General features: G+C 44.4%; 5 protein-coding genes across 6 annotated transcripts; all 5 read left to right on the top strand.

Moving 5' to 3' along the window:
- Positions 1 to 7644: 7644 nt before the first annotated feature.
- Positions 7645 to 17363, top strand: LOC134397623 (sulfotransferase 6B1-like). Of its 2 annotated transcripts, none has more exons than XM_063124429.1 (7): positions 7645 to 7884; positions 8581 to 8726; positions 11046 to 11135; positions 13296 to 13422; positions 15206 to 15300; positions 15852 to 16008; positions 17056 to 17363. In XM_063124429.1, exons 1-7 carry the CDS (start codon positions 7689 to 7691, stop codon positions 17184 to 17186), a joined length of 942 nt encoding a protein of 313 aa, XP_062980499.1. In that variant the 5' UTR covers positions 7645 to 7688; the 3' UTR covers positions 17187 to 17363. The 2 variants fall into 2 exon arrangements, with proteins under 2 accessions (XP_062980499.1, XP_062980500.1); XM_063124430.1 differs by having other exon boundaries at positions 7645 to 7888; positions 8585 to 8726.
- A 1460-nt stretch (positions 17364 to 18823) lies between these two features.
- Positions 18824 to 28126, top strand: LOC134398372 (sulfotransferase 6B1-like). Its single transcript, XM_063125663.1, has 7 exons — positions 18824 to 19122; positions 20186 to 20331; positions 22233 to 22322; positions 24480 to 24606; positions 25999 to 26093; positions 26645 to 26801; positions 27809 to 28126. The coding sequence occupies exons 1-7, from the start codon at positions 18927 to 18929 to the stop codon at positions 27937 to 27939; spliced, it is 942 nt and encodes a 313-aa protein (XP_062981733.1). The 5' UTR covers positions 18824 to 18926; the 3' UTR covers positions 27940 to 28126.
- A 12575-nt stretch (positions 28127 to 40701) lies between these two features.
- LOC134398371 (sulfotransferase 6B1-like) lies at positions 40702 to 55700 on the top strand. The gene is made up of 7 exons (XM_063125662.1): positions 40702 to 40903; positions 42915 to 43060; positions 44799 to 44888; positions 46623 to 46746; positions 53038 to 53132; positions 53921 to 54077; positions 55283 to 55700. The coding sequence occupies exons 1-7, from the start codon at positions 40702 to 40704 to the stop codon at positions 55411 to 55413; spliced, it is 945 nt and encodes a 314-aa protein (XP_062981732.1). The 3' UTR covers positions 55414 to 55700.
- Positions 55701 to 68618: 12918 nt separating this feature from the next.
- On the top strand, positions 68619 to 83888 carry LOC134398370 (sulfotransferase 6B1-like). Its single transcript, XM_063125660.1, has 7 exons — positions 68619 to 68976; positions 75681 to 75826; positions 77507 to 77596; positions 79429 to 79552; positions 81332 to 81426; positions 82216 to 82372; positions 83471 to 83888. Exons 1-7 carry the CDS (start codon positions 68781 to 68783, stop codon positions 83599 to 83601), a joined length of 939 nt encoding a protein of 312 aa, XP_062981730.1. The 5' UTR covers positions 68619 to 68780; the 3' UTR covers positions 83602 to 83888.
- A 7111-nt stretch (positions 83889 to 90999) lies between these two features.
- On the top strand, positions 91000 to 112592 carry LOC134398172 (sulfotransferase 6B1-like). Its single transcript, XM_063125419.1, has 7 exons — positions 91000 to 91253; positions 104294 to 104439; positions 106067 to 106156; positions 107887 to 108010; positions 110211 to 110305; positions 111095 to 111251; positions 112462 to 112592. The coding sequence occupies exons 1-7, from the start codon at positions 91052 to 91054 to the stop codon at positions 112590 to 112592; spliced, it is 945 nt and encodes a 314-aa protein (XP_062981489.1). The 5' UTR covers positions 91000 to 91051.
- Positions 112593 to 112886: the final 294 nt, after the last annotated feature.

Below are 112886 nucleotides of genomic sequence, written 5' to 3'. Positions count from 1 at the left end.
TTCCGCCAATGATGACTGTTGAGCTATTACTACACAATACTTTTACTCCAGTTAACCCCAATCCAGGGGCACTTCCACACATCGTACTGAGTAGGGGTGTGCACGGACCCCCCGCTCCGCTTCACTTCCAGATCCGCGGTTTGTGGACCAGGCCGTTTCGCTCCGCCCCCGCTCCGCCCATGCCCGCTCTGCTCCGCTGCGGAGCTCCGGATCCGGATCGGAGCTCCGTTTTTCCCCCCCATAGGGTTGCACTGAAAGCTAAAAAAGTAAACAACTTTTTTTTTAGTTCAAGTTAGAAACCTCACGTTTGGCACCATGACACCTCATGGAGGTATACACACGCACGCCAAGACTCAAGGGAATCCCATCATCCCCTGAATTTTGGGGAATTTATGAAAATCGGGCACCCCATTCACACCCCTTTCGATAGCTCCGTCAATTTGCACGTTAAAAACCTCAACCATGCCACCATGATAGCTTATCCAGGGACACACACGCATGCCCAGACTCAAGGCAGTCCCATTATCCCCTGATTTTTGGGGAATTTATGAAAATCCAACACCCCATTCACACCCCTTTCCATAGCTCCGTCAATTTGCACGTTAAAAACCTCAAACTCACCACCATGATAGCTTATCCAGGGACACACATGCACACCCAGACTCAAGGCAGTCCCATCATCCCCTGATTTTTGGGGAATTTATGAAAATCCAACACCCCATTCACACCCCTTTCGATAGCTCCGTCAATTTGCACGTTAAAAACCTCAAACTCGCCACCATGATAGCTTATCCAGGGATACACATGCACGCCCAGACTCAAGGCAGTCCCATCATCCCCTGTTTTTTGGCGGGGCTTAAACCTGCAGACATCTCAATGGGGCCATTTCAAAGGAAATCCCAACATGCCATGAATCTTCTTCCACACTTGAAAAATGGATTTGGAACTTCCAAAACTCCAAGTGAGCACAGGAATAACTTCTCCCCTGAGTTAAAGCCAGACACACACAACATCCCTGCGAGGCAGGCAGGGGAGGAGAGAGAGAAGGCAGGCAGGCAGCAGACATTTTCTGGGGGCATAAGGAAGTGAGCCAAGGATAAGCCAGTAATGCATATAAAATGGAATAAATAAATAAATAAACAAAGGAGGGGTGGAATTAAAAGCAGCAGTGTTGCTGAATAAACAACAAGAAGAACTTTTTAAAAAAGGCTATATCTGTCTTTTACCAGCAATAGGGGGACGTGCCCAGGGGAGGGGGAAGCAGCTGTCAGTTCAACTCATGAAAGCCATTGCTTCACCACGAGAGCTCTGAGGAGTAGAACTCTCACTTCAACTCTTGATAGGCATTGCTCCACCGGGTTACTCTCTTTGGAGGGCTCTGATTGCCCTCCAAGTACAGGAGAGAGTGGGGGCACGTCCACATGGGATGCCCAAGGGGAGCTCATCCCCTTGCACCACATCTTTTCAGTTGTTCCCCAAAGTTAGGGTGGGTAGCAGTACTGTGTTTCTATCTCTTATTATTGGCTTAGTATATGATTTCAGGTTGTGTTTGTGCATTTGGTGGGGCTACTGTTTTAAAAACACTGGGAAAAGTCCATTCAGACTAAGAAAGAGAAGTTCCCAGAATCCCAAGTTACCCGTTTTGCCTATCCCCTCCTCCAACTTTGGGATCATGTGATCATGACCGGGAGTTGACTCTGCCCCTCAGCCCTTCGGAAAAGGTATTTTCCCGCCGGTTTTTTAAAAAATTATAGCACACAAACTGCAGCACGCAGAGAGCTGAGAGTAGTCTCAAAATGACCCCCATCCACGACTCTCCAAGCACAAGAATTTTTAGAAAGATAGCTTCAAAAACAACACAGTTATCCCCCTTTCTTTTCCGCAATGCAATCCTATGGGTGAAATGTTTCAAGATGGCGATCGGATCGGACCGCGGAAACCGGAGCACTCCGAAAATGGGCGCTTCTCTTCACCTTGCTTCTAGGGGTCCACGGTCTGCTTCTACTCCGCCTCTGGGCAAGGCGGAGCAGGCCAATTCGCTCCTGCTTCTGCGCTTCTAATCGGAGCAGAGCACATGCCTAGTACCGAGGCCGCTTCCATGCGGCCCCAGTGCGACCCCAAAGCGATCGTGTAACTTGCCTGTAAAAGAGACGAGGAAGAGGCGTCCTTGCCGGCACTGGCGCCGCTGCCGCCACCCACCTCCTTCCTCGACGGCTGGGACGGAGAGCTCGGCGGAAGAAGGCGGGGTGAAGCTCTCCACCCCGCCTTCTTCTGCCGAGCTCTCCGAGCCGGCCGGCGAGGAGGGAGTTGGGTGGCGGCACCGGCACCAGCAATGACGCTTCTTCCTCGTCTTTTTTACAGGCAAGTTACACGATCGTTTTCGGGGTGCACTGGGGGCGGATGGAAGCGCCCTGAGTACGACGTGTGGAAGTGCCCCAGGTTCAGGGGGTTCTACAGGATTCCAGATCAGCTATTAACTTCCTAACAAAAGTAGCACATTCTCCCATCATCTCCACCTCTTTCATAATACCCATATGCTTCTCTCCATTTTCTAAGTGGAAAATTCCTTTATTTTATAAATTGCTTTGTTAATCCTTTTCAGTGCCAAAGGAAGCATGTGATGCTGATTCACAGATTTGGGCCCACACACATGTACACACATATAGCTGTCTGTGTACACACACCAGCAATGCATGAGGATCTTTTATGGAGGGTGTAGAGAGCCTTCACTCCACCTCACCCCCAGTGATCCCAATACAGATCACTCTATCCTCACTACTAGCAGAGGGCAGTATCCAGCTGGGTCATTCCATTAGCATAAACTAGGTTCTGAACTATGCAAGAGAAGAATCCAAGTATAGTTGCAGTTGCGCCTTACGTTTGTCCAACCTGTTGTGCAACCTGATGTGCAAGCAGTTACTCATTTCGCTTGGGCAACTTGTTGTGCAACTCCTTGCAGAACCAGTTGCACAACTCCTCTGCACAACTGGTTGTGCACAAATCATGGAAGACTCCTTGCACAATAAAGAGATTCAATGGAGCTCAGCTAGCACTATTTGAGTTTGTGGAATGGCACTGTTGGATACTGCCCAGAGGCAGGAAAAGAGTGATCTATATGAGGATCTCCAGATGAGGGAATGGAGAGTACAGGCAATGGGAAATTCAGCAGTCATTTTGTGAGCAAGGTACTCTCAGGGGAGCACATTAAAGGCCTTGGGGAGCCACATGCAGACCTGCACTACAGGTTGTGGACCTCTGTTCAAAAGTACACGGTATTGCAACTTTGCTGAAGCTAAGTTCTTCTGGGTCTGGTCAATGTCTTGATGGGAGGCTGCCTGAGAATGTACATCGCTTTGAGTTCTACAGAAGAAAGGTGAGATATAAATATTACTAATGCCCTAACGGTGGTGTGACCAATACAAAGTCCTCTATTTATGGTGTTGCTGATTTCTGATGGGCTTGAAAAAATGCTTGACTCCAAGCAAATAGTCCCCAATAGATTCACTAATGTAGGTCCATTTCTCATCTTGAATGCACCCCGGTTTTTACCCTTATACACTCCAATACATGTCTAGTGGAAGGACCAGTATTTATACATTATTTTGGATTCTGCTTCCTCTTGGATGGACACTTATGTATTGTCGAAAAGAGGACACAGATTTGCATAAGTTTTGCATATCCTTTTCATGTGTAGATGCACATAAAAATAATTACTTTCAATAAACATACAAGACATCTCACCATAGTGTGCCTGTTCAGTCAGCAGTCTAGGTGCTAAATGATTATAGTAAATTCTGGGTCACTTATTATTGTTCTTTATCTTTCAACTGGACTTGGAAAAGGCAACATTTCAAATAGGGAACATTTTCAAATAGAGGAAGTCCTCTGGCATTCCTTAAAATAGATGGGTGTTCTTTTTAAAAGAGGACACAAGGCCAACCTAGCATCCTCCTCATAATATCTATGCACCATCCATACTAGCCTGTTTTGCAGGGGCCATAACATCATGGTGACATGTCAAGTGGATTTCCTGCATGTTCAGTAAAGCTAATCGCCTTGCAGTTAGCTGAACTTGTAAAATATACTGTGTGGTTATTTCATTAACAGTTAACTAATGGAGCTATTGATTGACTTTTCCCAGTGGTAATAACAGCTCTGGTTAAAGGAGGCTCCCGGTGATTGGAGGACTTCCAGATGAAAGGCCCCTGGTAGTTTTCTGATATAAACTACAATTGGAATTGCAATGGACTTTGGACCTCCCGTGCCTTAGCACTTTCATCCATACCATTCAGAGTGGTTATAGCGGTGTGGCCGGGGAAAGGACAATTCCTCCCCTCCCTTCTCTTTTGTCTCTAATTGCAGGCTTTTCAGAAATAGTTTGCTGTTAGTTTGTTTTTAAAAATAAAATATTGCATATAGAGTGGGGATGGGGGAAGGGGCTCCTACATTTTATGTTGCCCCCTGCCCACTTAAGAACATAAGAAGAGCCCTGCTGGATCAGGCCAATGATCCTTTTAGTCCAGAATTCTGTTCACCAGCTGCCTGTGAGAAGCCCACGGGTAGGACATGAGTGCAACTGCACCCTCCCACCCATGTTCTCCAGCAACTGGTGTCTCTGATACTGGAGGTAGCATATAGCCATCAGGAGTAGTAGCCATTGGCAGCCTTCTCCATGTGTTTGTCCGATCCACTTTTAAAGCCATCCAAATTGGTGACCATCAGTGCATCTTGTGTTAGTGAATTCCATGGTTTAATTATGTGCCATGCGAAGAACTCTGTCCTTTTGCTTGTGCTGTCTCTCTCACCAGTCAGTTTCAAGGGATGACCCTAGGTTTTAGTATTATGAAAGAGTGTGAAAAATATCCCCCTATCCACTTTATTTTTATTTATTTTATTCATTATTGCATTTATATGCTGCCTTTTTCCCTCCAAGGAATCCAAGGTAGCATACACAATCTTCCATTTTATTCTCACAACAACATCCCTGTGAGGTGGGTTGGGCTGAGAGTCTGTGACTGGCCCAAAGTCACCCAGTGGTTTCCATGGCTGAGTGGGGACTAGAATCTGGATCTCCACATGATGCACAGGGGATCCCGGGGGCAGGGCGGGATGATCCCTCCATTTCCCCAGGATAACCAAGATGACTTTTTGCCCGATTTTACCCATGGTCTTGGGATCATCCTGAGACTGTGGGAGGTGTGGGCAGCTGTCTCAGTTTTGTCCTGGCTCCTCATGAGTAAACGCAAAGAGCCGGGAACCGGGAACAGGGCATGGAGCTCTTCAGGTGCTCCATGCCCATCGTGGGTGGGGTGAGCTAGATCTTTCTTTCTTTTTTTTAAACTAACCTTATCATTGGAGCACTCATGCGCTCATCTTCAATAATAATAATTTTAAAAATGGCAGGTGCGACGTCCTCCTTCCTCCCTGGACATCACGTGCTGCGTGTGGACAAAGGGGAGAGGATCTCGCAATCAGCATATCATGAAATCCTCCCCCTTCTTCCCCAGTGTAGACATGCCCGAACACTTTAGCCACTACACCACACTGCACCATGCATGATTGCATAAAACTCTATCACATGTCTCCCATCACTCGCCTTTTCTCTGAGCTAAATAGCCCCTTTCCTCATCAGGCTGCAGCTGCAGCTCCTTCCCCCACCTTCCCTTGCTTTGCTTTGAATTGCAGTTTTCTCCCTACCCAGCTCAATCAACTACCATTTAAAAATTAAAATGATCATATTTTTCTTGTTTCAAACCAAATTACTACAGGGAGACTCTCCTATTCCCCCCCCCCCCCCGTATTTTCCTGCACAAGAAATGGCAAGGTAGCTCCCTGGAGTTTCTCTTCATGCAACACACCCTTTTAAAAAGTTAAATAGTATATTGACTGAGCAAAGTCCCCTCCAGTCAGTAATGCAAACTCTCATTGTTCACTCTGTCTCACACACAGATGTGTGACAGGAGAAGGCTCAGGAGAAGGGAATTCCCAGTAAGGAAATGAACCCAGAAGTTGACCACTAATCTGTCTCACACTATTTTAACTGGTCTTTTACAGTGCTTGTGTAACCCCTATGGAGCAGATGGTTTAGTGCCTTGGGCGGGGCTGTCACCCAGAGGGAGGGCTAGAGAATCATAGAATCATAGAATCATAGAATAGCAGAGTTGGAAGGGGCCTACAAGGCCATCTAGTCCAACCCCCTGCTCAATGCAGGAATCCACCCTAAAGCATCCCTGATAGATGCTTGTCCAGCTGCCTCTTGAAGGCCTCTAGTGTGGGAGAGCCCACAACCTCCCTAGGTAACTGATTCCATTGTCGTACTGCTCTAACAGTCAGGAAGTTTTTCCTGATGTCCAGCTGGAATCTGACTTCCTGTAACTTGAGCCCGTTATTCTGTGTCCTGCACTCTGGGAGGATCGAGAAGAGATCCTGGCCCTCCTCTGTGTGACAACCTTTTAAGTATTTGAAGAGTGCTATCATGTCTCCCCTCAATCTTCTCTTCTCCAGGCTAAACATGCCCAGTTCTTTCAGTCTCTCTTCATAGGGCTTTGTTTCCAGACCCCTGATCATAAGGCTGAAATCCCTTAGCCTTACTGGGGCTTTCTGCTACAAGTTTCTTTATGGAATTATGATGAACTTCTTTACATGGTGGACATGTGATTTGAGTTGAATAGAATTGAAAAAACTTCCTTTTTCTATCTTTTCCATTACACAGCACTTTTCCATTACACGGCACCATCTGAGTTATAGTGCAATGGTGGCATTTCACACAACTGAACAATTGGAATAACACCCCTTATCGTGTTATCTCTGATCTTTTTGCAAGCGGGATAAAGGCAATAAATTGTGGCAGGTGCCCTGGAGGTTGACAATGTCATGTAAAGGACCTGCAAACCTCTGTGAGCAGCCAATCTTGATCGCACGATATAAGCCCCTTGTAAAAGGGCTCCTAAAATCCATAGTCTTTCTCTCAAACTGGTAGAGCTGGCAGTCTTCCAAACATTTGAGATTAGGAACATAGGAAGCTGCCTTAGTTTGGATGAGACCAGTGGTCCGTCTATCTCAGTATTGTGAACAGTGACAGGCAGTGGTTCTCCAGAGTATCAAGGCATGTGTTTTTCTTGCCCTACCTGGAGATGCCAGAGATTCAACCTGGGACCTTCTACATAAAAAGCAAGTGCTTTACCACTAAGCTACAGTCCTTCCCTAAGAGTTTACTGAAAATGATAGTAATCTCAAGTATTGTAAGTGTTTCACTGTGATTTTTCGTTCCAGATGTTAGAAAACAGTTTAGTTGTAACTCCTTACGGGAGGAAATGAGCAAGACTGGCATCTTCTGTTTTTGTGTTTGGTTAATTTAAGAATTCTGACCATATTCCTAAAGAATGTTTTCCTCCCTCTCTTTGCCTCTGGCCAGTTTTCTCCCTGCTGGAGAGTAATTGTGCTGGGGAAAAGAAAATGTTAGATTCGCTTTAGGCTTATCAAACAGTTTTTGTGAACCGCCCAGAGAGCTCCGGCTATTGGGCGGTATAGAAATGTAATAAATAAATAAAAATAAATAAATAAATTGCTCCAAGTTAATTAGTAACAAGTTCTGTTCTTCCAAGTAGGTGCAGCACTGCTGATTAGACCGAACCAGCCTAGATTCAGTCTTTCCATATACTAAATATCATACTTGGAACACTACAACCATGGCTCAGAAAGAAATACATGAAATTTTGGATGACAAACTAGCAGAAGTAAGAAAAAATGCTTCTGCAGACAAGCTTTTTTTGTATAATGGGGGTTTATACCCTACTATGATCTGTTGTCCAGAAACACTGAAAATTCTTGACACCTTTAAAGCTCGGAGCGATGATGTGGTGTTAGTGGCATACCCCAAAACCGGTGAGTGTCTCAGTCTTGCAAGAAATATTTCTCTCTCTCTCTCTCTCTCTCTCTCTCTCTCTCTCTGTGTGTGTGTGTGTATGTGTGTGTGTGTGTATCTTGTTTGCTTCTCATTTAACAATGTTTATAACCAGGTAGCTTTTAAATCAGCAGAAACCGTCTTTGTGAAAATGGCTCAATAGGGTTAAAATAGTCTATTATATATATTTCCAGACATATAGAACCTGTAACATGGGAATTGCTATTTATGATTCAAATCACTTGCTATACATTGAGCATAGGGCTGTTCACACATAAAGGTGGCATTCAGCATAAAATCGTGGGTTCATTTGCAGAGGAGCATGCCGTATATAAACTTGTCCTTTGTACATAGCTTAGACATTTCTTTAACGTAAGGCATTAATTTAAATAAATATACATAATGCCAATGTTCTAATTCTATGCTTATGAGCCTCATTTTTTAGCCTGCCTTGGCAGTGCAACTATGACAAGAGGCCTATGAGTCAGCTGGTACAAGAAGTCCCTTTCTGCGGCAGGATCTACACTACTGCTTTATAATGGTTTATAAGGGTATTGATAACTGTTGGGGCCCAGGATACATTGCATATACCATTTTCAAACTGCTTTCAAAGTGTTATATTCTGCTTGGTGTATATCTGGCCTGAGTTTTCTAACACGGTTTTTGCATTGCTGCAGGTAGTAATTGGGTTGGCCAGATTTTAACTGAGTTGGAAGTTGCGTCTGGAAAGTATGATGAAGAAGAAAGGAAGCGGAGGCAGAAAAATGAAAAAGAATTAGCATTATTTCCATACCTTGAATTTGGAGATCCAGAGAAGTTTGAGGTCAGCAGGTGCAGGAATGCTCAATATTTTCAGTCATCTGAATGGTGGGAGAAGCCACCCAAAACATTTAGATACACAGAGGACCTGTTCAGATATCATACTAAGCCATGGTAGTTAAGTGTTTTGACTTAACTATGGTGGCTTAGTGTATTGTGTGTGTATGTGTATGTGTGTGTGTGAAATGCCACAACGATAGTTACAGAACCACTAGGGTGACCATATGAAAAGGAGGACATGGCTCCTGTATCTTTAACAGTTGCATGGAAAAGGGAATTTCAGCAGGTATCATTTGTGTATATAGAGAACCTGGTGAAATTTCCTCTTCGTCACAACAGTTAAGCTGCAGAAGCAATACTAGAGTGACCAGATTTAAAAGAGGACAGGGCACCTGCAGCTTTAACTGTTGTGATGAAGAGGAAATTTCACCAGGTTCCCCATATATATAAACGACACCTGCTGAAATTTCCTTTTCAATACAACCGTTAAAGATACAGGAGCCCTGTCCTCCTTTTCATATGGTCACCCTAAGAACCACCCTGAATAACCAGCCCGCTGCAGCAGGGTTAAGGGGACCTGGGGTGTCTTAGTGGGACATGTGGCAGGCTCCCTAGTGGTTAAAATGGCCTCTGGGTGGTGTGAAGACCACGACGACAGAGTCTGCTGGCAAGAGTGACTGCCTCCAGTGATGCTCTTGCCACAGTGGAGTTTCTCTGTGCTCGCATGGCCATCTTCTCCCCCACTCCCTGTTACAATGGAGTGGCTGTCTGGAGCCCATTTGCACCATGTAGGAGGCTGGGATGCATGGTTAAATTGTGCAGAGGTATGTGCAGTAAGTACAAAGGGAGGGTGGGTAGCAGAAAGCAGGCAGTATATGAAAGGTGTGGGTGTGTTTGGGTTGACTGTGAAAGAAAATGCATGGACATGTGGGGGGTGCATACCAGCTGTGGCCCCACCCACTTTGGCCGGTAGCCCTGGCCACTGGTGGCATGACACACACACCCATACACAAACACATCCCAGCCTGGGGGCAATTTAGCCCTTAGGTTAGAAAAAAAAAAGATTTCCTGCCCTGGAGCTAAGGCATCTGGAATATTGTGTTGAATATGTGGATCCCAATCCAGGCATTGGATTTGAGCTTGGAACTATTCTTCCATGAATGAATCTCAGTTACTGGAATGAGTAACAAGAGTACCCTCTTTAATATACAGTTGTATAACAAGTTAATACCACCAGGATGTGTGGAGAGAATCTATGCAGGGCACTGGCTTCCCAGGTTGGAATTCTGTTTCTGCAAAACTCTGCCCAAGCCAGAATCTTTGGCTAAACATGTGGTGTTCTGGGACAAGAAAGGATTACTTTGAGGATGATCTCAAAGTCTAACACATTTATTATGGCATAAACTTCCATGGACTAGAGTCCACTTCATTAGATGCCTGAGTTCAAAGTGTATATGTATTTACTTTATTTTATTTAAAACATTTCTTGGCCGCCTTTCAGAGGAGGAGCCCTCACAAGGTGGCTTACAACAATAAAATACCTAAAACAGTTAAAAATATAAAAAAATGATAAAAACCTAAACACAATAAAATAGCAATAAAAACTTAAAACCCAACAATAAAATCAGCAACAACAATGGCAATAGTAGCCACAATAATATCATGAGAAGGCTATGGTAAAATAATGTTTTCAAAGCCTTCTTAAAAGCTACAATGACGGAGCATGGCAGACCTCCAATGGGAGCGTTATTACAGGTGCGGGGGCACTGCAGAGAATTCGTACACATAGTTTGTGAGAGCCAGTGTGGCGTAGGGGCTAAAATGTTGGACTGGGTGTCGGGAGATCTGGGTTCTAGCCCCATTCGGCCATGGAAACCCACTGGGTGACTTTGGGTCAGTCACAGACTCTCAGCCCAGCCCACCTCACAGGGTTGTTCTTGTGAGTATAAAATGGAGAAGAGGAGGATTATGTACGCCACCCTGGGTTCCTTGGAGGGAAATAGGTGGGATATAAATGCAATAAAATAAATAATAATTTGCTGGGGTGGGGATTGTAAACACTAAGGTCAGATGGAACTGAAATGTAGCAAGTACAGACAGTGATAATTACTTTAGCTAAGTGGTTTTATAGTTTTCTTAATATTTTATTTTTTATAAAGTTGTTACTTGTGCTGAACCCCAATGGATTGCTTGTTTTATAAGTCTAAAAGAATAAACATGTGGCTAACTTGCTGGGAATTATAACCATGATGCAATTGCATCAAAGTATCATTTTTTCAAATAAAGGGATGTTCACTTTCCTGTTTTTATTATGTTCTTAAAGAGGTTGGAGAAATTACCTTCCAGAAGAATTATAAAAACGCATCTCAGAATTCAAAATATTCCCAAATCAGTTTTTCAACAAAAGGCGAAGGTAAGTGCTCTGCTGAAGTTTTCCTCAACCAATCAATCATTTTAGAATATTTATATGCCACTTTTCAATAAAATATTTTCAAATTACATAGTAATACAGAGGAACAAACCAACCAGGATGAGACCCTGGTTCAGGACTCTGTTTTGGTAACTTACTACACCTAGCGTAGATCTAAGGGCTGTCTATATGACATAGCTGCAGCTTCACTGCCACCACGGGGCTTTCCTGCGAAGCTGTGGATTGAAAAAGTTGTGGACTTACCCTGACTTTTTCCATCAGAGTGTCATCAGTACAGCCCTTCTGCCATCTTACATTGCTCTAGGGCTAATCTTGGACCAATCCGGTGGTGGTCCCTGGTGGAAGGCAACCAGTGATTGGTCACCTTCCACCAGGAAGAGGGCGGTTGGGTGGCTCTGGTTTCGGATGGCCTCCAGAAACCCCACACTTCCTCCTCGATGTTGGGATAACCTGATGCTACCCCAGGAGAGGGAAACCAAAAGGTTTTGGAGGGAGGCAATGCTAATCTGGTACAGTGAATACACCCCCCTACACTAGTGCTTTTTACCAGTACTGAAGTGCACTGATAACTGTTGGGGCACATTACTGCTTTGGTAGCATTATTTTACCACTTTTCATTCTGCATTATCTAGAGTGATCAACTGTCAGGACTTCTCCGGATTTGTCAGGCTTTTGTTCTGTCCTGAGTGTCCAGGGGGATTTTCTTTAATTTTCTATCATGTCTAGGAATAACATGCCCTCTCCCTTAAGAGCGCCATTAGCGTGGTGGGTGCAATGGCATGCTTTCCAGAAATGTGTCATTTCCCCCCCCCCCCGCTTCAATCAGGGCCTTAAAGAGGAAAGGCCCCTATTGGAGTGGAGTGGGGAGGAATGACACAATTTCCCCTCCTCTGCTCCAATTGGGGCCTTTAAGCCTCAACTGGAGTGGGGGAGTGGAAAGCGCACTTTCCAGGCCTCCAGAAAACTCGTTATTCTCCCAGAAGGGATTACCCTTTCAGCTGGCCCAGAAAGTGCACTTTCCCACTCCCCCACTAGGTGTCCTCTTTTTGGTTTCCCAAATATGGTCACCCTAGTATTATCCAAAATGTCACTGCAGATGTCATTGTGTGTCCTACGAGATATAAATGTGCAGGTGGGATATAACATTATCTTGATGGGATCATATCAGCATGACATGAGGTATAGGTATGGATTTAGAATCAGCTACAGTTTAGATAGAATGGTAAATGCTGGCTTATTCAAAATCCTAAGTGTAAGCTTTCCATACCTTCTCCTTGTGCTCAAAGGCGGAGAGAAGAGGCAGAATACACAAGAGGCTTGCTGCAGTGCATTCTCTTGATGCTAAATCAAAGCACCAAAGCAGTTGCAGTTATGTTCCCTCCCATTGTTATTCCAGTGTAAGTGCAAAGCCCTAGATCTGGATCAGGAGCCTAATCTGGGGGTAGAGGACCATTAACCCATCCCCCTGCTATGGCCAGTCGTGTACCAGTGTGCCCATGACTGCAATTTACATAGGTAAATAATGATCACTTTACTTTAACCAATCACTGTTTTGCAGTATAAGTTGCAGCCATGCCCCACACCCTGATCTGGATCACGCCATAGCAGGAGTGGAAAGGGTTAAATGTCCACATCCCCCATGCTTGGGTCCCAATCTAGCACTTACACTAGAGTAAAAATGGGGGCGTGGGGAACAACATAGAGGCTAGCTGCATCTTTAAGGTAATTTGTGCTATGGCCCATAATTTAGCATGATGTCTGAACCAGACCATTGAGTCAAACCATTGGTCCTTGCACTGACTATTGTGATTTCAACAGTTATTTAAGGTCTAAAGCAAAGGTCTTCACTAGCCTCATTGCTTAAGGTACTTTAATTTAAGATTCTGGGGTATGAACTTGGGAAAGAACAAACTCTAGCACTGAACTATGGGATTACCCTTTTCTTTTCTTTTTAAGGTACTTTTCTCGTCGTTCCATGTCCTTCTGTCTGAGCCCCATCAGTTAATTTATTTAGAAATAAATGAGAACTTTCATGCTGTCGATATAAGACAAAAATGAAATTATTCATGTTTTTCTCTGGGATCTGAACTTGGCCCTCCTAGATTTTCCATACATGTGTTGATATCTGTTTGTGTTTTAAAGATACTGGTTTTGTTGCGGAATCCAAAGGACACCGCTGTATCTTACTTCCATTTTGCCAAAGGAATGAATCTGACTTCCAGCCAGAAAACCTGGGATGAGTTCTTCACAGATTTTATCAATGGAGAAGGTAATTGCCACTTCTTCTGCTGAGTCCAAGGGTGGGAAACATGGCACCCATGGGCAGCAGTGCACCCTTGGGTGCCCACTGAAATGCCCTACCTCTCCCACTTTTTATTTCATGTTTTCAAAATAATAATAATATTAATAACAACAACAACAACATTTCTTATAGTTAGCTGGGATCAGTTCAAAGCAAAGTGACGGCCTTTAGTTGCTCCTATCTTCTTTTCCCATGGATGCCCCTGGGCCACGTATGAAGCTGAGAGACATTCTTAGGAAATTAAGATGCTGGGTGCCTGTGTTTTGTGCTTTCATATGCAGCATACCCATTTTGTGGTGGTGCTGAGGACAGTTTCTCAAATTGCTAATAATAATAATAATAATAATAATAATAATAATAATAATAATAATTTACATTAATTATTAATTATTGAATATGATATGATCATCACCATCATCATTACATTTCTACCCCACTATTTTTCCTCTTGCAAGGACCCCAGAGTGGCTTACATGGTCGTCCTCCTTTTCGTTTTTTTATGCTCACAACAACCATCAGAGATAGGTTGGGCTGAGAGACAGTGACTGGCCCAAAGGTACCCAGTGAACTTCTTGGCTGAGTGGAGACCAGGGTGCCCATATGGAAAGGAGGACAGGGCTCCTGTATCTTTAACAGTTGTATAGAAAAGGGAATTTCTGCAGGTGACATTTGTATGCATGCAGCACCTGGGGAAATTTCCTCTTCATCACAACAGTTAAAGCTGCAGGAGCTGTATTAGAGTGACCAGATACAAAAGAGGGCAGGCTGCTGCCTTGAAAGAAGCTGTAGTGCACCCTCTTCTGAAGAGGACAATCCTGGACCCAGAGGTATGGGAGAACTACTGCCCCATCGCTAATATCCCCATTTTGGTCAAGGGGCTTGAGCGTGTGGTGGCTGGGCAGCTTCAGATGTTCTTGGAGGAATCTGATTATCCGGACCCATTTCAGTCTGGTTTTAGGCCAGGGTACAGCACTGAAACAGCCTTGACTGCTCTGACTGAGGACCTACTCTGGGTGAAAGACCGGGGGAATGCTACCCTGTTGATGTTCCTGGATCTCTCAGCAGGTTTTGATGCCATTGATCATGGATTCTTACTGGATGGGCTCTGCGAGATGGGAATAAGAAGCACTGTGTTACAGTGGTTCTGCTCCTACTTGCAGGGCCGATTCCAGAGAGTGGTATTGGGGGATTCCTGTTCCACCCCATGGCTATTCTGCTGTGGGGTACCACAGAGTTCTATTTTGTCCCCCATGCAGTTCAAAATCTATATGAAGCCACTGGGTGAGGTCATGAGGGTTTTGGGGTTGGGTGTCATCAGTATGCTGATGATACTCAGCTCTACTTCTCCTTGTCATCAGAGTCAGCTGGGGCAGGGAAGGTGCTGGACCTGTGCCTGGTTGTTCTAATGGGCTGGATGAGAGCTAATAAACTGAAGCTGAATCCTGATAAGACAGAAGATCTGTGGATTCTTGGTTCCCTAGTCCAGGAATTGGATAAGCAACCTGTTCTGGATGGGGCTGCACTCCCTCGGAAGGAGCAGGTGCATAGCTTGGGAGTATTCCTAGATCTGTCCTTGTCACTGGAGGCCAGGTGAACTCTGTGGCCCAAAGTACTTGGGGTCTGCTTCAGCTGATCCGCCAGCTATGGCCTTTCCTTGGCAGGGTTAACCTAGCCACAGTAATATATGCACTGGTAACTTAATTGGAGATTCATTACATGATTAAAATGTTCTGCTTTTTTTTGCTGCTAGTGCCGTACGGCTTCTATTTTGACCATATTATTGAATGGAACAAATATCTGGATGACAAAAATGTCATGTTTATTACCTATGAGGAAATAAAAGAGGTGAGCATTAACGAAACTGTACTACAATTATTATTATTATTATTATTATTATTATTATTATTATTATTATTATTATTATAATTAAACTTAACTTCTGACCGAGTGTGTTAAATAATGTTCAGGAAGTAAAAATAGGATTGAAGTCTTTGTTTCTGCTTAGCTGCTTTACTCTCCGCTGGTAAACAGCTCAGAAATGTTTTCTTTGAAAATGCAACTGCAGGATCTGTTGATGCTGTTATTTCAGCAAGATAATCAGAACCTCTTGATCACGAACAATGAACCCACACGCAATTCCACGAGCACCTCTTGTGTGGTTCCTTGTGAGTTACAGTTCAGTTGTATGCAGAGACACATCTGGAAACAATAAGATGAACCCTTTCTTGAATCATCATATTCTTTTGACTAGGGAAAAAAATCCATGATTTTTTAATTAAGCCGCTTAATACTTTTTTGCGCACTAATGCCATAGTCAGATCAAAACTGGCAAGTGGGACTTGTAACGTTTCTCATGAGGGGACTGCATTTCTGAAATATTCGTTTCCTTGATTCAGGATCCAGTGCTGGGACTGAAAAGAATAGCTGAATTCTTTGATTTTTCTGTGACTGACCAAGATATTCAGTCCATTGCGGAGAAAACCAGTTTCAAAGCCATGAAAGATAGAGCCCCAAAAACCCATGGAAAAGTGGGCGAGACTCTTTTCCGTAAAGGTAAACTTATCTTTAATCAATGGTAAATATTTTACTTTCAAGAGACCGTTGTGGGTAGACTTGTTCAGATATGTCTTGCAGCATGAAGCAAATGTTTTAGCACCAATCTATACATGCAGCATAATCGTGTGACCAGTTTTTCCTGGATTGCACAGCTTCAGACTGCAGGAATGCATATTTCAGTGCCGTTTTTGGGAGGTGGGGAAAATCCTCTTTAGTACATCAGGTACATCTAGTAGAAGACTAGCCTATAATCAAACTATCACAGACCTAGGCCATGGCTAGACCTGCCAATATCACAGAGATCATCCCTGTGCATTCACATGATGCACAGGGGATCCCGGGAGCATGGAGGGATGATCCCTCCCTTGGCCTGGGATATCGGCCTACCCTTTTTCGTGTTTTTTCCGCAGTCTTGGGATGATCCTGAGATCGCGGAACGTGTTTGTGGGTGTCATAGTTTGTCCTGGCTCCTCGCAAGTAACTGTGAGGAGCTGGAAGCCGGGCACGGGGCACAGAACTCTTCAGGGGGAATTGGGAATATATATATATATATATATATATATATATATATATATATATATATTTAAAAAAACTTACTGTTTTTAACTTGAGCACTTGTGCACTCCGTCTACTTTTAAAAAAATGGTGGGTGCCATGTCCTCTTCCTCCTAGGATGTTGCGTGGCACGTGTAAACAAAGGGGAGATCTCGTGGCCACCAAAATTGAAAACAACCTAATTTGGACATCCAGCTGCCATATTTCTAATGGTGGGGCTCCCCAAAGCTGGCCATCATGTTTATATTATCAAATCTGCCTATTGATTGATAATATTTCATGCACCTGATGTACCTGATGGGGTCTGTAGTCCACAAGAGCTTAGGCCATGTAAATCTATTAGTATTTAAGGGGACACAATACTCTTTTGTTGTTTTTAGATGGGTGTGAGTGGGAAATGGCTGTTGCCACGGAAACATTCATTACACTTATTTAAGGAAAATAATATTTCCGTCTCTTTATAATTGTTAATGCACTTTATGTTTGCAGGCCTAGTAGGTGACTGGAAAAATGTCTTCTCAGAAGGCCAGAGTGAAGAAATGGATAAAAAATTTGAGGAGCATGCAGCGAGTACTAAGCTTGGGAAGATGTTGAAGTATGAGGTGTACTGCAAGAACTGAGGACAGCAGCAATGTTACAAATCTCACATATTTGGATTTTGTGCATGCGGGAAAACATGTTTGAGTTAGTTTTGTGTGGTTGCAATTCTTCCAGTATGTCATTCCTGCTCTGCACATTGCTGATATAATTTGTATTCCTAGGAGTTAATAAAACTTGCACAGACGTATACCATGAAACTAACGACTAGATCTGTTGTTTTGTAGTTCTTGCAAAAAATTAGACCCATTTTGAAAATTTCCACTTACATTCTGAAATTTGGTCTAAGAGTTTTACGTACCACCTTTAGGATGAAGCTGATGTCCTGATACAGATTTGGAGCTGAAATACACCTAAAAGGTTTTCTCAGAAATCCAAAACCAAGTGACAAATTTCAAATGCTGTGTTTTGCTTAGGAGAGGGAGGAGAGTAACTGCTGGATTTTATATTTTCAGATGTGGGTCTCTCTCTCTCTGTCCCCAAAGCCCTAGGTTCAACCACACTCCATTTTAAGGCTCTGTGGCTAATGTTCTCCCTCCCCCTGGCCACTGCCCTCACTTTGCTTAATATCCAGCCGAAGGAAGAATTGTAGAGAACCCAAAAGCTTGCTGGTCGGTCCTAATAAAGTGTATACTAGGGGTGCACAAAGTCGGTCTGCTCCGCCCTGAAATCCAAATTGGAGCTCCGTTGACCAGCTTCTCTGCACTGATTTTTGGAGCTGGTCCCTCTCTCTGCTGTGCCGGATAGTTTATTGAAAACTGCTCCATTTTCGGATGATTGTTCCTTTATCGCCTATGGAAATCAACTCATACGCTTGCAGCTCCCTCAGTTTTAAAGCTAAACACAATCTTTTCCATTACACGGCACTTTTACATTACACAGCACCATCTGAGTTATAGTGCAATGGTGGCATTTTACACAACTGAACAATTGGAATAACACCCCTTATCGTGTTATCTCTGATCTTTTTGCAAGCGGGATTAAGGCCATAAATTGTGGCAGGTGCCCTGGAGGTTGACAATGTCATGTAAAGGATCTGCAAACCTCTGTGAGCAGCCAATCTTGATCGCACGATATAAGCCCCTTGTAAAAGGGCTCCTAAAATCCATAGTCTTTCTCTCAAACTGGTAGAGCTGGCAGTCTTCCAAACATTTGAGATTAGGAACATAGGAAGCTGCCTTAGTTTGGATGAGACCAGTGGTCCGTCTATCTCAGTATTGTGAACAGTGACAGGCAGTGGTTCTCCAGAGTATCAAGGCATGTGTTATTCTTGCCCTACCTGGAGATGCCAGAGATTCAACCTGGGACCTTCTACATAAAAAGCAAGTGCTTTACCACTAAGCTACAGTCCTTCCCTAAGAGTTTACTGAAAATGATAGTAATCTCAAGTATTGTAAGTGTTTCACTGTGATTTTTCGTTCCAGATGTTAGAAAACAGTTTAGTTGTAACTCCTTACGGGAGGAAATGAGCAAGACTGGCATCTTCTGTTCTTGTGTTTGGTTAATTTAAGAATTCTGACCATATTCCTAAAGAATGTTTTCCTCCCTCTCTTTGCCTCTGGCCAGTTTTCTCCCTGCTGGAGAATAATTGCGCTGGGGAAAAGAAAATGTTAGATTCGCTTTAGGCTTATCAAACGCTTGCTCCAAGTTAATTAGTAACAAGTTCTGTTCTTCCAGGTAGGTGTAGCACTGCTGATTAGACCGAACCAGCCTAGATTTCAGTCTTTCCATATACTAAATATCATACTTGGAACACTACAACCATGGCTCAGAAAGAAATACATGAAATTTTGGATGACAAACTAGCAGAAATAAGAAAAAATGCTTCTGCAGTCAAGCTTTTTTTGTATAATGGGGGTTTATACCCTACTATGATCTGTTGTCCAGAAACACTGAAAATTCTTGACACCTTTAAAGCTCGGAGCGATGATGTGGTATTAGTGGGATACCCCAAAACCGGTGAGTGTCTCAGTCTTGCAAGAAATATTTCTCTCTCTCTCTCTCTCTCTCTCTCTCTCTCTCTGTGTGTGTGTATGTGTGTGTCTGTATCTTGTTTGCTTCTCATTTAACAATGTTTAACCAGGTAGCTTTTAAATCAGCAGAAACCCTCTTTGTGAAAATGGTTCAATAGGGTTAAAATAGTCTATTATATATATTTCCAGACGTATAGAACCTGTAACATGAGAATTGCTATTTATGATTCAAATCACTTGCTATACATTGAGCATGGGGCTGTTCACACATAATGGTGGCATTCAGCATAAAATCGTGGGTTCATTTGCAGAGGAGCATGCTGTATATGAGCCACTTCTGGCTTGCAGCAACAAGCTACACCCTATTCGTAGGTTGTTAGTGTGATGTTCAAACCCAAACACTTTGGGTTATTAATGGGTTAAACAACCCAAAGTCAAAGTTACAAAGTCCTAAACTGCTCAGGACCAGGATACTTAAGAGTTCTCCTACCAGCCTGCTCAGTTGTTGCACTCATCAGGCTATACCCTCCTGGTGATACCTAGGATCTCAGAGGTTTGGTCCATCATGGTTTGGATTAGGGCCTGTAATGTCATATTGCCCACTGAGAAACTCCCTAAAACTGCAAATTAGGCAGGCACCAACCCTTCTGGGTTTTCAGCACGTATTACAAACATACCTTTTCCAACAGGCAATCCGAGGAAGATAAACTTGTCCTTTGTACATAGCTTAGACATTTCTTTAACGTAAGGCATTAATTTAAATAAATATACATAATGCCAATGTTCTAATTCTATGCTTATGAGCCTCATTTTTTAGCCTGCCTTGGCAGTGCAACTGTGACAAGAGGCCTATGAGTCAGCTGGTACAAGAAGTCCCTTTCTGCGGCAGGATCTACACTACTGCTTTATAATGGTTTATAAGGGTATTGATAACTGTTGGGGCCCAGGATACATTGCATATACCATTTTCAAACTGCTTTCAAAGTGTTATATTCTGCTTGGTGTATATCTGGCCTGAGTTTTCTAACACGGTTTTTGCATTGCTGCAGGTAGTCATTGGGTTGGCCAGATTTTAACTGAGTTGGAAGTTGCGTCTGGAAAGTATGATGAAGAAGAAAGGAAGCGGAGGCAGAAAAATGAAAAAGAATTAGCATTACTTCCATATCTTGAATTTGGAGATCCAGAGAAGTTTGAGGTCAGCAGGTGCAGGAATGCTCAATATTTTCAGTCATCTGAATGGTGGGAGAAGCCACCCAAAACATTTAGATACACAGAGGACCTGTTCAGATATCATACTAAGCCATGGTAATTAAGTGTTTTGACTTAACTATGGTGGCTTAGTGTATTGTGTGTGTATGTGTGTGTGTGTGGGGAAATGCCACAACAATAGTTACAGAACCACCCTGAATAACCAGCTCGCTGCAGCAGGGTTAAGGGGACCTGGGATGTCTTACTGTGACATGTGGCAGGCTCCCTGGTGGTTAAAATGGCCTCTGGGTGGTGTGAAGACCACGATGAGAGAGTCTGTTGGCAAGGGTGACTGCCTCCAGTGATGCTCTTGCCACAGTGGAGTTTCTCTGTGCTCACATTGCCATCTTCTCCCCACCCCCTCCCCGTTACAATGGAGTGGCTATCTGGAGCCCATTTGCACCATGTAGGAGGCTGGGATGCATGGTTAAATTGTGCAGAGGTATGTGCAGTAAGTACAAAGGGAGGGTGGGTTGCAGAAAGCAGGCAGTATATGAAAGGTGTGGGTGTGTTTGGGTTGACTGTGAAAGAAAATCCATGGACATGTGGGGGGTGCATACCAGCTGTGGCCCCACCCACTTTGGCCGGTAGCCCTGGCCACTGGTGGCATGACACACACACCCATACACAAACACATCCCAGCCTGGGGGCAATTTGGCCCTTAGGTTAGAAAAAAAGATTTCCTGCCCTGGAGCTAAGGCATCTGGAATATTGTGTTGAATATGTGGATCCCAATCCAGGCATTGGATTTGAGCTTGGAACTATTCTTCCATGAATGAATCTCAGTTACTGGAATGAGTAACAAGAGTACCCTCTTTAATATACAGTTGTATGACAAGTTAATACCACCAGGATGTGTGGAGAGAATCTATGCACGGCACTGGCTTCCCAGGTTGGAATTCTGTTTCTGCAAAACTCTGCCCAAGCCAGAATCTTTGGCTAAACCTGTGGTGTTCTGGGACAAGAAAGGGTTACTTTGAGGATGATCTCAAAGTCTAACACATTTATTATGGCATAAACTCCCATGGACTAGAGTCCACTTCATTAGATGCCTGAGTTCAAAGTGTATATGTAATTATTTTATTTTATTTAAAACATTTCTTGGCCGCCTTTCAGAAGAGGAGCCCTCACAAGGTGGCTTACAACAATAAAATACCTAAAACAGTTAAAAATATTAAAAAAATGATAAAAACCTAAACACAATAAAATAGCAATAAAAACTTAAAACCCAACATGGCAGACCTCCAATGGGAGCATTATTACAGGTGTGGGGGCACTGCAGAGAATTCGTACACATAGTTTGTGAGAGCCAGTGTGGCGTAGGGGCTAAAATGTTGGACTGGGTGTCGGGAGATCTGGGTTCTAGCCCCATTCGGCCATAGAAACCCACTGGGTGACTTTGGGTCAGTCACAGACTCTCAGCCCAGCCTACCTCACAGGGTTGTTCTTGTGAGGATAAAATGGAGAAGAGGAGGATTATGTACGCCACCCTTGGTTCCTTGGAGGAAAAAAGGTGGGATATAAATGCAATTAAATAAATAAATAAATAAACAAACAATAGTTTGCTGGGGTGGGGATTGTAAACACTAAGGTCAGAGGGAACTGAAATGTAGCAAGTACAGACAGTGATAATTACTTTAGCTAAGTGGTTTTATAGTTTTCTTAATATTTTATTTTTATAAAGTTGTTACTTGTGCTGAACCCCAATGGATTGCTTGTTTTATAAGTCTAAAAGAATAAACACGTGGCTAACTTGCTGGGAATTATAACCATGATGCAATTGCATCAAAGTATCATTTTTTCAATTAAAGGGATGTTCACTTTCCTGTTTTTATTATGTTCTTAAAGAGGTGGGAGAAATTACCTTCCAGAAGAATTATAAAAACGCATCTCAGAATTCAAAATATTCCCAAATCAGTTTTTCAACAAAAGGCGAAGGTAAGTGCTCTGCTGAAGTTTTCCTCAACCAATCAATCATTTTAGAATATTTATATGCCACTTTTCAATAAAATATTTTCAAATTACATAGTAATACAGAGGAACAAACCAACCAGGATGAGACCCTGGTTCAGGACTCTGTTTTGGTAACTTACTACACCTAGCGTAGATCTAAGGGCTGTCTATATGACATAGCTGCAGCTTCACTGCCACCACGGGGCTTTCCCGCGAAGCTGTGGATTGAAGAAGTTGGGGACTTACCCTGACTTTTTCCATCAGAGTGTCATCAGTACAGCCCTTCTGCCATCTTACATTGCTCTAGGGCTAATCTTGGACCAATCCGGTGGTGGTCCCTGGTGGAAGGCAACCAGTGATTGGTCACCTTCCACCAGGAAGAGGGCGGTTGGGTGGCTCTGGTTTCAGATGGTCTCCAGAAACCCCACACTTCTTCCTCGATGTTGGGATAACCTGATGCTACCCCAGGAGAGGGAAACCAAAAGGTTTTGGAGGGAGGCAATGCTAATCTGGTACAGTGAATACACCCCCCTACACTAGTGCTTTTTACCAGTACTGAAGTGCACTGATAACTGTTGGGGCACATTACTGCTTTGGTAGCATTATTTTACCACTTTTCATTCTGTATTATCTAGAGTGATCAACTGTCAGGACTTCTCCGGATTTGTCAGGCTTTTGTTCTATCCTGAGTGTCCAGGGGGATTTTCTTTAATTTTCTATCATGTCTAGGAATGACATGCCCTCTCCCTTAAGAGTGCCATTAGCGTGGTGGGTGCAATGGCATGCTTTCCAGAAATGTGTCATTTCCCCCCACTGCTTCAGTAAGGGCCTTAAAGAGGAAAGGCCCCTATTGGAGTGGAGTGGGGAAGAATGACACAATTTCCCTCCTCTGCTCCAATTGGGGCCATTAAGCCTCGACTGGAGTGGGGGAGTGGAAAGCGCACTTTCCAGGCCTCCAGAAAACTCGTTATTCTCCCAGAAGGGATTACCCTTTCAGCTGGCCCAGAAAGTGCACTTTCCCACTCCCCCACTAGGTGTCCTCTTTTTGGTTTCCCAAATATGGTCACCCTAGTATTATCCAAAATGTCACTGCAGATGTCATTGTGTGTCCTACGAGATATAAATGTGCAGGTGGGATATAACATTATCTTGATGGGATCATATCAGCATGACATGAGGTATAGGTATGGATTTAGAATCAGCTACAGTTTAGATAGAATGGTAAATGCTGGCTTATTCAAAATCCTAAGTGTAAGCTTTCCATACCTTCTCCTTGTGCTCAAAGGCGGAGAGAAGAGGCAGAATACACAAGAGGCTTGCTGCAGTGCATTCTCTTGATGCTAAATCAAAGCACCAAAGCAGTTGCAGTTATGTTCCCTCCCATTGTTATTCCAGTGTAAGTGCAAAGCCCTAGATCTGGATCAGGAGCCTAATCTGGGGGTAGAGGACCATTAACCCATCCCCCTGCTATGGCCAGTCGTGTACCAGTGTGCCCATGACTGCAATTTACATAGGTAAATAATGATCACTTTACTTTAACCAATCACTGTTTTGCAGTATAAGTTGCAGCCATGCCCCACACCCTGATCTGGATCACGCCATAGCAGGAGTGGAAAGGGTTAAATGTCCACATCCCCCATGCTTGGGTCCCAATCTAGCACTTACACTAGAGTAAAAATGGGGGAGTGGGGAACAACATAGAGGCTAGCTGCATCTTTAAGGTAATTTGTGCTATGGCCCATAATTTAGCATGGTGTCTGAAACAGACCATTGAGTCAAACCATTGGTCCTTGCACTGACTATTGTGATTTCAACAGTTATTTAAGGTCTAAAGCAAAGGTCTTCACTAGCCTCATTGCTTAAGGTACTTTAATTTAAGATTCTGGGGTATGAACTTGGGAAAGAACAAACTCTAGCACTGAACTATGGGATTACCCTTTTCTTTTCTTTTTAAGGTACTTTTCTCGTAGTTCCGTGTCCTTCTGTCTGAGGCCCCATCAGTTAATTTATTTATAAATAAATGTGAATTTTCATGCAGTCGATATAAGACAAAAATGAAATTATTCATGTTTTTCTCTGGGATCTGAACTCGGCCCTCCTAGATTTTCCATACATGTGTTGATATCTGTTTGTGTTTTAAAGATACTGGTTTTGTTGCGGAATCCAAAGGACACCGCTGTATCTTACTTCCATTTTGCCAAAGGAATGAATCTGACTTCCAGCCAGAAAACCTGGGATGAGTTCTTCACAGATTTTATCAATGGAGAAGGTAATTGCCACTTCTTCCGCTGAGTCCAAGGGTGGGAAACATGGCACCCATGGGCAGCAGTGCACCCTTGGGTGCCCACTGAAATGCCCTACCTCTCCCACTATTTATTTCATGTTTTCAAAATAATAATAATATTAACAACAACAACAACAACAACAACAATAACAACATTTCTTATAGGTAGCTGGGATCAGTTCAAAGCAAAGTGACGGCCTTTAGTTGCTCCTATCTTCTTTTCCCATGGATGCTCCTGGGCCACGTATGAAGCTGAGAGACATTCTTAGGAAATTAAGATGCTGGGTGCCTGTGGTTGATGCTTTCATATGCAGCATACCCATTTTGTGGTGGTGCTGAGGACAGTTTCTCAAATTGCTAATAATAATAATAATAATAATAATAATAATAATAATTTACATTAATTATTAATTATTGAATATGATATGATCATCACCATCATCATTACATTTCTATCCCACTATTTTTCCTCTTGCAAGGACCCCAGAGTGGCTTACATGGTCGTCCTCCTTTTCGTTTTTTTATGCTCACAACAACCATCAGAGATAGGTTGGGCTGAGACTGGCCCAAAGGTACCCAGTGAACTTCTTGGCTGAGTGGAGACCAGGGTGCCCATATGGAAAGGAGGACCTACTCTGGTTGAAAGACCGGGGGAAGGCTACCCTGTTGATGTTCCTGGATCTCTCAGCAGGTTTTGATGCCATTGATCATGGATTCTTACTGGATGGGCTCTGCGAGATGGGAATAAGAAGCACTGTGTTACAGTGGTTCTGCTCCTACTTGCAGGGCCGATTCCAGAGAGTGGTATTGGGGGATTCCTGTTCCACCCCATGGCTATTATGCTGTGGGGTGCCACAGGGTTCTATTCTGTCCCCCATGCTGTTCAACATCTATATGAAGCCACTGGGTGAGGTCATGAGGGGTTTTGGGGTTGGGTGTCATCAGTATGCTGATGATACTCAGCTCTACTTCTCCTTGTCATCAGAGTCAGCTGGGGCAGTGAAGGTGCTGGACCTGTGCCTGAATGTTCTAATGGGCTGGATGAGAGCTAATAACCTGAAGCTGAATCCTGATAAGACAGAAGATCTGTGGATTCTTGGTTCCCGAGTCTGGGAATTGGATAAGCAACCTGTTCTGGATGGGGCTGCACTCCCTCTGAAGGAGCAGGTGCATAGCTTGGGAGTATTCCTAGATCTGTCCTTGTCACTGGAGGCCAGGTGAACTCTGTGGCCCAAAGTACTTGGGGTCTGCTTCAGCTGATCCGCCAGCTATGGCCTTTCCTTGGCAGGGTTAACCTAGCCACAGTAATATATGCACTGGTAACTTAATTGGAGATTCATTACATGATTAAAATGTTCTGCTTTTTTTTGCTGCTAGTGCCGTACGGCTTCTATTTTGACCATATTATTGAATGGAACAAATATCTGGATGACAAAAATGTCATGTTTATTACCTATGAGGAAATAAAAGAGGTGAGCATTAACGAAACTGTACCATTATTATTATTATTATTATTATTATTATTATTATTATTATTATTATTATTATTATAATTAAACTTAACTTCTGACCGAGTGTGTTAAATAATGTTCAGGAAGTAAAAATAGGATTGAAGTCTTTGTTTCTGCTTAGCTGCTTTACTCTCCACTGGTAAACAGCTCAGAAATGTTTTCTTTGAAAATGCAACTGCAGGATCTGTTGATGCTGTTATTTCAGCAAGATAATCAGAACCTCTTGATCACGAACAATGAACCCACACGCAATTCCACGAGCACCTCTTGTGTGGTTCCTTGTGAGTTACAGTTCAGTTGTATGCGGAGACACATCTGGAAACAATAAGATGAACCCTTTCTTGAATCATCATATTCTTTTGACTAGGGAAAAAAATCCATGATTTTTTAATTAAGCCGCTTAATACTTTTTTGCGCACTAATGCCATAGTCAGATCAAAACTGGCAAGTGGGACTTGTAACGTTTCTCATGAGGGGACTGCATTTCTGAAATACTCGTTTCCTTGATTCAGGATCCAGTGCTGGGACTGAAAAGAATAGCTGAATTCTTTGATTTTTCTGTGACTGACCAAGATATTCAGTCCATTGCGGAGAAAACCAGTTTCAAAGCCATGAAAGATAGAGCCCCAAAAACCCATGGAAAAGTGGGCGAGACTCTTTTCCGTAAAGGTAAACTTTTAATATCTTTAATCAATGGTAAATATTTTACTTTCAAGAGACTGTCGTGGGTAGACTTGTTCAGATATGTCTTGCAGCATGAAGCAAATATTTTAGCACCAATCTATACATGCAGCATAATCACGTGACCATTTTTTCCTGGATTGCACAGCTTCAGACTGCAGGAATGCATATTTCAGTGCCGTTTTTGGGAGGTGGGGAAAATCCTCTTTAGTACATCAGGTACATCTAGTAGAAGACTAGCCTATAATCAAACTATCACAGACCTAGGCCATGGCTAGACCTGCCAATATCACAGGGATCATCCCTGTGCATTCACATGACGCACAGGGGATCCCGGGAACATGGAGGGATGATCCCTCCCTTGGCCTGGGATATCGGCCTACCCTTTTTCGTGTTTTTTCTGCAGTTTTGGGATGATCCCGAGACCATGGAACGTGTTTGTGGGTGTCACAGTTTGTCCTGGCTCCTCGCGAGTAACTGTGAGGAGCTGGGAGCCGGGCACGGGGCACAGAACTCTTCAGGGGGAATTGGGATTTTTTGTTAAAAAACCTCCCACTGTTTTTCACTTGTGCACTCCGTCTCCTTTTTAAAAAATGGCTGGTGCCATGTCCTCTTCCTCCTAGGATGTTGCGTGGCGCGTGTAGACAAAGGGGAGATCTCGTGGCCACCAAAATTGAAAACAACCTAATTTGGACATCCAGCTGCCATATTTCTAATGGTGGGGCTCCCCAAAGCTGGCCATCATGTTTATATTATCAAATCTGCCTATTGATTGATAATATTTCATGCACCTGATGTACCTGATGGGGTCTGTAGTCCACAAGAGCTTAGGCCATGTAAATCTATTAGTATTTAAGGGGACACAATACTCTTTTGTTGTTTTTAGATGGGTGTGAGTGGGAAATGGCTGTTGCCACAGAAACATTCATTACACTTATTTAAGGAAAATAATATTTCCGTCTCTTTATAATTGTTAATGCACTTTATGTTTGCAGGCATAGTAGGTGACTGGAAAAATGTCTTCTCTGAAGGCCAGAGTGAAGAAATGGATAAAAAATTTGAGGAGCATGCAGCGAGTACTAAGCTTGGGAAGATGTTGAAGTATGAGGTGTACTGCAAGAACTGAGGACAGCAGCAATGCTACAAATTTCACATATTTGGATTTTGTGCATGCGGGAAAACATGTTTGAGTTAGTTTTGTGTGGTTGCAATTCTTCCAGTATGTCATTCCTGCTCTGCACATTGCTGATATAATTTGTATTCCTAGGAGTTAATAAAACTTGCACAGACGTATACCATGAAACTAACGACTAGATCTGTTGTTTTGTAGTTCTTGCAAAAAATTAGACCCATTTTGAAAATTTCCACTTACATTCTGAAATTTGGTCTAAGAGTTTTACGTACCACCTTTAGGATGAAGCTGATGTCCTGATACAGATTTGGAGCTGAAATACACCTAAAAGGTTTTCTCAGAAATCCCAAACCAAGTGACAAATTTCAAATGCTGTGTTTTGCTTAGGAGAGGGAGGAGAGTAACTGCTGGATTTTATATTTTCAGATGTGGGTCTCTCTCTCTCTCTCTCTCTGTCCCCAAAGCCCTAGGTTCAACCTGGAATCTGCACAGCACCTAGGGGAGTCTCATTTAGTTAAAGGTGCCATCTCTTCCCACACTCCATTTTAAGGCTCTGTGGATAATGTTCTCCCTCCCCCTGGCCACTGCCCTCACTTTGCTTAACATCCAGCCGAAGGAAGAATTGTAGAGAACCCAAAAGCTTGCTGGTCAGTCCTAATAAAGTGTATACTAGGGGTGCACAAAGTGGGTCTGTTCCGCCCCGAAATCCAAATTGGAGCTCCGTTGAGCAGCTTCTCTGCACTGATTTTTGGAGCTGGTCCCTCTCTCTGCTGTGCCGGATAGTTCATTGAAAACTGCTCCATTTTCGGATGATTGTTCCTTTATCGCCTATGGAAATCAACTCATACGCTCGCAGCTCCCTCAGTTTTAAAGCTAAACTCATGAAACTTGGCACCGTGACAGGTTTTAAAGAGGGCTTTAGGCATGCCAAGTTTGGTGGGGATCCCTGCATGCAGTGATTTATAGGGAGTTTTTAAAGTCTGAACTCAAATGTCTCCTCAGGCACCTGTCGTGCCTTGATCTGTATGGTGAGGGAGATGGAAACAAAGCAGTGGGATAAAACTAAAAGCACTTAGTGTTACAACAAATAAATATGAATTAATAAATGCCACAACAGCAGCTCACCCATCTGCAGAGAGGACAAAAGAGGAGGTGGAGAGGAGGAGGAGGATCCCCCTCTACTGTTGGGCACATTGGAGCGAGTCAAGGCTACAGCAGCTTCCCTTTTGCTAGGCTTGGAGGAGGAGACACACCCCTGCACTCAGCAACAAAGGGAAGGAACTTGGATTTTTTTTAATGCACACACACAAACATTGACAGTAATGCTAGGAGGTGTGGTGGAATTTGAACAAGGATTTGGATATAGATTAGAATTTTTTTGGGGGGGGGATTTTAAAACATTCTTTTACTGGGGAGGGGGTAGAATACTTTAACCAAACAAAAATACACTCACACACTAGCAGGCTTGGATTTTTAAAAAAGATTTTTCAGTGGGGAGGGAGTAGATTACAGAAACACAGTACACTGGGAGTTCTAACAATTTTAGGAAGGAGAAAGCTGAGAAATATTAGTGGAGCAAGAGACAGTGGCTGCCTGACTGGGTGCAAATCTCTCTCTCTCTCTCTCTCTCTCTCTCTCTCTCTCTCTCTCTCTCTCTCTCTCTCGCTAGAATGACAACAAGCAAGGAGGGCAAAACACAAGGGGGGACGGGAAGACAAGTTTGGCTAATGGCTATTGGTTAGCCACATATGTCAATATCAAAGCTGCCCCTCATCCCACTCACATCTTCCGAATATGGAGATTTTCAATTGACACCCACACACCCACACCCACACCCTGATGCCTGAAAAACAGTTAGATAATTTCGGAAATGTTAGAAACTCTGATTGGGCACATCTCTGCTTTGATATTAATCTATGGGTTCGGAAGTGCCCAATCTCTGCTCTGGAAGATTGAATGCTCTGCGGATGATTGCGGTTACCAGATTTTTCTGGAGCAGAGAGCTCAGCCCTAGTGTATATGTATAATATATATATATATATATATATATATATATATATATATATATATATACTCATACCATTTAGAGCATAGGTATGCAAAAAGTAGACCTCCAAACCCTTGGACTTCAATCTCCATCATTCCTGATTATTGGCCATGCTGGCAGGGGCTTCCGGGGGTTGAAGTCCCAAACATCTGGAGATCTACCCTCTGCCTACCCCTCATTTAAAGACACTGGTCCCATTTTACAGCTGAGGAAAGCTGTTGCATAGCAACATGTGACAAGCTCAAAATCATTCAGTGAACCCTTGACTGGCAATTCTTAAGCATTAATAATAGTAAAGAGGACTTCATTGTGAGCTATCAGGTTTCCTTTGTACCTAGTTTCCTCCCTCACTTTACTTTCAGCAGCTCTTCTAATAAACAAATACTTCTTTAAACAAATACTTGCTCAACCTCCCTCATTCTGGTACTTGTTTTGGGACAAATGAAAACCTGAATGTAATACAGCCCATTTGGTTAATTCATCCCAAAACAAATGCACAGAGGAATGAAACAGAAATCCTACTTTAGGGCTCTCATTTATTCAGTTCAGAGGCTGACCGCCATTTCCTCTCTTCCCTGTTTCCAGTGGCATGACAAATAGCAAACTATGCTCGAAAACAAATGAGAATGATGCAAATAAATAAATCACAGCTTGGTTGGTAGGCTTTATATTATTTTATTTATTAAAACATTTGTATCCTGCACTATATCACAAAGATCTCAGGGCGGTATGCAGATAAAATTATACAAACAATAAAAAACAAGAAATATACACAGCTAAAACCAAATCAAACTATTAATCAAGCTAAAACCAGTATAGAATTTAAAAGCATATGCAGGGAATCTACATAGAAATGGAATGAGAAGCTTTCTGCTTATATCTAGATTTTCATGAAATCACTTTGGTCTGTCATGGCCACACAAAGCAAGAAAAATGGGGTATACCTTGCTTAAAAAACCACTTCTATGGGTCATGTAGCACTTGAAACACCCATACTGTGGGGTTAGGTAGGCGGAGTAGAACTGAACATCATCACGATTCACTGTGACTAGAAGCTAGACATTCAAAGCTAGAGATAGCCCAAACACCCATGGGGGGGATAAAGGGAATTGAATCAGTCCCCCCTCTCTAAATTTGAACACTTGTTTTACACATGTACACACACACACCCTTCTCAAATTTTGCAGGTTTCTTAACTAATGCCACCTCTATGCTGTATGTCTTTATACAAATTGTCCACAAAAAATGGGGATAAGCAAACCTGTTTATAGAAACTCAAAAAATGTAAAGGCTGTTCCTTCATCCCCCTCCCCAAATCTGATCATCTGAAACTTGGAAGCCTTGATTTCCTCAGAAGGAGCATCTATCACTCCACTTCCCCCACACCCCCAATTCTCCCAAGGAATAAAAAAGATGTCAGCAGTTCCCTTAAAAAAAAAATTAAAGGAATGCAGCACAACATCTTCACCTATTTGTCTGAAGTTTGGCGGATTGTATTCCCCTCACAAGGCAGCTACTGTGCCTGCAATTTTCATTCATTTTTGCTAAATAGAAAGAAAAACCCGTAAAGCTATTTGCTGATTTTCAATGTTAGGCTTATGATTTCAGCCAGTATATAAGATCTTGAGCTACTCTAAATGAGAGATTTATTGCACTCTTGTGATTGGCCACTCAGGGAAGTTTGTGGGTCCATTATATGATGTAGTCAATGTCCAGGATGTCTTCTGTGCTATTCCCTGGTAATCTCGCTTAAAAAAAGATGAGAGATAATGCAGTATTTAAAGTTATCGTTGGGATATCACAGGATCTTCCTAATGTGTAAAGTTGGTATTGTGCTATAATACTGCCACTAGATGGTGCTATTCATTAAACACAATGGGGTCTTTCAGAGAAGGAAGTTTTCAATTCAAAATCTCCCAGGCATTTAACAGCATTTAACAACGCTAAGTTTGTTTTTTAACGGACCCCAAAACTTTTGTTTTTAAATGGATACTGTTGTTTTTATACTGATGTTTTAATGTTTTTGATGGTTTAAAATTTTGTATACTTTTTAAATGTTTACTGTTTTTAACTTTTGAAAACCGCCCAGAGGGTATATATGGGGCAGTATATAAATGTAATAAATAAATAAATAAATAAATAAAAATAAATAAATCATGTGGTTGCATATAAAGGTGCACATTGTGAATGTGGAAGGACTTTGGAGGAGAAAAGCCCTGGAAAGGCTGCGGGGTATTTCCTATGTGTATAAAAGCTCCTTATGATTTTATGATATGAAGTGGTATATAAGTAGTTAAAACGAATGAATGAATGAATGGCAATGGCAGGCATGAGGATTTGGATTTCTAAATTGAGATACATATTTGGACCCAAGTCAAAACAGACTGCCATTGAAACTGTCCAAGCTGAATTGGGCTGTTTTCCAAATGGCCAAATCAGGGTCCAAACCATATCTTGTGGTCAGTGCACACTCGTACCTTGATGCCAGAAGTCATACAGCTGTTCATGTAAACACTTCTACACATTCAGTGAATGTGTGAAGGGAAACTGGGATTTCACAGGCTGACCATGCTTCCTACTGATGCCAACACGCTCCCCAGGGGCTGCATTTCGCCATCTCTGAAAAAGGGGCCCCATGGGTGTACAAGTACATCTGTGCAGGGCCCCTTTCTCACTAACATTGCAAGGAGCATGGGCAGTGGGGTGGGGGCTTGGCCAGTGGATATGATCCCATCCCCCCCTTCACAAATCCACCAAACAGGTAGGGGAAGGGAGGCTCATGTATTAAACTTTGATTCCTGCGTTATGTAACTACCATTGCAGGAAAACACACACATAGCAACCTATGTCCTGGTTCAGTCTTGTTTCATAACCATTCTCTTTAATTACCATCCATAACCGGTTCCCTATAAAATCTCCCTTTCAAAGCCATGCCACACCTTTTCAAGTCTAAAGGTCGAAAAGTACAAGAGAATTACTGTGCAGGTGCCTATTCCCTTCCTTTGTGAGAACTCATGAACTCTGGAACTGCTTCTTAAAAATCAGGCCATTTCTTTATCCTGTTGTTCTGGGATATGAAGACATATAAACCATACTATGGCCGCTCTGTGACTTATAGCACAAAACTGAACACATGTGAGTGGAAGTAAAGTTACCCAAAATCTGTGCCCTGGCAAATCCTATCTCTGTTTACTTCCATTCCACCAAAACTACTTTTGCTATACGTATCAAAGAGCCTTTCCCCCTCCTCTGTTTTCCTAACACCAAGTTGGTTTTAATTATTTCCGTGGGAAAAAAGAGAGAAAATAATGCTGGTTTTCATAATATTCAGGGGCCAAGAAACTTGTAACATGCCCAGTCCTGCTCCCCCACACATACCATGATCCCATCCCATTCATGCAATCTAGGGAGTCTTGAAAGAAAAGTTTCTGTTTTAAAATCCCTTCACTGGCTGCCAATTAGTTTCTGGGTGAAGTATAAAGTGTTAGTTATCACCTTTAAAGCCCTACATGGTTTGGGTCCAGGCTACCTGCGGGATCGCCTTCTCCCGTACAATCCACCCGGCACACTCAGGTCCTCTGGGAAGAATTTATTTCAGCCAACAAAAACAAGGCTGACAACTATTACCCAGAGGACCTTTTCTTCTGTCGCTCCCAGTTTGTGGAATGGCTTGCCGGGAGAGATTCGTCAACTTAACAGTCATCCAGAATTTAAGAAAGCCATAAAGACTGATCTCTTCCAGCAGGCCTACCCAGTTGAATTTTAAGATGCCTTTTTAATGGTGTGCTGCTTTTAATGATGCACTGGTTTTAAACATTTGAATTAGTTTTATGTATTTTATGGTGTTTTTATTTGTGTTGTACCCCGCCTCGATCCAGAGGGAAAGGTGGGTAACAAATAAATAAATGTATTATTATTATTATTAATATTATTATTAATCTGAAATCACATTTTTGACTGTTCTGAAATTAGACTGTAGACTTTCTGCGATGCCTCCAAACACCTCCCCTTTTGCTATTTTTGTTTAACATAATATCCAGTCTGAAATAGAGCCTGGCATAGGCTCTTTTTCTAAGAAAATTGCTGGCAATGGAAAAAGGAACAGCTTGTGGAACTCTGAGTTAAAGTGGCAGAGAGTTCCTTAAGGCCTAAAATTTAAGCATTTGCAATAATAAGGAGCTCCATAGGTGGGATTGCCCAATGAAGGAGCAGTTTCCCTGTAGATGGAGGCAGTGCTGGAGAGAGGAACCCCCCCTCTTAAGTCAGAATCCCCCCTGTATGTAGTGATACTGCAGGACTGAGGGGCTTCAGTTGCCTAGAGTGACCATATGAAAATGAGGACAGGGCTTTTTTATCTTTAATAGTTGTATAGAGAAGGGAATTTCAGCAGGTGTCATTTGTATACATGCAGCACCTGGTGAAATTCCATCTTCATCACAACAGCTAAAACTGCAGCTAGAATGACCATATCATTATTATTATTATTATTATTATTATTATTATTATTATTATTATTATTTATTTATTTATTTATTTATTTATATAGGGCCATGAATGTACATGGTGCTGTACAGAGTAAAACAATAAAATAGCAGAACCCTGCCGCATAGGCTTACATTCTAATAAAATCATAATAAAACAATAGGAAGGGGAAGAGAATGCACCAAACAGACACAGAGTAGAGTAAAACTAACGGTATAAAAGTCAGAACAAAATCAAGTTTTAAAAGCTTTAGGAAAAAGAAAAGTTTTTAGCTGAGCTTTAAAAGCTGCGATTGAACTTGTAGTTCTCAAATGTTCTGGAAGAGCGTTCTAGGTGTAAGGAGCAGCAGAAGAAAATGGACGAAGCCGAGCAAGGGAAGTAGAGACCCTTGGGCAGGTGAGAAACATGGCATTAGAGGAGCGAAGAGCACGAGCGGGGCAATAGTGTGAGATGAGAGAGGAAAGATAGGAAGGAGCTAGACAGTGAAAAGCTTTGTAGGTTAACAAGAGAAGTTTATATTGGATTCTGAATATACAAAAGAGGGCAGGGCTCCTGCAGCTTTAACTGTTCTGATGAAGAGGGAATTACACCAGGTGCTGTATATTACAAATGACACCTGCTGAAATTCCCTTCTCTATACAACTATTAAAGATCCCTGTCCTTCTTTTCATACGGTCACCCTAGCATTGAATATTACCTATCTATTACCTATTTATTAGATTGTAAGCCTATGCGGCAGGGTCTTGCTATTTACTGTGTAATCTGTACAGCACCATGTACATTGATGGTGCTATATAAATAAATAAATAATAATAATAATAATAATAATAATAATAATCTCTATGTCATCCTGTCAACTCAATAAAACAGTGCCATCTAGTGGTGGAATTATAGTGTAATGCCAACTTTACGTGGGACAATTTTGTAGATTTTTTTTTTTTAAAAAAAACTGAATATCTCTGCATTTTCTGACAGTGGGATAAGGGGTTGTGGTGGATAGCACGGGAGATGTCCTGGCTGTCAGGTGCATTGGCTCACAGTCCAATTTCAGGCCCAATTTAAAGTGCTTTAAAGCCCTAAAAGGCTTGGGTTCAGGTTACATGAAAGATCAACTTCATCCATATCTTCATACACAAATTTTAAGAGATCGTTTTCAGAGGCCCTCTTCTAAGTACCCACCAAATGAAGTGAGGTGGGGGATCACTATGGAGAGGGTCTTTTTGGTGGTGGCACTCCAACTATGGAAAACCCTTCCCCAGAAAAACTCACTCAGCCCCACCTTTAGGGTCCTCTCAGTGCCAGGTGAAGACTTTTTTTTATTCACCTAGGCCTTTTAAATAACTGATGTTTTTAGCTGGGGTCTGTCGGGTTGTTTTATTTTAAAGTGTTTTTAATTGTGTGGTGTTCAGTTTCAATAATTTTTATTGTTTTCTACAGGATTTTATTTCTGTAGTTGTTTCTGAGCTGTCCAGAAGAACCTCTGTAATGTTGTGGTTATATAAATAAATAAATAAATTATATATATATATATATATATATATATATATATATATATATATATATGCCTGTTTGCATTCTCTTCCCCTCCTTATTGTTTTATTATGATTTTATTAGAATGTAAGCCTATGCGGCAGGGTCTTGCTATTTACTGTTTTACTCTGTACAGCACCATGTACATTGATGGTGCTATATAAATAAATAATATATATATATATATATATATATATATATATATATATATATATGAAATTTCTGCAGGGTGTATTATTGGTGATTGGAAAACTTTTTCACAAAACCTCAGAACCAAGCAATGGATAGAAAATTTGAAGAGTGTTTGGCCAGAATGAAGCTAGGAAAAAAGATGAAGTATGAGGTATATTGCAAGATTTGAAAAGGCAGTTACCCCACATATGTTGACGGACTGTCTTTCTACTGAATTGTCTCCAGGAATATGACACGGTATCCTGATAGTACAGCTGCCACACTTCCTGGTTGACTAGTTGTACCTAGCTTAAAATATTTTATCTGACTGATTTGTTTGGTTCTATATTTCTAAGACTTTTTTTTCTGTACATAACTCAAGGAACCCTGATTATGTGGTGATTCAGAAATACAATAAATAATTAAATAAATTTCTCGCCATGCCTCCTGGTGTGTGTTTGTACCATTAGTTGACCCAATTCCTAGCTTTCATTTTTTTTTTTTTGAAAGCAAGTTTCTAGCCCTTGTAGAAGCAGAGATATGAGGCCAAGTTGACACACTGTATTCTTCCCAATAATTTTGTGAGAAATACATCTGTGATTACACAGGTCCCTTTGTGGCTTCAACTGCTGGAAATAAAGGGCTTATAAGGAAGCCATGCAATGGAATGGGAGAAAAACTTTGATTTGCAAGCAGGCCTGCCTTTTCTTGAGAGCAGAAGGTTTTTGCTGCCTGGAGTCTGAAATGCATAAAGTTATGCTGGCAACCCTGTGGTCAAGCCAGGAAGCTATAAACCTAACCCTTGAAACAAAAGATAGCAACCAAGATAGGTGATCATATTGAAGTGTTATTTTGTGGAACTTTTTTTTTAACTTGTAAATGTTTAAAAAAATATCCTGCCCTTACAAATTAAGCTTTAGAGTCAACATCCTAATAGGAAAAGGAGAAGAAAGAAAAGGATGGGTGGGTTTTGATTGCATGAACAGTCCAGGGAAGAGTTAATCTCCCCTCCCTCTGATGCTGCTTCTGCAATCAACTTCAAACACACAATGGATTTATTTTTTTAAAAAACCTCTTGAAACAACTATGAGCCTGTTCAGACAACACACTAAGCCATAGGCCACTAACCCTTTTGCAGCAAATGGTTAGTGATTGTGTTTAAACCGTGGTTATGTAGCACTATGGTTAAGAATGGTTCACATGCCATGCAAAGCCATAATGTTTAGCTCAAAATGCTTAATCACTATGGCTTAAATGTGCCATCTAAACAAGGTCTATGTATAGTTTGCATAGGAAGTGCATTGGCCGGTCCATCTTCCAATTGTAGGGCACCTTTTGCTAGGTGCATTCTTCCAATGCCACCAGGTTTTACAATGAGAACAAGCTTTAAACTGTTTTCAAATCTCCATAACTCCCTAGCCCCTGCACCTACCCCTCTGAAACCTTCCAGTTTTCTTGCCAGGAGGAGCTCTAGATGTGTGCCGTTTTCATACAAATAGCCCAAAAAAACCAAGGGGAAGGGAGGGCGAAGCAAATTGCATCTTTAATTCACTCCTAAGATGCCATGCTCCTCTGATGCCATGTTTCTCGCCTGCCCAAGGGCCTCTACTTCCCTTGCTCGGCTTCGTCCATTTTCGTCCGCTGCCCCTCACGCCTGGAACGCTCTTCCAGAACATTTGAGAACTACAAGTTCAACCACAGCTTTTAAAGCTCAACTAAAAACTTTTCTTTTTCCTAAAGCTTTTAAAACTTGATGTTGTGCAGACTTCTACTGTTACTTTCTACTGTTAGTTTTTCCCTACCCTGTGCCTGCTTACCCTACCCTGTACCTGTTTGCATTCTCTTCCCCTCCTTATTGTTTTACTATGATTTTATTAGATTGTAAGCCTATGCGGCAGGGTCTTGCTATTTACTGTTTTACTCTGTACAGCACCATGTACATTGATGGTGCTATATAAATAAATAATAATAATAATAATAATAATAATAATAATAATAATACACCTGTAGTTTTCATCTATCTTTAATAGACCGAAAATATGTTGTAGCTGTTTTTTAAGTTGGCCATGGTAGTCATTGAGAGGTACAAAGCCTCAGATTTTGGAATTTACTGAACCTAGTGCGTGGTCTCTGAATCTGTCTGAACAGAAATGGGTCATTTCCAAATTGGGTTCAAAATCAAATCTTGTGGTCAGTTCACATTTATAGTGGCCAACAGGTATGTAATGTAGTAGAAGAGAGGGAGAAAAGACACAGAATAAGAACAAGAACCAAAGCCGTTTGTAACCTTCAGCCCTTGTAGAAGAGTCACCTGGCTATGTGTGCATAAACTATCATAAACGATTTCTACAAACACACCCTTACATAAAAACATTTTCAGTGTTATAACTTTGGATTTTGAAACTCAATACTCATCCTTTACAATCGGGCGGGGCGGGGTGGGCGGGGAGGTACATAGCCCTGGGGACTGCAGGTGGCCTCCATGGCCTTGAGTGTAGCCCCCACATTGATGAAATTCAGCAGAAGAACTTTTTTAAAGAACTAGGCAATGTGCCACCCAAATTCGGTGGCAAATCACTCCAGAGACTCAAACACTTGTTGCCAAGGTAAATGTAGCCCTTTGAGTCTCAGGCCCTTTCTAAACCTTGGATTTCCCCTGAGATCAACCCTGGATCAGCCTTGTGCATCCAAATGATGCACAGGGGATCGCAGAGGCAGGCAGGGGTGATCCCTCCATTTTCCCAGGATAACCAAGACCTCAGTTACCCCAGTTTTACCTGTGGTCCCAGGACAATCACAATGACTGTGGGCAGTGTGGGCGCCCATCCCGGCTTCTTCCCTCCTCCCCGCAAGTCCAAAGGCGCAATAACAGTGATCTCATGAGAACCTCAGGTGCCTTATCTGGAGGCTCTAACGAGCTGACATTCCAAGGTGGTTCAGTTGGAAAGCTGGCCATAACACCCTTAGAACCCCAATTAGTGGGTCTTGCCTGTGCCAAAGAACTGCCAAGTAGTGCCTTGTTTATCACAACATGTAACCTCATGCTATAGATACTTATGATGAGAAGAGCTGCTTTGTTATTAATCCCCATGTATGATTAATCACTCTCTTAACTTGGCAGCAATGCCAAGTTCAGTTATGCTATAATTGTTCTTGTGCCCAGGGGTGGGTGTCCGGATTTTGTCAAAAGGTCTTTTGTGCAGGAAGCTTTCACATTCTGGTCCACTTTATTAGAATATGCCTGTATGTGCTGAAAACTATTCTAGTAAAGATTGTCTCCTTGTAAGCAAACATGTAAGTCTGACTAATTTGTCTCCTTGGCAACCCCGAAACAGGCTGAAGCTCATGGCCGGAGATAGACGGACTGGAACAGGAATGCAGCAAGTAAGTGCATCATCAACAATGTCTGCTCTGTTACCACCATGGACAGGTAAGTCCTGGTAAGTCTAGTTTGAATGGGAAAACTGGACACAAATAGAATAGAATGAGCCAATAGGAGTTCCAAATTGGACTACTGTTTCATTCCTCTGTGGTAGGCTTCCCTAACCTGGGGCTCCCTAGATGGGTTGGACTACAACTCCCAGCTGAGAGCTGTAGGTCAACACCTCTGGAGGCCACCAGGATGAGGAAGGCTGCTATGTGCATTTCCTCCCCATGAATGAATGCCAATGGAACCAAATGGGGTGCATTACATTCAGTTTACTATTTGACTCCAAAGCAATGCATACCGCTTATATATTGTATTGCGTTGGAATGGAGAGAGGTTGTGCCAGGGGTGGGGAGGAAGATGAAGGAGCTACGACTGGATATTTGTGGAGGATAATAATTGTGGGCTTTAAGGTGGAAGGGAATAAGATTGCTCAGCAATGTGGAGAACACACTCTGCACATGCTCAGAAGTATGTTCTTCCCATATTCCAAGATTTAATTCTACTATTGAAACCAGACTCCTGGAATGAGTCTTGATGAATCTTGATATAAATTATGTCCTGGGAAGGGAAAAGGAGGAAGAACTCGGGCTTCAAGTAGAATGCAGAGGCCAGAGTTGTGAAAGAGTCCCGGTGTAGGTGACAACTAGCAGAAAGGAAAGTGTGTATATGTGTGTGTGTAAAACTAGAGGTGAAGGGAGACAGAAGGTACAGTTAACATTTGCTGGCAATGTAGGTTAGGACCCTGCTTAATTTCTAAAGAGAAGTTACATTTCTTACATATAAACCAGTTTTTCCTCCTGGGAAAGAAATAAACCCTGCTGTTGACATCTGCTTTGCTTATTACCCCAGAGGTAAACAAATGCAGTCAATCTGCAGAGGGGAAACCAAAGGTCAGTGTTTCTTTATAGCATCCTCAGTAACTTTATTTCCTCAAACCTTATCACCACATAAAAGCCATGACCTTGTTTGTTTATACATTGCCGCTTTTTTTTTTTTTTTTGAGATCTTCATACCGTAAGTGTTGGTCTGTTCAGGAATAACGACTCCAATCGCAGCCACCATTTGCATCAGGATCCCGTTGAAGGAGGAAAGAAACATGAGCATTAATAAGAAACATGCTATTAAATTTCTGGACAAGATATTCACTGATGGGCCCAAGCTAGCCCCAGAAGAGAAGCTCTTCTCCTATAAGGATGTCTTGTATCCTGTTATCCTTTGTCAGCCAGAAACTTTTCAAGCTCTTGAAACCTTTGAAGCCCGGATGGATGATATAATCTTGGCAGGATATCCTAAAACTGGTGAGTATCCATCTTGTCCAGCCTAACAGAAAGTTGGATGGAAGGGTGTGCGCATGTAATGTAGTGGATCAAATGGATGCAAATGAGTAGCTCTTCAGATATGTATGTATAGAATATTGACCCTTAAAATATTTGAACTTAAAAAGATCCTGGAAGGAAGAATTCCCACAATATCTAGTTTGGTCCTTTCTGTTGTGAAAACAAAAGGGGTTATTATGTAGACTGGGATTTCATTAAAGGTAGGCGTTGGATCCTAAGTTAATTTAGGGGTGCTGGTTTTGACCTATAAAGCCTTACACGGCTTGGGACCACAATACCTGACGGAACGCCTCTCCCGACGTGAATATACTCGGTCACTACGTTCAACATCTAAGGTCCTCCTCCGGGTGCCTACTCCGAGAGAGGCTCGGAATGTGGCAACGAGGGACAGGGCCTTTTCGGTGGTGGCCCCCAGACTATGGAATGATCTCCCTGACGAGGCTCGCCTGGCACCATCGCTGCTATCTTTCTGGCGCCAGGTTAAGACTTTCCTCTTTGCTCAGGCATATGGCGGCACATCTTAATCACCCACATGTTTAGTTTTTTTTAAAACGGTTTTTAATGCTTTGTGTGTGTATGTTCTGTGTTTTAGAATTTTAAATTTTGTATACTCATTTTTATCTTAATTTTAGAATTTCTGTAAACCGCCCAAAAGCCCTGGCTATGGGAGTGGTATATAAGTGCAATAAATATAAATAAATAAATAAATAAACTACATGGAGGGAACATTTCTCTTGCTGCCTATGGAAACTTCAAAGATATAAAATAAAGAATGAAATGGATGCCAAGATAAGTTAAAATAAAATAAAGGAAATTTGCCGCCCCCCTCTTTCCCCAGAAGGTAGAGGAGAGCATCACTCAAAATTGAGAGGACTTCCATCCATCCTTAGACAATTCCTCCCTCCCTCCAGCCACTTTCCATGCTCCATCCCACATTGTTACCATAGAGACCTCTTCTTCTTTTTTGCCAGGGAGGGGTGTTCACATGGCTGCAGGGAGATGCAGAAGTGCTCCAAGGACTGATAAATTTTGGGAATCCTGCTATACCACAGCTATACCACAGTGCCATCTAGTGGTTGCAAAATGAAAGGCAGCCCCTGGAAAAAAGGAGCTGATCTTAATCCCACAAAGGAAGTGGAAGCAAAAGCCCTGGTAATGATGTGGGATAAAAACCTGATGTAGAGAAGCCCTAAATCAATTCTTCCTTCTCCACAGCAGCTTCCAGTGCTCCATCCCACTTTATTCAGGAGGTCCATCCATAGAAACTTTTTTGTGGGGAGGAGCAGAGAGATGCAGGAGATGGGGATTTTTTCTTTCCATGAAACTCTTTCAGTTAACTTATCTTAGGGAACCATGCCAGGCTCTTATATTTTTGTGAGCTGCCCTGGTGTAATGGTATGTATTTTGGGGTGACTAGATCTTGAATGGACAATTAAAACTTTTGCACTTTACAAAAGACCTGCTGTAGGTGGGTTTTACATTATGAACAGCTGCTGTCATTCATTCACACACACACACTTGTAGATCAAAATAAGAGCCTGCATTTTGGATTCTCCTTATGGTCATGGATATGGAGGTTGTTTTGACAAAGGCCTACTCTTCAAAATGTACCACTCTACCACTGAACAGAGGAAAACATCAATTGTCCACATTTTGTCACAGCACTGCACCCTTTTCATAGGGGGGATGAGTGGAACAGTTTGCCTCATTAGAGGTTTTCAGTAGAGGCAGGATGACCTGCTATGAGGAATGCTGTAGCAGCAGACGGCCTACGTTGAAAGGGGTTGGACTAGGTGACCATTGCAGCCCCTTCTCTGATTCCCTCAGAGGGCATCATCAGACTGTATCAGGGGGAGGCTTGGGATGGTGTCAAGCAGCAGGGATCCAGATCTTGAAAAAGCTGCATGACCAGCAGGATGGCCACGTGTGTCAGCCTCAAGCACACGCTCTACACATTTTTCATCTGTTTCAGGCACTAACTGGCTTACTCAAATCCTAAATAGCCTGGAAACCACTGCTGAAAAATATACAGAAGAGGAAATGAAAAGGAGAATTGACATTGAAGAACAATTGGCAATGACTGGGCGCCTTGAATTTGGGGATCCAGGCAAATTCAAGGTAAGCATGGTCAAAAGCTTACTAATTCTTGTTGCCCTTTAAACACTCAAGGTGTCTGTTAGCTGGGAATCCAACACAGCTGGAGGGCACCCGTTTGGGGAAGACTGGTCTAGGAGAATCCATTTTTGTATCTGGGTTTAGAAGTATCACGTCCACTTGAATTTTATACAAAGCTCTATTGTAAAAGGAGAAGAAATTTGGATTATTGTACTGGAGGAAAATGACATTTCCTAGGGGCATGTTTTTCTCCATACTTGATGTGCTCATGCCTATATTGCTAATCCTCTTGATGTACAGAAGACGGCCAGTTGTTCTACTTTCAAATCCTAGCACTTCACATGCAGGTCATATTGTTCACTACATTTGTGGCCTTGCTAGATAGCAGGTTAGCCTGGTGCGAAGCTCGGGCTCGTCCTTGTGCATCCAAATGACACACAGAGGATCCCGGGCTCAGGCAGGGCTCAAACCTCCCTGGCCCCGAGGTAACCTGCACCTCTTTTGGCCCAGTTTTTCCCATAGTCTCGGGCTCTGCCCGAGACCGCGGGCATGTAGACTGTTCCACTGCTTTCCCTGGCTACCGCATTTACGCCTGAATAGCTGGGAAAAGCGGTGGATGGGCTGCAGCACTCCCAATGCCGCCATGTCCTCAGCCTCTGTTTCCCACCCACCCCATGTTTCCCGGCCTGCGATGCCCACCTCCATGTCCCCAGCCTCCGTTTTCCACCCCCCCATGTCCCCAGCCTCCGTTTCCAGCCCCCGATGTCCTCAGCCTCAGTTTCCCACCGCCGCCATGTCCCCCAGCCTGCGACATGGCAGCAGTGGACTTTGCAGGCTGGGGGACATGGGGTGGGTGGGAAACGGAGGTTGGGGACATCAGGGGGTGGTAAACAGAGGCTGGGGACATTGGGGGCAGAAAACGGAGGCTGGGGACATTGGGGGTGGTGGGAAATGGAGGCTGGGGACATTGGGGGCAAGAAATGGAGGCTGGGGACATCGGGGGCAGGAAACAGGCTGGGGACATCAGGGGGAAGGAAATGGAGGTTGGGACATCGGGGGGCGGGAAACAGAGGCTGGGGACATTGGGTGTGGGAAACAGAGGCTGGGGACATGGGGGGGCATCGCAGGCCAGGGGACGTTGTGGCGGCGGGAAACAGAGGACATGGGGAGATCGTGGGGGAGGAAATCAGGGGAAAGGGGGAGCAGGGGACCCATTTTTTTTTAAAAAAAATACCTACATTTAGCGGTGGTGCGTTCCTGTGCACACGGCCCCTTTAAATGAAAATAAAAATGGCGGACACGACGGGGCTTTCCTAGACCCCATCGCGTCTGAGGTGTAGACGGGGCCGACAGGCTGTGTTACTTCTAGCGTGGCCTGGCCCCTCCTCAACGCCAGATTTTAAGGTAGGTCTAGCAAGGCCCTTGGTAAACTAGCTTCCCAAAGGTAAAAGGAAAGCTAGAAGGACAGCTCAGTTTTGTTCATTTTCCTCTTCATGTAACACAAGAAGTTCAAACGGTTCAGTTACTTGCTGTCTGTCAGATCTTCAAGATGAATTCATAAATAATTGTTTTAGTCAACTTATATAATTTTTGTAAGTACTGCTAGTGAAATAATAGTCCTAGAGGTCTGCAGAAAAGAAATGCTTCTGGTACATGTAGTTTTTAAAACAATGTAGCTGCAAAGATAGGAATTTATTAAATTTGGTATCGATTTTCGTATTAATTTTGCATTTTGTTACAGAGGATGGCAAAACTGCCTTCCAGAAGGACCATAGTAACTCATCTCTCTCCTCAATCACTACCCTCATCTATTTTCAAAAACAAAGCGAAGGTGGGTACATAAGTCGCATAAACTTTAACCTATTATGAGTTTAATGTTTGACTCAGTCCTGCCTAGCAGTGCAGTTTCGCATACACCAGCATTACCACTGTGGTTGTCTATGACAAACTATCTCTAGCTGTGTTGTGGTCTGTGACAAATTAATAGTAATTTCTGGCCTGAGAAGGGGTGAAAGAAGGACCAGTTGTATTCACAGTTTCCTGCGTGATAACCTTGAATCAATTTTTACTCATCAGGGGCAAGCGAAAGCTATTTATTTATTTATTTATTTATTTATTTATTTATTTATTACATTTATATACCACCCCATAGCCAAAGCTCTCTGGGCAGTTTACAAAAATGGCTATTTACCAGCCTGTCATAATGTCATATCTCACAATATCTGCCTTTCCTAGCATAGTACTATTGACATGCCCTGTGGCATCACAAAAGTCTTTGTGAATAGGACAGATACTAAATAAATATGGCTATAAATGACTTTCAGCATCACTGCATGGTGGAAGGCTGCTGTGATTAGTGTTGGACCGAAACCTGCACCCTATTTTGGGGAATTTCTCTCTCCCTGTGAAAGAGTCATTGTTTTTCCTTCCTCTTTCACAGGGAGGAGGACAATTTGGAGAATTTTCTCCTTGGGGAAGAGGACAGGATTTCCACATACTTTTTAAAAGTGTAGCTGGTTGCTGAGGGCCATTCTTCCTATTTTTTAGTTTTTTTTAAAAAAAAACCCAGCCACACCCCCTTCCTCCAGCATTTGGAGGAGCCCAGCAGTTCTAAGTGAATGCCTATTGGAGACCATGTGACCTCACCCTCGCAGGCTGCTGAAAATGCCTGGGGTGTTTTTTAAAAAAATGAAAGGAAAGGAAAAAGACCTGGCTACATTTAAAAAGGTATTTGGAAAACCTGTTCCCCTCCCCAGGGAGAAAATCCCCCCAAATTCTCACCTCTCCCAGTCTCTTTTGCCTGAGTTTTCATTCCCCTCCCCCCACAAAATGCTGAAAATGGAATGGTCATTTTTTTTTGGCACAGCACTAGTTGTGAAAGTCATTGCAAGAAATGATACTCACATATTGACTCACCTAGAGTCAACATACAATTGTTCTTTTCCATTTGGCAGGGCAACTTGCGACTGACTTTAACCATAACTTCAAAAATAGATTAAAATGGTATTGAAATTAGGACTTCCATTGATGTTAATAAATCTCTATGTGATTAACTGAGGCCATAGCTAGACAGGGCTTTATCCCAGGGTGATCCCCGGGATCGTCCCTGTGCGTCCACATGACGCACAGGGGATCCCGGGATCAGGGAGGGATGATCCCTCCCTTGCCCCAGGATCTCGCCCTCACCTTCGATCCCGGTTTTTCTGCAGTCTAGGGATGATGTGGGTGGGCATCGTGGGTTGTCCCAGTTCATCGCGGTCCCTTGCGAGGAGCTGGGACCTGCACACAGGGGTGGGGTGGAGGGAGGGGGAAAATTAAGTTTAAATTTTAAAAAACCCTACCTTTCTGCATACGAGTGTTCATGCACTCTTCTTCTTTAAGAAAAAATTAAAAATGGTGGCCGCAACGTCCTTTCCCTCTGAGATCTCATGATAAAAATATTGCAAGATCTTCACCCCTCTGTCCCACGAGACTGCTAGGTCTAGTTGAGGCCTGAAGCTCCATTGAATAATAAGCTGTGTAAGTAATGCATATTTTTAAAGCATCTTTCTTACTTATTTTTCAGATACTGGTGCTGATTCGAAATCCTAAAGATACAGTAGTGTCTTATTTTCATTTTAATGAAAAGATGCCTTGTTTTCCTGCTTCAGCATGGGATGCGTACTTTACAGATTTTATGAATGGGAAAGGTATCCTGTCGTTCTTGCAGCAATTGTTAATAAAATGGCAGGACAGCAGCCTCACCCTCCTATGGATGACTGTTGCAGGATAATTCAGTACTTTTTTGACTCAGCAGAGTTCCGAAGAATCTCTGACATGCATTTTATCTGTGACCCAAGCTGCAGGCTATTCCCCAAACTCTAGGAACTTTTTTGGAGGGGACGTTCTACAATTTGTGTGGATTTCTGAGTAATTGGGATACATTCAGCCTAATTTGTGCAAAATTGCCTGTAATTTGCACAAATTACTCAAAAATGGGTGCAAATTGCACCACCTTCCGAAAAATGTGCAAAATTCCAAGATGATTGGCAAACTTCCTGAGTAGCTGCAGATCAAGTCAGATGCAATAGCGGAAACTGAAACAAGTCTGGAAGGCCGAGCCTAAGAAAATTTGTTTGGTCAGCTTCTGTTGATGTGCTAGTGGCATTCTTTCACAGAGAATGTAGGGCCAAACTAGGGTGGCCATATGAAAAGGAGGACAGGGCTCCTGTATCTTTAATGGTTGCATAGAAAAGGGAATTTCAGCAGGTGTCATTTGTATGCATGCAGCACCTGGTGAAATTCCCCCTTCATCACCACAGTTAAAGCTGCAGGAACCCTGCCCTATTGACCAGATACAAAAGAGGGCAAGACTCCTGTAGCTTTAACTGTGGTGATGAAGAGGGAATTTCACCTTGTGCTGCATGCATACAAATGACACCTCCTGAAATTCCCTTTTCAATGTAACTGTTAAAGATACAAGAGCCCTGTCCTCCTTTTCATATGGTCACCCTAGCCAAACTCCATCTTTGCCAAATCAAACACAGCAAGGCTTTGCATGATTGACCTTAGGGTAAGTGTGCACAGCCTGATCCAGACTGAGATCATGGTGCTCCAGTCCCATTTTAATTCTGACATTCCCCCACCCCCCAGGAATGATTAAAACCTTTTAAAATACACACACACACACCAGCAACAGCATTGATTTCAATGTGCTTTACCTGGGGTTGCCCTTGAGGACCATCCGAAACTTCTGCTGGTTCAGAATCTAGCAGTGTGACTTCAGTCAGGTGCTCACCTTTCAGAACATGTGATTGCAATCCTTGATTAGCTCTGATTGTTGCTAGATTGTTTCTGGGCATTATTATTATTATTATTATTATTATTATTATTATTATTATTATTATTATTATTATTATTATTTATATAGCACCATCAATGTACATTAGGGGTGTGCACGGACCCCCCGCTCCGCTTCACTTGCAGATCCGCCATTTTCCGGAGCGGGTCGCTCCACTCCGCCCCCGCTCCGCCCACTTCCGCTCCGCTCCGCTCGGAGCTCCGGATCCGGATCTGGAGCTCCGTTTTCCCCCCCCATAGGGTTGCATTGAAAGCTAAAAAAGTAAACAACTTTTTTTCCGTTGAAGTTAGAAACCTCACGTTTGGCACCATGACACCTCATGGGCGTATACACACAAACGCCAAGTTTCAAGGCAATCCCATCATCCCCTGATTTTTGGCGAATTTTTGAAAATCGGGCACCCCATTCACACCCCTTGGGATAGCTCCGTCAATTTGCATGTTAGAAACCTCAATCTTGGCACCATGAGAGCTTATCCATGTGTCCACATGCACGCCAAGTTGCAAGCAAATCCCATCATCCCCTGATTTTTGGCATGGCTTAACTCACCCCAAATTGTCCCATTCTACAACTACGTCAATTTGCATGTTTGAAACCTCAAAGTCGGCACCATGATAGCTTATCCACGTGTCCACATGGACACCAAGTTTCAAGGCAATCCCATCATCCCCTGATTTTTGGGGAATTTATGAAAATCGGGCACCCCATTCACACCCCTTGGGATAGCTCCGTCAATTTGCATGTTAGAAACCTCAAACTCGGCACCATGATAGCTTATCCATGTGTCCACATGCACGCCCAGACTCAAGGCAATCCCATCATCCCCTGATTTTTGGCGCGGCTTAAACTTTTTAACTCACCCCAAATCAAGTCCCATTCTACAACTACGTCAATTTGCACGTTAGAAACCTATCCTTTGGTCCCATGACAGCTTACCCATGTGTCCCCATGAACACCAAGTTTCAAGGCAATCCCATCATCCCCTGATGTTAGGGGAACTTTTGAAATTCGGACACTCCAGTATGTCAGGGATTTAAAGTTGCAATTGCAGACAGCTCAATGGGGCCAGTTCCAAGGCAATCCCAACATGCCACGAGATAACCCTAAATCTTCTGGCACATTTGAAAAAGGGATTATTGAACTTGATAAAGTCTAAGTGAGCGCAGGAAGGACTTCTCCCCTGAGTCAAAGCAAGACACATCCACCATCCCTGCAAGGCGGGAAGGGGAGAAGGGAGGGAAGGCAGGCAGGCAGGCAGGCAAGCAGCATGCATTGTAGTGCCGCAAGGATGGCTTGAGCACTAACGCATAGCAAACCAACCCGTAAGCGGGCGCAAGGAGCAAGTGAGGCAAAGATGGCTGGTTGTTTCTTTCTAAGCCAGCAGTTACGCCTTGAGGGGCACAGAGGAGAACGATTGGGAGCAAACCAGGCACCAGGCGGGCAGAGAGGCAGGCAGAGTAGGCGAGGAGTCAGTCCTGGCAGATGCCCCACCACAGCAGCACCCCGGGGGAGGCGGGCAGGCGGGCAGGCAGGCAGGCAGGCTGCGGGCATTTCTGGGGGCACAAGGAAGTGATGGCTGGTTTCTAAGCCAGCATTGCAGTTAGTCACGCATTGCAAACGCAAACCATCCCAGCGAGTCGGTCACCGAGGAGGACAGGCTAGCAGAGGGGCAGGCAGAGTGACATGTCATAGATCTAGTATTGGGGAGGAGTCAGTCCCGGCAGATGCCCCAACACAGTAGCACCCTGGGTGGGCATTGGAAAACGCCATCTTGTGGGTCAATACTTCCCCCACCCCATGTCCTGCAGGGTTGCCTGCCTAACCCTTGTGGGGATGGGAGATGGAGAGCTTAGAGTGGCAGTGCCAGCAGCAGCCTTCGGCTTTCCCCTGGAACCAGTCGCCTTGCCCGCCTCTTTCCCCAGCAAGATCGCCTGGTGCTGCCTATGAAGATGCATCTTCATGCTGCTGGTTCCATAATGCCCTGTCGATGAACCCCTGCTTAGGCTGAGTTTGCAGTGGCGACAGACAGCAAAGCGGGGATCCGCTCCCAACTCAAAGTGGTCCCACACGATGCTTGTCTTTCGTTTCCGTGGTGACACCACCAATTGCCCGCCTGAGCTCTCTGGTGTTGCCACAGAAACAGGGGTGTGGGATGAGACTGGGGAGAGAGCCTCGGCCTGCTGCTGCTCCTCCTCAGCCCCCACATCCTGGAGGCCCACCGCCTCCTGCTCCTCCCCCCCCTCCACTGTGCTGAGGACCTCGTCTAGGTCCATCAGCAGGCTCGTGGGCTGAAAGGAGAATGAAGGAGTTGGGGATACTCCTCCTCCTCTAATGGCACTGCTGCCACGTGCCTCTTGCAAACGGGCACTTTTCCCATTCCCACCCTCAAAAAGAGAACGCCGGGCACAAGTTGCAGAAGAGAGTGGCTCTGCCTGCTGCTTGTCCTGCTTCTGTTTTGGAGCAGTCAGCCAAGGAGTTGCCCGTTTGAGTTTCACAGGAGGAGAGGAAGCCTGCTTACTGCTGGCAGACTGAGCCTTGCTGCTTTCAGCACGCCTGCTTCCTCTTTTCATGATGACTAACAAAATATTAATACTACTAATACTATGTATAAGGTACTACTAAGAATATGTATAAGAAGAATATAATATGTTTAAATGTAGGGAAATGGGACAAGAACAATAAAATATACTACTACTAATATGTATGAGAATATACTAATATATATATATACTACTAAGAATATCTACAAGAATATAATAATATGTTTAAGAATATTACTAATAAATGTAGGGAAATGGGACAAGAAATGGGACAACCACTACTATAAGAAGAACAAAATATGAATACTACTAATAATATGTATGAGAATGTATACTAATAGACTACTAAGACTATGTAAAAGAATATAATAATAATATGTTTAAGAATAGGGAAATGGTGTGCGTATGCTTTCCCCAAAATGCTCAATCTGTGGCTGCCTGTTGAACTTGACAAAAGCAGCCCACTCCGTCCAAGTTACACAGAGAAGAAAAAGAGAATCCAATTTTTTTGGTATATTTGGTATATAGAAGATAGAAGGAAACACAATCAGGATTTAAGAGAGGGGAGGGGGGAAAAGAACCAACCACTACTATAAGAAGAACAAAATATGAATACTACTAATATAATATGTATGAGAATATATACTAATAGACTATGTGAAAGAATATAATAAAATATGTTTAAGAATATAAATGTAGGGAAATGGGACAAAAAGTGTGTGTATGCTTTCAAAAGAAAGCTTTCACAAAAGCAGAACAGTCAGGCTTTAATACAGGGAAGGGGGGGGGGCAACCAACCCAACCAACCCAAACACACACTCCAAAATTCAAAAATAAAGTTTATATTAAATCAAAGTAAGGGGAAAACACAGGGCAAACTAAGCTACAAGTCAGAAAGAAGCAAACAAACACACACACGCGCCAAACTAAACCTATCCTAATCTATCTCCAAAGTCCAAAGCAGGAGCACTAACTAACTAAGTGTTCCCTCCACGAATGCCAACCCACAAAGAGACACAAAACAGAAAGTTCTCAGGGTGGGTCTGCCTTAGTCCCCCCTCCAACGCTGGGATTGGAGGAGGATGCTTTCTGAGGAGATCAATTCTCATCAGGATTGGGAGTTGAATGTGCCTGTCATCGCTTCCAAAAAAATAAAAAAATAAATAAAAAAAAACCCAAACCCCGATTTTTAACAAAATATTGCACGTGAACCACAGCACGCAGAAAGTTGAGAGTAGTCTCAAAATGACCCCCATCCACGACTCTCTGTGCACAAGAATTTTCAGAACGATAGCTTAACCCCCCCCCAGTTATCCCCGATTCTTTCCCTCAATGCAATCCTATGGGCGAAAAGCCGAAACGCAGTTTGAGCCGCGCGGTTGACCCGAATTTCAAAAAAATATAGCACGCGACACGGACAACGCAGAGAGGTGAGAGTGGTCTCAAAATGACCCCCATCCACGACTCTCTGAGCACAAGAATTTCCAGAGCGATAGCTTCAAAAACAACATAGTTATGCGCGATTATTTGCCGCAATGCAATCCTATGGCGAAATGTTTTCAAGATGGCGACCGGAGCGCTCCGCCTGAACTCGGAGCTCTGAAAAATGGTCGCTTCTCTTCGCCTTGCTTCTAGGGGGTCCACGGTCCGCTCCTACTCCGCCTCTGGGTAAGGCGGAGCAGGCCAATCCGCTACTGCTTCTACGCTCCTAATCGGAGCGGAGCACATCCCTAATGTACATGGTGCTGTACAGAGTAAAACAGTAAATAGCAAGGCCCTACCGCATAGGCTTACAATCTAATAAAATCATAATAAAACAATAAGGAGGGGAAGAGAATGCCAACAGGCACAGGGTAGGGTAGGCAGGCACAGGGTAGGGTAAAACTAACAGTATAAAGTCCGCACAACATCAAGTTTTAAAAGCTTTAGGAAAAAGAAAAGTTTTTAGTTGAGCTTTAAAAGCTGCGATTGAACTTGTAGTTCTCAAATGTTCTGGAAGAGCGTTCCAGGCGTAAGGGGCAGCAGAAGAAAATGGACGAAGCCGAGCAATTATGAAATTGCTTGCATTATGAAATGCAAGGGGGTCAGATTAAATTATTTGAGCCATGCTATTAAGAAATGAGCGGTATGCAACTCCCTTTTGCGGATATTTACAGATTCATCAATTTTGTTGCGACAGTTAAGGGGAGAACCAAAGACTTGGGGGCTGTATAAATGTCGTCTTCGCCCCAGGGTGGCTCCAAATCCATGCTGCATCACTTAAATGATGCAGCTGCTGAATCGGAGCCCCCCTGGCAGAGAGCCAATGATGCACAGCAGAAAAGTTGGGGACTTACCCCAACCTTTTCTGCCCGATCGAGGTCAGCACAGCTCTTCCACTATCTGTCCTCGCTCCAGTGCTGCGTCAGGGGCGACCTCCCATTGGTTGCTAGAATCTGTGGAAGGGGGAGTCCTTAACCCAATTAAGATACAGCCAATTTATTAACCCATATAAGTCTGTGAGTCTAAGTTGTTCTCTTCCACTCGCTACTCGGACCCAATGTGCTGTACAAGGCGCTGCACCTCACAAACCACGTCGCTCCCGTCTTCTTTTTCTCCAGTGAGTTGGGGCTCCTATTTTGACTATGTCAAAGAATGGGACAAGTATATCGATGATGAAAATGTTATGGCCGTAAGTTACGAAGAGCTAAAGGAGGTGAGGTTAACATCAAGAGATACAAGAGACAGGTGTGATTTCTTCCTGAACTTCTGCAGATACAATAAATGTACATGGCCCTTCATATATGAATTTCATTTCTGTGATGAAGGTGTAGAGGCATTCTGTCTAATTTCCTCATGCAGGTGGTTTCTTGAGAGATGAGACAGCTAGAGTTGAGGAAACACAATAAAATAGTTACAAAGGGAGTCTTAGGGCATGCTACATCTCTAGATATTGTAAAACTCTGAGGACAGTGGGCTAACACCTCCAGCTATTCCATTGGCTTGTGGAACCTGGTCTGGCATAGGGTTGTTCATCATGTGGGAATCTGGCCAGATTCCAGCACTGCCCCAACTTGGCTTGCCCTTGTGAGCCAAGCCAGGGATCTGCCCCTGAAATCTGGGAACTTGGTGGTGCAGTGGTGGAGGGGTCAGTGAGAACATCCCTCCCTTCAGCCACTGTGCAAATGTGGAAAGTCTGCCAGCTGGCCCATCTTGCTATGGGGTGAGTCGGCCCAGCTGGCAGATGTTGGACTGGAGTCCAGGGTGCTGAGCCAGCAAAAGCTTCCCAAGCTCCACCACCCAAAAGGATTCCTCTGACATCCTAAGCTGACATCATGACTGAAGAAGCAACCATGCTTCCCCCCCATCTTCTATCCATCTTCACCTTCTGTTTAAAGTTTAGTTCACAGAGACGTTCCTTTTTGCTGCACCAGTGCACCAGTGCAACACCAATGTAATATTTCTGACATGTGCAATGTGATATCTCTTGCCTTTACTATACAGGATCTGAATTTGGGAGTGAAAAAAATAGCTACATTCTTTGGGTTTTCCCTGAATGAAGAAGAGTTTCAAAGAGTTGTAGAATTGAGCAGCTTCAATGCTATGAAAGAAACAGCCCACAAGAGCCATGAAGCATTTGGAGAAGTTCTTTACCGCAAAGGTACATTTCTGGGGGAGAGGGGAATGGGTGGAGAGAAGATTGTTCAAAAATAATCTCCAGGAAGTGGCCATTGCTTCACTACTCTTACTTGAGACAATGCTAGGGGTGTTGTTTTTAAAATGAGGTTTAGGGTAAGGCTTCTCCAAAGGCTAGCAAGATTAATATTTCAACTTATGCCTGTGATTTCATGGCATCCTTGTCCTTTCCCCAGCTGTTGATTTATTTATTTATTTATTGTCAAGAAATACTTTTGTAAGCCGCCATGAGAGCCTTTTTTGGCTGAATGGCGGCATAAAAATCCTTAAATAAATAAATAAATAAATAAATAAAAAATTTATTGTTCAAAAATGCACAATGACACACACAATGCATTTGATTGAATAAATTCAGTTCAGAAATTGTGGAGGGAAACTGTGGAGAAAAACACCTCATCTCTGCTGAGGCCTGGAATCCCATCATGAATCCCTGCCCAGGACTCCCAGTCAAAGTTTTTCATTCCAGCACCAAGGCAGGATCTACACAACTGCTTTTAATTGGCTTTTAACAGTAGTGACAACGGTTGGGGCCCAGGACACATTGCTTATACAGTTTTCAAAGTGTTTTCAAAGTGTCATATCCTGCTTGGTGTAGATCTCTCAGCATCCTGTCACTGCCCAATACTGGGGCTCAGCTAGGTAGTAGGTTGTCTACCAGTAAGTGTCAGCATTGGAGGGGAGGCGCTGATATAGGAACAGTAGGCCTCTTTGAGGGCCTGTTACTGGAAGCCCGTCAAACACGGAGCTAGCCCTGTTTCTGCTGCACCTTTTGTTTGGTTTCAGAAGTGGATACATAATATTTGATTTTATTTTTTAATGAGAGCCAGACTATAAGGGATTTGTTCTTTGAAACCCTTTATGAAAATATCTGATTGAGAAGATGATTGTGTGTTGAAAATTGTTGCACCCTCAACCCTTAGAAATTTGTTATGAATTTGTGGTTCATCAGGGGTCATTTTAGGAGAGACAGTTCCTTATGGTGAGTGTTGAATAGCATGTAGTTCTTTTGTTCATGCCCTATCCAACACCAGTGTGATGTTCAAATCAGGAGCAATCCATTACGATGACTCTCTATAAAGGTGAAATGACTTTTTTGGTCTGAGGGAGGGACACAATCATAATAAATATGCTCTCAACAGCTGCTGATATTCATATATTAAATGTTCGCAGGGTGTGTTGGTGACTGGAAAAGCCTGTTCACAGAATCTCAGAACCAAGCAATGGATAGAAAATTTGAAGAGTGTTTGGCCGGAACTAAACTAGGAGCAAAGATAAAGTATGAGGTTTACTGCAAGGTCTAAGGAGGCAGCCCCACCCTTTGAAGATCTGCCTGTCTCTTGAATTGCATCCGGAAATAGTTCACTCTGCTTCTTTTGCGTGCCATACAATATTTGGAGGGTAGCGTTGGGATATTGCCTGGCTGTACCAAGGCACAATTATAACAGGTGACTGATTTGCTTGGTGTTTTAGTTACAAGTGTTCCCATCTGTTTGCTGTATAATTGTTGTGAACTGTCCCAGAGAGCTCTGCTTTGGGGAGGTGTAGAAATGTAATCAATACATTTAAATAAAAATGTAAATAAATTCTTGCCACGACTCCTGTTTCATTAACATAAAAGCATTTGCAGGCTTTAGATTAGAGGGAAACTCTTCATTTATTTGGAGGTATGCTCAACCAATTTCTTCTTGACAAGTTGAGGAAAATGCTGTGTTGCCACACTTTCTCTGTATAAGGCAACTCAGCTGTAAGTCTGTCCAGACTTTCCAACATATTTAAGCCAAAGTGATCTCAATTGTAATACAATTTATGCCTTAGCTATACCTATGGATTATCCCAGGCAAGTGGAGGGGTCATCCCTGCCTGCTCCCGGGATCCCCTGTGTGTCATTTGGATGCCCAGGGATGGTCCCAGGACGATCCTGGGATACAGGCCTGGTCTAGCCATGGCTTTAGTTATCTCCAACATATTTAGAGGCCCCTCATAATATGGAGGCCCTAAGCCACGTCCTACTTGACTTGTTCCTAAATCTGGCACTGGTTTCTCCACTTACTTTCATTCCTCATGATACACCTCCTAGTGCTTGTTTGCAAAGTTGCCAGCCTGATTCCTATCTTTAATGGGTAGGTCTAGCTTCTGGGGTATGCAATGAAGAATCTTGACATTTCATTGTACCATGATGAACAGGGTTAACCCTGTTCAGCATGGTGCAATGAAACGGCTGCTTTAGGTTTCTTCTTTCTTACAGTCCACCAATTAGCTGAGTGCCACAAACTAGGGCTGTGCTCCGCTTCGCATAGAAGCAATAGCGAGGCAGCCTGATTCGCCTCCGACAACGCAGAGATGAAGTGGGTCAGGGGGGTTGCGGATCGAGGTGAAGAGGATTGAGACCAAGCAGATCCTTCACCTCGACCTAGAGCTCCAAAAAAATAAAAAAATAAAAATGGAGGGAGGCTGCCACGAATGCGATGATCAATTGTTGGAAACAGCACATAGATTAACTTTGAAGACATACCTCCATCTGAGTGTTACTAGGATCAATGGCAGCCTCCCTGACATGAACACTCTAAATGGGTTTGTGGTAGGGCTATGCATGGACACCCCCCCCCCGATCCGATCCGCACCTGATCTGCAAATTCTGGATTGGGCCCGCTCTGCCTCGCATCGATCCGCCTATGGTCCTCTCCGCTCCGCTGCGGAGCTCCGGCTCTGAAGCGGAGCTCTGCAGCAGTGGGGGCAGCACCAGGTAAGGCCCCCTCCCTCCTCCCCCCCTTACCTGTGTCCGTCGCGGTCTGGCGGCTGCTTCACCTGAGGCTGAGGCTCAAACTGGAAGAATAGGATATGCCAGCCCTTGCTCTGATTCTCCGTCTCCAACAAATAGTGCCCCTTCTGTTATCAATCATGCTGCTCTATGCGAGATGTGTGTGTGAGAAAAAAAATTGTGCAGCCCCTGTATTTGGGAAGGATATAGAACAGCATTTCCTATCCTGCTGTCCCAGCTTTCCTGACCATGGGACATACTGACTTGCAATGATGGGAGTTGTAGTCCAACACCTTTGCAGGGCACCAGGTTGGGGAAGGGCTGCTCTAAACACACACAAAAAAGAGAAGTAGGTGGCCGTAAGTTGTTCGTCATTAGTTTTCCACAACCCCTCAGTCACCTCTGAATATCCTATTCTCAATCCTGTCCTCATAGTTTATATCTGCTTTGGGAGAATGAGAAGTTCACTGGCACTTTCTGCCTCCTTAGGGAGGATGTGGAGTTAAAGGCTTGTGAGCCTTAACTCCCAATTTCCCTGCTTTTTGCAGTTCGGTTGAAAACTGTAGAGCCTTAATGTTGTTTTGTAAGCCGTAGGTTTTTGGTTTTTTGAATTTCATGGCTTTGTGTAATGGATGACAGGAAAGAAGCCATATAAATGTATGGAATGCGGGGAAAGCTTCAGCTGTAGTGGGACCTTGAGTTGACGTCAAAGAACCCACACAGGGGAGAAACCATACAAATGTGTGGAGTGTGGAAAAAGCTTCAGTCATACATTCACCCTTACTTTACATCAAAGAATTCACAGAGGTGAAAAACCATTTCTGTGTACGGAGTGTGGAAAAAGCTACAATCCCCTATACACTTACCAGGGAGTAAGACCATTACATTCAATGGAACGTACTTCTGAGGAGACACTGACAGTAAGTCTTTGCTAGAGGAGGCAGCCATTTTCTCTCAGTGTTCCAATATAGCTGAGGCAGGAGGGAGGAAGCAATACTGAGCATGCTTACAAATCAAGATGGCCCCCCTATATATTATATTCAATAAACAAAAAACTTATGGTTTACATAACAACGTTGAGGCTCTAGGGCAAAAAAATTTTAAAAATCAACCAAAGGGACTTTTTTTTTTTAAAAAAAAAGAAGAAAAGTCATTCCACCAAATACAATGAAAGAGGAAGAAGACACCACCACTGGATTAATGAGTAAGAGGCACATTCCGTCAATTTTCATGGTTCACATGACACACTAAGCCATAATGTTTAGCACAAAATGCTTTATTTATTTATTTATTTATTTATTTATTTATCATATTTATACCCTGCTCCTCAGCCAAAAAAGGCTCTCAGAGCGGCTTACACTTCGCAAAAAAGACAGTCCCTGCCCTCAGGCTTACAGTCTAATAAAGACATGGCACGCAAGGAACAGGAGTTCAGGAGGGAGGGAGGTGGGGAGGAGAGAGAGAGAGTCCAAGAGGAGCAGGCCATGATGTTTCTTCTGCCTGCACCTGTCCCCTTGCTCTTTCTTCTTCCCCACAGGGCCAAGATGACAGTTTGCCCTGTGGGGGTGGGGGAGGAGTCCAAGAGGAGCAGGCCATGATGTTTCTCCTGCCTGCTCCAGTCCCCTTGCTCTTTCTTCTTCCCCACAGGGCCAAGATGACAGTTTGCCCTGTGGGGGTGGGGGAGGAGTCCAAGAGGAGCAGGCCATGATGTTTCTTCTGCCTGCTCCTGTCCCCTTGCTCTTTCTTCTTCCCCACAGGGCCAAGATGACAGTTTGCCCTGTGGGGGTGGGGGAAGAGTCCAACAGGAGCAGGCCATGATGTTTCTTCTGCCTGCTCCTGTCCCCTTGCTCTTTCTTCTTCCCCACAGGGCCAAGATGACAGTTTGCCCTGTGGGGGTGGGGGAGGAGTCCAACAGGAGCAGGCCATGATGTTTCTTCTGCCTGCTCCAGTCCCCTTGCTCTTTCTTCTTCCCCACAGGGCCAAGATGACAGTTTGCCCTGTGGGGGTGGGGGAAGAGTCCAACAGGAGCAGGCCATGATGTTTCTTCTGCCTGCTCCTGTCCCCTTGCTCTTTCTTCTTCCCCACAGGGCCAAGATGACAGTTTGCCCTGTGGGGGTGGGGGAGGAGTCCAAGAGGAGCAGGCCATGATGTTTCTCCTGCCTGCTCCAGTCCCCTTGCTCTTTCTTCTTCCCCACAGGGCCAAGATGACAGTTTGCCCTGTGGGGGTGGGGGAGGAGTCCAAGAGGAGCAGGCCATGATGTTTCTTCTGCCTGCTCCTGTCCCCTTGCTCTTTCTTCTTCCCCACAGGGCCAAGATGACTGTTTGCCCTGTGGGGGTGGGGGAAGAGTCCAACAGGAGCAGGCCATGATGTTTCTTCTGCCTGCTCCTGTCCCCTTGCTCTTTCTTCTTCCCCACAGGGCCAAGATGACAGTTAGCCCTGTGGGGGTGGTGGAGGAGTCCAACAGGAGCAGGCCATGATGTTTCTTCTGCCTGCTCCAGTCCCCTTGCTCTTTCTTCTTCCCCACAGGGCCAAGATGACAGTTTGCCCTGTGGGGGTAGGGGAGGAGTCCAAGAGGAGCAGGCCATGATGTTTCTCCTGCCTGCTCCAGTCCCCTTGCTCTTTCTTCTTCCCCACAGGGCCAAGATGACAGTTTGCCCTGTGGGGGTGGGGGAAGAGTCCAACAGGAGCAGACCATGATGTTTCTTCTGCCTGCTCCTGTCCCCTTGCTCGTTCTTCTTCCCCACAGGGCCAAGATGACAGTTTGCCCTGTGGGGGTGGGGGAGGAGTCCAACAGGAGCAGGCCATGATGTTTCTTCTGCCTGCTCCAGTCCCCTTGTTCTTTCTTCTTCCCCAAAGGGCCAAGATGACAGTTTGCCCTGTGGGGGTAGGGGAGGAGTCCAAGAGGAGCAGGCCATGATGTTTCTCCTGCCTGCTCCAGTCCCCTTGCTCTTTCTTCTTCCCCACAGGGCCAAGATGACAGTTTGCCCTGTGGGGGTGGGGGAGGAGTCCAAGAGGAGCAGGCCATGATGTTTCTCCTGCCTGCTCCAGTCCCCTTGCTCTTTCTTCTTCCCCACAGGGCCAAGATGACAGTTTGCCCTGTGGGGGTGGGGGAGGAGTCCAACAGGAGCAGGCCATGATGTTTCTTCTGCCTGCTCCTGTCCCCTTGCTCTTTCTTCTTCCCCACAGGGCCAAGATGACAGTTTGCCCTGTGGGGGTGGGGGAAGAGTCCAACAGGAGCAGGCCATGATGTTTCTTCTGCCTGCTCCAGTCCCCTTGCTCTTTCTTCTTCCCCACAGGGCCAAGATGACAGTTTGCCCTGTGGAGGTGGGGGAAGAGTCCAACAGGAGCAGGCCATGATGTTTCTTCTGCCTGCTCCTGTCCCCTTGCTCTTTCTTCTTCCCCACAGGGCCAAGATGACAGTTTGCCCTGTGGGGGTGGGGGAGGCGTCCAAGAGGAGCAGGCCATGATGTTTCTCCTGCCTGCTCCAGTCCCCTTGCTCTTTCTTCTTCCCCACAGGGCCAAGATGACAGTTTGCCCTGTGGGGGTGGGGGAGGAGTCCAAGAGGAGCAGGCCATGATGTTTCTTCTGCCTGCTCCTGTCCCCTTGCTCTTTCTTCTTCCCCACAGGGCCAAGATGACAGTTTGCCCTGTGGGGGTGGGGGAAGAGTCCAACAGGAGCAGGCCATGATGTTTCTTCTGCCTGCTCCTGTCCCCTTGCTCTTTCTTCTTCCCCACAGGGCCAAGATGACAGTTTGCCCTGTGGGGGTGGTGGAGGAGTCCAACAGGAGCAGGCCATGATGTTTCTTCTGCCTGCTCCAGTCCCCTTGCTCTTTCTTCTTCCCCACAGGGCCAAGATGACAGTTTGCCCTGTGGGGGTAGGGGAGGAGTCCAAGAGGAGCAGGCCATGATGTTTCTCCTGCCTGCTCCAGTCCCCTTGCTCTTTCTTCTTCCCCACAGGGCCAAGATGACAGTTTGCCCTGTGGGGGTGGGGGAGGAGTCCAAGAGGAGCAGGCCATGATGTTTCTTCTGCCTGCTCCTGTCCCCTTGCTCTTTCTTCTTCCCCACAGGGCCAAGATGACAGTTTGCCCTGTGGGGGTGGGGGAAGAGTCCAACAGGAGCAGACCATGATGTTTCTTCTGCCTGCTCCTGTCCCCTTAATCACTGTGGCTTAGTGTGCCATCTGAACAGGGTTAGTATGTAACAAAGGATGCAGAGGAATAACCCCCCCCCACACACAAAACTACTCCTATGGACCCACATTCTCCCATTCCACAGAGAATAAAGTGACTTTAAGATTATGAGTGAGAGCAAGGAATCCACACAGCCATAATAACAATAATGATAATCAAAATAAGATGTGATATTCTAAAAGCCACACCCAAAAGCAGGCTTTGGAATACAGGAACAAGTTCCCACTCCTGCCCCAACAATCCAAGCTGTAGAATTGTTTGGCAACCCTGAATATCAAATAATGGTTCTTGGAGATGTGATATATTTTTTTAACACAGTTGCTCTTTTAAAACATGCAATTGCTAATGTTTAAATCCTTCATGCAGTCACTTGTTTTCAAACTTTGATATTGTTAGAAAAGTGCCCCCTCTGAGGCAGAGTTGCTACGGTAGTTGCTAACGAAATGTTGCAAAGTCGGAATACCTAGGCCGGAGCATTCCTAGATAACAAAAAATCAAGTTAATGTTCTCTTAAGGAACAGTGAGTACTAGGGGTGTGCACGGACCCCCCCGCCCCGCCCCGCGGGCCAATCCAAAAATTTCGGATCGGCCCGCTCCGCCCCGTGCCGCTCCGCCCATAGTTGGAGAATCGGAGCTCCGCAGTGGAGGGGAGTGGCGCCAGGTAAGGCCCCCTCCCACTTCTCCCTTACCTGCAGAGCGCGGTAAGGGACCAAGGGGGAGGGGGCCTTACCTGCATCCGTCCGCGATCCCTCGGCTTCTTCAATTGAGCCCATGGCTCAAGCAGGAAGTCTAGGCCGCAAGTGCGGCCTAGACTTCCTGGTTGAGCCGTGGGCTCAATTGAAGAAGCTGAGGGACCGCGGACGGACGCAGGTAAGGGAGAGCAGTTTACCTGGTCTTCCCACCGCCACCGCTCATGCGGCGATGGTGGGAGAACCAAGTAAGGGACCAAGGGGGAGGGGGCCTTACCTGTGTCCGTCCGCGGTCCCTCGGCTTTTCAATTGAGCCCGTGGCTCAACCAGGAAGTCTGGGCCGCAAGTGCAGCCTAGACTTCCTGGTTGAGCCGCGGGCTCAATTGAAGAAGCGGAGGGACCGCGGACAGACGCAGGTAAGGGAGAGGAGGGAGGGGGGTTTACCGGGCCCTGCCGCTGTCACCGCATGGGCGACAGCGGCAGGGCCCGGTAAACCCCACTTACCTTTCTTGTGGAGCTCCGGATTGAGGCAAAGGATCCGCCTTCACCTCGATCCTCTTCGCAACGCTCCGCCGGCCCCCCAATCCTCTTCGCCTCTGCCTTAAGGGTAGGCGAAGCCCCCCCGCTCTGCTCCTGCTTCGGTTCAAGGAGAAGCGGAGCACATCCCTAGTGAATACCTATCTCTTTGTGTTGATGCTTGCCAAAAGAAAATGCAATGTATTCTCTTTTTCAGCTAGAAATTTCCTGTTAGATGGTGTCTACGTATGCAGCACCAAAGAAGATAGTGCATAAAACCTAGCTACCTCCCTTGAGAGGTAGGCACATGCTTTGCAGCAATTAGCTCCTTGTGTCTCTTATTCTGCAGAATAAACATTGTCTGACCCATACTATATCTCCTCTCCTCCTTGTGTGCTGTATTGGACTTGGTACACCAGGGAATGAGTTATTTTTGCAACAATATCACTTGCAAGATTTGAAAACAAGTAAATGGATACTGTTGTTTTTATGTTTTTGATGGTTTTAAATTTTGTATATATATATATATATATATATATATACTGTTTTTTAGGGGTGTGATCCGCTCCGATTAGGAGCGTAGAAGCAGTAGCGGATTGGCCTGCTCCGCCTTACCCAGAGGCGGAGTAGGAGCGGACCGCGGACCCCCTAGAAGCAAGGCGAAGAGAAGCGCCCATTTTTCGGAGCTCCTAGTTCAGGCGGAGCGCTCCGGTCGCCATCTTGAAAACATTTCGCCATAGGATTGCATTGCGGCAAATAATCGCGCATAACTACGTTGTTTTTGAAGCTATCGTTCTAGAAATTCTTGTGCTCAGAGAGTCGTGGATGGGGGTCATTTTGAGACCACTCTCACCTCTCTGCGTTGTCTGGGTCGCGTGCTATATTTTTGTGAAAATCGGGTCAACCGCACGGCTCAAACGGCGTTTTCGGCTTTTCGCCCATAGGATTGCATTGAGGGAAAGAATCGGGGATAACTGGGGGGGGGGTTTAAGCTATCATTCTGAAAATTGTTGTGCACAGAGAGTCGTGGATGGGGGTCATTTTGAGACCACTCTCACCTCTCTGCGTTGTCTGTGTCGCGTGCTATATTTTTGTGAAAATAGGGTCAACCGCGCGGTTCAAACGGCGTTTTCGGCTTTTCGCCCATAGGATTGCATTGAGGGAAAGAATCGGGGATAACTGGGGGGGGGGGTTTAAGCTATCATTCTGAAAATTCTTGTGCACAGAGAGTCGTGGATGGGGGTCATTTTGAGACTACTCTCAACTTTCTGCATCGTACGGGTCGCGCGCTAGAAGTTTTTAAAAAATCGGCGGGAAAAATACCTTTTTCAAAGGGCTGAGGGGCAGAGTCAGCTCCCGGTCATGATGATCCCAAAGTTGGAGGAGGGCATAGGCAAAACAGGTAACTTGGGATTCTGGGAAACTTCTCTTTCTTCATCTGAACGGGCTTTTCCCCGTGTTTTTTAACACAGGAGCCCCACCAAATGCACAAACACAACCTGAAATCATATACTAAGTCAAGAATAAGAGATAGAAACACAGCACTGCTCCCCACCCTAACCTTGGGGAACAACTGAATCGATGTGGTGCAAGGGGATGAGCTCCCCTAGGGCATCTCATCGTGGACGTGCCCCCACTCTCTCCTGCACTGGAAGGCCATTAGAGCCTTCCAAAGAGAGTAAAACGGTGGAGCAATGCCTATCATGCGTTGAAGTGAATGGTCACTTTTCAGTGGTGGAGCAATGCCTGTTATGAGTTGAAGTGAGCGTTTTACTTCTTCTCAGAGCTGTTGGTGGCTGTCTTGAACTGGCAGCTACTTCCCCCTCCCCCGGGCACGTCCCCCTATTGCTGGTAAAAGACAGATATAGCCTTTTTAAAAAAATTCTTCTTGCTGTTTATTGAGCAACACTGCTGCTTTTAATTCCACCCCTCCTTTGTTTATTGATTGATTTATTCCATTTTATATGCATTACTGGCTTATCCTTGGCTCACTTCCTTATGCCCCCAGAAATGCCAGCTGCATGCCTGCCTGCCTTCCCTCCCTCCTCCCCTGCCCACCTCGCAGGGATGTTGTGTGTGGGGTGCCCGATTTTCAAAAATTCGCCAAAAATCAGGGGATGATGGGATTGCTTTGAAACTTGGCATGCGTGTGTATATCCCCATGAGGTGTCATGGTGCCAAACATGAGGTTTCTAACTTGAACAGAAAAAAAGTTGTATAATTTTTTAGCTTTCAATGCAAGCCTATGGGGGGGAAACGGAGCTCCGGATCCGGATCCGGAGCTCCGAGCGGAGCAGAAGTGGGCGGAGCGGGGGCGGGGCGGAGCGGCCCGATCCGGAAAATGGCGGATCTGCAAGTGAAGCGGAGCGGGGGGTCTGTGCACACCCCTACTGTTTTTAACTTTTGTGAACTGCCCAGAGAGCTTTAGCTATGGGGAGGTATATAAATGTAATAAATAAATAAATAAGCAACTGCAGGAAGGATTTAAGCATTAGCCATTGCATGTTACCCCCCCCCCAAAAAAAACACTCACCTACCCAACCCAGGAAAATTACTTCCCCCCAGCCCTCACACACACCCCAACCACACCCTGCCCCCATTTCCCCTCAGCCTACACTACCTCACAGGGTTGTTGTGAGGATAAAATGAAGAGGAGGATGAAGAGGACTACATGCCCTGGACTACTGCAGCTACTGAGGGGCATTGAATTCTATGATTCTGTGAATCTAAGTCTACAGCAATTGGAGGGTGCCAGGTTGTAGCAAAAACTAGGTCCCTTGACCGTTTCTCTAGTGTGAAGTAATGCTTTGGGTATAAGATTCATGGATGTACATTTTAGAAAACGTTTTCCTTTCATACAAACATAAAGCAGCAGATTTAGCTTATAAGAAGCAGGTACACAGAGAAAGGAAAATATTTTCTAAAATGTACAGCCATGTATCTTATAACGTCAAAACCATTTACCTTCCTTCACACCAAAACCATTCACTTTCCTTCATACCAGAGATTTTTTTAAGAGACCTATAAATGTAGTTCAGCACCGTTTAAAGAAACACACACTACCTGAAGAAGTTTAAACTTTATTGAAAGAAATATTGAGAGAGACTAGAAATTATTTTAATCAAGACCATGCAAGGCAGATAGGCCAGGGTTAACCTCCTCCTCCTCCTCCATGTGGTCTAGATGAAAATTATTCCTACTTAATCTCAATATTTCTTTCCATAAAATTTAATCTTTAAGAGGCTTTGGTGAGGAGCTGCCTGTTGGGTTTGCCAGAACTTTTCTCTCTGGGATTCTGTCTGTGCTCAGAAACAAATGCATACCATGCAAGTCTTACTTAGCAGAGCTAGTTTATTCACTTCTGGCTTCTGTGCAGTCCTGTTCAGTTCAGTTCCATTTTATAAAAGTGAGAAGCTATATACACATCTACACAGTTCTTATCTATATTACATGCAGCTGTGATTAGGCTAATCGTTTCTCTCTCCCTCCCTGGCCTCTACAGCATTGTGGGGAAGGAGAGGGCCCAGACAGGACCTTGGCTCAACTGCATAAGCAAACAGCTGGCTGGGGCATTCTGGGAGATGCATTCCAACACTTCTGGAGCACTCCAGGTTGAGGAAGGCTGTGCTAGTTGAACCAGGCGGCCATCTTATTCCAACATTCTAATCTATCTGAGACAGGAGGGAGGGGGAGAGCGACACTACTGAGCATGCTCTGCTCTATGAGGCCTCCATTGACTTTAATGGGGCAAAATGGGGCAAAGAAATATTCATTAAAAATCAACGGAAGCGAATTTTGAAAAAATAAAAGCTATTCCACGAACTAGAAGGACAGGGGGCCAAGAACCCACCACTGGATTGAAGGGTAAGGGTCCCAATTTGGAGCTTTTCATGCTCAAAAAAAGGTCGCCAACAGAGGTTTTGAGTGTCATTTTTGTTCAGAGAGGTTTTCCTCCTTTTGTTCTTTAAACTGGCATCCTGCCCTCAATATTTCACCAATCGTCTTGAAACTCTCAGGGTATGTAAAACCATCATTTCTTTCTGGCAGGTCTCAGTTTCAGAAAGATTGGTGAAACATTTTCCATTTTATAAATGCTAGAATGACCCACCCCCCAATTATGGCCTTAACATGGTGGAATGCTATACTCACTCATCGCCTATAACACAGGGAAACACTCCCGTGTTTTCCTGTAATAAAATTCTGAGGACTGGGTTGACACCATAAGTGGAAAACTCACTGTGACTTTTCCTTTCATATGCATCTATCTTTACCTTCAGTGAAAAGTTTATTTAATAGAGGCATTAGTTTTGCTACACAAATGCAATGCCAATGCAACATATCTGACAAATGAAATATGTGATCTTTTTCTATTTGAAAAAAATGCAAAATCTAAATTGAGGCTTGAAACTTTCTGTGAAAGTTAGAAACCTCAAGTTTGGCACCATGACACCTCATGGGGGTATACACATGCACGCCAAGTTTCAAGGCAATCCCATCATCCCCTGATTTTTGGGGAATTTATGAAAATCGGGCACCCCATTCACACCCCTTTCCATAGCTCTGTCAATTTGCACCTTAGAAACCTCAAAATCACCACCATGAAAGCTTATTCAGGGATACATACACACACCAAGACTCAAGGCAGTCGCATCATCCCCTGATTTTTGGGGAATTTAGGAAAATCGGGCACCCCATTCACACCCCTTTCCATAGCTCTGTCAATTTGCACCTTAGAAACCTCAAACTCACCACCGTGAAAGCTTATCCAGGGATACATACGCACGCCGAGACTCAAGGTAGTCCCATTATCCCCTGATTTTTGGGAAGGCAGGCAGGCAGCAGACATTTCTGGGGGTATAAGGAAGTGAGCCAAGGATAGGCCAGTAATGCATATAAAATGGAATAAATAAACAAAGGAGGGGTGGAATTAAAAGCAGTAGTGTTGCTGAATAAACAACAAGAAGAACTTTTTTAAAAAGGCTCTATCTGTCTTTTACCAGCAATAGGGGGACGTGCCCAGGGGAGGGGGAAGCAGCTGCCAGTTCAACTCATGAAAGCCATTGCTTCACCAACAGCTCTGAGGAGTAAACGCTCACTTCAACTCATGATAGGCATTGCTCCACTACTAAGAGAAGTAGAACGCTCACTTCAACTCATGATAGGCATTGCTCCACCAGGTTACTCTCTTTGGAAGGCTCTGATGGCCTTCCAAGTATAGGAGAGAGTGGGGGCATGTCCACATGGGATGCCCTAGGGGAGCTCATCCCCTTGCACCACATCTTTTCAGTTGTTCCCCAAAGTTAGGGTGGGTAGCAGTGCTCTCTTATTATTGGCTTAGTATATGATTTCAGGTTGTGTTTGTGCATTTGGTGGGGCTACTGTTTTAAAAAACACTGGGAAAAGTCCGTTCAGATTAAGAAAGAGAAGTTTCCCAGAATCCCAAGTTACCCGTTTTGCCTATCCCCTCCTCCAACTTTGGGATCATGTGATCATGACCGGGAGTTGACCCTGCCCCTCAGCCCTTCGAAAAAGGTATTTTCCCCGCCGATTTTTAAAAAAATTCTAGCGCGCGACCCGCACCACGCAGAGAGGTGAGAGTAGTCTCAAAATGACCCCCATCCACGACTCTCTGAGCTTCAAAAACAACATAGTTATCCCCGATTCTTTTCCGCAATGCAATCCTATGGGCGAAAACCGCCGTTTGACCCGCGCTGTCCCTGTTTGTAATGTTTGTTTACCCGATTTTAAAAAATATATAGCACACAAACCGCACGATGCAGAGAATTGAGAGTAGTCTCAAAATGACCCCCATCCACGACTCTCTGACCACAAGAATTTTCAGAACGATAGTTTCAAAAACAATCCAGTTATCCCCGATTCTTTTCCGCAATGCAATCCTATGGGCGAAATGTTTCAAGATGGCGATTGGAGCGGTCTGCCTGAAAGAGGAGCTCTGAAATATGGCCGCTTCTCTTCGCCTTGCTTCTAGGGGTCCGCGGTCCGCTTCTACTCCGCCTCTGGGCAAGGTGGAGCAGGCCAATTCGCTCCTGCTTCTGAGCTTCTAATCGGAGCGGAACACATGCCTATGTAAAACTAGAAGTGAAGGGAGAGAGAAAGTACAGTTAACATTTGCTGGCAATGTAGGTTAGGACCCTGCTTAATTTCTAAAGAGAAGTTACATTTCTTACATATAAACCAGTTTTTCCTCCTGGGAAAGAAATAAACCCTGCTGTTGACATCTGCTTTGCTTATTAACCCAGAGGTAAACAAATGCAGTCAATCTGCAGAGGGGAAACCAAAGGTCAGTGTTTCTTTATAGCATCCTCAGTAACTTTATTTCCTCAAACCTTATCACCACATAAAAGCCATGACCTTGTTTGTTTATACATTGCTGCTCCCCCCCCTTTTTTTTTGAGATCTTCATACCGTAAGTGTTGGGCTGTTCAGGAATAACGACTCCAATCGCAGCCACCATTTGCATCAGGATCCCGTCGAAGGAGGAAAGAAACACGAGCATGAATAGGAAACATGCTATTAAATTTCTGGACAAGATATTCACTGATGGGCCCAAACTAGCCCCAGAAGAGAAGCTCTTCTCCTATAAGGATGTCTTATATCCTGTTATCCTTTGTCAGCCAGAAACTTTACAAGCTCTTGAAACCTTTGAAGCCCGGATGGATGATATAATCTTGGCAGGATATCCTAAAACTGGTGAGTATCCATCTTGTCCAGCCTAACAAAAAGTTGGATGGAAGGGTGTGCGCATGTAATGTAATGGATCAAATGGATGCAAATGAGTAGCTCTTCAGATATGTATGTATAGAATATTGACCCTTAAAATATTTGAACTTAAAAAGATCCTGGAAGGAAGAATTCCCACAATATCTACTTTGGTCCTTTCTGTTGTGAAAACAAAAGGGGTTATTATGTAGACTGGGATTTCATTAAAGGTAGGTGTTGGATCCTAAGTTAATTTAAGGATGCTGGTTTTGACCTATAAAGCCTTACACGGCTTGGGACCACAATACCTGACGAAACGCCTCTCCCGACGTGAATATACTCGGTCACTACGTTCAACATCTAAGGTCCTCCTCCGGGTGCCTACTCTGAGAGAGGCTCGGAGTGTGGCAACGAGGGATAGAGCCTTTTCGGTGGTGGCCCCCAGACTATGGAATGATCTCCCTGACGAGGCTCGCCTGGCACCAATGCTGCTATCTTTCTGGCGCCAGGTTAAGACTTTCCTCTTTGCCCAGGCATATGGCGGCACATCTTAATCACCCACATGTTTAGTTTTTTTTAAAACGGTTTTTAATGCTTTGTGTGTGTATGTTCTGTGTTTTAGAATTTTAAATTTTGTATACTCATTTTTATCTTAATTTTAGAATTTCTGTAAACCGCCCAGAGAGCCCTGGCTATGGGAGCGGTATATAAGTGCAATAAAAATAAATAAATAAATAAATAAACTTCATGGAGGGAACATTTCTCTTGCTGCCTATGGAAACATCAAAGATAAAAAATAAAGAATAAAATGGATGCCAAGATAAGTTAAAATAAAATAAAGGAAATTTGGGCCCCCCCTCTTTTCCCTGCAGGTAGAGGAGAGCATCACTCAAAATTGAGAGGACTTCTATCCATCCTTAGACAATTCCTCCCTCCCTCCAGCCACTTTCCATGCTCCATCCCACATTGTTACCATAGAGACCTCTCTTCTTTTTCACCAGGGGGGGGGTGTTCACATGGCTGCAGGGAGATGCAGAAGTGCTCCAAGGACTGATAAATTTTGGGAATCCTGCTATACCACAGCTATACCACAGTGCCATCTAGTGGTTGCAAAATGAAAGGCAGCCCCTGGAAAAAAGGAGCTGATCTTAATCCCACAAAGGAAGTGGAAGCAAAAGCCCTGGTAATGATGTGGGATAAAAACCTGATGTAGAGAAGCCCTAAATCAATTCTTCCTTCTCCACAGCAGCTTCCAGTGCTCCATCCCACTTTATTCAGGAGGTCCATCCATAGAAACTTTTTTGTGGGGAGGAGCAGAGAGATGCAGGAGATGGGGATTTTTTCTTTCCATGAAACTCTTTCAGTTAACTTATCTTAGGGAACCATGCCAGGCTCTTATATTTTTGTGAGCTGCCCTGGTGTAATGGTATGTATTTTGGGGTGACTAGATCTTGAATGGACAATTAAAACCTTTGCACTTTACAAAAGACCTGCTGTAGGTGGGTTTTACATTATGAACAGCTGCTGTCATTCATTCACACACACACACTTGTAGATCAAAATAAGAGCCTGCATTTTGGATTCTCCTTATGGTCATGGCTACGGAGGTTGTTTTGACAAAGGCCTACTCTTCAAAATGTACCACTCTACCACTGAACAGAGGAAAATATCAATTGTCCACATTTTGTCACTGCACTGCACCCTTTTCATAGGGGGGATGAGTGGAACAGTTTGCCTCATTAGTGGTTTTCAGTAGAGGCAGGATGACCTGCTATGAGGAATGCTGTAGCAGCAGACGGCCTACGTTGAAAGGGGTTGGACTAGGTGACCATTGCAGCCCCTTCTCTGATTCCCTCAGAGGGCATCATCAGACTGTATCAGGGGGAGGCTTGGGATGGTGTCAAGCAGCAGGGATCCAGATCTTGAAAAATAGGGATGTGCTCCGCTCCGATTAGGAGCGTAGAAGCAGTAGCGGATTGGCCTGCTCCGCCTTACCCAGAGGCGGAGTAGGAGCGGACCGCGGACCCCCTAGAAGCAAGGCGAAGAGAAGCGACCATTTTTCGGAGCTCCGAGTTCAGTCGGAGCGCTCCGGTCGCCATCTTGAAAACATTTCGCCATAGGATTGCATTGCGGCAAATAATCGCGCATAACTACGTTGTTTTTGAAGCTATCGTTCTGGAAATTCTTGTGCACAGAGAGTCGTGGATGGGGGTCATTTTGAGACCACTCTCACCTCTCTGCGTGCTGTGGTTCACGTGCAATATTTTTTTAAAAATCGGGTCAACCGCGGGGCTCAAACTGCGTTTCGGCTTTTCGCCCATAGGATTGCATTGAGGGAAAGAATCGGGGATAACTGGGGGGGGGGTTTAAGCTATCGTTCTGAAAATTCTTGTGCACAGAGAGTCGTGGATGGGGGTCATTTTGAGACCACTCTCAACTTTCTGCATCGTACGGGTCGCGGGCTAGAAGTTTTTTAAAAATAGGGTCAACCGCGGGGCTCCGTTTCGGCTTTTCGCCCATAGGATTGCATTGAGGGAAAGAATCGGGGATAACTGGGGGGGGGTTTAAGCTATCGTTCTGAAAATTCTTGTGCACAGAGAGTCGTGGATGGGGGTCATTTTGAGACCACTCTCAACTTTCTGCGTGCTGTGGTTCACGTGCAATATTTTTTTAAAAATCGGGGTTTGGGTTTTTTTTTTTTATTATTATTATTATTTTGGAAGCGATGACAGGCACATTCAACTCCCAATCCTGATGAGAATTCATCTCCTCAGAAAGCATCCTCCTCCAATCCCAGCGTTGGAGGGGGGACTAAGGCAGACCCACCCTGAGAACTTTCTGTTTTGTGTCTCTTTGTGGGTTGGCGTTCGTGGAGGGAACACTTACTTAGCTAGTGCTCCTGCTTTGGAGATAGATTAATTTAATATAGGTTTAGTTTGGCGCGTGTGTGTGTTTGTTTGCTTCTTTCTGACTTGTAGCTTAGTTTGCCCTGTGTTTTCCCCTTACTTTGATTTAATATAAACTTTATTTTTGAATTTTGGAGTGTGTGGTTGGGTTGGTTGCCCCCCCCTTCCCTGTATTAAAGCCTGACTGTTCTGCTTTTGTGAAAGCTTTCTTTTGAAAGCATACACACACTTTTTGTCCCATTTCCCTACATTTATATTCTTAAACATATTTTATTATATTCTTTCACATAGTCCATTAGTATATATTCTCATACATATTATATTAGTATTCATATTTTGTTCTTCTTATAGTAGTGGTTGGTTCTTTTTCCCCCTCCCCTCTCTTAAATCCTGATTGTGTTTCCTTCTATCTTCTATATACCAAATATACCAAAAAAATTGGATTCTCTTTTTCTTCTCTGTGTAACTTCGACGGAGTGGGCTGCTTTTGTCAAGTTCAACAGGCAGCCACAGATTGAGCATTTTGGGGAAAGCATACGCACACCATTTCCCTATTCTTAAACATATTATTATTATATTCTTTGACATAGTCTTAGTAGTCTATTAGTATACATTCTCATACATATTAGTAGTAGTATTCATATTTTGTTCTTCTTATAGTAGTGGTTGTCCCATTTCTTGTCCCATTTCCCTACATTTATTAGTAATATTCTAAAACATATTATTATATTCTTGTAGATATTCTTAGTAGTATATTCTCATACATATTAGTAGTAGTATATTTTATTGTTCTTGTCCCATTTCCCTACATTTAAACATATTATATTCTTCTTATACATATTCTTAGTAGTACCTTATACATAGTATTAGTAGTATTAATATTTTGTTAGTCATCATGAAAAGAGAAAGCAGGCGTGCTGAAAGCAGCAAGGCTCAGTCTGCCAGCAGGGCTTCCTCTCCTCCTGTGAAACTCAAACGGGCAACTCCTTGGCTGACTGCTCCAAAACAGAAGCAGGACAAGCAGCAGGCAGAGCCACTCTCTTCTGCAACTTGTGCCCGGCGTTCTCTTTTTGAGGGTGGGAATGGGAAAAGTGCCCGTTTGCAAGAGGCACGTGGCAGCAGTGCCATTAGAGGAGGAGGAGTATCCCCAACTCCTTCATTCTCCTTTCAGCCCACGAGCCCGCTGATGGACCTAGACGAGGTCCTCAGCACAGTGGAGGGGGGGGAGGAGGAGGAGGCGGTGGGCCTCCAGGATGTGGGGGCTGAGGAGGAGCAGCAGCAGGCCGAGGCTCTCTCCCCAGTCTCATCCCACACCCCTGTTTCTGTGGCAACACCAGAGAGCTCAGGCGGGCAATTGGTGGTGTCACCACAGAAACGAAAGACAAGCATCGTGTGGGACCACTTTGAGTTGGGAGCGGATCCCCGCTTTGCTGTCTGTCGCCACTGCAAACTCAGCCTAAGCAGGGGTTCATCGACAGGGCATTATGGAACCAGCAGCATGAAGATGCATCTTCATAGGCAGCACCAGGCGATCTTGCTGGGGAAAGAGGCGGGCAAGGCGACTGGTTCCAGGGGAAAGCCGAAGGCTGCTGCTGGCACTGCCACTCTAAGCTCTCCATCTCCCATCCCCACAAGGGTTAGGCAGGCAACCCTGCAGGACATGGGGTGGGGGAAGTATTGACCCACAAGATGGCGTTTTCCAATGCCCACCCAGGGTGCTACTGTGTTGGGGCATCTGCCGGGACTGACTCCTCCCCAATACTAGATCTATGACATGTCACTCTGCCTGCCCCTCTGCTAGCCTGTCCTCCTCGGTGACCGACTCGCTGGGATGGTTTGCGTTTGCAATGCGTGACTAACTGCAATGCTGGCTTAGAAACCAGCCATCACTTCCTTGTGCCCCCAGAAATGCCCGCAGCCTGCCTGCCTGCCTGCCCGCCTCCCCCGGGGTGCTGCTGTGGTGGGGCATCTGCCAGGACTGACTCCTCGCCTACTCTGCCTGCCTCTCTGCCCGCCTGGTGCCTGGTTTGCTCCCAATCGTCCTCCTCTGTGCCCCTCAAGGCGTAACTGCTGGCTTAGAAAGAAACAACCAGCCATCTTTGCCTCACTTTGCGCCCACTTATGGGTTGGTTTGCTATGCGTTAGTGCTCAAGCCATCCTTGCGGCACTACAATGCATGCTGCCTGCCTGCTTTCCATTGATGGTGCTATATAAATAAATAATAATAATAATAATAATTCTCCCCTTCCCGCCTTGCAGCGATGGTGTATGTGTCTTGCTTTGACTCAGGGGAGAAGTCCTTCCTGCGCTCACTTAGACTTTATCAAATTCAATAATCCCTTTTTCAAATGTGCCAGAAGATTTAGGGTTATCTCGTGGCATGTTGGGATTGCCTTGGAACTGGCCCCATTGAGCTGTCTGCAATTGCAACTTTAAATCCCTGACATACTGGAGTGTTCAAATTTCAAAAGTTCCCCTAACATCAGGGGATGATGGGATTGCCTTGAAACTTGGTGTCCATGGGGACACATGGGTAAGCTGTCATGGGACCAAAGGATAGGTTTCTAACGTGCAAATTGACGTAGTTGTAGAATGGGACTTGATTTGGGGTGAGTTAAAAAGTTTAAGCCGCGCCAAAAATCAGGGGATGATGGGATTTGCTTGCAACTTGGCGTGCATGTGGACACATGGATAAGCTCTCCTGGTGCCGAGTTTGAGGTTTCTAACATGCAAATTGACGGAGCTATCCCAAGGGGTGTGAATGGGGTGCCCGATTTTCATAAATTCCCCAAAAATCAGGGGATGATGGGATTGCCTTGAAACTTGGCGTGCATGTGGACACGTGGATAAGCTATCATGGTGCTGAGTTTGAGGTTTCTAACGTGCAAATTGACGTAGTTGTAGAATGGGACAATTTGGGGTGAGTTAAGCCATGCCAAAAATCAGGGGATGATGGGATTTGCTTGCAACTTGGCGTGCATGTGGACACATGGATAAGCTGCCCTGGTGCCGAGTTTGAGGTTTCTAACATGCAAATTGACGGAGCTATCCCAAGGGGTGTGAATGGGGTGCCCGATTTTCATAAATTCCCCAAAAATCAGGGGATGATGGGATTGCCTTGAAACTTGGCGTGCATGTGGACACGTGGATAAGCTATCATGGTGCTGAGTTTGAGGTTTCTAACGTGCAAATTGACGGAGCTATCTAAAGGGGTGTGAATTAGGGTTATGGGAGGTGCGTTAGAGGGTAGAGCCGCGCCAAAAATCAGGGGATGATGGGATTTGCTTGCAACTTGGCGTGCATGTGGACACATGGATAAGCTGCCCTGGTGCCGAGTTTGAGGTTTGTAACATGCAAATTGACGGAGCTATCCCAAGGGGTGTGAATGGGGTGCCCGATTTTCAAAAATTCGCCAAAAATCAGGGGATGATGGGATTGCCTTGAAACTTGGCGTGTGTGTGTATACGCCCATGAGGTGTCATGGTGCCAAACGTGAGGTTTCTAACTTCAACGGAAAAAAAGTTGTTTACTTTTTTAGCTTTCAATGCAAGCCTATGGGGGGGCAAAAACGGAGCTCCGGATCCGATCCGGAGCTCCGAGCGGAGCGGAGCGGAAGTGGGCGGAGCGGGGGCGGGGCGGAGCGACCCGCTCCGAAAAATGGCGGATCTGCAAGTGAAGCGGAGCGGGGGGTCCGTGCACACCCCTATTGAAAAAGCTGCATGACCAGCAGGATGGCCACGTGTGTTAGCCTCAAGCACACGCTCCACACATTTTCCATTTTTTTTTCAGGTAATAACTGGCTTACTCACATCCTAAATAGCCTGGAAATCACTGCTGAAAAATATACAGAAGAGGAAATGAAAAGGAGAATTGACATTGAAGAACAATTGGCAATGACTGAGCGCCTTGAATTTGGGGATCCAGGCAAATTCAAGGTAAGCATGGTCAAAAGCTTACTAATTCTTGTTGCCCTTTAAACACTCAAGGTGTCTGTTAGCTGGGAATCCAACACAGCTGGAGGGCACCCGTTTGGGGAAGACTGGTCTAGGAGAATCCATTTTTGTATCTGGGTTTAGAAGTATCAGGTCCACTTGAATTTTATACAAAGCTCTATTGTAAAAGGAGAAGAAATTTGGATTTTTGTACTGGAGGAAAATGACATTTCCTAGGGGCATGTTTTTCTCCATACTTGATGTGCTCATGCCTATATTGCTAATCCTCTTGATGTACAGAAGACGGCCAGTTGTTCTACTTTCAAATCCTAGCACTTCACATGCAGGTCATATTGTTCACTACATTTGTGGCCTTGCTAGATAGCAGGTTAGCCTGGTGCGAAGCTCGGGCTCGTCCTTGTGCATCCAAATGACACACAGAGGATCCCGGGCTCAGGCAGGGCTCAAACCTCCCTGGCCCCGAGGTAACCTGCACCTCTTTTGGCCCAGTTTTTCCCATAGTCTCGGGCTCTGCCCGAGACCGCGGGCATGTAGACTGTTCCACTGCTTTCTCTGGCTACCGCATTTACGCCTGAATAGCTGGGAAAAGCGGTGGATGGGCTGCAGCACTCCCAATGCCGCCATGTCCTCAGCCTCTGTTTCCCACCCACCCCATGTTTCCCGGCCTGCGATGCCCACCTCCATGTCCCCAGCCTCCGTTTTCCACCCCCCCATGTCCCCAGCCTCCGTTTCCAGCCCCCGATGTCCTCAGCCTCAGTTTCCCACCGCCGCCATGTCCCCCAGCCTGCGACATGGCAGCAGTGGACTTTGCAGGCTGGGGGACATGGGGTGGGTGGGAAACGGAGGTTGGGGACATCAGGGGGTGGTAAACAGAGGCTGGGGACATTGGGGGCAGAAAACGGAGGCTGGGGACATTGGGGGGGTGGGAAACGGAGGCTGGGGACATTGGGGGCAAGAAATGGAGGCTGGGGACATCAGGGGGCAGGAAATGGAGGTTGGGACATCGGGGGGCGGGAAACGGAGGCTGGGGACATGGGGGGGCATCGCAGGCCGGGGGACGTGGTGGCGGCGGGAAACAGAGGACATGGGGAGATCGTGAGGGAGGAAATCAGGGGAAAGGGGGAGCAGGGGACCCATTTTTTTTTAAAAAAACCCCTACATTTAGCGGTGGTGCGTTCCTGTGCACACGGCCCCTTTAAATGAAAATAAAAATGGCGGACACGACGGGGCTTTCCTAGACCCCGTCGCATCTGATGTGTAGATGGGGCCGACAGGCTGTGCTACTTCTAGCGTGGCCTGGCCCCTCCTCACCGCCAGATTTTAAGGTAGGTCTAGCAAGGCCCTTGGTAAACTAGCTTCCCAAAGGTAAACGGAAAGCTAGAAGGACAGCTCAGTTTTGTGCATTTTCCTCTTCATGTAACACAAGAAGTTCAAACGGTTCAGTTACTTGCCGTCTGTCAGATCTTCAAGATGAATTCATTAATAATTGTTTTAGTTAACTTATATAATTTTTGTAAGTACTGCTAGTGAAATAATAGTCCTAGAGGTCTGCAGAAAAGAAATGCTTCTGGTACCTGTAGTTTTTAAAACAATGTAGCTGCAAAGATAGGAATTTATTAAATTTGGTATCGATTTTGATATTAATTTTGCATTTTGTTACAGAGGATGGCAAAACTGCCTTCCAGAAGGACCATAGTAACTCATCTCTCTCCTCAATCACTACCCTCATCTATTTTCAAAAACAAAGCGAAGGTGGGTACATAAGTCGCATAAACTTTAACCTATTATGAGTTTAATGTTTGACTCCGTCCTGCCTAGCAGTGCAGTTTCGCATACACCAGCATTACCACTGTGGTTGTCTATGACAAACTATCTCTAGCTGTGTTGTGGTCTGTGACAAATTAATAGTAATTTCTGGCCTGAGAAGGGGTGAAAGAAGGACCAGTTGTATTCACAGTTTCCTGCGTGATAACCTTGAATCAGTTTTTACTCATCAGGGGCAAGCGAAAGCAATTTATTTATTCATTTATTTATTTATTTATTTATTACATTTATATACCACCCCATAGCCAAAGCTCTCTGGGCAGTTTACAAAAATGGCTATTTACCAGCCTGTCATAATGTCATATCTCACAATATCTGCCTTTCCTAGCATAGTACTATTGACATGCCCTGTGGCATCACAAAACTCTTTGTGAATATTAGATTGTAAGCCTATGCGGTAGGGCCTTGCTATTTATTGTTTTACTCTGTACAGCACCATGTACATTGATGGTGCTATATAAATAAATAATAATAATAATAATAATAATAATAATAATAATAATAATGAATAGGACAGATACTAAATAAATATGGCTATAAATGACTTTCAGCATCACTGCATGGTGGAAGGCTGCTGTGATTAGCGTTGGACCGAAACCTGCACCCTATTTTGGGGAACTTTCTCTCTCCCTGTGAAAGAGTCATTGTTTTTCCTACCTCTTTCACAGGGAGGAGGACAATTTGGAGAATTTTCTCCTTGGGGAAGAGGACAGGATTTCCACATACTTTTTAAAAGTGTAGCTGGTTGCTGAGGGCCATTCTTCCTATTTTTTAGTTTTTTTAAAAAAAACCCAGCCACACCCCCTTCCTCCAGCATTTGGAGGAGCCCAGCAGTTCTAAGTGAATGCTTATTGGAGACCAGGTGACCTCACCCTCGCAGGCTGCTGAAAATGCCTGGGGTGTTTTTTAAAAAAAATGAAAAGAAAGGAAAAAGACCTGGCTACGTTTAAAAAGGTATGTGGAAAACCTGTTCCCCTCCCCAGGGAGAAAATCCCCCCAAATTCTCACCTCTCCCAGTCTCTTTTGCCTGAGTTTTCATTCCCCTCCCCCCACAAAATGCTGAAAATGGAATGGTCATTTTTTTTGGCACAGCACTAGTTGTGAAAGTCATTGCAAGAAATGATACTCACATATTGACTCACCTAGAGTCAACATACAATTGTTCTTTTCCATTTGGCAGGGCAACTTGCGACTGACTTTAACCATAACTTCAAAAATAGATTAAAATGGTATTGAAATTAGGACTTCCATTGATGTTAATAAATCTCTATGTGATTAACTGAGGCCATAGCTAGACAGGGCTTTATCCCAGGGTGATCCCCGGGATCGTCCCTGTGCGTCCACATGACGCACAGGGGATCCCGGGATCAGGGAGGGATGATCCCTCCCTTGCCCCAGGATCTCGCCCTCACCTTCGATCCCAGTTTTTCTGCAGTCTAGGGATGATGTGGGTGGGCATCGTGGGTTGTCCCAGTTCATCGCGGTCCCTTGCGAGGAGCTGGGACCTGCACACAGTTTAAATTTAAAAAACCCTACCTTTCTGCATACGAGTGTTCATGCACTCTTCTTCTTTAAGAAAAAATTAAAAATGGCGGCCGCAACGTCCTTTCCCTCTGAGATCTCATGATAAAAATATTGCAAGATCTTCACCCCTCTGTCCCACGAGACTGCTAGGTCTAGTTGAGGCCTGAAGCTCCATTGAATAATAAGCTGTGTAAGTAATGCATATTTTTAAAGCATCTTTCTTACTTATTTTTCAGATACTGGTGCTGATTCGAAATCCTAAAGATACAGTAGTGTCTTATTTTCATTTTAATGAAAAGATGCCTTGTTTTCCTGCTTCAGCATGGGATGCGTACTTTACAGATTTTATGAATGGGAAAGGTATCCTGTCGTTCTTGCAGCAATTGTTAATAAAATGGCAGGACAGCAGCCTCACCCTCCTATGGATGACTGTTGCAGGATAATTCAGTACTTTTTTGACTCAGCAGAGTTCTGAAGAATCTCTGACATGCATTTTATCTGTGACCCAAGCTGCAGGCTATTCCCCAAACTCTAGGAACTTTTTTGGAGGGGACGTTCTACAATTTGTGTGGATTTCTGAGTAATTGGGATACATTCAGCCTAATTTGTGCAAAATTGCCTGTAATTTGCACAAATTACTCAAAAATGGGTGCAAATTGCACCACCTTCCGAAAAATGTGCAAAATTCCAAGATGATTGGCAAACTTCCTGAGTAGCTGCAGATCAAGTCGGATGCAATAGCGGAAACTGAAACAAGTCTGGAAGGCCGAGCCTAAGAAAATTTGTCGTACCCCACCTCCCAAATGGATTTCTACAGGATCCCCAAATCCTCCTTAAACCTTTGGCCACATTTCGATGCCTGGTTGGCAGCAGTGACCATGAATTTGTTTGGTCAGCTTCTGTTGATGTGCCAGTGGCATTCTTTCACATAGAATGTAGGGCCAAACTAGGGTGGCCATATGAAAAGGAGGACAGGGCTCCTGTATCTTTAACGGTTGCATAGAAAGGGGAATTTCAGCAGGTGTCATTTGTATATATGGAGAACCTGGTGAAATTCCTCTTCATCACCACAGTTAAAGCTGCAGGAACCCTGCCCTATTGACTAGATACAAAAGAGGGCAAGACTCCTGTAGCTTTAACTGTGGTGATGAAGAGGGAATTTCACCTTGTGCTGCATGCATACAAATGACACCTCCTGAAATTCCCTTTTCAATGTAACTAGTTACAAGAGCCCTGTCCTCCTTTTCATATGGTCACCTTAGCCAAACTCCATCTTTGCCAAATCAAACACAGCAAGGCTTTGCATGATTGACCTTAGGGTAAGTGTGCACAGCCTGATCCAGACTGAGATCATGGTGCTCCAGTCCCATTTTAATTCTGACATTCCCTCACCCCCCAGGAATGATTAAAACCTTTTTTTAAAAAAAAACACCAGCAACAGCATTGATTTCAATGCGCTTTTCCTGGGGTTGCCCTTGAGGACCATCCAAAACTTCTGCTGGTTCAGAATCTAGCAGTGTGACTTCAGTCAGGTGCTCACCTTTCAGAACATGTGATTGCAATCCTTGATTAGCTCTGATTGTTGCTAGATTGTTTCTGGGCATTATGAAATGCAAGGGGGTCAGATTAAATTATTTGAGCCATGCTATTAAGAAATGAGCGGTATGCAAGTCCCTTTTTCGAATATTTACAGATTCATCAATTTTGTTGTGACAGTTAAGGGGGGAGAACCCAAGACTTGGGGGCTGTATAAATGTTGTCTTCTCCCCAGGGTGGCTCCAAATCCATGCTGCATCACTTAAATGATGCAGCTGCTGAATCGGAGCCCCCCTGGCAAAGAGCCAATGATGCACAGCAGAAAAGTTGGGGACTTACCCCAACCTTTTCTGCCCGATCGAGGTCAGCACAGCTCTTCCACTATCTGTCCTCGCTCCAGTGCTGCGTCAGGGGCGACCTCTCATTGGTTGCTAGAATCTGTGGAAGGGGGAGTCCTTAACCCAATTAAGATACAGCCAATTTATTAACCCATATAAGTCTGTGAGTCTAAGTTGTTCTCTTCCACTCGCTACTCGGACCCAATGTGCTGTACAAGGCGCTGCACCTCACAAACCACGTCACTCCTGTCTTCTTTTTCTCCAGTGAGTTGGGGCTCCTATTTTGACTATGTCAAAGAATGGGACAAGTATATCGATGATGAAAATGTCATGGCCGTAAGTTACGAAGAGCTAAAGGAGGTGAGGTTAACATCAAGAGATACAAGAGACAGGTGTGATTTCTTCCTGAACTTCTGCAGATACAATAAATGTACACGGCCCTTCATATATGAATTTCATTTCTGTGATGAAGGTGTAGAGGCATTCTGTCTAATTTCCTCATGCAGGTGGTTTCTTGAGAGATGAGACAGCTAGAGTTGTGGAAACACAATAAAATAGTTACAAAGGGAGTCTTAGGGCATGCTACATCTCTAGATATTGTAAAACTCTGAGGACAGTGGGCTAACACCTCCAGCTATTCCATTGGCTTGTGGAACCTGGTCTGGCATAGGGTTGTTCATCATGTGGGAATCTGGCCAGATTCCAGCACTGCCCCAACTTGGCTTGCCCTTGTGAGCCAAGCCAGGGATCTGCCCCTGAAATCTGGGAACTTGGTGGTGCAGTGGTGGAGGGGTCAGTGAGAACATCCCTCCCTTCAGCCACTGTGCAAATGTGGAAAGTCTGCCAGCTGGCCCATCTTGCTATGGGGTGAGTCGGCCCAGCTGGCAGATGTTGGACTGGAGTCCAGGGTGCTGAGCCAGCAAAAGCTTCCCAAGCTCCACCACCCAAAAGGATTCCTCTGACATCCTAAGCTGACATCATGACTGAAGAAGCAACCATGCTTTCCCCCCCATCTTCTATCCATCGTCACCTTCTGTTTAAAGTTTAGTTCACAGAGACGTTCCTTTTTGGTGCACCAGTGCACCAGTGCAACACCAATGTAATATTTCTGACGTGTGCAATGTGATATCTCTTGCCTTTACTATACAGGATCTGAATTTGGGATTGAAAAAAATAGCTACATTCTTTGGGTTTTCCCTGAATGAAGAAGAGTTTCAAAGAGTTGTAGAATTGAGCAGCTTCAAAGCTATGAAAGAAACAGCCCACAAGAGCCATGGAGCATTTGGAGAAGTTCTTTTCCGCAAAGGTACATTTCTGGGGGAGAGGGGAATGGGTGGAGAGAAGATTGTTCAAAAATAATCTCCAGGAAGTGGCCATTGCTTCACTACTCTTACTTGAGACAATGCTAGGGGTGTTGTTTTTAAAATGAGGTTTATGGTAAGGCTTCTCCAAAGGCTAGCAAGATTAATATTTCAACTTATGCCTGTGATTTCATGGCATCCTTGTCCTTTCCCCAGCTGTTGATTTATTGTTCAAAAATGCACAATGACACCCACAGTGTATTTGATTGAATAAATTCAGTTCAGAAATTGTTGAGGGAAACTGTGGAGAAAAAAAGCCTTCCCACCTCATCTCTGCTGAGGCCTGGAATTCCATCATGAATCCCTGCCCAAGACTCCCAGTCAAAGTTTTTCATTCCAGCACCAAGGCAGGATCTACACGACTGCTTTTAAATGGCTTTTAACAGTGGTGACAACGGTTGGGGCCCAGGACACATTGCTTATACAGTTTTCAAAGTGTTTTCAAAGTGTCATATCCTGCTTGGTGTAGATCTCTCAACATCCTGTCACTGCCCAATACTGGGGCTCAGCTAGGTAGTAGGTTGTCTACCAGTAAGCGTCAGCATTGGAGGGGAGGCGCTGATATAGGAACAGTAGGCCTCTTTGAGGGCCTGTTACTGGAAGCCCGTCAAACACGGAGCTAGCCCTGTTTCTGCTGCACCTTTTGTTTGGTTTCAAAGTGGATACATAAGATTTGATTTGATTTTTTAATGAGAGCCAGACTATAAGGGATTTGTTCTTTGAAACCCTTTATGAAAATATCTGATTGAGAAGATGATTGTGTGTTGAAAATTGTTGCACCCTCAACCCTTAGAAGTTTGTTATGAATTTGTGGTTCATCAGGGGTCATTTTAGGAGAGACAGTTCCTTATAGTGAGTGTTGAATAGCATGTAGTTCTTTTGTTCATGTCCTATCCAACACCAGTGTGATGTTCAAATCAGGAGCAATCCATTACGATGACTCTCTATAAAGGTGAAATGACTTATTTGGTCTGAGGGAGGGACACAATCATAATAAATATGCTCTCAACAGCTGCTGATATTCATATATTAAATGTTCGCAGGGTGTGTTGGTGACTGGAAAAGCCTGTTCACAGAATCTCAGAACCAAGCAATGGATAGAAAATTTGAAGAGTGTTTGGCCGGAACTAAACTAGGAGCAAAGATAAAGTATGAGGTTTACTGCAAGGTCTAAGGAGGCAGCCCCACCCTTTGAAGATCTGCCTGTCTCTTGAATTGCATCCGGAAATAGTTCACTCTGCTTCTTTTGCGTGCCATACAATATTTGGAGGGTAGCGTTGGGATATTGCCTGGCAGTACCAAGGCACAGTTATAACAGGTGACTGATTTGCTTGGTGTTTTAGTTACAAGTGTTCCCATCTGTTTGCTGTATAATTGTTGTGAACTGTCCCAGAGAGCTCTGCTTTGGGGAGGTGTAGAAATGTAATCAATACATTTAAATAAAAATGTAAATAAATTCTTGCCACGACTCCTGTTTCATTAACATAAAAGCATTTGCAGGCTTTAGATTAGAGGGAAACTCTTCATTTATTTGGAGGTATGCTCAACCAATTTCTTCTTGACAAGTTGAGGAAAATTGAGAGCCTTCCTACACACTTTCTGTCCCAGCACTTCCCGTTCCCTTACTAGATCCTGAGTCTCTCCCAGGGCCAGATTAAGACATGCTGAAGCCCTAGGCCATGTCAAGATCCAAGAGGCCCCATACCACAAAAATAAAGAAAAAAGTGCATTACATTATAATAGAACAGGTAATGAGAGGATACCACCCAGCATTACGAGATACTTGTAGTTACAGTGTTAACTACGATGTTTAACAACTTTCCCTGAAGATGTATATAAAAGCACTAATAAGTTGATTTGAACTTCTTTTAAACTGGCTCTAGTTTGCGCTTTATGGCCTCCAATCCTAAATGCTGTGTTGCCACACTTTCTCTGTATAAGGCAACTCAGCTGTAAGTCTGTCCAGACTTTCCAACATATTTAAGCCAAAGTGATCTCAATTGTAATACAATTTATGCCTTAGCTATACCTATGGATTATCCCAGGCAATAGCGAGGCAGCCTGATTCGCCTCCGACAACGCAGAGATGAAGTGGGTCAGGGGGGTTGCGGATCGAGGTGAAGAGGATTGAGACCATGCGGATCCTTTACCTCGACCTAGAGCTCCAAAAAATAAAATAAAAAATAAAAATAAAAATGGAGGGAGGCTGCCATACCTCCATCTGAGTGTTACTGGGATCAATGGCAGCCTCCCTGACATGAACACTCTAAATGGGTTTGTGGTAGGACTATGCACGGACACCCCCCACCCCGATCTGATCCGCACCTGATCTGCAAATTCTGGATTGGGCCCGCTCCGCCTCGCATCGATCCGCCTCTCAATCGGAGCTCTGCAGCAGTGGGGGCAGCACAAGGTAAGGCCCCCTCCCTCCTCCCCCCTTACCTGTGTCCGTTGCGGTCTGGCGGCTGCTTCACCTGAGGCTGAGGCTCAAACTGGAAGAATAGGATATGCCAGCCCTTGCTCTGATTCTACGTCTCCAACAAATAGTGCCCCTTCTGTTATCAATCATGCTGCTCTATGCGACATGTGTGTGTGAGAAAAAAAACTGTGCAGCCCCTGTATTTGGTAAGGATATAGAACAGCATTTCCTATCCTGCTGTCCCAGCTTTCCTGACCATGGGACATACTGACTTGCAATGATGGGAGTTGTAGTACAACACCTTTGCAGGGCACCAGGTTGGGGAAGGGCTGCTCTAAACAAACAAAAAAAAGAGAAGTAGGTGGCCGTAAGTTGTTCGTCATTAGTTTTCCACAACCCCACAGTCACCTCTGAATATCCTATTCTCAATCCTGTCCTCATAGTTTATATCTGCTTTGGGAGAATGAGAAGTTCACTGGCACTTTCTGCCTCCTTAGGGAGGATGTGGAGTTAAAGGCTTGTGAGCCTTAACTCCCAATTTCCCTGCTTTTTGCAGTTCGGTTGAAAACTGTAGAGCCTTAATGTTGTTTTGTAAGCCGTAGGTTTTTTTGTTTTTTGAATTTCATGGCTTTGTGTAATGGATGACAGGAAAGAAGCCATATAAATGTATGGAATGTGGGGAAAGCTTCAGCTGTAGTGGGACCTTGAGTTGACATCAAAGAACCCACACAGGGGAGAAACCATACAAATGTGTGGAGTGTGGAAAAAGCTTCAGTCATACATTCACCCTTACTTTACATCAAAGAATTCACAGAGGTGAAAAACCATTTCTGTGTACGGAGTGTGGAAAAAGCTACAATCCCCTATACACTTACCAGGGAGTAAGACCATTACATTCAATGGAACGTACTTCTGAGGAGACACTAACAGTAAGTCTTTGCTAGAGGAGGCAGCCATTTTCTCTCAGTGTTCCAATATAGCTGAGGCAGGAGGGAGGGGGCACTACTGAGCATGCTTACAAATCAAGATGGCCACCCTATATATTATATTCAGTAAACAAAAAACTTATGGTTTACATAACAACGTTGAGGCTCTAGGGCAAAAAAAATTAAAAAATCAACCAAAGGGATTTTTTTTTTAAAAAAAGAAAAGTCATCCCACCAAATACAATGAAAGAGGAAGAAGACACCACCACTGGATTAATGAGTAAGAGGATCATTCCGTCAATTTTCATGGTTCACATGACACACTAAGCCATAATGTTTAGCTCAAAATGCTTAACCACTGTGGCTTAGTGTGCCATCTGAACAGGGTTAGTATGTAACAAAGGATGCAGAGGAATAACCCCCCCACACACACAAAACTACTCCTATGGACCCACATTCTCCCACTCCACAGAGAATAAAGTGACTTTAAGATTATGAGTGAGAGCAAGGAATCCACACAGCCATAATCACAATAATAATAATTAAAATAAGATGTGATATTCTAAAAGCCACACCCAAAAGCAGGCTTTGGAATACAGTTACAAGTTCCCACCCCTGCCCCAACAATCCAAGCTGTAGAATTGTTTGGCAACCCTGAATATCAAATAATGGTTCTTGGAGATGTGATATATTTTTTGAACACAGTTGCTCTTTTAAAACATGCAATTGCTAATGTTTAAATCCTTCATGCAGTCACTTGTTTTCAAACTTTGATATTGTTAGAAAAGTGCCCTCTCTGAGGCAGAGTTGCTACGGTAGTTGCTAACGAAATGTTGCAAAGTCGGAATACCTAGGCCGGAGCATTCCTAGATAACAAAAAATCAAGTTAATGTTCTCTTAAGGAACAGTGAGTACTAGGGGTATGCACGGATCCCCCGCTCCGCCCCGGGGGCCAATCCAAAAATTTTGGATCGGCCCGCTCCGCCCCTAGTCGGAGAATCAGAGCTCTGCAGTGGAGGGGAGTGGCACCAGGTAAGGCCCCCTCCCTCCTCTCCCTTACCTGCAGAGCCCGGTAAGGGACCAAGCGGGAGGGGGGCCTTACCTGCGTCCGTCCGTGGTTCCTCGGCTTCTTCAATTGAGCCTGTGGCTCAACCAGGAAGTCTGGGCCGCAAGTGCTATGAAGGATTTAGTGCCGGGTGCCCCACGAACTGAAGGTGCGCTACGGGCAAGAGGTGCAGTCCAACACTTCTGGAGCACTCCAGGTTGAGGAAGGCTGTGCTAGATGAACCAGGCAGCCATCTTATTTCCAACATTCTAATCTATCTGAGACAGGAAGGAGGGGGAGAGCGACACTACTGAGCATGTTCTGCTCTATGAGGCCTCCATTGACTTTAATGGGGCAAAATGGGGCAAAGAAATATTCATTAAAAATCAATGGAAGCAAATTTTGAAAAAATAAAAGCTATTCCACCAACTAGAAGGACAGGGGGCCAAGATCCCACCACTGGATTGAAGGGTAAGGGTCCCAATTTGGAGCTTTTCATGCTCAAAAAAAGGTCGCCAACAGAGGTTTTGAGTGTCATTTTTGTTCAGAGAGGTTTTCCTCCTTTTGTTCTTTAAACTGGCATCCTGCCCTCAATATTTCACCAATCTTCTTGAAACTCTCAGGGTATGTAAAACCAGCATTTCTTTCTGGCAGGTCTCAGTTTCAGAAAGATTGGTGAAACATTTTCCATTTTATGAATGCTAGAATGACCCACCCCCCAATTACAGCCTTAACATGGTGGAATGCTATACTCACTCATCGCCTATAACACAGGGAAACCCTCCCGTGTTTTCCTGTAATAAAATTCTGAGGACTGGGTTGACACCATAAGTGGAAAACTCACTGTGACTTTTCCTTTCATATGCATCTATCTTTACCTTCAGTGAAAAGTTTATTTAATAGAGGCATTAGTTTTGCTACACAAATGCAATGCCAATGCAACATATCTGACAAATGAAGTATGTGATCTTTTTCTATTTGAAAAAAATGCAGAATCTAAATTGAGGCTTGAAAAAATCGCCAGTTTTTTTGGGTTTTCACTGAATGAAGAAGAATTTCAAAGTATTGGAGAAAAGAGGACCTTCAAAGCTATGAAAGAGAGATCCCATGAAACCCATGGAGTCATTGAAGACATTATTTTCTGCAAAGGTAAATTGGGGGAGGGCAGCAATTAAAAGATTGGTCCCCAGTACTTTCTTACTAAGCGGTCATAGCTTCACTCGTCTGCTTATAAGACTTTTTCGTGTCTGTTTCCCTAAGTTTTATGGTAGGAACTTCCGAAACACTACCAAGGTTTATATTTCTGTTCTTACCAGTGATTTCATGGCACCTACCCCCTTCTGCTAGTCCTTGATTTAGAATTCATTTCAGAAATTGTCATGGATTACAGTCGAGAAAAACTCTGATCTAATCTCTGTTCAGTTCTGGCATCACCACTGATGATTATACACTTTTTATTCAGCGGTGGGCAGCACTGACAAGCTGAGAGCCACCATTTTAATTTTCCAGAAATAAATTATGCCTAGTGCTTGAGCATTGGGAGATTGTCTTTTCCGCAAAGGTACACTTCTAGGGGGTGGTTAGCAGATTGTTCACAAATATGGAGCTAGTTCTGTAGCTTCTGCTCCATTGCCTGGTTTCAGTAGTGGAAAGATATGATTTATTTATTTGTTTAATGACAGCCAGACTAAAAAGGATTTGTTCTTTCAAAAAATCCCTTGGAAAAATCTCCCACAGGGGATGGTTGAGTATATGATTACAGAATGTGATCCAATGCAAAAGTGTCTAGCTTCTGGGGTATGCGATGAAGGGCCTTGCTAGACCTACCACTGAATCCAGCAGTGAGGAGGGGCCAGGCTGCACTAGAAGTAGCATGGCCTGTAGGCCCTGTCTACACCTGAGGCGTGATGGGGCCTAGGGAAGCCCCATCACGTCTGCCAATTTTTCCTTAAAGCGGTTGCGTGCGCAGGAGGATTTCCCCCGAGATCAACCCTGTAACCTTCAGCCCTTGTAGAAGAGTCACCTGGCTATGTGTGCATAAACTATCATAAACGATTTCTACAAACACACCCTTACATAAAAACATTTTCAGTGTTATAACTTTGGATTTTGAAAATCAATACTCATCCTTTACAATCGGGCGGGGCAGGGTGGGCGGGGAGATACATAGCCCTGGGGACTGCAGGTGGCCTCCATGGCCTTGAGTGTAGCCCCCACATTGATGAAATTCAGCAGAAGAACTTTTTTTAAAGAACTAGGCAATGTGCCACCCAAATTCGGTGGCGAATCACTCCAGAGACTCAAACACTTGTTGCCAAGGTAAATGTAGCCCTTTGAGTCTCAGGCCCTTTCTAAACCTTGTATTTCCCCTGAGATCAACCCTGGATCAGCCTTGTGCATCCAAATGATGCACAGGGGATCGCAGGGGCAGGCAGGGGTGATCCCTCCATTTTCCCAGGATAACCAAGACCTCAGCTACCCTAGTTTTACCTGTGGTCCCAGGACAATCACGAGGACTGTGGGCAGTGTGGGCGCCCATCCCGGCTTCTTCCCTCCTCCCCGCAAGTCCAAAGGCGCAATAACAGTGATCTCATGAGAACCTCAGGTGCCTTATCTGGAGGCTCTAACGAGCTGACATTCCAAGGTGGTTCAGTTGGAAAGCTGGCCATAACACCCTTAGAACCCCAATTAGTGGGTCTTGCCTGTGCCAAAGAACTGCCAAGTAGTGCCTTGTTTATCACAACATGTAACCTCATGCTATAGATCCTTATGATGAGAAGAGCTGCTTTGTTATTAATCCCCATGTATGATTAATCACTCTCTTAACTTGGCAGCAATGCCAAGTTCAGTTATGCTATAATTGTTCTTGTGCCCAGGGGTGGGTGTCCGGATTTTGTCGAAAGGTCTTTTGTGCAGGAAGCTTTCACATTCTGGTCCACTTTATTAGAATATGCCTGTATGTGCTGAAAACTATTCTAGTAAAGATTGTCTCCTTGTAAGCAAACATGTAAGTCTGACTAATTTGTCTCCTTGGCAACCCCGAAACAGGCTGAAGCTCATGGCCGGAGACAGACAGACTGGAACAGGAATGCAGCAAGTAAGTGCATCATCAACAATGTCTGCTCTGTTACCACCATGGACAGGTAAGTCCTGGTAAGTCTAGTTTGAATGGGAAAACTGGACACAAATAGAATAGAATGAGCCAATAGGAGTTCCAAATTGGACTACTGTTTCATTCCTCTGTGGTAGGCTTCCCTAACCTGGGGCTCCCTAGATGGGTTGGACTACAACTCCCAGCTGAGAGCTGTAGGTCAACACCTCTGGAGGCCACCAGGATGAGGAAGGCTGCTATGTGCATTTCCTCCCCAGGAATGAATGCCAATGGAACCAAATGGGGTGCATTACATTCAGTTTACTATTTGACCCCAAAGCAATGCATACCGCTAATATACTGTATTGCGTTGGAATGGAGAGAGGTTGTGCCAGGGGTGGGGAGGAAGATGAAGGAGCCACGACTGGATATTTGTGGAGGATAATAATTGTGGGCTTTAAGGTGGAGGGGAATAAGATTGCTCAGCATGGTGGAGAAGACACTCTGCACATGCACAGAAGTATGTTCTTCCCATATTCCAAGATTTAATTCTACTATTGAAACCAGACTCCTGGAATGAGTCTTGATGAATCTTGATATAAATTATGTCCTGGGAAGGGAAAAGGAGGAAGAACTCGGGCTTCAAGTAGAATGCAGAGGCCAGAGTTGTGAAAGAGTCCCGGTGTAGGTGACAACTAGCAGAAAGGAAAGTGTGTATATGTGTGTGTGTAAAACTAGAGGTGAAGGGAGACAGAAGGTACAGTTAACATTTGCTGGCAATGTAGGTTAGGACCCTGCTTAATTTCTAAAGAGAAGTTACATTTCTTACATATAAACCAGTTTTCCTCCTGGGAAAGAAATAAACCCTGTTGTTGACATCTGCTTTGCTTATTACCCCAGAGGTAAACAAATGCAGTCAATCTGCAGAGGGGAAACCAAAGGTCAGTGTTTCTTTATAGCATTCTCAGTAACTTTATTTCCTCAAACCTTATCACCACATAAAAGCCATGACGTTGTTTGTTTATACATTGCCGCTTTTTTTTTTTTGAGATCTTCATACCGTAAGTGTTGGTCTGTTCAGGAATAACGACTCCAATCGCAGCCACCATTTGCATCAGGATCCCGTCCAAGGAGGAAAGAAACATGAGCATGAATAGGAAACATGCTATTAAATTTCTGGACAAGATATTCACTGATGGGTCCAAGCTAGCCCCAGAAGAGAAGCTCTTTTCCTATAAGGATGTCTTGTATCCTGTTATCCTTTGTCAGCCAGAAACTTTTCAAGCTCTTGAAACCTTTGAAGCACGGATGGATGATATAATCTTGGCAGGATATCCTAAAACTGGTGAGTATCCATCTTGTCCAGCCTAACAGAAAGTTGGATGGAAGGGTGTGCGCATGTAATGTAGTGGATCAAATGGATGCAAATGAGTAGCTCTTCAGATATGTATGTATAGAATATTGACCCTTAAAATATTTGAACTTAAAAAGATCCTGGAAGGAAGAATTCCCACAATATCTAGTTTGGTCCTTTCTGTTGTGAAAACAAAAGGGGTTATTATGTAGACTGGGATTTCATTAAAGGTAGGCGGTGGATCCTAAGTTAATTTAAGGGTGCTGGTTTGCGAGTGAAGGAGGATGCATGAAAGAAGACACAGACACCAGAGCATTGGGTATAACTAGGACCTCTTTATTGAATAATTTGGTTAATCCACCCTCCCTGGATCTGAGTGTGACAGTGCGGGAATCACTATGCTATTCAGGCCTACTGTCAAAGGGCGAGCCACTCATCAAAGCAAGAAGCCGTTTTACCGGCTCCTTGCTCATGTGACACTCTGAGAGTGTGGGGAGACCATCCCCCTGCACCCCCGCCCGCTGCCATAAGGGACAGCGGGTAGATGCAGCCAGAATGGTCTCCAACTGCACACCATAGCCTGACTCGCGAGCTGCACAACCCCGAGGAGCAGGTCCTCTGGCTATGCAGCTCACCGCCAAGGGTGCCAGTGAGCTCACCGTCCCTGTCCTATGTTTACATTCCCCCACCTTCCTGCCACAAAAGGGGACCAAGCCTCAGCTTAGGTCCCCTTCCCCCACTGACCCGGGAAGAAATCCCGCAGTCCCACACTCAGATCCTGCAGGAATATGTCATTTCCTACATCAGAAAGGTGGACCCCATCTGCCCTATGTAGCTCCGGCCTGCCTGGTAAAATATCGGGGTGCGGGATGACCCATCCCCGCTTTCCCCACAGAAATTCTCTAATTTTTCTGTTCACTTTGTGAACTGCCTTATTTAAACCTTTAATGCTGCGTCCCTCGCGCCAATGGCGCCGAGGCAACATACAGGACCAGACGATCCACATCAATGGCCATCATCTCCAGATAAATTCAAAATCCTGCCTAGCCTGTATAATCAGGGCCTTTCCTTTTAGAAGACCCAAATCGTTCCCTCCCAGGTGTATAACCAACACCTGCGGAGGGCCAAACTTACACTCAAACTGTGATAGAACATCAAAGAGACCTCCCCATCTCAATCCACGCTGTCCCACCCAGTGAACGGCAGCCACCATTCCAAGACACAACTGCGAGCCCATGTTTGTCCGAGACGTTCTGCGACTGGCCCAAAAAACCATGCTGTGCCTGCATAGAAGGATATGGGGAAGCTCCGGTCTAGGCCCAACATCTAGTGAGGAAAATATAACTATTAAATGCCAAACTCAAGTTAACGCACGTAACTTTTAAAGGCCTTGGAATGCCATCGGCCGATAGTCTGAATCCCTGCTTCCGGAATCCCGGCCATTGCTGCCGTAGAAGCCGCTCCAATACGGAAGGAGTGTGTTCCGAATTGGCAGTTGTCTAATCTTAATGCCTGTAGGGCTTTCTTGGCCACTGACCAAAACTGAAATTTGGTTAGAGGAGATTTGTCTCTATGGCAGAACAGGTACCCTTGCCCTAGCCCTCTAGCAAACAAAAAGGCCCGTAGCGCAGCCACCGGGCATATCTCAGTACATCTTGAAGATGCCAAGACTATGCTGGCACCTTGCGCCCTTTGATCGGTCTTGGATTGCCTCAGGGCAATCTTCACCTCATTCTCAGTAAGCGAAATATCTCCAACTTGCAGCGCCTTGTTGGAAACATCTCCCTTAGAGGACGCAAAGACCTCACTAACCCTAAAAGCCCCCCAAAAAATTAATAAAGCGCCAGCGTGGAACAAGTCTTGCTCGTACGGTGATGAACACAAGACCGCCCACTGCTGACGCAGGCCCAATAGAATCTCAGGGGTGATGGGTTTGCGTTTGTCTGGGGGGGCTGGGGCCGTTCTAGCCCAGCCCTCCAACATCCGCCTGATTCTAGGGTCCGAGGTAGTGTCCTCAAACCCCATAATCTTGGCCTCAAAAGACAGGCCCGCTAATTTCCCTTTTAGTGTTCTACTGGCTATGTCCCTGTTGTGTGATGCAACGCAAAATTGCAGCAAGTGTTCTATGGGGATGGGCCACTGGGCCACTAGCCCCCAGGACATACGGAAGGCGTGGAATTCCCTACCTGCGCGCTCGTATAGTGCTCTGGTACCTGGGGCCACTGATCTCCTCATTGCTTCCAACGCCTCGTCTCTCCAAGATCCCACAAATGCTTGGGCATGGGATCGGGATGTTGTCGGGCAGTCGGGGCCAACTCCCGGAACCTGGAAATCTGGTTGCGCGACAAAGCGTCAGCGATTCCATTATCCAGTCCGGGAACGTGCCGTGCGTAAAATATAATATTAAACTGGAGACAACGGGGCGTTAAAGCTCTAACCAGTCTCATAACCCGCTTGTTTTTAGACGATAAGGAATTAACTACCTGTACCGTGGCTTGATTATCGCACCAGAAGTGTATAGAAGCATTGGAAAGAGCATCGGCCCACAACCAAACAGCCACTACTATTGGAAAAAAATCCAAGAAGGTTAAGTCCCAGCAAATGCCGGACTCCTTCCAATGCTTAGGCCACTGTTGTGCACACCAGCGATCCCGCAGGATCACACCTAAGCCGTATGAACCAGATGCATCCGAATGCACCTGTAATTGTGCTTCTAATAATAAGTCAGCCCTCCAGAAGGAAACCCCATTGTATTGGTTTAGGAAAGAGTTCCAAACCTCAAGGTCTGCTCTCATCTCCGCAGATACTCTGATACGATGAAGGGGTCGTCTGACACCCTTCATCGCATCACATAAACACCTGGAGAATGCTCTGCTGGGAGCAATTACTCTACAAGCGAAATTCAGGGGGCCAACTAGCTCCTGTAGTTGCCTGAGAGTAATTTTATGGGCCTTGCCTATGACCTTAATTATCTTCTTGAGTGATTCGATCTTATCACTGGGAAGGCTACAAGTTTGATTACAGGAATCAAGTTGTATGCCCAAAAAGGTTAAGGAAGAAGAAGGACCCTCAGTCTTCTCTTGAGCTAGGGGAATGCCTAAGTGGGCAGTCATGTCTTGAAATTCCTGCATGAATTGAGCACATTGTGGTGAAGAAGCAGCCCCGGCAAACAGAAAATCGTCCAAATAATGGACCGAGTTCTGTGATCCAGTTCTACGCTGCCACAACCATTCTGAATCTTTCAGAACGGAATGTGCTGAATCTTTCAAAAACAGAACAAGACACAGCACATCCCATTGGGAGAGCCCTGTCCACATAAAAATGCTCCTGAAATGAGAACCCAAGTAACTCGAAGTCCTCTGGATGCACGGGTAACAGGCGGAAGGCAGACTTGATGTCGCACTTCCCCATTAATGCCCCTACCCCACACTGCCGTACCATACGTACAGCAGTGTCGAAAGAGGTATAGTTAACCGAGCATAAATGAGCAGGGATGAAATCATTCACCGAACCTCCCAGGGGAAAGGATAAATTATGGATTAAACGATACTCCCCAGGGGCCTTTTTGGGCACGATGCCCAAAGGAGACACCCTCAAACAAGGTAAGGGAGGTTGCTCAAATGGTCCTAAAACCCTACCAGATTTCACTTCCTTTAATATCTTTTCCCTAACCAGATCCTCCATTCCACGAACTGACGCCTGGTTACTGGAAAAAACAGGGACCCGCGGGCCCTGAAAAGGAATCCTAAAACCCAACAAAAATCCATTGAACAGGAATAAAGCGTCATCACGTCGTGGGTAATTGCTCAAAGACGCTGATAGTTCCTGGAGTCTAATTGGACTGGGGCCCTTTTGGAGCAGGTCCTGCGTTATTAGGTTTGCCCCCTGGGTGGAAATCTCTTCTGCCCTTTGACCCTTTGATCTTGGGACATCCTGAATAAGGGTGCGCCCCTCCACATATTGAACACTCGTGTTTAAACTTGCACTGTGTACATGCACATGTGCCTTTGGAACTGAATTCCCAACATAATAATCGGGGTTGAACCGACTGCCCGGCTGGCCCCCGATACTGTGAGGGCCCTGCCAGGCGTGAAAGTATATGCCCACTGTCTGCCCTCTCACCAGAGATAGGCTTGGCAGGGGTCATAAACTGCAACCAAAGTTCAGGCTCTTTTACATCCCACTTGATCTCAGGGTTGAACTGGGCCTTCAACCAGAAAGCCTCATCGTAACCTAACCAAGCCGGACCCAGATACTCTGTGTAGCACCTAAATATTATATCTAGGTATTTTACTAGCACTGTTGCTTTCTCCGGGTGTTTTAACAAAGCTACCCCAAGGAAAATAATGTATCCTGCCAACCAATTGGCCCAAGTTCTCTTGACCTTCTTTTTCTTGCTGCATTCCTGATCCCTGTCATTATTATCTTTGTCTTTCTGCTCCTCCTCTCTAAACAAGAGAGAGAAGAGATCCACAAACTCACCCTTCCATATCTTCTCCTTAGTGGTAGGTAATAGGTGATATCCTACCGGTGTGGAAATCGCACCATAAGGAATATTGGACCCTTTGGCAGAGGAGTAAGGATCTGCTTTTCCTTCCTCCTTACTAGGTTCGGGATCAGTCTGAGTTGTCTGGGTAGCCTTAACTGAAGCCGTGGAAACAGCTTCACATATAGGATCTGTTGTAGTTTGGGTTTCCGCTACCACACGCACCGGTGTACTGGTCGTGGGTTGCCAAACAGGCACGCAGGCCTCTGGTGTTGCCCGTTGAGGGCTTTCTACCTCCTGTGTCTCTTCAAACTCAATGGGTCTAGAAAATGGCCAAAATGGGCTCATGGCCCACGGAGGCATACCCCAATGTGAAAACGGTGAAGGTGAAAAACCTGCTGTGGTGCACTGATACTCACTGTGTGAGGAACTACCCGAAGCCACGGGCGTGGCCATGGGCACAGGAGGAGCGGACATTGTTATAAGCGAAGCTTCAGAAACTTGCATAGGAGGTGAAGTATCCTGGACCACGTCCACTGCTTGTGCATCGATGGATTGATCTGCAACAGGAACTACAGGTAAATTATTTGCTGGCTTGCTCCTATGCTTCCTAGTTCTGGTATTAGCATCCTTGTCTTTCAACTGCTGTTTAAGAGCTGCATTGTCGCGCTCTAAAGCAGCAATACGCTGTAGCACCAGTGACATAGAGGATTCCTCTTTGTCAGATGAAGAGACTATGGGTGCCAGAGTGGGGCGCTTAGCCAACTGGCAGGGTGCCTTACCCTTTCCTTTACTTCCACCCAGACCTTTCTTGGGAGGCATGATCACAATTGGCAACTGCCCACAATCACACCACACACAGACACAGACACAGACACACACCCACACACCAAAAAAATAATAAAAAATAATAATAATTAATTATTTAATCAATCAATTAATTAAATAATTATTTAATTAAACAATTAAATTTAAATGAATTTAAATTTTTGATCTAAATTAAATTAATTGGAGTATGAATCAGCTACGCTTAAATTTCAATCAGCTAAATTAATTTATTAACTTTAGGATTTTAGATAAAACTTAAAATTAAATTTGCAGTGAAATAAACTTAAGATAATATATATATATATATATATATATATATATATATATATACACACAACTATATATACCACTGTAATAATCAAATCAAATTGTTTGTCCAATGGGAAAACAAATAAAATAAGAAAATTGGAAATGCAAAATATCAAATAATATCACCAGACACACAGCTGGCTAAATTCAAAAGAAATAATTCAAAAACAAAAACGCCACAAAAATCCTGCACCTTAAACTTCAGGCAGAGGATAGCACAAACCAAACAAACGCTATACTTCACACAAACACAAGGTAAGTCAAAAGTGAAACCAAACTTTAAATGGGTCAAACCTAAATTATTTCAGCCTGCCTTACTTAGCTTCAGCAAGGTGGCTGGCTTCCAAAAGCAGACCCAAACAAAAGAAGCTTGCCAGAAAATAACTGCCTGTCCCAACGGGACTGGGCCACGCACTAGGCCGGGCAAAAAGGAGAGAACTAAAACCGAAGCGTTTAATAAGAAACCTGCAGGGGGGGGTTGTTGGCTTGGATTGGGACTGGGCAGAATGGCGAAAATAACGGGGAATGTGCCCCGAGAAGTGACTCGTCCCCCCCAAAGAATGGCCGGGGCAGGGGCAATCCCTACAGCCAAGACCCTCTAAACTTCCCCCCTTCTACTCCAAACCACTATAAAATATAAGGAAAATGCTTCGTCGTTGCCGCCCGCAAGATCCGCCGCGCCGATGAACTTTAAAATCAAGCCTCGCTGCCGCAGAAGAACCGCCGATTTGCCGCCAATTTCACCGCCGCAAACGAAGAACCTCTCCCGTCCTTGCTGTCCGATCGACAGCCGAAAACGAAAGAGGCCGAGCCTCGGGCAGTGCGGCTTCTTATAGCCACGGCTCCGCCCTAGGCTCACGAGGCTCAGCAACAGAGCCACATGAGCCCTCTTCTTGCCTGACCCTCCCCACTCGAAACCGTTGCCTTCCCGTCCAAACTTAGGTTGGGCGGGGAAGCCTATTTTGACTTATAAAGACTTACACAGCTTGGGACCACAATACCTGATGGAACGCTTCTCCCGACGTGAATATACTCGGTCACTACGTTCAACATCTAAGGTCTTCCTCCGGGTGCCTACTCCGAGAGAGGCTCGGAGTGTGGCAACGAGGGACAGGGCCTTTTCGGTGGTGGCCCCCAGACTATGGAATGATCTCCCTGACGAGTTTCGCCTGGCACCAACGCTGCTATCTTTCTGGCACCAGGTTAAGACTTTCCTCTTTGCCCAGGCATATGGCGGCACATCTAATCACCCACATGTTTAGTTTTTTTAAAAACAGTTTTTAATGCTTTGTGTGTGTATGTTCTGTGTTTTAGAATTTTAAATTTTGTATACTCATTTTTATCTTAATTTTAGAATTTCTGTAAACCGCCCAGAGAGCCCTGGCTATGGGAGCGGTATATAAGTGCAATAAATAAATAAATAAACTTCATGGAGGGAACATTTCTCTTGCTGCCTATGGAAACTTCAAAGATATATAATAAAGAATAAAATGGATGCCAAGATAAGTTAAAATAAAATAAAGGAAATTTGCCCCCCCTCTTTTCCCTGCAGGTAGAGGAGAGCTCACTCAAAATTGAGAGGACTTCCATCCATCCTTAGACAATTCCTCCCTCCCTCCAGCCACTTTCCATGCTCCATCCCACATTGTTACCATAGAGACCTCTTCTTCTTTTTTGCCAGGGAGGGGTGTTCACATGGCTGCAGGGAGATGCAGAAGTGCTCCAAGGACTGATAAATTATGGGAATCCTGCTATACCACAGCTATACCACAGTGCCATCTAGTGGTTGCAAAATGAAAGGCAGCCCCTGGAAAAAAGGAGCTGATCTTAATTAGGGGTGTGCACGGACCCCCTGCTCCGCTTCACTTCCAGATCCACGATTTTCGGATCGGGCTGTTTCTCCCCACCCCCGCTCCACCCATTTCCACTCTGCTCCGCTCGGAGCTCCGGATCCGGATCGGAGCTCCGTTTTTCCCCCCATAGGGTTGCATTGAAAGCTAAAAAAGTAAACAACTTTTTTTTTTGTTCAAGTTAGAAACCTCACATTTGGCACCATGACACCTCATGGACGTATACACACGCACGCCAAGTTTCAAGGCAATCCCATTATCCCCTGATTTTTGGGGAATTTATGAAAATCAGGCACCCCATTCAGACCCCTTGGGATAGTTCCATCAATTTGCACGTTAGAAACCTCAAACTCGGCACCATGACAGCTTATCCATGTTTCCACATGGACGCCCAGACTCAAGGCAGTCCCATCATCCCCTGATTTTTGGCGCGGCTCTAACCTCTAACGCGCCACCCATAACCCTAATTCACACCCCTTTCGATAGCTCCGTCAATTTGCACGTTAGAAACCTCAAACTTGGCACCATGATAGCTTATCCATGTGTCCATGTATAAGAATATAATAATATGTTTAAGAATATTACTAAATGTAGGGAAATGGGACAAGAAGTGTGTGTATGCTTTCCCCAAAACCACAGGACGCAGAAAGTTGAGAGTAGTCTCAAAATGACCCCCATCCACGACTCTCTGAGCACAAGAATTTTCAGAATGATAGCTTAAAAAACAACCCAGTTATCCCCTATTCTTTTCCGCAATGCAATCCTATGGGCAATCCTTAAATGTTTCAAGATGGCGACCGGAGCGGTCCGCCTGAAAGAGGAGCTCCGAAAAATGGGCGCTTCTCTTCGCCTTGCTTCTAGGGGTCCGCGGTCCGCTTCTACCTCTGGGCAAGGTGGAGCAGGCCAATTCGCTACTGCTTCTACGCTTCTAATCGGAGCGGAGCACATGCCTAATCTTAATCCCACAAAGAAAGTGGAAGCAGAAGCCTTGGTAATGATGTGGGATAAAAACCTGATGTAGAGAAGCCCTAAATCAATTCTTCCTTCTCCACAGCAGCTTCCAGTGCTCCATCCCAATTTATTCAGGAGGTCCACCCATAGAAACTTTTTTTGTGGGGAGGAGCAGAGAGATGCAGGAGATGGGGATTTTTTCTTTCCATGAAACTCTTTCAGTTAACTTATTTTAGGGAACCATGCCAGGGTCATATTTTTGTGAGCTGCCCTGGTGTGTTGGGTTATTGTGCCAGAACTTTTCTCTCTCTGGAACTCTGTTTGTGCTCAGAAACAAACACACATCACGCAGGTCTTACACAGCAGAGCTGGTTTATTTCCTTCAGGCTTCTGTGCAGTTCAATTCAGATCAGTTCAGATCAGCACACTGAGGCATACACAGAGAGCGATGATCATAGAGCAGTGATCAGTAAGCAGTGATCAGTAAGCAGTGATCAGTTCCATTTTACACAAGTGAGAAACTATATACACATCTTACACAATTCTTATCTACATTACATACAGCTGTGATGAGGCTAACTTAGAATCTTGGCAAGGTTCCCAGAACAGCCTCTATCTCAAGGTAATTGCCCACAGATAGTCTTTCTCTGTTTAACCCTGAGATAGCCATACACACACAATTTTAATGACTAAGCAAGTATTTCTTTTCATATACTTAACAGTCCTCCTCTTGCGCATGTTGTTTAAATTGTGTTACAATCTGAGACCCAGCTTTAAAAGCATCTCTTTGTGTTTTACCATTGAACGTTCCACCTGTCCTTCCTCATTTTGTTTTACTTTGAATACCCATTTACTGTTAATGGCTTTACGACCTTCAGGTAAAGGTACTAGCTCCCACGTTTCATTTTTTTCCATTGCTCTGATTTCCTCTGACATTGCTTCATGCCAGCCCTGAGCTTCTGTAGGTTCCATTTCCTGAATTTCCTCAAATGAAGTAGGTTCATAGGCTATTAGTAAAGCTCTATGAGAAACCTGTTTGCTTTGGTATTCATCTGAGTAACGAATTGGAGCTTTGCGTTCCCTTTCTGATCGTCTTGGCATAGTTACAGGCATAGTTTCCTCCTCTACAGTTTCTTCCCCCTCCCTCTCTTGCTGAGATTGTTCAGGAATTTCTTCTGTTTCTACAGCTTTCTGTTCTACAGGCAAACTTACATACTGTTTTGTTTCCTGCATTTGTTCATGAAAAACTACATCTCTGCTCACAATTACACTTTTGTGATATGGAGACCACAAACGATAGCCTTTTGTTTGTGTATCATATCCCAACAGTTTACATTCCAAACCTCTTTGAGCTAGCTTTCCTGGTCTGTTTTCTTTCTGAATATGAGCAAAACATTTACTTCCAAAAACCCTTATATGTGACACTCTAGGTTTTCTTTTGTAAAACATTTCATATGGAGTTTTTTCATGTACAGAGTGGTAAAGCCTGTTTAACAAATAATTTGAGGTGGACAAAGCTTCTGCCCAGAACAGATTAGACAATCCTGACTCTTTCAATAGAGCTCTTAACATGTTCTGCAAGGTTCTGTTTTTCCTTTCTGCAACTCCATTTTGAAATGGTGAATATGGAGCAGTAAGGTCATGTTGTATACCCTCATCACTGAGGAATTTTTTAAATTGGTTGCTGAGAAATTCACCTCCCCGGTCCGTTCTTAGATTAGCTATAGGTTCTTTAAATCTATTTTTACTCCACTTAACAAAGGCTTTAAACTTTCCAAAAGTTTCACTCTTCTGTTTTAACACATACACAAACCCAAATCTACTGTAATCATCAACAATAGACAAGAAAAATCTGTTTCCTCCTTGACTTGTCTCAAAAGGACCTGCAAGATCTGCATGAATTAATTCAAAAATTCTTTTTGTTGTTCGCTCACTATGTTTTGGAATGTTTGACTTATGACACTTGGTTTCACTGCATACATTACATTCTACATAGTTAGAACATGGTTTGATTTTCACCCCTTCACACAATTCTGGAATCTTAGAAATTGTTTTATAGTTAGCGTGACCAAACCTTTTATGAGTTAAATGGATACACTCTTGGTGTGGTTTGCAATTGGCTATTGTTTTTGTTGTGACTTTGCTGGCTACAACTTCATTTTCTGTACAAGTATTAATCACATACAAAGATTCTTTCATTATTCCCTGCACACACACCTTGTTTCCCTGTTTTATAGTACAATTTTCTTCAGTAAAACAAACCTCATACCCCATTTCTGTTAACTGAAACACACTTAGAAGGTTTGTTTCTAATTCTGGTACATATAAAACACTTTGTAGTTCAACTCCCAGACAATCAAAATATACATTACCCACACCACAAATCTGGATTTTTGTTCCATTTGCAAGGGTAACACACTTTTGCTCTGAAGTAGAAGTTTCCAAGGTAACAAATGAAAGTTTGTCTTTTGCCATACTTATTGAAGCCCCAGAGTCCAAAAACCAAGGATTCATTGTCTCTTTGATTCTTGCTAGAAGACACTTCTTTGTTGATTCAGCTTCATTCATGTTGTTTTCTTCTCTCCACTTTGCTGTCGACTGCTTTTTTTTCTTGTTGTTGCAATCCCGCCTTAAGTGTCCTGTGGAACCACAGTTAAAGCATTTCCTTGCCTTTAATGCAGCCACCACATCAGAAGTTTTATGGCTTTGTTGAAATTCAGCCACAGGATGTTTAAGGCTCTGTTGTTTTGAAGCTTGTCTTCTTTCATAGGTTTCCAGTAGTTTTCCAGCTACATACTCGAGGGTTAAATTTTTCTCCTCTTGACTTTCCATCATGGTGACAACCGCGTCGTACGATGAATCAAGACTTGACAAAATCACATAGACTTGGTGTATAGTTGTAAACTCCATCCCTCGTGCCCTGAGTTGATTGAAGATTTCTCTCATGCTTTTCAAATGGTTTGACATAGACTCCCCTGGTTTCAGCTTCATTCCATACAGCTTCCGGGTTAGAATTACTTTACTGCCCGCTGTTTCTCTTTGATATACAGCTTGTAGCGCATTCCAGCACTCTTTTGATGTATTCAAAAACTGAATGAAGGAAATTTGAGAGTCTTCCACAGCTAATGCAATAACTGCCATTGCTTTTGCATCGTCCTTAAACCATTTAGCATTCTGTGGATCTGCTCTATCTGGTGGATCCTCTGTGACTACATACCACAGTTCAGCCTGAATCAGATACATTTGCATTTTGTAAGACCATAATGCATAGTTAGAGTCATTCAGCTTTTCCAACAATTGATGCAAACCAGACATATTAGCTCCTGCCATTTCCTCTGCTTTAGGAATTGGTATCTCACCGTCCTCCTGCTCAGAGTCCTCCTCAGAGTCAGCCGACTGAGATTTTTCCTCACTTTGCAGCACTGGCTTTAGCTTGATGTCTTCCTTCATCAACAGTTTTCTGTTTTAGCAGACTCCTGGTTCTGGTTCTGATACTGCACTGTTCCCACAAAGTTCTGGATCTTCTGCCTGGATTAGGCTGGCGTAGGCTGGTCTAGGCTTCCTGGACTGGACTGGGCCCATAACCTTTGTTGGGTTATTGTGCCAGAACTTTTCTCTCTCTGGAACTCTGTTTGTGCTCAGAAACAAACACACATCACGCAGGTCTTACACAGCAGAGCTGGTTTATTTCCTTCAGGCTTCTGTGCAGTTCAATTCAGATCAGTTCAGATCAGCACACTGAGGCATACACAGAGAGCAATGATCAGTAAGCAGTGATCAGTAAGCAGTGATCAGTTCCATTTTACACAAGTGAGAAACTATATACACATCTTACACAATTCTTATCTACATTACATACAGCTGTGATGAGGCTAACTTAGAATCTTGGCAAGGTTCCCAGAACAGCCTCTATCTCAAGGTAATTGCCCACAGATAGTCTTTCTCTGTTTAACCCTGAGATAGCCATACACACACAATTTTAATGACTAAGCAAGTATTTCTTTTCATATACTTAACATGGTGTAATGGTGTGTATTTTGGGGTGACTAGATCTTGAATGGACAATTAAAACCTTTGCACTTTACAAAAGACCTGCTGTAGGTGGGATTTACATTATGAACAGCTGCTGTCATTCATTCACACACACACACTTGTAGATCAAAATAAGAGCCTGCATTTTGGATTCTCCTTATGGTCATGGCTATGGAGGTTGTTTTGACAAAGGCCTACTCTTCAAAATGTACCACTCTACCACTGAACAGAGGAAAACATCAATTGTCCACATTTTGTCACTGCACTGCACCCTTTTCATAGGGGGGGATGAGTGGAACAGTTTGCCTCATTAGAGGTTTTCAGTAGAGGCAGGATGACCTGCTATGAGGAATGCTGTAGCAGCAGACAGCCTACGTTGAAAGGGGTTGGACTAGGTGACCATTGCAGCCCCTTCTCTGATTCCCTCAGAGGGTATCATCAGACTGTATCAGGGGGAGGCTTGGGATGGTGTCAAGCAGCAGGGATCCAGATCTTGAAAAAGCTGCATGACCAGCAGGATGGCCACATGTGTCAGCCTCAAGCACACGCTCCACACATTTTCCATTTTTTTTCAGGTAATAACTGGCTTACTCACATCCTAAATAGCCTGAAAATCACTGCTGAAAAATATACAGAAGAGGAAATGAAAAGGAGAATTGACATTGAAGAACAATTGGCAATGACTGAGTGCCTTGAATTTGGGGATCCAGGCAAATTCAAGGTAAGCATGGTCAAAAGCTTACTAATTCTTGTTGCCCTTTAAACACTCAAGGTGTCTGTTAGCTGGGAATCCAACACAGCTGGAGGGCACCCGTTTGGGGAAGACTGGTCTAGGAGAATCCATTTTTGTATCTGGGTTTAGAAGTATCAGGTCCACTTGAATTTTATACAAAGCTCTATTGTAAAAGGAGAAGAAATTTGGATTTTTGTACTGGAGGAAAATGACATTTCCTAGGGGCATGTTTTTCTCCATACTTGATGTGCTCATGCCTATATTGCTAATCCTCTTGATGTACAGAAGACGGCCAGTTGTTCTACTTTCAAATCCTAGCACTTCACATGCAGGTCATATTGTTCACTACATTTGTGGCCTTGCTAGATAGCAGGTTAGCCTGGTGCGAAGCTCGGGCTCGTCCTTGTGCATCCAAATGACACACAGAGGATCCCGGGCTCAGGCAGGGCTCAAACCTCCCTGGCCCCGAGGTAACCTGCACCTCTTTTGGCCCAGTTTTTCCCATAGTCTCGGGCTCTGCCCGAGACCGCGGCCATGTAGACTGTTCCACTGCTTTTCCCGGCTACTGCATTTACGCCTGAATAGCTGGGAAAAGCGGCGGACGGGCTGCAGCACTCCCAACGCCGCCATGTCCCCAGCCTCTGTTTCCCACCCACCCCATGTTTCCCGGCCTGCGATGCCCACCTCCATGTCCCCAGCCTCCGTTTCCAGCCCCCGATGTCCTCAGCCTCAGTTTCCCACCGCCGCTATGTCCCCCAGCCTGCAACATGGCAGCAGCGGACATTGCAGGCTGGGGGACATGGGGTGGGTGGGAAACGGAGGTTGGGGACATCAGGGGGTGGGAAATGGAGGCTGGGGACATTGGGGGCAGAAAACGGAGGCTGGGGACATTGGGGGTGGTGGGAAATGGAGGCTGGGGACATCAGGGGGAAGGAAATGGATGTTGGGACATCGGGTGACGGGAAACGGAGGCTGGGGACATGGGGGGGGGCGGGCATCGCAGGCCGGAGGAAGTGGTGGCGGCGGGAAACAGAGGACATGGGGAGATCATGGGGGAGGAAATCAGGGGAAAGGGGGAGCAGGGGACCCATTTTTTTTTAAAAAAACCCTACATTTAGCGGTGGTGCGTTCCTGTGCACACGGCCCCTTTAAATGAAAATAAAAATGGCGGACACGACGGGGCTTTCCTAGACCCCGTCACGTCTGATGTGTAGATGGGGTCGACAGGCTGTGCTACTTCTAGCGTGGCCTGGCCCCTCCTCAACGCCAGATTTTAAGGTAGGTCTAGCAAGGCCCTTGGTAAACTAGCTTCCCAAAGGTAAACGGAAAGCTAGAGGGACAGCTCAATTTTGTGCATTTTCCTCTTCATGTAACACAAGAAGTTCAAACGGTTCAGTTACTTGCTGTCTGTCAGATCTTCAAGATGAATTCATAAATAATTGTTTTAGTCAACTTATATAATTTTTGTAAGTACTGCTAGTGAAATAATAGTCCTAGAGGTCTGCAGAAAATAAATGCTTCTGGTACCTGTAGTTTTTAAAACAATGTAGCTGCAAAGATAGGAATTTATTAAATTTGGTATTGATTTTGGTATTAATTTTGCATTTTGTTACAGAGGATGGCAAAACTGCCTTCCAGAAGGACCATAGCAACTCATCTCTCTCCTCAATCACTACCCTCATCTATTTTCAAAAACAAAGCGAAGGTGGGTACATAAGTCACATAAACTTTAACCTATTATGAGTTTAATGTTTGACTCAGTCCTGCCTAGCAGTGCAGTTTCGCATACACCAGCATTACCACTGTGGTTGTCTATGACAAACTATCTCTAGCTGTGTTGTGGTCTGTGACAAATTAATAGTAATTTCTGGCCTGAGAAGGGGTGAAAGAAGGACCAGTTGTATTCACAGTTTCCTGCGTGATAACCTTGAATCAATTTTTACTCATCAGGGGCAAGTGAAAGCAATTTATTTATTTATTTATTTATTTATTTATTTATTTATTACATTTATATACCACCCCATAGCCAAAGCTCTCTGGGCAGTTTACAAAAATGGCTATTTACCAGCCTGTCATAATGTCATATCTCACAATATCTGCCTTTCCTAGTATAGTACTATTGACATGCCCTGTGGCATCACAAAAGTCTTTGTGAATAGGACAGATACTAAATAAATATGGCTATAAATGACTTTCAGCATCACTGCATGGTGGAAGGCTGCTGTGATTAGCGTTGGACCGAAACCTGCACCCTATTTTGGGGAACTTTCTCTCTCCCTGTGAAAGAGTCATTGTTTTTCCTTCCTCTTTCACAGGGAGGAGGACAATTTGGAGAATTTTCTCCTTGGGGAAGAGGACAGGATTTCCACATACTTTTTAAAAGTGTAGCTGGTTGCTGAGGGCCATTCTTCCTATTTTTTAGTTTTTTTTAAAAAAGCCCAGCAACAGCCCCTTCCTCCAGCATTTGGAGGAGCCCAGCAGTTCTAAGTGAATGCTTATTGGAGACCATGTGACCTCACCCTCGCAGGCTGCTGAAAATGCCTGGGGTGTTTTTTAAAAAAATGAAAGGAAAGGAAAAAGACCTGGCTACGTTTAAAAAGGTATGTGGAAAACCTGTTCCCCTCCCCAGGGAGAAAATCCCCCCAAATTCTCACCTCTCCCAGTCTCTTTTGCCTGAGTTTTCATTCCCCTCCCCCCACAAAATGCTGAAAATGGAATGGTCATTTTTTTTGGCACAGCACTAGTTGTGAAAGTCATTGCAAGAAATGATACTCACATATTGACTCACCTAGAGTCAACATACAATTGTTCTTTTCCATTTGGCAGGGCAACTTGCGACTGACTTTAACCATAACTTCAAAAATAGATTAAAATGGTATTGAAATTAGGACTTCCATTGATGTTAATAAATCTCTATGTGATTAACTGAGGCCATAGATAGACAGGGCTTTATCCCGGGGTGATCCCCGGGATCGTCCCTGTGCGTCCACATGACGCACAGGGGATCCCGGGATCAGGGAGGGATGATCCCTCCCTTGCCCCAGGATCTCGCCCTCACCTTCGATCCGGTTTTTCTGCAGTCTAGGGATGATGTGGGTGGGCATCGTGGGTTGTCCCAGTTCATCGCGGTCCCTTGCGAGGAGCTGGGACCTGCACACAGGGGTGGGGTGGAGGGAGGGGGGAAATTAAGTTTAAATTTAAAAAACCCTACCTTTCTGCATACGAGTGTTCATGCACTCTTCTTCTTTAAGAAAAAATTAAAAATGGCGGCCGCAACGTCCTTTCCCTCTGAGATCTCATGATAAAAATATTGCAAGATCTTCACCCCTCTGTCCCACGAGACTGCTAGGTCTAGTTGAGGCCTGAAGCTCCATTGAATAATAAGCTGTGTAAGTAATGCATATTTTTAAAGCATCTTTCTTACTTATTTTTCAGATACTGGTGCTGGTTCGAAATCCTAAAGATACAGTAGTGTCTTATTTTCATTTTAATGAAAAGATGCCTTGTTTTCCTGCTTCAGCATGGGATGCATACTTTACAGATTTTATGAATGGGAAAGGTATCCTGTCGTTCTTGCAGCAATTGTTAATAAAATGGCAGGACAGCAGCCTCACCCTCCTATGGATGACTGTTGCAGGATAATTCAGTACTTTTTTGACTCAGCAGAGTTCTGAAGAATCTCTGACATGCATTTTATCTGTGACCCAAGCTGCAGGCTATTCCCCAAACTCTAGGAACTTTTTTGGAGGGGACGTTCTACAATTTGTGTGGATTTCTGAGTAATTGGGATACATTCAGCCTAATTTGTGCAAAATTGCCTGTAATTTGCACAAATTACTCAAAAATGGGTGCAAATTGCACCACCTTCCGAAAAATGTGCAAAATTCCAAGATGATTGGCAAACTTCCTGAGTAGCTCCAGATCAAGTCGGATGCAATAGCGGAAACTGAAACAAGTCTGGAAGGCCGAGCCTAAGAAAATTTGTCGTACCCCACTTCCCAAATGGATTTCTACAGGATCCCCAAATCCTCCTTAAACCTTTGGCCACATTTCGATGCCTGGTTGGCAGCAGTGACCATGAATTTGTTTGGTCAGCTTCTGTTGATGTGCCAGTGGCATTCTTTCACATAGAATGTAGGGCCAAACTAGGGTGGCCATATGAAAAGGAGGACAGGGCTCCTGTATCTTTAACGGTTGCATAGAAAAGGGAATTTCAGCAGGTGTCATTTGTATATATGGAGAACCTGGTGAAATTCCCTCTTCATCACCACAGTTAAAGCTGCAGGAACCCTGCCCTATTGACTAGATACAAAAGACTAGATAACTGTGGTGATGAAGAGGGAATTTCACCTTGTGCTGCATGCATACAAATGACACCTCCTGAAATTCCTTTTTCTATGTAACTGTTAAAGATACAAGAGCCCTGTCCTCCTTTTCATATGGTCACCTTAGCCAAACTCCATCTTTGCCAAATCAAACACAGCAAGGCTTTGTATGATTGACCTTAGGGTAAGTGTGCACAGCCTGATCCAGACTGAGTTCATGGTGCTCCAGTCCCATTTTAATTCTGACATTCCCCCACCCCCCAGGAATGATTAAAACCTTAAAAAAAAACAAAAAACGCCAGCAACAGCATTGATTTCAATGTGCTTTATCTGGGGTTGCCCTTGAGGACCATCCGAAACTTCTGCTGGTTCAGAATCTAGCAGTGTGACTTCAGTCAGGTGCTCACCTTTCAGAACATGTGATTGCAATCCTTGATTAGCTCTGATTGTTGCTAGATTGTTTCTGGGCATTATGAAATGCAAGGGGGTCAGATTAAATTATTTGAGCCATGCTATTAAGAAATGAGCGGTATGCAAGTCCCTTTTTCGAATATTTACAGATTCATCAATTTTGTTGTGACAGTTAAGGGGGGAGAACCCAAGACTTGGGGGCTGTATAAATGTTGTCTTCTCCCCAGGGTGGCTCCAAATCCATGCTGCATCACTTAAATGATGCAGCTGCTGAATCGGAGCCCCCCTGGCAAAGAGCCAATGATGCACAGCAGAAAAGTTGGGGACTTACCCCAACCTTTTCTGCCCGATCGAGGTCAGCACAGCTCTTCCACTATCTGTCCTCGCTCCAGTGCTGCGTCAGGGGCGACCTCCCATTGGTTGCTAGAATCTGTGGAAGGGGGAGTCCTAAGATCTGGAAAGCCTGCTCTGCCTCCCCCATTAGGGATTATTCTGACAAATACTGTGCAGGGAGTTGCCTTCCTCATTGCAAGATTACTTCTGTTGAAAATAAATTGATTTGAACTGTCAGTAAATTCTCTGTAGATGCTTCATTTTATTTTGTTTTATGTCACACTTTTGTAGGCATGGTAGGCATTGGTTTGGGTCTGTTTGTGAGGGGGAGCAGGATTGGGCTACCCACTGCTCCACAATGGGGATTCCCAGAATGGATCCTTGGCCTGTGGCATGGGAGCTCCAGCTTGCCATATCTTGAATGGTGGAACAGGGGTTCACGTTGGTGGTTTGGGCCATGCAGAGCCAGGAAGGGAGAATCAGACACCAGACGAGCTGTCCAATGACAGTTGTGCTCTGTGCCCCTGCCAATCCTCTTCAAGTAAAACCCAATTAAGATACAGCCAATTTATTAACCCATATAAGTCTGTGAGTCTAAATTGTTCTCTTCCACTCACTACTCGGACCCAATGTGCTGTACAAGGCGCTGCACCTCACAAACCACGTCGCTCCTGTCTTCTTTTTCTCCAGTGAGTTGGGGCTCCTATTTTGACTATGTCAAAGAATGGGACAAGTATATCGATGATGAAAATGTCATGGCCGTAAGTTACGAAGAGCTAAAGGAGGTGAGGTTAACATCAAGAGATACAAGAGACAGGTGTGATTTCTTCCTGAACTTCTGCAGATACAATAAATGTACACGGCCCTTCATATATGAATTTCATTTCTGTGATGAAGGTGTAGAGGCATTCTGTCTAATTTCCTCATGCAGGTGGTTTCTTGAGAGATGAGACAGCTAGAGTTGAGGAAACACAATAAAATAGTTACAAAGGGAGTCTTAGGGCATGCTACATCTCTAGATATTGTAAAACTCTGAGGACAGTGGGCTAACACCTCCAGCTATTCCATTGGCTTGTGGAACCTGGTCTGGCATAGGGTTGTTCATCATGTGGGAATCTGGCCAGATTCCAGCACTGCCCCAACTTGGCTTGCCCTTGTGAGCCAAGCCAGGGATCTGCCCCTGAAATCTGGGAACTTGGTGGTGCAGTGGTGGAGGGGTCAGTGAGAACATCCCTCCCTTCAGCCACTGTGCAAATGTGGAAAGTCTGCCAGCTGGCCCATCTTGCTATGGGGTGAGTCGGCCCAGCTGGCAGATGTTGGACTGGAGTCCAGGGTGCTGAGCCAGCAAAAGCTTCCCAAGCTCCACCACCCAAAAGGATTCCTCTGACATCCTAAGCTGACATCATGACTGAAGAAGCAACCATGCTTTCCCCCCCATCTTCTATCCATCGTCACCTTCTGTTTAAAGTTTAGTTCACAGAGACGTTCCTTTTTGGTGCACCAGTGCACCAGTGCAACACCAATGTAATATTTCTGATGTGTGCAATGTGATATCTCTTGCCTTTCCTATACAGGATCTGAATTTGGGATTGAAAAAAATAGCTACATTCTTTGGGTTTTCCCTGAATGAAGAAGAGTTTCAAAGAGTTGTAGAATTGAGCAGCTTCAAAGCTATGAAAGAAATAGCCCACAAGAGCCATGGAGCATTTGGAGAAGTTCTTTTCCGCAAAGGTACATTTCTGGGGGAGGGGGGAATGGGTGGAGAGAAGATTGTTCAAAAATAATCTCCAGGAAGTGGCCATTGCTTCACTACTCTTACTTGAGACAATGCTAGGGGTGTTGTTTTTAAAATGAGGTTTATGGTAAAGCTTCTCCAAAGGCTAGCAAGATTAATATTTCACCTTATGCCTGTGATTTCATGGCATCCTTGTCCTTTCCCCAGCTGTTGATTTATTTATTTATTTATTGTCAAGAAATACTTTTGTAAGCCGCCGTGAGAGCCTTTTTTGGCTGAATGGCGGCATAAAAATCCTTAAATAAATAAATAAATAAAAAATAAATTTATTGTTCAAAAATGCACAATGACACACACAGTGTATTTGATTGAATAAATTCAGTTCAGAAATTGTTGAGGGAAACTGTGGAGAAAAAAAGCCTTCCCACCTCATCTCTGCTGAGGCCTGGAATCCCATCATGAATCCCTGCCCAGGACTCCCAGTCAAAGTTTTTCATTCCAGCACCAAGGCAGGATCTACACGACTGCTTTTAAATGGTTTTTAACAGTAGTGACAATGGTTGGGGCCCAGGACACATTGCTTATACAGTTTTCAAAGTGTTTTCAAAGTGTCATATCCTGCTTGGTGTAGATCTCTCAGCATCCTGTCACTGCCCAATACTGGGGCTCAACTAGGTAGTATGTTTTCTACCAGTAAGCGTCAGCATTGGAGGGGAGGCGCTGATATAGGAACAGTAGGCCTCTTTGAGGGCCTGTTACTGGAAGCCCGTCAAACACGGAGCTAGCCCTGTTTCTGCTGCACCTTTTGTTTGGTTTCAGAAGTGGATACATAAGATTTGATTTTATTTTTTAATGAGAGCCAGACTATAAGGGATTTGTTCTTTGAAACCCTTTATGAAAATATCTGATTGAGAAGATGATTGTGTGTTGAAAATTGTTGCACTCTCAACCCTTAGAAGTTTGTTATGAATTTGTGGTTCATCAGGGGTCATTTTAGGAGAGACAGTTCCTTATGGTGAGTGTTGAATAGCATGTAGTTCTTTTGTTCATGCCCTATCCAACACCAGTGTGATGTTCAAATCAGGAGCAATCCATTACGATGACTCTCTATAAAGGTGAAATGACTTATTTGGTCTGAGGGAGGGACACAATCATAATAAATATGCTCTCAACAGCTGCTGATATTCATATATTAAATGTTCGCAGGATGTGTTGGTGACTGGAAAAGCCTGTTCACAGAATCTCAGAACCAAGCAATGGATAGAAAATTTGAAGAGTGTTTGGCTGGAACTAAACTAGGAGCAAAGATAAAGTATGAGGTTTACTGCAAGGTCTAAGGAGGCAGCCCCACCCTTTGAAGATCTGCCTGTCTCTTGAATTGCATCCGGAAATAGTTCACTCTGCTTCTTTTGCATGCCATACAATATTTGGAGGGTAGCGTTGGGATATTGCCTGGCTGTACCAAGGCACAATTATAACAGGTGACTGATTTGCTTGGTGTTTTAGTTACAAGTGTTCCTGTCTGTTTGCTGTATAATTGTTGTGAACTGGCCCAGAGAGCTCTGCTTTGGGGAGGTGTAGAAATGTAATCAATACATTTAAATAAAAATGTAAATAAATTCTTGCCACGA

This window comes from Elgaria multicarinata, chromosome 4 (genome assembly GCF_023053635.1).
Source record: "Elgaria multicarinata webbii isolate HBS135686 ecotype San Diego chromosome 4, rElgMul1.1.pri, whole genome shotgun sequence".
Classification (NCBI taxonomy): domain Eukaryota; kingdom Metazoa; phylum Chordata; class Lepidosauria; order Squamata; family Anguidae; genus Elgaria; species Elgaria multicarinata.
Note: the sequence above shows the minus strand (reverse complement) of the source record. Positions and strands in the feature narration are given on the sequence as shown.

Coding starts and splice junctions, on each gene's coding strand:
- LOC134397623 (XM_063124429.1), top strand. CDS start 7,689: ATGGCTCAGAAAGAAATACATGAAATTTTGGATGACAAACTAGCAGAA. Junction 8,727..11,045: donor GAGATCCAGAGAAGTTTGAG/GTCAGCAGGTGC, acceptor ATGTTCTTAAAG/AGGTTGGAGAAATTACCTTC. Junction 13,423..15,205: donor AGATTTTATCAATGGAGAAG/GTAATTGCCACT, acceptor TTTTGCTGCTAG/TGCCGTACGGCTTCTATTTT.
- LOC134398372 (XM_063125663.1), top strand. CDS start 18,927: ATGGCTCAGAAAGAAATACATGAAATTTTGGATGACAAACTAGCAGAA. Junction 20,332..22,232: donor GAGATCCAGAGAAGTTTGAG/GTCAGCAGGTGC, acceptor ATGTTCTTAAAG/AGGTGGGAGAAATTACCTTC. Junction 26,094..26,644: donor CCTATGAGGAAATAAAAGAG/GTGAGCATTAAC, acceptor TCCTTGATTCAG/GATCCAGTGCTGGGACTGAA.
- LOC134398371 (XM_063125662.1), top strand. CDS start 40,702: ATGAGCATTAATAAGAAACATGCTATTAAATTTCTGGACAAGATATTC. Junction 43,061..44,798: donor GGGATCCAGGCAAATTCAAG/GTAAGCATGGTC, acceptor ATTTTGTTACAG/AGGATGGCAAAACTGCCTTC. Junction 46,747..53,037: donor AGATTTTATGAATGGGAAAG/GTATCCTGTCGT, acceptor CTTTTTCTCCAG/TGAGTTGGGGCTCCTATTTT.
- LOC134398370 (XM_063125660.1), top strand. CDS start 68,781: ATGAATAGGAAACATGCTATTAAATTTCTGGACAAGATATTCACTGAT. Junction 68,977..75,680: donor GGCAGGATATCCTAAAACTG/GTGAGTATCCAT, acceptor TTTTTTTTTCAG/GTAATAACTGGCTTACTCAC. Junction 77,597..79,428: donor TTTTCAAAAACAAAGCGAAG/GTGGGTACATAA, acceptor CTTATTTTTCAG/ATACTGGTGCTGATTCGAAA.
- LOC134398172 (XM_063125419.1), top strand. CDS start 91,052: ATGAGCATGAATAGGAAACATGCTATTAAATTTCTGGACAAGATATTC. Junction 108,011..110,210: donor AGATTTTATGAATGGGAAAG/GTATCCTGTCGT, acceptor CTTTTTCTCCAG/TGAGTTGGGGCTCCTATTTT. Junction 111,252..112,461: donor AGAAGTTCTTTTCCGCAAAG/GTACATTTCTGG, acceptor AAATGTTCGCAG/GATGTGTTGGTGACTGGAAA.